This window comes from Brienomyrus brachyistius, unplaced genomic scaffold (genome assembly GCF_023856365.1).
Source record: "Brienomyrus brachyistius isolate T26 unplaced genomic scaffold, BBRACH_0.4 scaffold37, whole genome shotgun sequence".
Lineage (NCBI taxonomy): Eukaryota > Metazoa > Chordata > Actinopteri > Osteoglossiformes > Mormyridae > Brienomyrus > Brienomyrus brachyistius.
In genome coordinates, this window is record NW_026042312.1 from 202,709 (window position 1) to 346,887 (window position 144,179).

General features: G+C 43.2%; 4 protein-coding genes, 2 long non-coding RNA genes and 2 other non-coding genes across 8 annotated transcripts in view; 2 read left to right on the top strand and 6 right to left on the bottom strand.

Moving 5' to 3' along the window:
• The window catches only part of LOC125722255 (stonustoxin subunit beta-like), a gene marked incomplete at its 5' end in the record, with an annotated part of 198,601 nt that extends 185,743 nt beyond the window's left edge, over window positions 1–12,858 (bottom strand). Inside the window, 3 exons of the mRNA XM_048998469.1 lie at window positions 10,342–10,889; window positions 12,522–12,568; window positions 12,686–12,858. Of these exons, the coding sequence (XP_048854426.1) occupies window positions 10,369–10,889; window positions 12,522–12,568; window positions 12,686–12,858 (741 nt within the window). The remainder of the gene's footprint in view (window positions 1–10,341; window positions 10,890–12,521; window positions 12,569–12,685) is intronic.
• A 14-nt stretch (window positions 12,859–12,872) lies between these two features.
• Window positions 12,873–14,983, bottom strand: LOC125722258 (uncharacterized). Its single transcript, XR_007386239.1, has 3 exons — window positions 14,372–14,983; window positions 13,924–13,979; window positions 12,873–13,643 (listed from the first exon to the last, which is right to left on the bottom strand). It is a non-coding gene; the product is annotated as an uncharacterized LOC125722258 (long non-coding RNA).
• A 1,477-nt stretch (window positions 14,984–16,460) lies between these two features.
• Window positions 16,461–17,484, bottom strand: LOC125722260 (uncharacterized). Its single transcript, XR_007386241.1, has 3 exons — window positions 17,072–17,484; window positions 16,824–16,885; window positions 16,461–16,637 (listed from the first exon to the last, which is right to left on the bottom strand). It is a non-coding gene; the product is annotated as an uncharacterized LOC125722260 (long non-coding RNA).
• Window positions 17,485–34,721: 17,237 nt separating this feature from the next.
• LOC125722303 (U2 spliceosomal RNA) lies at window positions 34,722–34,913 on the top strand. Its single transcript, XR_007386278.1, has one exon. It is a non-coding gene; the product is annotated as a U2 spliceosomal RNA (small nuclear RNA).
• A 5,519-nt stretch (window positions 34,914–40,432) lies between these two features.
• On the bottom strand, window positions 40,433–43,201 carry LOC125722247 (izumo sperm-egg fusion protein 1-like). Its single transcript, XM_048998458.1, has 9 exons — window positions 42,994–43,201; window positions 42,724–42,804; window positions 42,245–42,331; window positions 42,126–42,146; window positions 41,830–41,919; window positions 41,571–41,671; window positions 41,183–41,339; window positions 40,930–41,095; window positions 40,433–40,725 (listed from the first exon to the last, which is right to left on the bottom strand). Exons 1-9 carry the CDS (start codon window positions 43,199–43,201, stop codon window positions 40,659–40,661), a joined length of 978 nt encoding a protein of 325 aa, XP_048854415.1. The 3' UTR covers window positions 40,433–40,658.
• A 24,781-nt stretch (window positions 43,202–67,982) lies between these two features.
• Window positions 67,983–88,013, bottom strand: LOC125722272 (uncharacterized). Its single transcript, XM_048998472.1, has 5 exons — window positions 87,949–88,013; window positions 84,792–87,774; window positions 71,197–71,396; window positions 68,737–68,993; window positions 67,983–68,015 (listed from the first exon to the last, which is right to left on the bottom strand). The coding sequence occupies exons 2-5, from the start codon at window positions 87,758–87,760 to the stop codon at window positions 67,983–67,985; spliced, it is 3,459 nt and encodes a 1,152-aa protein (XP_048854429.1). The 5' UTR covers window positions 87,761–87,774; window positions 87,949–88,013.
• trnal-uaa (transfer RNA leucine (anticodon UAA)) lies at window positions 77,924–78,006 on the top strand. The gene has a single exon. It is a non-coding gene; the product is annotated as a tRNA-Leu (tRNA).
• Window positions 88,014–91,777: 3,764 nt separating the features above from the next.
• LOC125722252 (uncharacterized) lies at window positions 91,778–92,736 on the bottom strand. The gene is made up of 2 exons (XM_048998465.1): window positions 92,360–92,736; window positions 91,778–92,258 (listed from the first exon to the last, which is right to left on the bottom strand). Exons 1-2 carry the CDS (start codon window positions 92,690–92,692, stop codon window positions 91,938–91,940), a joined length of 654 nt encoding a protein of 217 aa, XP_048854422.1. The 5' UTR covers window positions 92,693–92,736; the 3' UTR covers window positions 91,778–91,937.
• Window positions 92,737–144,179: the final 51,443 nt, after the last annotated feature.

A 144,179-nucleotide genomic window follows, 5' to 3' on the forward strand; every position in this document is an offset into this window, starting at 1 on the left:
ACCCTTACCCCCCCCCCCCCCACCACCACACTGTAAAAGTTTTCTCCCGAACATGCAATGCAATTCCCGGGGACGCCATTGCCATTTGAATAAAGAGGCAAAAAGCCCATGGTAATACGAAATGCAATTCAGTGATTTGTTATTCTATTTCCATCCATCCATCCATCATCTCCCGCTTAATCCAGAGTCGGGTCGCGGGGGCAGCAGCCTCAGCAGGGAGACCCAGACTTCCCTCTCCCCGGCCACTTCGTCCAGCTCCTCTGGGGGGACCCCGAGGCATTCCCAGGCCAGCCGAGAGACATAGTCTCTCCAGCGTGTCCTGGGTCTTCCCCGGGGCCTCCTCCCAGTGGGACATGCCCGGAATACCTCCCCAGGGAGGCGTCCCGGAGGCATCCTGATCAGATGCCCGAGCCACCTCATCTGGCTCCTCTCGATGCGGAGGAGCAGAGACTCTACTCTGAGTCCCTCCCGAATGACTGAGCTCCTCACCCTATCTCTAAGGGAGAGCCCAGCCACCCTGCGGAGGAAACTCATTTCGGCCGCTTGTACCCGCGATCTCGTTCTTTCGGTCACTACCCAAAGCTCATGACCATAGGTGAGGGTAGGAACGTAGATCGACTGGTAAATCAAGAGCTTCGCCTTTTGGCTCAGCTCTCTCTTCACCATGACAGACCGATGCAGCGCCCGCATGACTGCTGACGCCGCACCGATCCGCCTGTCGATCTCCCGCTCCATCGTTCCCCCACTCGTGAACAAGATCCCGAGATACTTAAACTCCTCCACTTGGGGGAGGACCCCATCCCCAACCCGGAGAGAGCACTCTACCCTTTTCCGGCTGAGAACCATGGTCTCGGATTTGGAGGTGCTGATTCTCATCCCAGCCGCTTCGCACTCGGCTGCGAACTGCTCCAGTGAGAGCTGAAGGTCACGGCTCGATGAGGCCAACAGAACCACATCATCCGCAAAAAGCAGAGACCTAATCCTGAGGTCACCGAACCGGACACCCTCAACGCCCTGGCTGCGCCTAGAAATTCTGTCCATAAAAACTATGAACAGAATCGGTGACAAAGGGCAGCCCTGACGGAGTCCAACCCTCACCGGAAACGAGTCCGACTTATTGCCGCCCATGCGGACCAAACTCTGGCACCGGTCATACAGGGACCGAACCGCCCTTAAAAGGGAGCCCGGTACCCCATACTCCCGGAGCACTCCCCACAGGACCCCACGAGGGACACGGTCGAATGCCTTTTCCAAGTCCACAAAACACATGTAGACTGGTCGGGCAAACTCCCATGAACCCTCCAGAACCCTGCTGAGAGTATAGAGCTGGTCCACTGTTCCACGGCCAGGGCGAAAACCACACTGCTCCTCCTGAATCCGAGGTTCGACAATCCGGCGGACCCTCCTTTCCAGGACCCCCGAATAGACCTTGCCAGGGAGGCTGAGGAGTGTGATCCCCCTGTAGTTGGAGCACACCCTCTGGTCCCCCTTCTTAAAGAGGGGGACCACCACCCCGGTCTGCCAGTCCAGAGGTACTGCCCCCGATGTCCACGCGATGCTGCAGATGCGTGTCAACCAGGACAGCCCCGCAGCATCCAGAGCCTTGAGGAACTCTGGGCGAATCTCGTCCACCCCCGGGGCCCGGCCACCGAGGAGCTTTTTGACCACCTCAGCGACCTCCACCCCCGAGATAGGCGAGTCCACCCCCAAGTCCCCACACTCTGCTTCCATATTGGAAGGCGTGTCGGTGGGATTGAGGAGGTCTTCGAAGTACTCCCTCCACCGACCCAAAACGTCCCGAGCTGAGGTCAGCAGCGCACCATCCCCACCATAAATAGTGTTGATGCTGCACTGCTTTCCCGCCCGGAGCCGCCGGATGGTGGACCAGAATCTCCTCGAAGCCGTCCGGAAGTCGTTCTCCATGGCTTCACCAAACTCCTCCCACACCCGAGTTTTTGCCTCAGCGACCGCCAAAGCCGCATTCCGCTTGGCCTGCCGGTAGCCGTCAGCTGCGTCTGGAGTCTCACAGGCCAGAAAGGCCCGATAAGACTCCTTCTTCAGCTTGACGGCATCCCTTACCACCGGTGTCCACCAGCGGGTTCGGGGATTACCGCCGCGACAGGCACCGACCACCTTGCGGCCGCAGCTCTGGTCAGCCGCCTCCACAATGGAGGCACGGAACATGGCCCATTCGGACTCAATGTCCCCCGCCTCCCCCGGGATATGGGAGAAGTTCTGCTGGAGGTAGGAGTTGAAACTCTCCCTGACAGGGGATTCCGCCAGACGTTCCCAGCAGACCCTCACTATACGCTTGGGCCTGCCAGGCCTGGCCGGCTTCCTCCCCCACCAGCGGAGCCAACCCACCACCAGGTAGTGATCGGTTGACAGCTCCGCCCCTCTCTTCACCCGAGTGTCCAAAACATGCGGCCGCAAGTCCGACGACACGACTACAAAGTCGATCATCGAACTGCGGCCTAGGGTGTCCTGGTGCCAAGTGCACATATGGACACCCTTATGCTTGAACATGGTGTTCATTATGGACAGTCCGTGACGAGCACAGAAGTCCAATAACAAAACACCGTTCGGGTTCAGATCGGGGGGGCCGTTCCTCCCAATCACGCCCCTCCAGGTCTCACTGTCGCTGCCCACGTGAGCATTGAAGTCCCCCAGCAGAACAAGGGAGTCCCCAGGAGGAGCGCTCTCCAACACCCCTTCCAAGGACTCCAAAAAGGGTGGGTATTCCGAACTGCTGTTTGGCGCATAAGCGCAAACAACAGTCAGGACCCGTCCCCCCACCCGAAGGCGGAGGGAGGCTACCCTCTCGTCCACTGCGGTAAACCCCAATGTACAGGCGCCCAGCCTGGGGGCAATAAGTATGCCCACGCCCGCTCGGCGCCTCTCCCCGCGGGCAACTCCAGAGTGGAAAAGGGTCCAACCCCCCTCAAGGAGACTGGTTCCAGAGCCCAAGCCGTGCGTCGAGGTGAGTCCGACTATATCTAGCCGGAACTTCACAACCTCGCGCACCAGCTCAGGCTCTTTCCCCATCAGAGAGGTGACATTCCATGTCCCTAGAGCTAGCTTCTGCAGCCGAGGATCGGACCGCCAAGGTCCCCGCCTTTGGCCGCCGCCCAGATCACTTCGCACCCGACCCCTATGGCCCCTCCCATGGGTGGTGAGCCCATTGGAGGGGGGACCCACGTGCCTTGTTCGGGCTGCGCCCGACCAGGCCCCATGGGTGTAGGCCTGGCCGCCAGGCGCTCGCCATCGAGCCCCACCCCCAGGCCTGGCTCCAGGGGGGGGCCCCGGTGACCCGCGTCCGGGCAAGGGAAACCGTGAATCCAAGATTTTTCTCATCATAAGAGGTTTTTTGAGCCGTACTTCGTCTGGTTCCTCACCCAGGACCTGTTTGCCTTGGGTGACCCTACCAGGGGCATAAAGCCCCAGACAACATAGCTCCTGGGATCATTGTAACACGCAAACCCCTCCACCACGATAAGGTGTCGGCTCCAGGAGGGGTGTTATTCTATTTCTATTTGTTATTCAAAATATTTTTAAATGAATTAAGGATTTCATAAGCACTTTGCACATTGAAATGCCGATTGCAGAATGTATTTTCAAATTACATGCACAGATTAAATATTGAAATGACAAATGCATGCTCTGATTGAATATTGAATTGACAATTGCCAAATGAATTGCCATTTGAATAAAGAGGCAAAAAGCCCATGGCAAAACGAAATGCAATTCAGTGAATTGTCATTCTATTTTTTATTCAAAACATTATGAAATTAATTAAGGATTTCATAAGCACTTTGCACATTGAATTGCCGATTGCAAAACATATTTTCAAATTACATGCACAGATTAAATATTGAAATGACAAATGCATGCTCTGGTTGAATATTGAATTGACAATTGCAAAATGAATTGCCATTTGAATTTTTGTGCTTATAATCTTCCATACTCGCCCGACGGCGATCGTGACATGTATTCTTCCAGTCACAAAAAACCCGCAAAAAACATCTTTACAAGAAAACTGAAAATTATGACATACATTTGTTTGTATCATGTTAAGCATATCAGAGCAGAATTTTTCAGAAAAAGGGCAAGACCAAAATAAACGAACATTAGTTTTGCAGTCACATTCACAGAAATAACAGCTGGTGTCAATCTCTCTGATCCTTTTAGATTGAAAATATTTGGACGGATAAACTTTATGTGTCAATTTAAAGGTGACTTCTTCTACATTATTTGTTAATAAAAACTTAGAAGGTAAAGTCCACACCTTTTTCCAAGGTATATTATCCGCTATGCCATTCCAGTATGAAACAACATATGGAACAAAGGTGTAGTTTTGGGTAAAGAATGTCCTGATTTTTTAATTATTATTTCTTGAAAAGCATGTATAGAAAAACACACCTTACCAACAGCAGATTCAACAGGATCCATAGATGGAACAAAATTCTTCAACAACATAACTACTCCATCAGGGATTATATCAAAAACAATGGCAAACTTTAGCGCTTATTGGGATTTCAAAAACTGACAGAAACTCTGAATAGCTATAAAGCTGCCCAGCTCTGCTAAATAGTTGACTTATTAAAAGTACACAGCAAATGTACCAGTGTTAAATTAACACTGCATGGTGTCTATATGGGTTCACAGCCATATAATATCAAACAGTGTGTCATGAATTTCTGAAGGCATGATATATATGACCATTTGTTGGATACGTCCCTTGTAGTTGCAGTTTGTCAGGACAAAAGACTGTTTGGCTAATATGACATGGTGAACAAGTCCTGTGATTAAAGCATATCTGCTGCTTAAAACATTGTGTTGTATGCTGAATATTTCTTGCTGGTAGAGTACATGTTGAATTACCGTTCCATTAGAATATTCTTGAATAATTAGTGTATGTACTGAATGAAAAATACAGCAAGCTTTAAAAGCAGCTAAAAATGTTATTGCTGGCCAGCTCCCTCCTGGCGTTGCCAGCAGCATTAAGAGCAAATATACACGAACCTGGCTAAAGTGTCTCGGGGATAGTTAGCCGCATCTTAAAAATGTAAGAGCCCCACTGTTCGCAGCGTTACATCAGCTAGCGGCTCGCGCCACACCGCACACTCCCTCGCGCTCAGTGCCATTGACGTGTCCGACATATTACCGCCTCCATTTCCCTTACTAACCGATAGGTGGTAAAGTAAGAAAATGAAACTTCGCTCACTTTTCGCTCAGAAATCTCACTGCAAAGTGGATGACGACTGGTTCTGTTGAATTAGGACTAAGTTTCATTAAGTGTGACACATAGTGCAGCTCAGTTACCGGTGTTAACATGGCGTCCTCAGTAAGCATCTCAAATCAGGCACCCGGATGCTATAAGCATAGGCCTCGGGGGTGACCTTGTAGGAAAGCCAACATTTACTGAAAAGCCATCTTTATTAAAAAATAATTAAGGCTTTATTCTTGAAAGTCTTTAACGTGTTTTAATGCGACTGCTAAATGCAGTTCACTAGCTCCTACTGTTATAAATTAAGTAAGGAATAATTGTCGACGGGCCGTTGAATTATTAAAAAATAATGCACACCCGAGGTGGTGATGCGGCCACGATGCGAAGCGGAGTGGCCGTTACACCTCAGGTGTGCATTATTTTCTAATAATTCAACGGTCCGGAGTCAATTATTCCGCTTATACTACGGTTGCCACACCTCAAGACATCAATCAGATGATATATTTCAAGGGATTCGTCCGGTTTTTCTACTTAAATCGCTATTGTGAGTAGGTTTATTTCTTCCGCATCTCATCCAACGACTCTTTTGCTAGTTCCAAAACGTCATTTTAAAGCTGGCAATGGAGGCTTGAGCCATTGATAGCAGACTAATGCAGTTAATAATGAAGTTATTAGAAAGAGAGAGACAGAGACACAGAGAAAGAGAAACAGAGAGAGAGAGAGAGAGCTTGTATGAATTAGGCTACCTCTGTGTGTCCCTCAACAGTGTTCTGAAGCACCATCTCTAAACTGTAAGTCTGCTTTAAGATGCAGCGCTGTTATTACTTCGCTAGTGAGAAATGTCATGTGTAGCCTTTAAGTTGCTACACTAGGCTAACTGATAAAATCGTCAGGGCAGCGCTGACAACACGTTTTTGTGTGAGTGTGTAACAGTAGTGTGCGTGTGCAAGGACGTGTGATTGCAGTAATGAGACAGAAAAGCTTGTGCATGTATATTTATTCATTTAATTATTTATTTGTTCGTTGCATTTTTCTATTTATTGCAATATTATTACAGTTAACTATGCGAAGTGATATGGAACTGTAATGCGGTCAAGAGAGCTGCCTGGAACTACGTTCGGCGTGCGTTTCCCTGAAAATAATTGCACACCTCAGAACGTTCGTCAGCCAATCAGATTCAAGCATTCAACTGTCCCGTAGTATAAATGCTATTAACCAGGTGCACTCATAGTTCTCTGGACCTGACCCTACACTGGGTACATGCATGGGGACCATTGCTGACATAAGGATCTAATGCCTAGGTGTCGAGTCTCACGGTTAAAACCCCCAGTCCCCATGTGGCTCAGGGTTCATCAGCTGGTAAAAATTGGTAGATTCCATGAGAGGTACCCCTTTAAATACGCTTTATTCCCACCACCTCACAAAATTAGTACATTTTAAAAACACAACCGTGCTGCATACATATAACAAAACATATGTGCAACTTTTATTTTGAATAATAAAACACCCGGTCATGTTACATTTTTAAAAACTCATTTGATAAATGTACACAAATATTTTTGTACCAGCTTGAAAAATACAACAGACATATACATGATACATTTTAAAACACTTGTGCAAATCTGAAAATAAAAAAAACTTCGTTACATTAACAAAATCTCCTTTGATAAAAAGCCTACAAAATTTTTACAACTTTGCTTTTGTAAAATAAAAGCCATGTTCATATTAGATTTCAAAACTAATTCACAGAATGAATGCATAAAACTTTGTACATTTTAAAAATACACTTGGGCTGCAAACACATAACAAAATGTTCTTGTAAAAACGCCTCTGGAAAATATAACACCCAAACATCTTACATCTTAAAACATCTTTACATCTTACTTTGAAAAAACTTTCATGTTACATTTTAAAACATCTGTACATCTTACTTTGAAAAAACTTTTATGTTATGTCTTAAAACATCTGTATATCATTGAAAAACTTTCATGTTACATTTTAAAACATCTGTACATCTTACTTTGAAAAACTTTCATGTTACTTCTTAAAACATTTGTGCGACTAAAAATCTATGGTCAAGTTATATTACCAAAAAAAAAACTCATCTGATAAATTTATACAATTTGTGTAACATGTTTGAAAAATAAACAATGTATAACTATGTTCATGGTAAATTAACAACAACACATTTGATAAATGCATACATTTGGTGTAACATCTGTAAAATGTTACACTACTTGATAATGGTTGTCCGTTCTTCCCCATTGCTAGCATTCCGATCTTTTGCTCACCCCAGACATGGATATTACATTACACGTTTTTTCAACGCTTGCATCTCCTTACGCCCCCGACTATCCTTGAACAGCGAATGGAAGAAATCCCCCTTTTCAAACATCCGCATCCAAATCACAAACGGTATTCTCAGCCCAAAACAATCGCATTTAGGCCGCTGACATATATTCAGCATTCTGTCCCCAAGCTCCCCGGTCGCGTCCCACTTTATAAAGGTCCTCCGATCTTTACCTTTGTCAGGATTTTTAAACTGCATGGCCATATTGTAGATGTTCCCCCGATTGTCATGGTTGGTGGTCACTTTCATCATCGGGACGCTGATAGACTTCAAGTTTTCCCATTCATCTTCAGAGAAACTCAGTAGATGCGGGTCGTCTTTCACGGGGTCTGTGCCGTCTACGGCGATCTGAAACATGTGCAGTTCTTCCTCATCGTAGTCAAAGAGCCAGATCAGTTTATCCCCGTTGGGCATCTCCCAGGTAGCCCTCAGGTATCCCGACGCTCGCATCGTAGGTACCCGTCTACGTACGAATCTTCCTTGGGAGCCCCCGGAGGCCGTACACCATCCTCCTCCTCCTGCATCTTTGACCGTGCCGTAGAATCTTTCATTTCGGGCGTGTCGGACATGTCTGTATCTATATTCTCTGTATTACTTCTTATTGTTAGGCCTACTGCTCGAAGCTTGTTATATTACCCACGGCCCTCTGGGGGGCGGGCGTGGTACTCCCGACATGCATCTTTTGCGTTAGACGAACTTTTTTTTTCTTCTTAGGATTCTTTAATGTCGTGTCAAGTTTTAGGTTACCGGGGATTCCTAATTCTTTTGATCATCACGGTGTTTATTTCGTTTGTAGTTATGCGCAGACACCGACGGTAAGCTCGAACCAGGGATGATCTACGACGGGGCAAAATAACAGGTGCATGGGAAAAACTAAACAGGATATGGGTAAAACAACTGGACCGCCCCAACTTCAAATGGAAAATAACTTGTTATATACTGTAAGACAAAATGTCAGTTTGATGTGTGGCTTTTCTATTCTGTCTCTTAGCCAACAGACAGGTGCACAAACATGGGAGCGCTGCGGTGGTAGGGGTCACACACTACCCCCCACGCTCCCTCTCCCCTCCCCGCCACTTTTCACAGACACACATCCGAACCGCTGCAGGAGGGGCGTTCATTGGAGGATAGCGTCGGACACACCTCCTTTCAATCTATGCTCTCTCACTTTCACAGGGTTTCTTTCATACTCATACAACACTCGCTCCAACACAGAATGTCCGAGTCTTTTGCAGACGCAACCAGCTCACAGAGGACCAGCCTACAGAGGGTCAGCCTACAGAGGGGCAGCCTACAGCGGGGGCACCCTGCAGAGAGTCAGCTTACAGAGGGGCAGCCACAGAGGGTCAGCTCGCAGAGATCCTGCCTCAGAGATCCAGTCTACAGAGGGGGAGCCGCAGAGACCCAACCTACAGAGACCCAGCCACAGAGGACTGTAGTATCCGCAACATTTTCCACGCTCCGGACCGGAATCATTCACCTTCCGACACGGTAGCGCCATCGGGAGCACCAGCAGCAGACGGTCACACTCGATTATTTTGTGCCAGCACCCTCATAACACAGGCTATAGCATTTCAGACACAATCACACTCGTATCCATAAGCACACAATTGAATTAAGTCAAGTTGAATAAATAATAACCAACCATAACTAATTTCATATCCCCAACATCTGGAAAAATTATCAACCATGAACAATATTTGTGACGTCACATGGCCCACACCTGGACCTTGCTTGGGCCCTGCCTGGCCCCGCCCTCTTTTGACCCCAATCCTTTGATCTTCGTGACCTTTGACCCAACCTGTCAATTTGATGTGAGTGGTATCCTTCTACTCTCTCTCACATTGATTAAGTGTCATTGTGTTAGTTATGTTCAGCTGCAGTGAATTTAACTTAATCCAGCAGACTGTGGTTTCATTATGTTACTCAGTTATGCTTTGGGTGACGCTGAAGCAGGACATTAATAGGACAGAACAGAAAGCCTTTATTGTCATTGTACAGGGAGGAAATACAGTAAATGGACATAAATATATAAAATGTACATATACAGGGGAGGGGGAAAGCCCCCCCCCCCAATCAGGATTACATTTAGTTACATTTTAGTCAGAGATAAAAACCATAAAACTATATTTTTCATGTTTATGCAGCTCGTTGAACACAGTCATTTATTTTTGTCAAACATACAGTACTGTGTAAAAGTCTTAGGCAGTCCAAAGAAATGTTTGAAGCTGTTTATCTGGGTAACAAGTGTACTTTGGCTTAGAATAAAAAACACAATTTAACATTAGAATGTGTGCAAATTAAGAGTAACACAATAAAAACTAGTAATAATTTCTTCTGTTTCCTAAAAAGTTACTGATATCTAGTTGGATGGCTAGATGAACACCGCTTCAGTTCCCAAACTTCTCCTCAGGGGGACCTCAGCCGTTCCATGATTTTGTTAAATTTCACCAACAGCTCAATTAAACAATGAAATATATTGGTTTAAAAAGTCAGTGAGAGATTGACTACCTGTATGAGGTGTGTTAGTGGCCAAGTCAAAAAATACATGGCTGCACTGGACGGTCACTGCAAATACTTGGATGATTTTAGCAGAGGTTCTGAAATGGCGAAGCTGACACACTTTGACAGGCATAATATCATAGTTTTACATCAACACGAGGATAATCTAAACATAATTTTCTTTGCCTGCCTAAGACTTTTGTACAGTACTGTACATTTCAGAGTAAAAAGGATTATAAAGGCTAAAAAGCAGAGATTTGACCTTTTTGCCAGGAGAACCAGCAGCACGTCACAGTGACACTGAGGAGTTTCTATAATGAACCCCAAACCCTGGATAGAGGGACTCAGTGAATGAGGAGGTGAATCTGTGCAGGGGGGTCAGTCCATCAGAGGAGACTCTGTAGAAGGACAGAGCACCAGCCCCCCAGTCCAGATACACTCCTACTCTGCGGGAGCCTGAGGGCTTTATGGGTATGAAAGTCTGTTTATTATTGTGCCAGACAGAGTAACTGACAGTATTACACCACAGACCCCATGACTTGTCATTGTATCCAAGCAGACAGTCCCTCCCTCCTTTCCTCCCGATCCCTTTATAAGTCACTCCTATCTGGGCTCCATCTCCATCCCACTCAGCCTCCCAGTAACAGCGGCCAGTCAGACTCTCTCTGCACAGAACTTGGGGGCGGCTGTCAAATCTCTCTGGATGATCAGGATATGGCTGCTCTGCCCCCCATGTCACCTTCCTGTTCCCCCCTGACAGAGACAGGCGTCTGTTTGCTGTGTTGGGGTCCAGCGTCAGCTGGCAGGAGTCTGTAAGCAGGAGGAAGAATTATTAATCCCATCAGGCCGCCTGTACTTTATGTTTCTGTACGATATAAAAACAGCACAGCTTCCCCTAACGAAGCGGGAACTGAAGTTTATGAAACATAAAGTGGGCGCGCGACGGCGGCGGGAAGAGCCACCAAAATGGGGCGCGAGCTAAACTAACAGCTTAATTAATTTAATTAAAAAATGACAAAGCAGCGACATTCATCAGACATTTTCATCACAAGCATATTTACCACAAAACGGCACCAGAGATCAATACTAAAGTCAGTGTCTTTCCTTCAAACCGCTAATTCCGGCGCGTGCGGCTTGAAAATGGCCATCAATAACAGAATATTTAAGTAATATTATTACATGTTTAAAGTGATATTTAATAAACATTTGGACCTGGGTTCTGATATAAACGATGATTCCGGCACAGATCGTGCGCGCATCATAAAAAACAGGAAGGTTCTCATTAATTCAGAAAAATACTGCTTTGAAAAACGGGATTATTATCTGATTAATTCGGAAAAACAGAATTGATTTTTTTCCCAGATGAATGCAATACGCTTCCATAGAGAACCGCTTACCGCGCGCGTGACTGTAGATGCTGCGCCGCTGCCGCGAGGCGTGAGCACCGCATCTCGCTCACGCACGCGGCCGCTCTAATCTGTTAACATGGGCGCCGAAATGAAATTTGATATTTTCCGCCGCACATCCAGTGTGTCCCGGGCGCTAATTTCTTTTAGCACCGTGGATCAGCAGAACTTTTTAATATTCATGAGCAAAGCCCTACACGATTGACTGGCTGATTATTATTTATGAGAGGGACACTACCTGATTGGCCAGTTAACATCGACTTGTGCTGCCTGTTTCTTCTACCTAAAGCAGGGGTGTCCAAATCCAGTCCTGGGGGGCCGGTACCCTGTGTAGCAAAGTTCTTTCCCTTTTCCACCATAAATACTTCAGCTCAAGAGCTGTGTGGTTATTAGCACAAGGAGATGAATCAGGTGTGTTAAATGAGGGGAAACCCAAAAATGTGCAGGACTCTGGCCCTCCAGGACTGGATTTGGGCTCCCCTGGTTTAGGTGATTCAGTGACCAATCAGTAATATTCTCTCATGAATTTTAAGGAATGTTCCAGAACCACCCTGTAAAAATGCAAATTCACATTTTGCACTTGAGGAGAGAGTCCGGTCTCACTGCCTACAGGTGCCTCCTTAGGACAATACTAACGAATCTCACACAGAAAACACATACACTCACGGCCTGCGCAAAAAGAACAAATGCAAAGGATTCTTTTTTTGTGAAATTAAAGATGTATAACTAATTCAGAATATATTTAACCATCCTACACTCCCACACAAACACGAAGATAATACAAGCAGCTATAAAGCATTTGCAAAAAATATTTTTTAAAATGATTAAATGAATTGATAGTATTTTTGGTGATGATTTTGATTTTTTGTTTCTCGTTTGGATGTTTGTCTAAAATGACATGAAACTCACCTAAACACAAACATGGAAATCCATCTACACACAGTGCAAAAAGCCACACTCATCACAACAATTGTGTGAATATAACCATAACATAGTATTCATGGTATTATTAATAAAAACATGCAAACACACTTACATTTCTGTAAGCCTGGTCTGGTCCTGCACTCTCCACCATGATCCACACTATAGGAGAAGCAGAATGACATAGTACTACTGCTGTATACATTTATTAATTGGTGCCTCTTCTTCACATACATGCATAAGTATCTGTAGCGTGTCAGACACACACTCTGTACTCACTGCAGCTTCTCCAGTTTACAGCTGGGATCCTCCAGTACAGCAGAGAGCAGCTTCACTCCTGAGTCTCCTGGGTGATTGTAGCTCAGGTCCAGCTCTCTCAGGTGTGAGGGGTTTGACCTCAGAGCTGAAGCCAGGGAAGAACAGCCTTCTTCTGTGACTCTACAGCCTGACAGTCTGCAGAAAGATGGAAAAAAAATCCACAATAAATAAGATCACCTGACCATTACAAGCATTAATTTTAAGCAAAAGTGACTCCTCTAATAAATATTTCAATAATCACGCAAAATTAACATCTTTTGAACATTTTATAAGAACCTATACTTCTCAGAACCAGATCCAGTTGATATAGAATCATTTAAAAATAATCTAGACTTACCCATATTAACCAATGAAACAGCAGATGCCCTTGATGCCAGAGGTGGAGATTTCAGGTCCAGAGAGTACAAATCCAGACCAAGATTTTGTTTCAACCAACCAGATGAATATAAAGAGTCACAGTCACAGAGACTCAACTGGTTTGTTGAAACAAAATCTTGGTCTGGATTTGTACTCCCTACACCTGAAATCTCCACCTCTGCTTGATGCACCATTAACATCAGAAGAACTCCATAAGTTCCTCAACCAAATGCCTAACAACCAATCACCAGACCGGATGGTTACCCTGCAGAAATCTATACACATTTTTGGGACATATTATCTCCACTCTTCAATAGACTGGTAAGAGAAATTAAACATGCATCACAAATCCCATCAAACATGAGCACAGTGACCATTACAGTGTTATTGAGACCTGATAAAGACCCAACACAACCCTCCAGTTACCGGCCATTACAGTGTTATTGAGACCTGATAAAGACCCAACACAACCCTCCAGTTACCGGCCATTACAGTGTTACTGAAACCTGATAAAGACCCAACACAACCCTCCAGTTACCGGCCATTACAGTGTTATTGAAACCTGATAAAGACCAAACACAACCCTCCAGTTACCGGCCACTACAGTGTTATTGAAACCTGATAAAGGCCAAACACAACCCTCCAGTTACCGGCCATTACACTATTATTGACACCTGATAAAGACCAAACACAACCCTCCAGTTACCGGCCATTACAGTGTTATTGACACCTGATAAAGACCAAACACAACCCTCCAGTTACCGGCCACTACAGTGTTATTGAAACCTGATAAAGACCAAACACAACCCTCCAGTTACCGGCCATTACAGTGTTATTGAGACCTGATAAAGACCAAACACAGCCCTCCAGTTACCGGCCATTACAGTGTTATTGAGACCTGATAATGACCCAACACAACCCTCCAGTTACCGACCATTACAGTGTTATTGAAACCTGATAAAGACCAAACACAACCCTCCAGTTACTGGCCATTACAGTGTTATTGAGACCTGAAAAAGACCAAACACAGCCCTCCAGTTACCGACCATTACAGTGTTATTGAGACCTGATAAAGACCAAACACAGCCCTCCAGTTACCAACCATTACAGTGTTATTGAGACCTGATAATGACCCAACACAACCCTCCAGTTACCGACCATTACAGTGTTATTGAAACCTGATAAAGACCAAACACAACCCTCCAGTTACTGGCCATTACAGTGTTATTGAGACCTGAAAAAGACCAAACACAGCCCTCCAGTTACCGACCATTACAGTGTTATTGAGACCTGATAAAGACCCAACACAACCCTCCAGTTACCCGCCACTCTCACAAATGAATACAGACTTGAAAATCATTACAAAAGCTCTCGCCACTCAGTTACAGACAGACAGTCATTCCTACTATAATCCATCCTGATCAGACAGATTTCATCAAGACAAGACATGCCTCGGACAACATCCATAGATTATTTAATTTAGTCAATACTGCTCAGCATACCCATACTAAAACCACGATTACATCATTAGATGCAGAAACGGCATCTGACAGTCAGTTGGACATTCTTCTTTAATACATTGCATAGATTTGGCTTCGGAGAGTCGTTCACCCACTGGGTTAAAATACTGTACACCTCAGCCAAAGCTACAGTGTCACAGATGGGATCACATCACCTGCATTCACACTCCGACGGGGAAGACGGCCTGCATGCCCACTCTCTCCTTCACTGTTTGCCATCTTCATAGAAACAATTGTGGCAGCAATAAGACAGAACAGTGAAATAAATGGAATTCATACTAATAAGTCAACACAAAATTAATCTCTATGCAGATGATATCTTGTTGTTTTTATGAAACCCTCAATATATGAAATTTTAATTTTATTAATACCTTTTCAAAATATATCAAACTACACAATAAACTGGAAAAAAAACCCATAATATTCTCACTGTGAAGATGCCTGGGATTCACCTGATCAGGATGGTCTATTTTACACTGGAAATATCCGGTACTTGGGTATCTACATCTCCCACAGGCTCTCTGACTTGGTTACCCTCAACTACACCCCCTTACTCAAAACAATAGATGAGTCTCCCACTTCAATCAATAAAAATAAAATTACTCGTCCAGAATAATTTCAGAAAAATTCTTTCAAACTCTTAACTCATTAATGCCACATTTTTGCTGGAAAAACAAAAACACAAAATCAAACATTCCACATTACAGAAAAGTAAATCTCAAGGTGGATTACAAGCTCATTTTTCTTAATTATTACTTAGCAAATCAACTGCAAGACGTAACTAAATGGTCACACTACAGCAGTAACAGCAGCTCATGGTTACAGCAGGAGCAGCTGTACTGTAAAAATCTCAGACATGCAGACAAACAAAATGTCATTAAAGAAACAAAACTGCTTTAACAACACAGTGCTGCCATTTCCACAGCACTGACAGCCCAGTGGAAAGCCATTAAAATCACTAACTGTACTCTCAGACCCTGTAAATACACGCCAATCTGGAATAATCTGGACTTCCTACTTCACAATATCACTATTCACTATCACTCACGGGGACAGAAAGGGATTACACATCTACACCTCCTTCTCAGTAACAGTCATTTCATGACATTCGAAGACTTAATCCATAAATACGAGTTGAGAATATGTAATTTTTCTAATATTTACTAACTGAATCCAGCATCAAAACCTAAATGGACCTCACACATAATACACTGAATCCTCCTCAGATGAGACAACATTCTGCAATTTAAAAATAAAAAGAAACCTCTAGAATATATAATCCTCCATCTGCAACAGACACATTGATATTTGTACCAAAAATTAATTGGAATAAGGACCTTATCTTTTCCCCCAGCTCTGATTTCTGGATGGACGTCTGCAACAACATATTCACAGTGACAAATACTGGCCTTCAGTTCAGTACAAAGTAATTCACATAAAACATGTGACTCAATATAAAAAGTAATCAGTACTGATACCTGCTCACAGTGTACAAGGGGTGTCACAGATAATTATCTGCATGCTCTGTGGGACTGTATACCTGCTCACAGTTTACAATGGGTGTCACAGGTAATTATCTGCAGGCTCTGTTGGCCTGTATACCTGCTCACAGTGTTCAAAGGTTGTCACAGATAATTATCTGCATGCTCTGTGGGACTGTATACCTGCTCACAGTTTACAATGGGTGTCACAGGTAATTATCTGCAGGCTCTGTTGGCCTGTATACCTGCTCACAGTGTTCAAAGGGTGTCACAGATAATTATCTGCATGCTCTGTGGGCCTGTATACCTGCTCACAGTGTACAATGGGTGTCACAGGTAATTATCTGCAGGCTCTGTTGGCCTGTATACCTACTCACAGTGTACAATGGGTGTCACAGATAATTATCTGCATGCTCTGTTGGCCTGTATACCTGCTCACAGTGTTCAAAGGGTGTCACAGATAATTATCTGCAGGCTCTGTTGGCCTGTATACCTGCTCACAGTGTTCAAAGGGTGTCACAGATAATTATCTGCATGCTCTGTGGGCCTGTATACCTGCTCACAGTGTACAATGGGTGTCACAGATAATTATCTGCATGCTATGTGGGCCTGTATACCTACTCACAGTGTACAATGGGTGTCACAGATAATTATCTGCATGCTCTGTTGGCCTGTATACCTGCTCACAGTTTACAATGGGTGTCACAGGTAATTATCTGCAGGCTCTGTTGGCCTGTATACCTGCTCACAGTGTTCAAAGGGTGTCACAGATAATTATCTGCATGCTCTGTGGGCCTGTATACCTGCTCACAGTGTACAATGGGTGTCACAGGTAATTATCTGCAGGCTCTGTTGGCCTGTATACCTACTCACAGTGTACAATGGGTGTCACAGATAATTATCTGCATGCTCTGTTGGCCTGTATACCTGCTCACAGTGTTCAAAGGGTGTCACAGATAATTATCTGCAGGCTCTGTTGGCCTGTATACCTGCTCACAGTGTTCAAAGGGTGTCACAGATAATTATCTGCATGCTCTGTGGGCCTGTATACCTGCTCACAGTGTACAATGGGTGTCACAGGTAATTATCTGCAGGCTCTGTTGGCCTGTATACCTGCTCACAGTGTTCAAAGGGTGTCACAGGTAATTATCTGCAGGCTCTGTTGGCCTGTATACCTGCTCACAGTGTTCAAAGGGTGTCACAGATAATTATCTGCATGCTCTGTGGGCCTGTATACCTGCTCACAGTGTACAATGGGTGTCACAGATAATTATCTGCAGGCTCTGTTGGGCTGTATACCTGCTCACAGTGTACAATGGGTGTCACAGGTAATTATCTGCATGCTCTGTTGGCCTGTATACCTGCTCACAGTGCACCATGGGTGTCACAGGTAATTATCTGCATGCTCTGTGAGCCTGTATACCTGCTCACAGTGCACCATGGGTGTCACAGGTAATTACTGTATGTTCTCTATAGGTGAAAGATCTGGACTGCAGACAGGCCAATTCAGCAGCCGGACTCTTCTCCGATGAAGCCATGTGGTTGTAATATCTGCAGTATGTGGTTTTGCATTGTCCTGCTGAAATACACAAGGCCTTCCCTGAAACAGACGTACTCTGGAGGGGAGCATGTGTTGCTCTAAAACCTTTATATTCCTTTCAGCATTCATAGTTCCTTCCAAAACATGCAAGCTGCCCATACCGTATGCACTTATGCACCCCCATACCATCAGAGATGCTGGCTTCTGCCTGAACGCTGATAACACGCTGGAAGGTCTCCCTCCCCTTTAGCCCGGGGGACACGGCGCCTTTAATTACCAACAAGAATGTCACATTTGGACTCGTCTGACCATAGAACACTTTCCCACTTTGAAACAGTCCATTTCAAATGAGTCTTGGCCCACAGGACACGACGCCGCTTCTGGACCATGTTCAGATATGGCTTCCTTTTTGCATGATAGAGCTTTAGCTGGCATCTGCAGATGGCACGGATTGTGTTTACCGCAGGGGCGTAGATTTAGGGTGGACGGAGGGGATGTGTCCCCACCAATATCCTCCGACCATTGAAATGTCCCCACCAATAATTTAATCCACTTAAAAAAAAAAACAATCGTGCTGTCAACATTAACCTAGACACGCAGAAAGGGATAAATCACGTTCTCTCCTTGAGTCCTCCCGCCCCCAAAACACATGTGAACATTTTGATTGGCTGTGCATTTCCCTGCTATCATGTGAGAGGCTGTGGCTGCGTTCAGATACAAGCAGCGCCAAATGCAGTGGATTTTTTTCCCCGTGCAAGAAGGTGTGTTGGGTGTGGTGACACATGTGAGGATGGCGGCAGCAAAAAAAAAGAAGCTGGACATAAGGAGCTTTTTTTCAAAGAAAAGTGTAAGTCACGTCAAGTTCGCTAGTGAATCCATCAAAGTCCATCAAAGTAACGACAGCAGTTAACGTTAATGCTAGTGGGGGGGTTTTTTACCGCTTTGACGCACATTCATTATAGCAGGGCAGGCTATAGTCTGTGAATACGGACTTAAAACTAACAGCAGATTAAACAGCTAAATGTAAAAGTATAAATATGATCCCTGTCAGTTCTCCTAATCTAATGACGACTATTTGTCAGAAATCAGTCTTGTGAAAGAGATTGATATGCTACATACTAATATTGCCATGGCTAGAATTTTATTGACAGTTCACCAATAGACAATCCACTTCGCACAAATAGTTTTTAAAATGCATTCACTGACTTGGCAAACATTAATGATTTGATTCGAGATTTGCACACTAAGACTCAGAAAAAGTGAAATAAAATGATTGCTGTTTAAATGGCATGTGTTTATCCTGTTTTGTCAGGTGACAGAACCTAAACAACTGTGCTGTGTATCAGACAGTGATGGAGAGAAGGGGTCACAGGTGATGTTGAACGATGACTTGATATTATTATACCTAGTTTTCCTGAGATTTAACATTGTTACCGATAATAGGCTGCGGCATTCTCTGTCAATGCTCATAAGGAATCCCTCAATGTTTTTTTATTAGGGGACAGAAGCAGATCAGCCATGTTGTAGTTCAGGTGAAGAGGCAAGGTCACAGGAGGTGAATCTGAATGTTGATTATATATAACATATACTATGTGTGTGTGTATTATACATGTTGATTATACTAATATTTAACATTATGAGGAGTGATAGGCTGAGGATGTAAGTGATTCATTAGTGTTTTTGGCAAAAGTTTTGAACTGACATGTCTCACTTTTTTGTCACGCTATTTCATCAGGTGGCAATCCTGTCAGGTACTAGTGCAGTCAGAGGGGAAGAGTTAGGGTCAAAGGTCAGGCCTATTAAAGGCATTGTCCAGCCCCCCAAAAAACTTTACTCACTATTTACTCCTTAAGTGGTTCCAAACTTTTATGATTTTCTTTATTTTGTTGAATACAAAATAAGATATTGTGAAAAAAAGCTGAAAACCGTTAAACATTGACTTCCGTAGCAGGAAAAACAAATACTATGTAAATCAATGGTTACAGGTTTTCAGCATTCTTCAAAATATCTTCTTTAGTGTTCATCAGAAGAAAAAAAACTTAAAAAGACTTGTGACAATAACAGGATGAATAAATGATGACAGAATTTTCATTTTTTGCGTGAATTGCCCCTTTAAGCACATAATCATGGTTTTAATGTAGGGATAAAAAGTATGTTATCTAAATAGAATGAGTGGTGTGTTCTCATAAAGTCACATATGTATCATCATAGTCAGTCTTACAGTATGACTAATTGTATAATGTGGTGTATTTCTAAGGAAACTGGTCCACCTGTAGTGAGCAGCAGGGAGAGTAGCAGTGAAAGTGACAACAATGAGGAACAGTGTAGTAGTGGAGATATTCTGCATATTACAAATAAGCCAAACCAGCCTAACGCCAAATCCATCCCTGTTCAAAAATTGTCCAATAGGGTCCTCCATTTTCAGGAAAGGTGGTACAAAGAATATCCATGGCTTCATTATAGCCCCACAGTTAAGGGAATTCTCTGTTTTCACTGTGTGAAAATATATACCATACAGAAAAGTACTATGTCAAAAAAGGCAGACCCTGCATTCTGCTCAAAGGGGTTCACTAACTGGAAAAATGCTCTTGAAAGATTTGAACGCCATCAAAATACTAAATCCCATCATCATGCAGTCACAGTTAGTTGTCAAGAAGCAGTCCCAATAAATACACAACTCTCAACCGCCTGGTCAAAACAACAGGAAAATGCCAGACACTGTTTACAAATTATTGTAGGTGCAGTACAGTATCTTACTAGGCAGGGTTTGGCACTGCGTGGTCATGACAAAGACGATGGTAACCTATTTCAATATTTAAAATATAAAGCCAAGGATGATGCCTGCCTTTCTGACTGGCTATGCCATTGTCATGACTATACCTCTCCACAAGTGCAAAATGAGATTTTGCAGATGTTAGGAAACAGCATTGTCAGAAATATTGCACAGACTATCCAGTCTCTATCTGTCCTGCAGTTCTCAATCATTATAGATGGTACTCAAGATATCGCAGGTGCAGAACAAGAGTCTATATGTTTAAGATATGTGGATGAGGACCTGGTTCCACATGAGGTTTTTATTGGCTTATATGACATCTCAGGAACTACAGGAGTGGAGATTGCCAAGATGGCTGTGGATGTGCTTTTGAGGTTGAATATTCCGATGACATGTTTAAGAGGTCAGACATATGATGGTGCTGCCAACATGTCTGGAGCATATTCAGGTGCTCAGGCAGTACTGAAGAAATATCAGCCATTGGCTGAACTCACTGCCTTAACCTAATCACACAGGCTGCATGCCAAGCTAGTCCTTTAATTCGAGATGCTTGTGGGGCAGGGGGGGGGGGGTGGAGTCATAGGTCCCCACCAATGTCCAGAGCAAATCTACGCCCTTGACAGTTACTCATTTCCCTGTGTCTGCTCTGATCAGTGAGCGCTAGCTCCGGCTGAAAGAAGCAGCATATTCCCGTGACCGCACGGCAGCTGAAATAGATGTGAATGAGCTGCGCATGTGCAAACGGTGTTGCCACGGCCCAATCCGTCCGTGAAATAAGGACTGAAAGCATTCTGTGGCATAAAAATTACATCTATTTTCATTTTACTTGTAAATATAACTGATAATATCACAACACATATGCTGTATTTAACTTACCTACAGTAGTGATTTTGTCCAACGCAGTTATAAATCCGGATTCCGGAATTATTTCATTGCAGAGGATATAGCTGCTGGTTAATAAGTTCCGTTGTGTTGTCTGACAGAAAATATGTAACGTAATTGATAACAGTTTTATATTGGACACGTGAGGAAGGATTAGGGAAAACACGCAGAATGCAAATACGACTTAATTACGTCTTCCTCTTTTCTGGTAAGGTCAAAACAAAGGAGAACACCAAGGGATACAAAACGAGTCGTTTATTAAATAAGGCTGCAGGCTACAGATTTTCCCTCTCACGACAAATACCAAGCCAGCCACGGTTTTCTCACACGGGCTCAAACAAACACACATCACTGCCTGGGATTAACAGGTTAAGTATAATCAGTCCAGCATTTTACACAGCGACCCACGCGGTTTCAATCCAAAACCTTACTCCGTGCACAGCTTTATTCCCCCGTCTATGTCCGAAAGGCCGCCCCCGAAGGACACATTTGCGCTGCAGTTAAAATCCATCGCATCCACACATTCTCACACTCACACTACAGTCAAACATTAGAAAGAGTTATGCTTCCCTGGAAGCAGGACTATCCCGTCCCACCGTACTCCTCCGGGGGATGAAAATGATTATTATTATCTCGGAGAACGCATGTAGCGCTCAGGCAAAATCAGCGGAGGTAAACTTTAAACTCATTTTTAAATGATGCATAAGAGTAATAAAAGGTAAAACTGCAAAGCTAGGTAAGGTTTCTTTCTATGACAGTAAAAATATTTTTCCCAATATCAATGTCAACCGGTTATGCAAAGAAATTGCCGCGGAAACGCAAGCGCCGCCTTGAAAACAGTTGAAAAGTCAAAAAATAACGATAAACGAAGTAAAAAACAAAAACAGCATTTTATTGAATATGTCAATACATATGCGTATATAAGCGTGCTGTCCTAGCGATGTGATTTTCTTATAAATATAGCGATATCATTTTACTGTAATAGAGATTGGGGTATTTATAACACAAAAAAGGCGTTCATGCAAAAGTAGCTGAGGTAAACTTTAAACTGATTTTAAACGAATTCAAAGAAGGATGGATAATTAAACGTGCAAAGCTTGCGAAGTTTTTTTCCTATGACATAGTAACAGAGTAAAAATATTTTAGCGAAATTCTCTATACTAGACCTAATTTTGCCCAATCTCACCGAGTACGGGAAAACATACCCGTTTACGCTCCCTGCGACGAGCCTTCCTCTCTCTCCTGCACACAATATCTCCCCCTTCACTGGTGCAACTTGAGTTTGAGTGCGGGCGCCCCCCGCACCGCTTACTACATAAAATACCTTTTTTTATTACGCCTTGGACGGCTATGGTGATTTATTTATTTTAGCAACGCTTTGACCTTAAGAACGAATAAACTGTAAAATATTAGATAGCTCATAAACCGGGAAATTAATTATACTACTGCAACATAATGTTTAGTAATAACTCATGTATCATTCAACTTTTAAAAAAAAAATATATACACGTGGACTATTGCAACGTTCTAGAACTGTCAATGACGTAAAACGCGATAGAAAATTTGCCTATTTAAACGAAACGCACCTGTGAACTCCTTATTGCGTTCTCTGTCTCTGTGAGCAATGGCATTCTCATCCTTCTTGGCGAGCCTCCTCATCATGATGTCTCTTGTTGACAACAGCTTCTCCGAGGGTGAAGCTTCTTTTCAAAGGTGCACATCCTTCAAGTGGCCCTTCACCCCACTTTGCGACTTGGGCACTGTATGGGGTGTGGTGGTGCCAGTGGGACTGGGCGGGGCAGCCCTGGCCTCCCTCATCCTGGCCCTGGTGCTGCTGTGCCGCTTAATGCGGAACATCGAGGCAAAAAGGCGTAGCGAGGTAACACCGCTGCTGTTGCTGCTAGCCAGCATCATTGGGCTATGCGGCCTCAGCGCGGTGTATCTCACTGAGGAGGGCCAGCATGCCTGCATATATAGATATGCAATCTTGGCTATGTTGTTTGTGCCATGCCTTGCATGCCTGCTGGCCCAGGGCATGCGGCTACACCGGCTGGCACAAACAACATATAGCCGCATCATTGGAGCCATGGTGGGGTTCATTGCCTTGCTGGCCGGGGCACAAGGTATCGCAACAACCCTATGGGTAGTTGCGATCACCATGAATCAGGGCCAGCTAGCCTGCCGGTCCCGGCCACAGGACCTCACCATGGCTCTCATTTATGTGCTGGTCCTCCTCAGTGCGGCGCTCTCTGGGGTGGCATGCGGCTGGTTCCAGAGGCAGCCCTCAAAATGCAGGGTGGCATGGCTGCTTGCCACTTGGGTGGCCTCTGCCCTGCTGTGGGGTGCCAGGCTCTGCTTCCACACACGTGCCAACGCAGCTCTTGGTCTTCCCTCCACTTGGGATGACCTTGAGCATGCGTTGGTGCTGGTGGTGCAGGCCTGGCTCCTCCTACTGCTGCATGCCATCCCAGAGGCCCACACCTGGCTGCGCCTAGCCTCAGAGCCCTGCCCACAGACCCCAGCCAACGTCACCACCACTGGCTCCAGTGAGGAAATCTCCCTGTCCTCCTGGCCATTTGGGCACATGCAGGGCTCCTGGTCCAGTCAGAGCAGTTCAGGTAGAGTACTTTATTTTAACCACTTTGACTTACGATATGCGTGTTGGAGAGAGAGCGTAGCTATGGGTTGATATTTGTGCCACTAGAAACTGAATCTGAATGTAATAGTTGAATTAATTAGTTTGAATTGGAATTTATGAGTTGATTCTGAATTTATTAGTTGAATCTGAATTCAGTTTGCAAATGCTAATAACCGGGAGCATCAGTTGAACTGGCGTTTAATATGGTGATCTGTATAAACAGTGCTCGAAGTGGAGAAGTTAAAGTGTTGCTACTGTATTGACCGTGAGTACTACGGCGGGGGTGCGGTGTGGGTGTTGGGAACAACAGAAGCACCTCAACAACACTGTCGGTACTGCGCGCGGTGCCCCGCCACTCTCGCGTGACGCTTGTCTCTGAGTAGCAGAGTACTGGCAACTTGTGAGAAGTGGTGGTACAGTACGATAAAGATTCAAATATAGCAGTGCCGGTACTGCTTAATTTTTATTACGCATATGATCCTGCATTGTCTCTTGCCATAAATATCCCGCCACACACTTCCACTTCACCCCAACCTGCAGAACTGTCATGAACGTGGAAATGAGTTGCATTGTGAACCTGTGGTCGATCATTTTTCCTCAAGGACCCGGATTGTGCATCTCAATAAGTTGAAATTGACATAAAAAAAATTCAGATTCAGTTTGTAGCGGCACAAGTATCATGATGCCCACACGTAGCCCTCACTGTTTCCTGCCACCCTCCCCTTCAGCCAGGAACACTGACGTTGAACAAGGGCCCAGTATCCCCTTCGGCAGCAACCAGTCCATCACCATCCCGGAGGAGGGAGCAGTGAGTGTAGCTTCTCATTCAGCACCTAACACACACACACACACAGACACTATGGTAGCCCAAACATCCATCCATCCATCCATCCATCCATCCATCCATTTTCTAAACCGCTTATCCTACTGGGTCGCGGGGGGTAGCCCAAACACTGAACTGAAAATATGGGTTTGATCTATTCTACTTTTATCATGGCTACACATCACAACAGACCTGGGCTCCACCCCCATCAGTCCAAATTACATCATGTTGTTAATGGGAGTATATATATGCACAAGTATCCCCTTAACTATCCCAGTCAATAATACTGTCACAACTGATCTGCTAACAGATTTTTACATGATGACTAAACACCTGTCTCGCACCGGCAGGTGACCTCCATCTAAGGAGCACTGTGGAGAGCGCCCAAGCTCCTTTGGAGATGGACAGACGGCAGCAGACCATAAGGAGGACTGGACAGTTGACCCATTACATGATTAACTTCAAGTTGACGTCTGCTGTCTCTCACTCACATATGGCCTCCCCGGTCTACACGCACACATCTATGGAGCACTGTGGAGAGCGCACAAGCTCCTTTGGAGATGGACAGATGACGGCAGACCTTGAGGAGGGCTGGACGGTCATCCCTGTAGAAGACTATCTTCAAGTTGAAGTTAAAGTTTATTGTAAGATTTATTAAAAATACACAATGAGATACTTCTGCTCTTGTTCTTTCCCTACCTTACATACAAGATGTACATAACTATAAATAAATAGAAATAAATGAAATAGACAACCTCTACAATTTTAAAACGTCTCACATTACACAAGCAATGCATCAGTAATTGCAAAAATACGTAGAATAAATACGGTACTGTAGTGACAATAAAACCCATGCAATAAAACATTTCTAAATGTGGTCTCATACAGTGAGCCCTACAATAATTCTGTTCCAGTAATTCTGGCTGCTTTTCACAGTCTTCTGTTGCATCGTGTAGTCTTGTACAGTTAGGCTGCCAAACCGTAGTGTAATACAGCCCGTAAGAATACTTTCTATTGTGCAGTGCAGAAGTTCACAAGGGCTTTGGTGCCCATGCCAAAACTCTTGCGGCGCCTTAGAAAGTACAGTCGCTGCTGAGCTTTCCTAAGAATGCATTTAATATTAAGTGACTGTAAGTGTATCTGCAATGTGAATACAGAGGTATCTAAGATTATCAACAATCTCATGAGATCTCATTGAAGGATATCGGCATATGATTTGCTGTGTTCTTCCTAAAATCAATAATGCTTTGTTTTGTCTTAGTGACATTCAAGGAGAGATAGTTGTCATGGCACCATAGTATGAGATCTTCCACCTCTACTATAGGCCCCTGTATCATATTATATATCAAAATAAAATCTATATTTTAATATAATTTTTTTAAAATATATGGTTTTAATACAATATGTAAAATATATGTGATCAGCTGTGGAACTGGTGTTTTGTTTAACTAAAGGGTGAAGCGAACATTTGAGATAACATTAACATAGAACAGCGGTCTAGGGTTGTGCCAAATTTGCCATTGATGAATTGTGCCTCATGGCATTGAAAAACTGCTGCAGGAATTGGCCACAGCCCGCAGGATGTTTCATTGAATTGTAATGACAGGAGGAAGGATTTAATTGTTCCTGTTCAAAGAAATTCAGTCACATTACACAAGAATGTAATATGATTTAGCAAATCATCCATCCATTTTCCAAACCGCTTATCCAACTGGGTCGCGGGGGGTCCGGAGCCTATCCCGGAAGCAATGGGCACGAGGCAGGGAACAACCCAGGATGGGGGGCCAGCCCATCGCAGGGCACACTCACACACCAGTCACTCATACACGCACACCTACGGGCAATTTAGCAACTCCAATTAGCCTCAGCGTGTTTTTGGACTGTGGCGGGAAACCAGAGTACCCGGAGGAAACCCCACGACGACATGGGAAGAACATGCAAACTCTGCACACATGTAACCCAGGCGGAGACTTGAACCCAGGTCCCAGAGGTGTGAGGCAAAAGTGCTAACCACTGCACCACCATGCCACCCCAGGGTGCACCTTGACTTGAGAAATTACAATGGGAAGCAAATGGTAGAGGAGCTAGACAGTAGTGGTTACATCACCAATGACAAGTCCCCTCCCACCAGGATCAGCAGCGACCATATGCTGAGACACCGGGGCACTAAAGGGCTTTGAGTCCCAGGGAGCAGACATAAATACTCATCTACTGTAAGCTGCTTTGGATCAAAGCATCAAATAAATGTAAAAGCATTAATAGGATATTCCTACAGATCAATTTCTAATAGACATGGCAGTGCCCTAACCTCTCATGTAATAAACCCCTTGGCATCATCTGCTGCCTCATTCAGCCAAACCCAATAGTCCAGAGGATCCTCCTTAGCGTCTGACTTGGTTGAACAAAAATCTGCTGGAGGCATCCCAGAATGCACAGTCAAATAAGAATGCTGCTTCAGGACACTAAGGACTGCATCCACATCTCCAGTAGCAGTGATGGTATCATTACTATGCAGCCATGCTCTGACCACATCTCTGGCACATCCCATCAGTCTGCTTGTGCCTGCAGTAGGGATGGGTGAACCTAAGCATTCAGAGGTTTCCCCAGCAGATAGACTATTTGGCATCTTAGAGAGGACACTGAGGTAGAGATTGGTATACAACTTCACAATATTATTCTTAATCTGCCAAATTTGGATTATCCCCTCTGTCAGAAATCTTGCAGGCAGAGCCCACTTGCAGCAGAGCCGAGAGGTAGGGCTACATGTTAAACTAAGACTAGAGGTATGTATCAGACCAGCTCTCCCTAACCTTCTGCTTGATAATATTCGATCTCTCGAAAATAATATGGATGAACTTGGAACTAGGATTAAGAATTAAGAACTGCTGTGCGCTGATTTTCACTGAAACATAACTGTAGGACAATATTGTAGAATCAGCTGTCCAGCTGCAGTCCATTCATCGTGGGGACTGCACAGTAGTATCTGGCAAACTCAGTAGTGGGGGGAATCTGCATTTACATCAACAACCAGTGGTACTCAGACTGTCACTGTTCAAGTGATGTAAACACTGTTCAAGTGATGTGGAGCACTGAATGCTGAAATGCAGACACTTTTATTGGCCAAGGAAGTTCACCGCTGCTTTCATTCTGCCTGTTTACATTCCTCCACATGCAAACTGCACGGCAGCATTGGACACATTGAATGAGGCTATAAGCGCACAAGAAATCAAACATAATGATAGAGTGTTTACAGTAACTGGTGATTTTAATCATTGTAACTTAGGGACTGTGATACCAGCATACCAACAACACCTTACATTTCCTACATGGGAAAAAAACACACATGTATAGCAATGTGAAGGAGGCGTACAAGGTTGTACCTGGTCTCCACTTTGGACGGTCTCCATTCCTCTACCTAGCATACAGACAGCTCCTCAAACAGGCCCGCACTGTGATGTGATTTTATGTGGCCTACCACTTCATGGCTGAGTTGCTGTTGTTCCCAATTTTTCCACTTTGGTAAAATACCACTAACAGTTGAGTGTGGAATATTTAGTAGCTAGGAAATTTCACAGATGGACTTATTGCACAGGTGGCATCCTATCGCAGTACCACGCTTGAATTCACTGACCTACTGAGAATAACCCATTCTTTCGCAAATGTTTGTAGAAGCAGTCTGCATGTCTAGGTGCATGATTTTATACACCTGTGGATATGGAAGTGATTGGAACACCTGAATTCAATGATTTGGAGGGTTCTCCCAATACTTTGGTAATTGTGTGTGTGTGTGTGTGCAGTGGTTAGCACTGTTGCCTCGCACTTCTATGACCCGGGTTCGAGTCTCTGCCTGGGTCACGTGTATGGAGTTTGCATGTTCTCCCCATGTCGTCGTGGGGTTTCCACTGGGTACTCTGGTATATATATAGTAAAATTGAGTTTTTTACACTTTTGCAGTTTTATTTCATAATTGAACTTTATAAGAAATTAAGTACCATTCAATAATAATGAACACTAAGTAAATATTAATAATTGATGTGTTATTGATCCCTGTGGTTGAATTGCTTTACACCTCCACCACTGTAGGTCAGAGCAAGCTGGTTGTGAAGGGTAGCTAGCTGTTGTAGCAGCCAAAGAACTGGGGCTTAAGGGCCAAGTACTAACAGAACTTAATTTGTTGCAGTTTTGTATGACAAATGGATATGTTTTGTATCCTGTGGAGAAATCATAAATACCCATTTTAGCAGGTGTGGTTTTGCTTTGAACAGGTAACGTTACGTTGAGACCGCCCAGGAACCTGGAACCAGGAACTAGGGGCCTCATTTATTAAGACTGTATGTGAGCAAAATAGCCATGAAACATTTGCACAAACATTTATAGAAAGATTTTCGGATGCATAAATGTAGAATATAAAGAAAAGATACCCTGCAATAGTTTGCACATTTTGAAATGGTGCAGTGCAACTGTAGGAACATTTTGGACAAAACATTAAAGAACAACATGCAGTCTGATAAAAATGAGCATCTTATTCATTTGTTAATACTGCTGCAGCGTTCTCTGCATTCTCACCACTGCTCCACATCATACTTCACTCTGCCACATATCACTTTACTACCCCATGTTGAATGTTGCATTGTATGAGCATCATTTTATCCTGTGGATTATCTTTTAAGTAGTTAAGTTGTGAAACTGTACCATAACCACTGTTGCTCTTATTTTAACTGATGAAAAATATATTAACTTGAAATCTCTCCTATGTCGCATCCTTTCATGATGTGATTATTGCATTCGTGCCGAGCAATGTTATGATATACAATGCAATCCTCACCCCCAGCCAGGGAAAATTCAGTCCCCCCCATCCGACGCCGCAGACTTCATCAAACTGTAGCAGAGCAGGTAATAGTCATTCGTAAATGATTAGATTCATAAACGATTAGCCTTATTTCCTTAGAAACAGATAAGATCTGAACCCAAAACTACCCGGTACCCTCAGCATCTTAATCTTCGACCTGCTCTTCACTCTCTGCCCCTTTTTGAATGATTTGAGGTCAGCACGCCAGGGGGCGTTAGGCAGCCACTTGGGCGTCTTCTCCCAGCCTATACTAACCTCCGTTTTTGTTCTTTGAAACTTTTATTTTTAAACTATGACTGGAAAATAGTAAAATGCTTTTTTCAGCTTTTGCCGTCTGGCCTGGTCATTTAGAAAAGGGCACAACCTTATTAAAAGGCACACTTTATTTTTGTGAAAACAATTTGATGAACACAAAAATATGGACACGATTACAGGGCTGAATTAAAACATGAACAAGAGTGGCTTCTGTACTGGAACTGAGACTAGCGTTGCGGTGGGGTGTGGAACGTGCTGTCCTGCCTTTGAGTTAATGTCCAGCAGCGCTTTGGATTCCTGCAGACACCCAGTCCATAATGAGGAAGCACATACTCATCACCACGAGCAGGAACCCTACAGCTGTGAAACAGGAGTGTTGTACTTCAAGAAAATAGTGTTGATGTTTGAGAATTGGTTCAGAGACTCTTGTTCATAACCCCCCGGACCTCAAATAGTCCATAATTTCTTTTTCTGCAGAGTAGCTCTCCTCACACTCAGGTTCAAAACCAAAAAAGTCCATCCCATCACCAGGTATGGCTGACTTTGTGTGCCCATTGGCAGTTTCTTCTGCTACAGGAGCAACTGTGTCACACTCTGCTATCAGAAGCTCCTTCACTTCCTGTTTCCTACCCTCATCCCTTAACCATCGAAGTTTGAATTTTGGACAACACAGCAGCAAGAAGTGCGCATATGCAAAATGAGTCTGGATAGCCTGAAGAGAACAAAAATGTATTGTAGCTGTATAATTAGACATGTTTCTTTTGTTATTTTACTATTTAGGCTACAGTGCAGGCTATTTACTACAGTCCAATAATCTGCCTTTTATGGGATGAACAATATACAGTATAATAAGCATTGTTGTGATCTACTCAATCTAGTATTTTGATTTTGAATTAGCTTCCATCGTTGCATATTCTCTATCCAGGTAGGCAGCAAATGTTTTTCTGTTTTTCAGGTAGGCAAACGTTGTGTAGAATAGGTAATTTCTCAATTATATGACAAAAGGAAGGAGAATCCACAGTGGAAATAGGTAGCATTCTGTCCACAATATACCCAGCCACAAGTTTGTCTTCTCCACTTATAGTTGGTGTTTGACAGGAGAAATCCAGCCTGCTGCTTGGCAGGAGTGGGACATGTACTGGCATTGGGCTCATCAATCACTTCGCCTGGTATTTTCTCCACTAATTTCACTGCGCAGTGCTGCCCTTTCAGATGTTGAATTTTTTGAGGTTGACAATGATTTCTTACCCCCACATAACGTACAACTTTATAACAAATTTATAGAAGTCGCCAATAAGCTTAGAAGCAGAACGTCCATAGTGGTATTCTCTGAAATACTCCCTGTGCCACGTGCAAGTCAGGCTAAGTTAGCTGAGATAAGGAGATTAAATGCGTGGCTAAAAGGATGATGTAGGAAAGAGGGGTTTAGGTTTATGGGGCATTGGAGGACCTTCTGGAACAGGTGGGACCTGTTCAAGCCGGATGGGTTGCACCTGAACCAGAGGGGAACCAGTGTATTGGGGGGGCGTATGTGTAGAGTAGTTGAGGAATGTTTAAACTAGGGACTAGGGAGGTTAGTTAACTATGTCAGTGGGGGGAAACGGAAAGCCCCAAATAATCATATTGTAAGTGGGCACCGTAATAGGCCTACCCTTTGTTGTCTGTATTTAAACGCCAGAAGTATTAGGAATAAAATTCATGATTTAGAGGCTTTTATCTCATTGGACTCTTATGATATTATAGGAATAACTGAAACGTGGTTGAGTGAAAAGGATGGACAAGAATATAATATGGATGGTTACACGTTGTTCCGTAAGGATCGTATAGGAAAAAAGGGAGGTGGTGTTGCAGTATATGTAAAGGAAAACTTGTAGGCAAGGGAACTTACTGATATAAATAAAACTACGGAAGCAATATGGGTAAAATTAGATGCTAAAAACTCAAATAGCCTAATTGTCAGTGTTTGTTACAGAACACCTAATATAGCTGCTGAGGAAAGCAGATTGTTATACAGTGATATTAGGACTATGAGCAATAAAAATGATGTGGTAGTTATGGGTGATTTTAATCTACCAGGAATGCAGTGGGACATTGTCACTGGCTCTTCAGAAAATGAACTGGAGATGGTGGAATTAGTACAGGATTGTTTTTTTACTCAGTTTGTTAACACCTCTACCAGGGGAGATGCCATTCTTGATCTTGTTCTCTCTAATAACCAGGACAGGATTGGTAAAATAGACGTTTTAGAACCACTTGACAGTAGCGATCATAACATGGTCAAATTTGAGGTTAAGTTTAGTGTTCGAAGAGGTAAGTCCAAATCCATCCATCCATCCATCCATTTTCCAAACCGCTCGTCCTACTGGGTCACGGGGTGTCCGGAGCCTATCCCGGAAGCAATGGGCACGAGGCAGGGAGCAACCCAGGATGGGGGGCCAGCCCATCGCAGGGCACACACAAACACCATTCACTCAAACATGCACTCCTATGGGCAATTTAGCAACTCCAATTAGCCTCAGCATGTTTATGGACTGTGGGGGGAAACCGGAGTACCCGGAGGAAACCCCACGACGACACGGGGAGAACATGCGAACTCCACACACATGTAACCCAGGCGGAGACTTGAACCCGGGTCCCAGAGGTGTGAAGCAACAGTGCTAACCACTGCATCACCATGCCGCCCCAGACTTTAACTTGATTTATTTAAAATATTTCCTAGAATAGGCATATACTTTACTTAAGAAGGGTTTAAATTCAACCCAAAAAAGCGAGTGCAAATCGCTACATCATTTAATTTGAGCAAATTCTACAGTTTATTTATTTGCAGTTTACGTACTGAATTACAGTGCATTGCAGCATTTTATCGGCAAGGTTCTCATAAATATTGCCATATTTTCTACAGTATTGTACTATTTTACTGATAAACAGTGTTACTGTAATAATTTCACTGTTTATTACAGCAGGGGTGCAGATTGGACCCACGACCTCGGAGGTGTGAGGCTACAGTAGGAGCAATGGGCCACTATTGATATGAAATTCACCTGATTCACCTCATGTGTCCGCCTTCCGTTTGCCGCGTGAGCCGCGCCCACCGTCATTAACCAGGTTCCGCTTCACGAGGACGGTGGGGCGCGGCTTCCCCGGCAGGCAGCCTCAAAGGTGCCAGCACCCATCACAATAACCACACAATGAACCCGTGCCCTTAACCCCAGCACAACATAGCACGATACCAGAACAATATAGCGCTAACCCGCTCCCAAACCATAAACTCCCATAATGCTCTGTGCGGCCAGCGTGGAAGCATCCCATGAGGAGGCAGCCCCGCCCCCCACAGTCACTACAATACATTTATATGCAGGACATAATTCATGGACTCAGAGCACGAGCACAAAAATTTATTGGCCATTCTAAGAAAGCTAGATAAATTGCCGTGCATAGGATACAGTGAAATGAGGTTGGTAAGAGCTTTTTTAACGTTAGTACTGCTAAATCTCATTATGGCGGCGCACGTCAGTCAGACATAAACACGCGAGAGTCTGACTGCGGTCAACGACGTTCTGTGGCGCCAGCGGCAGGTGGTTGTCATGGTTACTTTGCCACAAACCGGCCGATAGTGATGGGATTTATGGCTCTTTGAGGGGATCCGGATCTTGGCGATCCGTTCCTTTCAAAGAGCCGTTCAAAAGACATTTTATTTGTCACAGCACTTCCAGTCAGCCAGCTAACTTTGTCATACCAGGAGAGCTGAAAAGACCTGTTATTTTCCCCTATCTTTTGCAGTAAATCAATCTTTGATTGGTTGACCTGCTGTTTAATTCTAAGTTTTTCCTCGTAAGGAATACTTTCAAATGGCTTCGCCAAAATCAGGTCGACAATATTAGCACTGTCTGCCACTGTCCAACCACAGAGGTAAGCTGCTGTCCATCCAAGCACCCTGATCACAGAGGCAAACCACTGTCCGCCCAAACACTCTGATCCCAGATGTAGGCTGCCATCTACACAAACACATTGTTTCCAGAGGTAATCTGCCATTCACCCAACCATGCTGATCCCAGAGGTAAACTACCTTCCATCTAACCATCTTGTTCTCAGGGGTAAGCTGACATCCCCCCAAATGCCCTGATCACAGAAGTAAGCTGCCATCCACCTAAACGGCCTACCCCCAGAGGTAAGCTGACATCCATCCAACTGTCTTGATCCTAGGCTGCCCCAGTACGTCTAGGTGGTGACAATCCATCCTACAGGGTTGACATGATGCACTTTCCTGAAGCACACAAAGGACACCTCGGGTTTTATGTAAGTGTGCTTTGTTTTTCTGTGCTTGTGTTTTATTTGGTTTGGATTTTATTTAATGGCATATACAGATTTTACTGAGCACTGTTTTGGTTGATCACTGTTAGCACATTCATCAGTATTAACATTATTAACATTTTATTTTATCTGTTGTGCTGTTTATTGTGTGATTGACCTATTTTATTCCTATAAGGTTACTGATTTTATGTGTTTTAGGAATGTGTATGACAGTGTTTTAGCCCGACCCTTGTGCAGAGGTCGGAAGTCTGCGGGTGTGTTCCTTTTTGAAGGTCTTAACTTTTTAATAGCATGCATATAAGGTAACATTTTAATTGTTTTATTGGCCATGTAATTAGATTTTAATGGTGTATAATTGTATTTGCTGGTGGAATTGCTCTTTTGCTTGTTTTAAGGATAATAGTTCTGCAGGTAGTTCTATTTGTTAAATGTTATCCTTAAAATTCTTATTGTACTGGGTTGGCATTGATTTGCATGATGTTTCAGCCTTTTAGAATGTGATTATGTGTTAATGTAAGTAGTGCAAGCATAATATTATAAAAAAATCGGCGGGGCGCAGTTTGCGGGTATCGCTTCTCGGCCTTTTGGCTAAGATCAAGTGTAGTGTCTGTTCTTATCAGTTTAATATCTGATACGTCCCCCATGGAGGGGACCACATATTAAACGGATTTTTGGAACAGGGAGCCGAAAGTGGGGCTTGCCCCATCCGCTCCACGCATCGACCCGGTATTGTAGTGTTTCTGGGAACGGTGGTTACACACTTTGTATAACGAAGTTGGGAGCCATGTTGCTATCAATGGCTTCCTGAGTGATTTGGTGCCCCAGCGGAGTGGAGTGAGGCAGGGATGTCCCCTCTCCCCCCTCCTCTACGCGCTCTATATAGAGCCACTGGCGTGCGCCATTCGCACCAACCCCGGGGTCGATGGCCTTCTTATCCCAGGAAGTCGGGGGACAACTGTTAAACTGACCCAGTATGCAGACAACACCACGCTTTTCGTCTGCTCGGATCAGTCTCTCGGTCATGCCTTGAGCCTCGTTCACGCGTTCGGTTGGGCCTCTGGCGCGACGCTCAACCTCAGTAAGTCGGTGGCCAAGTATTTTGGCAGCTGGAAGGCGAGGGAGGACGTCGCAGGTGGTCTCACCCTCTGTGACGGACCTCTCAAAGTTTTGGGGGTCAACTTCCTTTCGGATGGTGCCGCCCAGTTGAACTGGGAGGAGCGGTTGGCGATCGCCAGGCGGAAGATCGGACTGTGGAAGTCCAGGTCCCTGTCCTTCCAAGGTAAGGTTTTAGCCTTAAAAGTGGATATTCTTCCCACCCTGCTCTACCTTGCACATGTGTACTCTTTGCCCCGCTTCATGCGGCGAGGCCTGATGAGGGACGTTTTTAACCTCGTCTGGGGGGGCAGGTATGAGTACGTGCGTAGGGAAGTGATGTATCTCGGAAAGGACAATTGGGGGAGAGACGTTATTGACTTTCCTCTCAAGCTTGTGTGATAGAAAATTCTTGATTATGCTAATCAGTAATCAATAATGGAATATAGATGATTATGCAAATGCATTACCTAATCAGTAATTAACAATTGAGTTTATAATGTGTTGTTGATTTAAACATAGTGGTTGAAACAATGTAATTTACTTGTAATTAATTGAATGTATCAAACAATAATGCAAATCTGCCCAAGTAAGAGATTTCTATTTTCTATAGAGGAACTAACATGTCTGCCATGTATTGCTTCTTCAGCAAGAGGCCCAGGTCAAAGCAAAGGCACAACCTGAGAAGTAAGCTGTTGCAGAAGGTATTATAAAATGAATGCATGGTATTGGATAATATAAAATGTAGAAAAAGAGAATAACGAGTCCCAGAATAATATAGCAAAAGGAAAAGTCCCAAATAGATAGACTTGTTCTAAGCTGATAGGTGGACCTTGAAAAAGTAGAAGAAACTGGCATCTCCAGATGGCCAAACTTTCCTTGAACTGCCTGGACCTTGAAAGGCAGAAGTAACTGGAACGTCCAGATATCCGACTCGTCCAGATATCCGACTTTGTCAGGTGACTGTCGCATTTTAGGCCATAAAAGATGTATGCATTTGTTGCTCAGAGAGCAGAACTTGTAGTGTTAGTTAGGAATAAATGCATGTCTTTTATACAACTTCTGCCTCCATTCATTGAATGCTCACAATAGTCCTGCCTATGTGCGATCTGGCTACTAAGCTCTGAAACCTCAAATTCGCCTGAAATGTCACGAGACTCTCTCTCCACGACCATGAGGGGAGCTTCGCTACCGATTGTTTACATTACCTGGTGATGCAGCTCTCTGGACGAGCCTTCTAACCCAGATTACTAAGCGATACTGGTTATTAGTAAATCCCATTTAAGTCGCACACTAACAGACTCACGGGGACTCACGGGGATTTTGAGTGTGGAGGAGCCGACCATTCGGCATAACAATTGGTTAATAATCAGCATTGAATAATAATTAAAGTTAATTAATTTCAAAACATATTGGTGGAGATATTAAAATTTACCTGAGCTAATAATTCCTACACGTTTCAGAACAATTTTACCCAGAGCAGCTATGGTCACCATGTATCATTAGTGTCAGTAACCCAGTAACTCTACCTTATCAATTACACAGCTGTGTCAATGACGCTTTTTAAGACTTATGTTTGATTAGAAGTGTAGTCCACCAATCAGAGATATACATGCATGCACCAATCAGAAAGCTGCACTTCTGCTTGCCTTCAGTTACACATACATCACATATGCAATCTAACAAACCATTGCCACTTTTATACATTAAACACAAGGGTTTATCCTTCTTCACTCTGATGTACTCTCAGCCACAAAGCACGAGGCGGAGGGCTCTGCATCTATATCAATTCGGACTGGTGTGTGAACGCTGCGCTGATCTCGAACCACTGTTCACCGCTGCTGGAGTTTATGACAGTCAGATGCAGACCTTTTTATTTACCGAGGGAACAGTCCCGACGGACTGTTTATCATCGCTGGGGACTTCAATCATGCAAATCTCAAGACAGTTCTCCCCAAATTCTAGCAGCATGTGGACTTTCCGACGAGGGGGGTGAACACGCTGGACTGTGCTTATACAAATATGCCTGGCGTGTTCCGCGCTGAGCCCCGCCCCCACCTCGGATTCTCTGATCACGTGTCAATCATGCTCATCCCAGCCTACAGACCTCTCATCAGACGCGTCAAACCCGTCCAGAAGCAGACAAAGATCTGGCCCCCAGGAGCCATCTCTGCTCTTCAGGACTGTTTTGAGCGCACTGACTGGGACATGTTCAGGGAGGCTGCAACCTCCAGTGACTCTACCAACTTGGAGGAGTACACAACATCGGACACTGGCTACATCAGTAAGTGCATCGATGATGTCACCATCTCCAAGAACATCACCACACGCTCCAACCGGAAGCCCTGGATGACTACGGAGGTGCGCACGCTGCTGAGAACCCGTGACACTGCCTTCAAATCAGGTGACCAGGCTGCCCTGAGAACAGCGAGGGCCAACCTGTCCAGGGCCATCAGAGCGGTGAAGCGTGCCCACGCCCAGACACTACACAGCCACTTCAAAGACACTGGGGATGTTCGGTGCATGTGGCAGGGCATCCAGGCCATCACCAGCTACAGGGCATCTCCACCTGCCTGTGACGGTGAGGCCTCCCTTCCAGACGTGCTGAATAACTTCTACACACGGTTTGAAGCCCAAAACATCATGGCAGTGAGGAAGTCCATCCCACCTCCCAACGACCAGGTGCTCTGTCTGACCGTGGCTGATGTGAGGAAACCTCTGCTTAGAGTCAACCCGCGGAAAGCCGCTGGACCAGACAACATCCCTGGTTCTGTGCTCAGAGGATGTGCAGAACAGCTGACTGATGTTCTCACAAACATCTTCAAATCTCCCTGAGCACCACAGTCATCCCAACATGTTTCAAAACCGCCACCATCATCCCCGGGCCAAAGAAGTCTTCAGTGTCCTGCCTCAATGACTGTCGTCCCGTTGCAGTCACGCCCATCATCATGAAGTGCTTCGAGAGGCTCGTCATGAGGCACATCAAGTCCCTACCGCCACCCTCACTAGACCCCATACAGTTTGCATACCGTCCCAACCGCTCTACGGACGACGCCATCACCACCACCCTTCATCTGGCCCTCACATATCTGGATAAAAAGGACACTTATGTGAGAATGCTGTTCATAGACTTCAGTTCAGCATTCAACACCATCGTTCCTCAGCATCTGATCGGGAAGCTGAGACTGCTGGACTTAAACACCTCTCTCTGTAACTGGGTCCTGGACTTCCTGACTGGGAGACCTCAGTCAGTCAGGATCGGGAGCAACATCTCCAGCACCATCACGCTGAACACGGGAGCCCCCCAGGGCTGTGTGCTCAGCCCTCTACTTTTCACGCTGCTGACCCATGACTGTGCAGCAATGCACAGCTTAAACCACATAATAAAGTTCGTCGATGATACAACTGTGGTGGGTCTGACAGCAGGAAAGATGAGGAAGCCTACAGAGAGGAGGTGCGACGGCTGACGGACTGGTGCAGAGCCAACAATCTTTCCCTGAATGTGGACAAAACGAAGGAGGTGGTTTTCAACTTCATGAGGGCACAGAGAGATCATTCCCCGTTGAGCATCGGCGGCTCCTCAGTGGAGATCATCCAGAGCACCAAGTTCCTTGGTGTCCACATCACGGAGAACCTCACGTGGACCCTCAACATCAGCTCCATTGCCAAGAAGGCCCAGCAACGTCTCTACTTCCTGCGGAGACTGAGAAGAGCGCACCTTCCACCCCCAGTCCCCAGCACGTTTTATAGAGGGACCATAGAGAGCATTCTCTGTGGCTGCATCACAGCCTAGTACGGGAATTGCAGCGTCTTGGGGTCTCTCTCCCCTCTATTATGGACATCTACACCACACGCAGCATCCGCTAAGCCACCAGCATTGTGGATGACCCCACACACCCCTCACACACACTCTTCTCCCTCCTCCCGTCTGGCAAAAGGTTCCGTAGCATACGGGCCTCCACTGGCAGAACGGGGAACAGCTTCTTCCCTCAGGCCATCAGACTCCTGAACACAATCCCCCCCCCCCCACACACACACATACACATCTGTACATCTGTATATAATATTTATAGTTATTATTGCCTTACTCTTTATTTATTCCTTACTCTTCTATACCACGGCATTTTTGCACAGCATTTTTGCACATACACACGTGGACAAAATTGTTGGTACCCTTCAGTCAATGAAAGAAAAACTCACATTGGTCACAGAAATAACTTTAATCTGACAAAAGTAATAATAAATAAAAATTCTATGAAATTTAACTAATAAAAGTCAGACATTGATTTTCAACCATGCTTCAACAGAATTAATTTAAAAAAAAACTCATGAAACAGGCCTGTAAAGGAGAGTCCCGGAGCAATCCGAACAACATAAACGTCATGACTACAATATACTGAAATAAGGTCTTTAATAAAATGGAGTCAGATATGTGAGTAAAAGAATACTTTATATATTAAAAAAGGTAAGTAATTCCCAGGAGCGCTCGGAAGGACCAACACGCATTCATAGCCTTCGGCTGCGCCATTGGACCAGTGGGCGGCTCCCTACATAGAAAACAACAGAGGATGGATATACATTCAAGTCGGTGTGGTTGTCCTTTGTGGATTCCAGTTTAAACAATTTCCAGTCATCAAAACACCCCTGTAGTCTGGTCATGGCTCCTTAGGGCCAGACTCTGATGGTTTGTACAGTGGGCTTTGTTCTGGCAGTGAGGGGTTTGTATGCAGGGGTCAGGGACAAAGAGGTGTGACTTTTGCCAGACTGACTGGTGTGGGGGGAGGGGGGCGCTTTGTAAGCGTTTGCTATGTTGCACATGATCCAACGTATTATTTCCAAACTGGCAGAATTTGGGTAGCACAGTTTTGAAATTGGTGGGGGGGGGGGGGGGGGCTACTAAGCCCTGCCCAAAGTACCAGTTAACCTTTTTTCAGGTGTCCTAATACTTTTGGCAATTTAGTGAGATAAGATAAGATACGAAGATAAGATGAGATGAATGATTTATTGTCATTGTAAGTACAATGGGATTTAGTTTGGAACACACCAGCAGATGCACAGTATTTAAAAAGATTTGAGGTATAAATAGAATGGGAGAGAATGTACAGACACTATGCATATACAACATATATATATATATATATATATATATTATATATATATATATATATATATATACATATACATATACAGGAAGTGGAGTCTCTTAAGTCCTTTTTTGGCAATGGCTGAAGTGTTTGTGGTCCATGACAGATCACAGCTGATCTGAACCCCCAGGAATCGAAAGCACTGAACCACCTCCACCTTTTCACCACCGATGCTGATGGGGTGGTGGCCTCCGTGCTTCTATATCCTAAAGTCCAGGATAATTTCTTTCATCTTTTTTGAGTTCAGGGCAAGGCTGTTGTCTCTGCTCTCAGTCTGGCAGCCTCCCCTCCTCCGCCATCACAGTTTCATCCAGCTGCCCTCGTCTCAGCGCTAAGCTAAAAACACGTTTCCATTTCAGTTTCATTTATTATTTTTATCCAAACCAGCTAGCATAATTTACTAGGTCACACAATTTACCGTGATTTCGGCTTGCCCAAATATTTCTACTCAAGATTAATTAGATTATGTCATTCTTTACTTACTGGGCATGTATCAGTCTCGTGTTTCCCCATGAGTACCTCGCCCAATAAATTACTCACCCAAAAGCTACTGCGAGGCCACAGCAGCCAGCCAGACCCAAGACAATCACTGCACCCACAAATGCAGCAAGCAATTCTTTGGGAGGCTCATCGGGGAGGCTGCCGCTGTCATGAGGAGGAATCGTGGGAGGCGTGTGCGCAGGTGTGGTGGGGGTTGAAGGTTTGACTGAGAAGAAACAGAGGGGATACTATTGTTGTTATTGTTAAAAATGGGCCAAATGCAGTTTCAATATAAACTGGATGGAACCCTCACCAGTCAGTTGGTATTTCAAGCTGGTCAAAACCTTGTTGTTGCTGTCCAGTAAATGGCACTGGTACAATCCTTTGTCATGTAAGTTTATGTGTTTCAGCACCACACTTGATGAAGCGCTGGCTGTAAACACGATAAATGTGGCGGCAGGATTTGAGTACTGAGAGACATAAAACAATAAATAAGAAAAACAGTAGTAAACCTCCACAGCCTGATGTGCCCATACATTTCAGTAATACTGCTTTGCTAAAATGTTTATATTCAACCTATGTATCTGCACCTTATGTTTCTATTGTCAGCCAACTTGTTCTTAAGTTCTATTTCACACAGATACACACACACACATGGACGATATAAGAAACAGACCGTGTTCCTTTATTGTGAGTCTCACCCGAGAGAACTGGTACAACTTGTCTCCCTCCACCAAGTTGTGCCAGGGCAAAGAGCAGTCCAATACTGCAGAGCTTCCCTCCTCTGCTTCCAGGTGACGCTCTGACCAAGGCAGAGAAAGAAAAATTAATACTACCCTGCTGGTGACGTACGGTAACAAACAAAAAAGAGGAGCAGAGCAGAAAGGAAGACATACTGTGTATTTGTGTATACAGATATGGACTGACATATAGATGGATGGATGAACAAGTATAACTCACTGCCACAGGTATCCCGGCCGAGTGGAGAGAGGCAGGTGCGTATCTGAGAGGCACAGGTCTCACAGTTTATGACTCTCTGATTTAGCAACCCTGCATGGTGGGGGTGGGAGAGAAACACAGGGAAGAAAACATCCAGACTTTTACAAAACAGGCATAAAAAATGACAGCTTTGAATACCTATGGAGCTCTGCTCTTATTGAAGCAAGATTCACAAGTAGTCTGTCACGTGTATAGGGAAAACAAACAGCATAACGCCTTTGCTGAATGAACAAGATAATAAAAAGAGCCTCACTTACCGCAACTGTTTGGGCAAAGACCTGCAAGAAAACCAACAGGAAGTAATGCATATGTCATTTCCTACTGACACTAACAGACTGCAAACTATTATTTATAACATGAGAGCAAAAGTGTGTACCTGTATGGACAAAGGTTTCCAGATGTTCTTGTAGAATTCTATTCCCTTTGTCTAGCATGTCACTGATGACATTCCTTCCTTCTTGTTCTGGGCAGAGAAACAAACACTCATTGACTCCGTTTCTTAAGATCAAATGTCAAGACTCAAATATTCTTTATTGTTAGCATGTCCATGTACAAGTACACAGTGCACTGACATCTGGTATCCCTTGGGCCCCCTATGGTGCTACACATAAATACAAACACAATAAATGCATGCATGACATCAACAACACAATACAATATAAATAGTGGATAAAACTGTTCGATTTTGTGCATGTGTGCAGTGTGGTGCAAGTGTGCAGTGTAGTGCATATATTTGCTTCGCTGACACAAATTCCCACACATGCGCATGTGTCTGAAGAAGCTCCAGAGACACATCACACATGTGGACCGGGGTGCAGTAAGGGCATAAATAACTCCACTAGTGAGCTGTCTTACCAACATGGAGAGAAACGTCACGCAGAAGCATGGAAATCTCTGCCCGATACTCCTCACTCGCTTTCGACAGTGTGGTGGCATCTTGGACAAATGTAACAGGTCAGACACCAAGTTATTGTACCACCAGTGCAAAACCAAGTCCAGATATTAGTCATTTACATTTTACAGATGATGAAAAAATATATTGTTTAGTTATTTAACTATGAAATTATTATGATGCTTTATCATTGTTGCTTGTCGAGAAAACAGCACACACACACAAACACCTACCTATTACTCCATAGGAGTATCTGCTGGTCTTTGCAAATAAGTAATTTACGTAGCGCATAATTTCATCAGTATCCACTGATGCATTGGAGAATGCTTTTAAAACGTTATTGTTTAATTCTTGCACCAGCGGATCACACTGCAGGCAGGTGTGGGCAAAGGGAAGGCAGCAATGCAAAAGGCAGAGCCAGACGAGTACAGTTGGAGCCATTACAACAAAGATCAGCAACCAACAGCGATAATGCCAGAACTCTGCATGCGTCTTAGAATTTATATAACGCTACTGACTACGTCACTGTACACTTTTTGTCGTAGGCATCTCCATGGAAACCGAACTCAGGGAGACAGATTGACGTGCGGGAGTTCTAGAATTTCTAGGCGCTTTGTTTACATTTCTGAACATCCGATGTTTCCGAGAAAGATAATGAAATTTCAGAAAGTCGGTGAAAATAATATATGTGATTAAAACGATTATTAAATAAGCTTCTAGTTTTGTCGGATGAGATTAATTCTTTGTCGCTGGTGGTACATTTCGACGAATTTTTATGTTTTACATACAAGAAATTAGTATGTTGCTAACGTTTTGCTAAAGGAAGTGAAGAATAAAACCTCGATTCACCCATTTCCTAACATTATTCCCAGTGGCTGCATGTCTAGCAGTCGCTTAGCTGAGGAAAGTTTTTGCCAGACTTCGTTATCCTGAATGAGGCTTCCTTGAAGAACAACTTTAGCCACAACTCTCTGTGTGAAATCAGTTTTGGGTTGGATATTCCACGGATATTCAGATCCACACTCTCCAGATTTAGCGGCGGTGATTCACTCACGCTAGCCGGCATAAGGCGGTCGAAAGACTGCCAAATCAATTCCACAGCCCCAGAGACGCTCGCACGCCGCTGATTTAGGGACCGTCAACGAATTACTGTCAGAATAATAAAATACTGATTGCTTGCAATGACGGAAAAGGAAAACATGAGTAAATAGATTTCTTTCAATAGGTTATGGGAGCTTATGACCCCCAAATGGGTGCAAATTAAGGCGGTTGACTGGAATTATTTGGAAGTATATTTCAGTGTTTGTGTGCCAGTACAGTTACGTGGGTGGTTGTTCTTAAATTTTAAATTTTTATTTGTTTCTCGGTCTGCGTGAGTACTTGTCTGTCCTTGTTAATTAGCGCGAGTATTATCGATAGGTACCGGTGTCGCGCGAGCTGCGTTTCTGTCCGCGTACCTTCGCTACAAACACCCGCGGGGTAATATTATCTAACATCGGTAACATTAACTCGGAAAGGACAGGTGCTCCAGAGTTTTGCTCAGTCGCCAGTAGGGGCCGGGAGGACATTTTCCACTTTTTTCCTGCTCCGGCAGTAGCCTGCTTTGAGAGGGTTTTTTTGTGGTTTTTCGGCCTCCCTAGAGCAACTTCGCTTTATTTTAGTTAAACGTGGTTCAGCAGGATGCCAGTCTCAGGTAGGTAATTGTTAATTTGGTTATTTTAAATATTTAATCTCTAAGGATAACTCTGACCCTATCGGATAGTTTAAAAAGTTACATTTTAACGCAAGTCTTTATTTAGTGTTTTATTGTACTTCGCATTTTATTATATTAACTATACGTTGATTAAATCAAGTTAAACAAAGTTAAATACGCTATATAAATATACTGGGCTGGGAGTAAAGGACTGGGTCATAGTGAGCTAGTTAATTATGGATAGCAGAAGGTTATATGAGGATATCAGAATTATGAGTAAAAAAATGATGTGGTTATGGGTGATTTTAATTTACCTGGGATACAGTGTAAATGAACTTCAGATGGTGGAATTAGTACGGGATTGTTTTTTTTTTTTAAACTCAGTTTGTTAATACCCCTACGAGGGGAGAAGCTCTTCTTGATCTTCTTTTCTCAAATAATCAGGATAGGATTTTAGAACCATTAGATAGTGATCATAGCATGGTTAAATTCGAGGTTAGTTTTAGTGTCTGAAGAGCAAAGTCCAAAACAAAAGTGTACAATGTTATGATGGTTAACTTTAATGGTATGAGACTGAAACTATAAACTATAAACTGGATGGAGTTAAATAGCAAAACGGTTGAAGAGGCATGAGAATTTTTAAAAGCACATTGTTGCAAGTGCAAGAGCACTTCATACATGTTTACAGCAAAACTAAATCTAGGAAACTATAACCGAGGTGGTTTACTATGGAAATTAAGAATAAAGTCAGGACGAAAAGGGCTCTCTTCCACAAATGGAAATTAACTAATGATTTCAAAACTAAGCAGGAGTGTCTAAGTCTACAGGCTGTTAAAGAACATTAGACTCTCTAAGATGAATTTAGAAAGAAAAATTGCATTGGAGGCTAAGGATGACAATAAAACAACGTTAATTAGCAAAACAATTGAAGAGGTTGATAGAGTTGTCACAGACAAATGCTGTATCACATGCTCAGTCGACATGGACTGTGTGCTCTCTACATATTTTTGGCACAAACAGAAAACTCATATGCAAATCGACGCATTTTTGGCACAAGTGGAACCTCATCATGTTAAAGACGGTAAACACTGATCAGGAAATTTACAATGTCAGAATAAACTGCATTTTTAAAAGTAACTAATGTGCCATAAAAATTAAGGAAATTCATCGAATCAGAATAAAGAATCTGTGGTTTTCAATGATGGTTATGCGTTCTGACAAGGAAATGTTGAAAACCTCTATTTTTGAACCGTAATAAAACATTTTGAATAGACATTACATGGTATCAAAACAAAATCCGCGGGGTTCTTAACGGTGGTAGCAATCTGGTAAGGAAAGGTATCAGAAGAACACATATCTATAGCATTTAACAGAGCTTGCTCCCCATTGTTCCAGTAGTTATTTAAAATTGTCGTCATATTTACAAACTATGAAACGTGAAATATACGTGCGGGAGAAATTGCGCGAGTTGAAACGTGATGTGGAAGGGTCAGATTACGAGGGGGCCATAGATGACGCATATAATGAATTCTGTATTTTGCACGCATACAAACCACCTCAGGCTGCTGTGTAAACGCTGAATGTGATCAAAATGTTTCTGACAATTTTTGCATGCATTCTAAATAAAATGAGTTGATTTAAAAAACACTGTGTCATTATTGCTAGAGGTCCACGATAGATGACAAGCACTTGAAGTGTGTCTATTATACACCATCAAACCCTGGGTCTTTTGGAGGCCCCGACAGATTATACAGATCTCTGATAGATGATGAAGAAGGTGTGTGTAATATAAATAAGAAACAAGTTGCTACATGGCTATCTGGTGAAGATGCATACACATTACATAAACCGATCAGGTTTAACTTTAAAAGGAATCTTTAAAAGGAGTCTTTGTGACTAATATCGATTCTCAATGGCAAGCTGACTTGGGGGACATGTCGGCTTACGCGGAACAGAATGACGATTTTAAATACATGTTAACGTGTATAGACATTCTATCAAAATACGCATGGGTACAATGTCTTAAAAGCAAGACTCCCGTTCACATGAGTTAGTTTTAATATAAAACATGATCGTTTCACTGGGCAGATGAAGTTGTCTTGTCGTCGAGTCATTGGATACTCTGCCCACTTCATATTGACGTGGCCCACCCGCTCCACCTCGGTCCCTGGAACTGCGGCATAGCTGAGGTTCATCGACAGCGTCAGCCACGTCCACCAATGGGGCCATCGCGTCACCCTGCATACATAAAAGAGAATCTCACATACATGTTAGTTTTCCCATAAATAGCACTTATTGGCTGGGACGTGGCACCACCCTTCGGCACCTGACTCCATGACAGCCACTATGTTGTTTTGTCCCATAGCTCTGACTTCTGCAGTTTTCCATGGGCAGTTCTGTTGTTAAACCCACATACCTGTGTTTTCACGCTCTTTACTTATTTCCAGAACCATCACTACTGCTTATAACTCAGCCCATTGGCTACTTTTGCCATCTCCTGTCATTTCCAACATCTGCTGCGTATATGGGTTATATGCCGCAGCTTTCCACGTTCACTTACCACCAACATACTTTGCTGCCCCATCCGTAAACCACGCACGCTGTTTCTGTTCCTCACTCCCCACAATATAGAGGACTCCTCCAACACCATCAATATCACAATCTCTTTGCCTTTCCCTAGAACATCCTTCACTTGCTCATAGCCCTGTGAGCTACATACCATTTCCATTTTAAAATACATGCTTCTTATGTTCCACCAATCCGGTGCTGCTTTAATCTCACTGCCTTGTTTGCAAGAGGTATGGGGAAAGGTTGCATCTTCACCTCCCCCACCAATACCGGTCGCGCTGTCACTCACTATTAGCATCATTTATTACTCTCCTACAGTAATTAAGGTTAGGATATGTATTTTTTTTATTCCAATCCATTCTTCTTTTGCAGTAGTGGTCGTTTGCAGCATTTAAAAAAAAAACCTTTATCAAATTTGATGGTCTTGTTAAAGACTTTTCCAAAGTGTTTTGCTTTTCTTACACAAATGTTGGAATTAAATTGTTAAAATGTACAAAACAGTCATGTCATGTTTTTTGACAAGGACACAGAGAAACTCTTAGGATTTAATAAAGAAATTTGTAGACTTGCACAGAGATGGTAAAATGATGACTGATGACGGAGACGAAGACAACAAACGAAAAGGACAGGGAGGAACAGGGGTTTAAATGCAAAAAGGAGACAGTCAGATAGAACTCGGGACAACTGGAGACATTTAAGGGTGCGGGGACTGAAAGAGGCAGGGAAAAAGTCTCATTGTGACGAGTAAAGTGTATCTTGCCTTGCCTTGTCTGGGTGCTCAGCACCCCCAAAGCTCTGAACCTAGAATCGCCCCTGCTGTGAGCGTTTAATCTGAAAGCCCGAGTCTCGCGCCACATGCGACAGAGTTGGCAACCTGCTTACGGCCGAATCGAACCCACGACCGGTCAGTCGGAGCTGAACGCGGCCGAAAGTCGCCGAGGAGCTGCATAGGATCGCATTGTCTGTTATGGTACGAATGGGCGTCCATGACAAAAGCTTGAATACTTTTGAATCACATGTACTTACCTTATCAAACATCTTTCGCGACTGGTCGTATTTTGAACTCTCAACATTAAAAAAAATGGAAAACAACTAAATTAAAGTAGTTAAGATTAAAATTGAAATTAAAATCAAAGTGAAAATAACATATAAGGAAGCGGGATCTTTTTCACAAAAAAATGAGGCACTAAAGAAGAACATCGGCGAGAGGGTGGACATGGTGAAGATCATTAAGAAGGATGACACGGACGAGCCCGGATCGACATGGAGGGTGTCTTGCATACCGAAGGTAAAGCACTGGCTTAAGAGACCTTATTAGAGCACTTTCATTAGAGCATAAAATGTCTTAAATCAATCATCTTTCCTTGTTTTAACAACCGGCTGTCCCAGACTGGAACCGAAGAAAATCACCGTGGCCAGAGGAGTCGTCCATGGAGCGCGAGGGACAGGCCACCCCCCCTGGAGGAAGCAGGAATGACGAGGAAGAAGCCCCAGCTAAAGTTCCTCCATCGGACAGACAGCAACGGCTCCTGCGCCCTGCGAGCAGAGAGAGGCCAGGGGCAGCGTCAGGATTCTGCGGAACAGCAACTCATGCAGTGGATTCACGGACTTATGGGTTATGGCCGGGGACGGAGGGATATTAGAGATACGGTTTAAGTGTTAATGTAGATATAAAATAGAATAAGTTAAGTTAACATATGAGGAGGCGGCATGGTGGTGCAGTGGTTAGCACTGTTGCCTCACACCTCTGGGACCGGGGTTCGAGTCTCCACCTGGGTCACATGTGTACGGAGTTTGCATGTTCTCCCCATGTCGTCGTGGGGTTTCCTCCGGGTGCTCCGGTTTCCCCCCACAGTCCAAAAACATGCTGAGGCTAATTGGACTTGCTAAATTGCCCGTAGGAATGCATGTGAGAGTGAATGGTGTGTGAGTGTGCCCTGTGATCGGCTGGCCCCCCATCCTGGGTTGTTCCCTGCCTCGTGCCCATTGCTTCCAGGATAGGCTCCGGACCCCCCACGACCCAGTAGTAGGATAAGCGGTTTTGAAAATGGATGGATAGATTATTTAAGACTGTTTTATGTTCTTAAGCACTTAAAATATCCTTTTATCACCACTTAATTTTAATTGTGTGCTCAAATGTTTATGTAAAAATAAAGCATAATAAATCACAAACCAGTATGACAAACGTATTGTTTTATTATCATGCATGAATGAATTACAATGAGAAAAGCTTCCTTCCTTTTACCGGCCGCTTGCCCCCTTGGGCTTGGAAAGCCTTCGCTGGGCTATAAGCTCCGTCTTCATAGCCTCTTCCTCCTTTACGTTTGTTGCTTCCTTCTTCCACTGCTTTTCCCTCCTCATCTGTCTTCTCTCCTCTCTCTCTCTTTTCCTCTCCCTTCTTCTTTCCTATTTCCTCTTCTGCTCTTTGCTCCTGCTGCTTACTTGACCTATCTATGTATTTTTTCCTCCATTTCACTCTTTCTCCTGCCAGTTTTAATCCCACAGGTCCTTTTGAAATACAGTGTATATTATTAATAATCATGATGCTCTCATACAACAGGCATTGTGGACAGGTTAATGTGTCCTGCAGTAATTTAACATGTTTGGCTTTTAAACAGCACAGACTTTACTTCCCCTTCTCTGGTAATTATGAATCTGCGAATCTGTATATGAAGCTGAAGAATCAACACAAAATATTTGCAATTGTCACTAATGAACCCAGAAACAAATTCCCCCTTAACACCGTATATTTTACACTGGTATATTTGTGACTCCATTCTGAGAGCACAGTGATACCCACAAGCATCACAAACCAGCCAATCACAGGTTGGAGAATTTAGCCAACTGGTCCTGTGTGTATATTAAATGTTTAATGTACATGACAATAAAACATCATGCTTTTTAAAGCCATTTAAGGCCTTGTTTGTTAATTAAACCATTTTTAATGCTATGCAAGACCAAATTGGTTCAATTACTTCTAATCCTTATGTATTAGAATGAATTCACGGACGATTACGTCGACCACGTGGTATGGAATTAATCCTTTTATGGTAATATTCGTAATAGTGGATTGATTCTGATCGGGTGGGCACTAATCGTCCTGAATTCAGATTATTCGTCCATGATTCACCCCAAGTTAACTGCACGAACATGTTGTCCTTTACCGATTTCCCGTAAACCCTGTCCTGCCATAAATAATTTGGGCTCATAAAAGAAGCCAAGATGTTTATCTTGGTTTCCGGGAGACAGGAGGGGGTCGGTATACAACACCTTAAATTGCCTTTAGGGGGGACAGGAAGGCGTTGCGCAAAGACACCTGGCGCCAGGACGCCTATTGTATTATGTTATCGCAAGCAGCATCACTCGGACAAAAGGGGGAATTGGATAACACCTTGCCCTGCCCACACGCAGCACCCAGTTTAGTATAAAGGATGGGGAAAACTCAGTACTGACCGGAGCTCAGCCATGGGACAGAGCACGCATTGCCCGGCATTTCTCGGAACTCACGTGTTGGTCTCCTGCCAGGACTGAAAAGGGCTCCCCAGTCCGTGTGTGAAGGTGGGTGATGAGGACACGTCCGAGTGTAAATAGTTTAGCAGCTGCTTTTGCGTTCGATTGATTTTATATATATATATATATATATATATATATATATATATATATATATATATATATATATATATATATTCGTATGATTCATGCTATTCCATATCTGTTGTGGTACAATGTTATTTGCATTGTTTCAATTGATATATTGATATTGATTTTAATGCGAGGTTATCTTGTATTATTTGTATTAAAGTGTTTTTTTGAGTGAACCTAAGCGTGCCTGTTTGTTCCTTCGAGAGCCCTATATCCCTCTCTCATGCATTTTAAGACATTTTGACGTAGTCGGCAGGATCTGAGAGGAAAAAGATATAGGACTAAGGAACAAACATGTTTAGGAGAAAGATAGCAGAGCCCGAGCCTGAAGTCCTCCCTGAGTGGGATGAGACGCAGTTTGCCGCGTTAGCTCAGGAGATCAGGAAAGGTAGAGGGCCTATTGATTCCTGGACTGCAGCGTTGAGAAAAGCCAAGCCTGAGCAGGTATTGTCATGCCTCAGAAAGGTTCCGGTTGTAAAGGATCCCGTGTGTGCTCTACAGAGACGCCTATGGATCGTGTTGGCTGCATACAGAATGAAGTATGAGCGCGCAGACCAAGCGGAAAGGGAGAAAGAGGGACAAATGAGAGAGTTAGCGGAGATATTAGGTCGGATGACCCTGGCACAGGGTCAGGTGGATATTCTACATCAACGCCTGCAACAAGTAACGGGGGTTGCAGAGCGAGCGGCGATGCATGTAGCAAAAGCCAATGCTAGGAAAAAACGGACACCGTGCCGCGGAAAATCAGAGCGTTTGTAGCTACTGCTAATGCTGCTAATGCTGCTTTTTTTGGGAAAAAGATCCCCCTTCCTTATATGTTATTTTCACTTTGATTTTAATTTCAATTTTAATCTTAACTACTTTAATTTATTTGTTTTCCATTTTTTAAATGTTAAGAGAGTTCAAAATACGACCAGTCGCGAAAGATTTTTGATAAGGTAAGTACATGTGATTCAAAAGTATTCAAGCTGTTGTCACAGATGCACATTCGTACCATAACAGACGATGCGATCCTATGCAGCTCCTCGGCGACTTTCGGCCGCGTTCGGCTCCGACTGACCGGTCGTGGGTTCGATTCGGCCGTAAGCAGGTTGCCAACTCTGTCGCATGTGTCGCGAGACTCGGGCTTTCAGATTAAACGCTCACAGCAGGGGCGATTCTAGGTTCAGAGCTTTGGGGGTGCTGAGCACCCAGAGAGCTGCCCAGCAAGGCAAGATACACTTTAATAGTCACAATGAGACTTTTTCCCTGCCTCTTTCAGTCCCCGCATCCTTAAATGTCTCCAGTTGTCCCGAGTTCTATCTGACTGTCTCCTTTTTGCATTTAAACCCCTGTTCCTCCCTGTGCTTTTCGTCTGTTGTCTTCGTCTCCGTCATCAGTCATCATTTTACCATCTCTGTGCAAGTCTGCAAATTTCTTTATAAAATCCTAAGAGTTTCTATGTGCCTGGGTCCAACAATTCCAACATTTGTGTAAGAAAAGCAAAACACTTTTTGGAAAAGTCTTTAACAAGACCATCAAATTTGAGTTTTAAGATTAAATTAAGGTTAAGTTTTTTTTTTTAAATGCTGCAAAAGACCACAACTGCAAAAGAAGAATGGATTGGAATAAAAAAATACATATCCTAACCTTAATTACTGGAGGAGAGTAATGAATGATGCTAATAGTGAGTAAAAAGTAAACAGAGTGCATTTTTTGGACAGGGATTCACTCTTAATGTGTATGTATAATATAATACAGAAACATAAAAAATACCCTCAAAAAATAGAACAGTGTGAAATACACAAATGTACAAAATATTAATTAAAAAAATTATAAAGATGGAGGCAACTTTGCCTATGGTACAATGTATGCAATGTATGAAAAGATCTTTACTGCAGATACTACTATGACTCTGCAGATTTGTTTTTTTATTTTAACCTATGTCGCCTCACCTTGTGGCTGGCAAATCTGTCTGTCACTTTTTGGTGGTCAACTCTCTCAAGCATCTCTTTCTCAACTGACATCACAGCCAGGTGCTGGAGTCTGCTTCGACCCATGGTCCTTCTCAGCCAGGTATGGAGCCGACGCAAGACACTGAAAGATCTCTCACAGCTACAGCTGCTAACTGGGATTTTTAGGGCAACCTGAAAATGAAACTCAGCCACACGTTCTTCTGTTCATGGCCTGTATGTAATTTGGAAACAAGGTTGCAGATATTCCATCATAGTGGTATTTGTGTTAGTGTTATGCGTGTGACTCTTCAGTTATACACATTTAAAAAGAAAGAAAAAAAAATCAAAAACAAAGAGGATGTAATATTCGTGCAGAATATATTGCATGATTTGTTAGACACGGGATTATTTAAATGATGTGTACGTGTTTAATAGAAGCTTTATGTTGATTGGTTAATGCACACGTGATCTGTTTTTGCATACTCGCTGAGAGTCAGTTGGAGTAGTTCTACCTGCCTGTGCGGAGTGCAAGATAAACTCCGTGTCATTTAATAAAGATTGCGCACAGCTATCCTGCCGTAATTCTTTATAAACAACAAGACAAAACACCTCGAAAGCTAGTTTTACAGGCAACTGCGAAAATGAAAGGACTTCAAAGCATTTTATATAGTCGCACAGGTAATGATAACCACACAACTGTTCATGAATATTTGATATCGCAGCAATTCTCATTTCGGTGTTACCGTACAGTTGTTGACTTAAAATGCTATGCTATAGCCTAATATAAACATAAAACAATTACATCGCTTAAAAGTAAAACTACAGTCAAATAGATTCTTCTATTTTGTATCTGATCTTTTAAAATAAACTGATTTGCGTGAATTATAACAGGGCTACGGGGTAATGGATGTAATTGCAACGTCTGCTTTCCTACTTTACAATGAAAAATTGCTAGAAAGAGCATTATATATTATATTATTATAAATTAAATGTATAATATTTAATATATTATTATTATATTAAATATTAATTGATACTTTATTGATCCCCTGTAGGGAAATTATCTTTACGCCTCCCTCAACTTGCTCTTTGTGTAATAAGTTGACCGTGAAGGGCTGCCATCCGTAGCACTGCCCTCATTATTATATTATTGAAAGAGTTAATATATTATTCTGTTTCATCATGACCTCTAAATGATATTCCTTGCTTCCCCAAAAAGCAGGTCACTGCCACAATACGTTCTAGGTACTCCCTTCTTTCACTTACTTCTGCGGCACTTGCTGCCTCTATCTGTTCCACAATATTGCCTTGTGACAGACTTGCTTTGTAGCTGTTCCAACAAACTACAATGTCCTTGTGTGACCGAGTGGATTCATGTTTTTGAAACTTGCTCAGTGCCTTTTGCCAATTACTGACTCCATCGTTCACTAATGTGTCATACCTAAGACTTTTGTCAAAGACTCGACAAGCGTAGCAGAAAGCAGCATTTTTTTTGGATAAAGAATATTCTAACCATTTAAAGCTTTTGAACCAGTTTTCTTGGAAGGATCTTTTTTGTGTGCCAAACTGAGTGAGAGGGTACTGGGACAGTTTTAACTGTTTAGGACCAGTAGTCTTATCCCCCAAATCAAGAGCCATATCTTGAACATCTTTGGATTGCTGACTGGAACTCTGCCCTGTCTGTCTCTCCTCATCTCTTTCACTGGTTGGTTCTTTCTGCCTCTCCTCATCTTGTTCCCTGGTCTGCTTTCTCAGAGTCTCTCCCTGTTCTTCGCCTCCTTGTGTAATGAGATTAACCAAACAGTAAATCATATCGATAAATAGGAAAATGTAATGAAGGTGTCCTGTTTACATTTCAGAATGAAGTCTAATGATATAAGATCATGATTCTCAAACTGTGGTACCTGGTACGTGAGCTCCCCATTGTGGTACTTGGAGGAAATTTATAAGCATTTTTTGAAAATAAAAATACTTCAAACATGTACAATTCAATCAAAAAAAGTACAAAACTTTGAATTAAAATATCTAAAGTATACTAAATTCATATTTCAAATATACTAAGCATTGTCTTCCCTTTTCTTCTTGTTTCAATGTCAGCCTGCTAAATTTTCACGTTCTTAGGATGCTCATTCTGACTTAATGCACTTACTTTTTTAGCGTAACTTTTCATTTTAGGAACAGATTGGAATTTTGTCTTGTAAGATTTATTAGTTTCATGCTTTCATAGTGGTACTTGGGAGAGCTTAACAATTTCTCAATGAAATTTGTTGCAAATATTATGTACAAACTGTGACAGAGACTTGAATGCATTTATGCATGGGCTAAAATCGCCCCTGCCAACATTGTCGTGGTTTTTTCTTTCTCCTTCCCCGCCAAATCAGAAGTCAGAGGTCCGCTTGTGAAGTATCCAGAATTCAGTCTTTATTGCAACAATGAAGTTACAACCAAGGCTGGACAGGTAACGTGTGTCCAGTACTGTTTTACACCAATTTTTATATAAGTTCTTATCATTTAACAATATCTCGTCACTTAAGCATCATCATTCCTTCAGCCATTCACAATAATTGTTTTTTCCCTTAATCCACACCCCTAGGTGATAAGTTTGTCAGTCATTTCTTTTACCGTTTGGTCCCTCGGCTGAACATAATGGTGGCGTGAGCAGCTCCACTTGGTTTTTTAAAAATGCTCAGCCGTGAACTTCTGGTGAACTCAGGCGAATCCCTTCCTTCAGTAGTAAACCTTGGCAGTTTCAGCCTGCTACACATTGTCTAACTAGAAGGTTCATAATATATTTGTCCTTTAACATAGTGATAAAATATACGCTAATAAAAGTGAATATTCATAGATTCAGGACTAACATAAAGTAACATAAACAGAATCTCAGACTAACAAAAGGTACAAATACATACTCAGTTGATTACATTGTGTTGATTACATTATAATGTTTATATTGTAATGATTACATCATGGATATTTGACATACTTTTTAATAATATCATAATACTTGTATTCTACGTTATATAGTGCTAAATAATATTCCATAAGAGCAGCTTCACTCCTGAGTGTCCTGGGTGATTGTAGCTCAGATCCAGCTCTCTCAGGTGTGAGAGGTTTGACCTCAGAGCTGAAGCCAGGGAAGAACAGCCTTCTTCTGTGACTCTACAGCCTGTCAGCCTGCAGAGAGATGGACAAAAACACTGATAAATATGATCACATTACCAATACAAGTATTACTTTTAAGTAAATGTAACTACTTTCCTATTGGCAATGTGTTTCCTTTCAGTAAATACAGTTTACTGTGTGGAAGGAATACTCAGTAATACTGGCCTCAGTATCCCCTGTTTACAGTGTGGAATAAGCAGTAATACTGACCTCAGTTTCTCCAGTTTACAGTGTGAAATACTCAGTAATACTGGCCTCAGTATCCCCTGTTTACAGTGTGGAATAAGCAGTAATACTGACCTCAGTTTCTCCAGTTTACAGTGTGGAATACCCAGTCCAGCAGAGAGCAGCTTCACTCCTGAATCCTGTAGGTCATTGTCACTCAGGTCCAGCTCTCTCATATGTGAGGGGTTTGATCTGAGAGCTGAAGCCAGCGCCTCACAGCATTCCTCTGTGAGTTCACACCGGTTCACCAATAGGAAAATGAAAGACTTTTAAGATTCAAGATTCTTTGTCACATGCATAGTTATACAGGTACAACATGCAGTGAAATGTATCCTGAACCGTTCTTTTGACTGTGCAACATTGGAATAATTTAATAATTAAATTTTAAAACCACTTTTTGCATTGGTGCACTGTATATTACATCACAGTGAGCTGTTACATTCATCACAGAAGAGATTCTTTTAAACAATGAATTTGTTGTACAGCTTTTAAGAAGCACATTAATACTCACCTCAGTTTTGACTGGAACATTGTATTTTGTTAAACTCAACATATTTAAATTTAAAATTGCAACACAACCATCACTTTTCTTTGTCTATTAGCTGCTAACCAACACAGTGCTAACCATGATAGTTTGGTGTAAGATTAGCGGGTAACGCTTGAGGGAGGTTATCCATGACAGTATGGTATTAGATCAGTGGGTAATGCTTGAGTGAAGTTATCCATGTCAGTACGGTATTGGATCAGTGGGTAACGCCCGAGTGAGGTTCTCTATGACAGTGTGGTGTAAGATCAGTGGGTAATGCTTGAGTGAGGTTATCCATGACAGTATGGTATTAGATCAGTGGGTAATGCTTGAGTGAAGTTATCCATGACAGTATGGTATTAGATCAGTGGGTAATGCTTGAGTGAGGTTATCCATTACAGCATGGTATTAGATCAGTGGGTAACTCTTGAGGGAGGTCAGCCAGGACAGTATGTTGGTAGATCGGGGGTGACGTTTGGGCCCTTCCATTTATTGACACTATTGTGCTGGAAGGGGTCGTGTCCCTCTGTGAGGTTAGCAGCTATGTTGTCGGGGGAGCTGCCCCTCTTTGGTTCTCCCAAGGTAAATTGTTCCTGGGTGAGCGGCCAGACAAAGTGTGAGTCACTAACACTAAGGATCACGTGACCCTGCCCACATTGGGGAGACCGGAACCCTTCCCTGGGGCAGGTGAGCGCCTAATTTACATGGGCCCCCCCTCCTGTGTATCCACCATCTGCAGGGCGAGCCGTGGGGGTTGGGTGCATGTGGATCAGGTGGCAGTGTATGCAGGGACCTAGGCGGACCGATCATCGGCTACCAGTTCTGGTTCTAGGAACATGGAACGTAACCTCTCTGGTGGGAAAGGAACCTGAGCTGGTTGGGGAGGTAGAGAGATACCGACTAAATATATGCACATGTTGGGCTTGAGAGGGACTGGACTCCCATCTATTCCACTCTTGACTTGCCCCTGGTGAGAGGCGCTGGGCAGGTGTGGGTCTACTTATGTGCTGATTTCACACGGCCGCCATTTTGAATGGAAAGCGAGGCAGAGGAGGGAGTCACCCCAAGTGGAAGCCTGGAAGTACAGTCACAAAACAACGGCTTGGACCGTAAACTTTGAGCTGGTGCCACATTTTACCATAAACGATGCTGAAAAATGGGCTGAGGAGGGATGTTGAATATCAAGAGCAGTTCTGTTAAAAGGATACAGCGACTGAATAGAGGGGAACATTACTGATATTAAAGGTAAGTTAACGATTAGTCATTAGTCATTCATGCTGGAAACAATATTTTGACATTTGCAGATTAGCTAGTACATTCGTACTAAAAATCTTCAGCCCCACTGTGAGGAATTATAGCAGGAGGCAGCTTGGTTATATGAAACATCCTCACTACTGTAAATCCATGATTCTGCAAAAGTGTGTTTTCTAACTTTGAACTGAGCTTCTAAGTGTCCCCGTTACAAGGAAATCAAGGGAAAGATAAATCTTAATCACATTCACGTCTTTGATAAGATGTACATCCTGATTCACAACAATATGCCACAGTAGCATCGACGAATTTTGTGGAATTAATCCCACCTCAGCCTCGTTTTCATTTTGAAAATGGTGACCTCTGCGAAATAAGCTAATAGCCCCCCCAATTCAGTGCCAGAACGTTGGAGTTCACCCCAGTGAGTGAGAGGGTTACCTCCCTTCCACTTCGAGTTGGCGGAGGGGGTCTGACTGTTTATGCGTATGCACCGAACACCAGCTCAGAGTACCTGGCCTGCTTCGAGACCTGGGAGGGGGAGCTGGGAGGTGCCCCCCGTGGGGACTGCATTGTCCTGCTGGGAGACATTAACGCTGATGTGCGTAGCGACAGTGAAACCTGGAAGGGTGTGATTGGGAGGAACGGCCTGGCCGATCTGAATCCCTGTGCTGCCCACACTGTGTCCATAACGAACAGCATGGTGGAACATAAGTGCTCCTGTGACCGGAGCACCCTGGGCCGCAGGTCAATGACCGATGGCCATCTGATGGGACTGGCAATTTGTCACTTTTAATATCTGTCCTTATATGTTTCATGTTCTTTTCATTAAATTTTTTATTTTTATATGTATTCCTACGATTTTACTTTGTGCATTAAGCATTTTATTTCTTATCATCTTTTCTGGAAAGCACTTTGAATGACCTTCTTGTATGAAGATGTGCTATACAAATAAACTTGACTGAAACCGACATAAAATATTCATTCTCTACTCGCTTCAGCTTCTCCAGTTTACAGCTGGGATCCTCCGGTACAGCAGAGAGCAGCTTCGCTCCTGAGTCTCCTGGGTGATTGTAACTCAGATCCAGCTTTCTGAGGTTTGACTTCAGAGCTGAAGTCAGGGAAGAACAGCCTCTCTGTGACTCTACAGCCTGACAGTCTATAGAAAGGAAACCACAAAATTTCAGACAAAATACAGGCAGCAGCGACCTGTCAAATCACCAGTGCTGACGTTGCCAGTGACTGGCCTGGACCCACCAGAGCAAACAGCCCTTCAGCACCCCCCCCCCCCCCCCCCCACCCTTCCCCCATCCCAGGTCTCCCTGTTGCTGATAAAAAGCTGCCATTCGGGGGTAATATTCTGCACTTGGGTTTGCCTGAGTGCCTCTGTTCCTGCAGCTGCCACACACTGTTCACTGAAGCTCACCTTTTAGCGTCACTGACTGTAATAACAGACATAAATGATCAGCTTCTAAATTAGACCATCCAGTGAGAGCGACCCACTGCATCAAACAACTGGACTCTCTCATCCCCAGTCCTGCCAGAAGAAGAGCACTGAGGACAGAGAGGATGAGTCCCTGGACTGACATCAAGATCAAATGGTGTGACGTCATAGAAACCGCAAGATGCCCACGGTCGAGCACAGAACCAACCGTGAGGAAGTGAGGAATGCCAACAGGAGGCGGTTGGTATTAGATCAGTGGGTAATGCTGGTAGAGTAACCAGTGCTCCCCCCCACTCCTTATTTTCTACATCCTCCTTTGAATTTTTGCTTGCTGTCGTGTCACAGAGACACAGAGTTTGGCCAAAACACAATGATGCCCTTTTTTGGGCAATGTAACAATGCTGCTGATATAAGACCCATACAGAGTATCAGACATTTACATTACATTTACATTTACAGGATTTGGCAGACGCCCTTAGCCAGAGCGACTTACATAAGTGCTGTACATAAGTTTCTCTATCAGAGAAAAATCAGAGTTGTGGATATAACGGGAAACTCAAGAGAGCCATGATATTATGTTCTTTACAAGTGTATGTAAACTTTTGACCACAACTGTATGAGTGTCCCAGTTTACCTCTGTCCCACTTAACATTCACCCAGCTCAAAAGGTCTCTCAGTACATTCCATACCTGTTGGCAATATGAATTCAATGAATGATTTCACTCATCAAATTCGCCTTGTACTGCAAAGGCAGAACTGCAATCAACTGCATTCCCTGGCACAACAACAACCCTGTGTATCAATCGACGCGTCTGGAAGGCTAAGAGCTGCCAGCCATCGCTGTGACCGGGTCCCTCTTCCTCCGACTGTACATTAAGCCGGTCAGTCCCCACAAGCTGTTGTGAGGAATTGTCTCTATGAAAAATGAGCCTTTTCTTTCCCGAGTGCTTGCAGCTCCCTCTGTGTTGTCCTGTGTATGTGACGCAGCTCCTGACCCCCTGCCCAGTAAGCATGATCCCCAATCCCCATTTATCCCCAGTTATCACTTTGTGAGGCTGGAGAAGTCCTGCCATTTCCTGCAGACTTCAATCCCAGATCACTGCTGGCCACAGTGGCCTTTCATCCCGGCAGTGATTCCCCCCATTGTTTCCCCACCTCCTCCATTAGTTGTATCGCCACCTTGCAGAGCTGATGTTTCCTCTTTCTCTGGCTGCTGTCCATGGTTTCTTTGTACAAAGAGCCCCATCACGTTTTCAGCCTATTGGTATATTTGCAACTGATAATTTAATTTGTTATCCCGTCTGTGCGTTTTCACAAGTTTAGATTTGCATGATATGTTATATTGTTCATGTTTACATGCATCATGTGGCAATGATTTGACTCGCATTTTGCTCTTTACATACTTGGAATCGATTTTCCTCTTATTGACAGTTTGTGCTTTTCTCACGTGGAGGCTGGGAAGAGCCAACAAAGTGCTACTTAAAGTTTGTCTGTTAATTCTGGAATAATGAAGGCTTTTGGGAAACGCACATAGACCACACTCATTCTTTACTTACATTGTTCATTATTTTATTCATTATTCACTACGTAAGACTGATCGCCTTAGGGAAAGCCCTCCCTGACTAGTAACTCTGAAAGGAGGAGATGTGAACATCCTCAGCAACTACTGCAGGCCTGTCCGGCTTTATCCATCCATCCATTTCCCAAACCGCCTTTCCTATTGGGTCGCGGGGGGTCCGGAGCCTATCCCGGAAGCAATGGGCACGAAGCTGGGAACAACCCAGGATGGGGGGCCAGCGCATCACAGGGCACACTCACACAAACCCCACGATGACATGGGGAGAACATGCAAACTCCACACACATATGACCCAGGCGGAGATTCGAACCCGGGTCCCAGAGGTGTGAGGCAACAGTGCTAACCACTGCACCACCATGCCGAAATGTCAAAAGTCTGACCCCCCCAAAACATCTGGTGTTAGTTTATTGTATAAATCATTACATGCAAAATGGTCGTCATAATCGCTCAAGCATGTTCTCTATACATCTGTATAACTGCGTGTGTGTATATATACAGTACTGTGCAAAAGTCTTAGGCAGTCCAAAGAAATGTTTGAAGCTGTTTATCTGGGTAGCAAGTGTATTTTGGCTTAGAACAAAAAACACAATTTAACATTAGAACGTCTGCAAATTAAGAGTAACACAATAAAAAACTAGTAATAATTTCTTCTGTTTTCTAAAAAGTTACTGATATCTAGTTGGATGGCTAGATAAACATTGCCTCAGTTCCCAAACTTCTCCCCAGGGGCACCTCAGATGATTTTGTTAAATTTTACCAACAGCTCAATTAAATAATTAAATGTATTGGCTTAAAATGTCAGTGACAGATTGACTAGCTGTATGAGGTCTGCTAGTGGTCAAGTCAAAAAATACATGGCTGCAAATACTAGGATGATTTTAGCAGAGGTTCTGAAATGGCGAAGCTGACACACTTTGACAGGCATCATATCATAGTTTTACACCAACAGGAGGATAATCTAAACATCATTTTCTTTACCTGCCTAAGACATTTGCACAGTACTGTATATATATATTTAGGTCCTCAATCATGGCCTTACAATGACTGAGGCTGGTCGGCCGAATGATGGGAGAACAACCATGTCCTCAACCATTCAAACATTTCATAGAGCCAGCAGGTATGTAATCCAACAATGTGCCCTGTACTGTAATATTGTCCTCTTACTGCAGTGCTTCATATTACAGTATCCATTTGCATTTTATATTACACAGTGAGTAATAATGAACAGTGAGTGGGGGGGGGAGAGGACATGCCCTACATACACACCTTTCCCACTGAGTACACCCACATAGAATTAGCACTTGTTCCCCAAATTCCTGTGAAAATGTTACTGCGATTGAGCATGTACATGAGCGATTGACTACACACCAATACAATCCAAATCCAAAACACACATGGTAAATGTGCTTTTCTACTTTTATGAGAACTGAAAGCGCTTTACAATTCATGCCTCACATTCACCCATCCACATACCGGTGGGGGAGGCTGCCATGCAAGGCGCCAACCTGCACGCCGGGAGCAATTTGGGGTTCAGCATCTTGCTGAAGGACACTTTTGATGAGGTCAGGAGAAACCAGGGCTCGAACCTGGAACTCTCTAGTTGCTAAACGATAGCACTACCTCCTGCGCCACCATCATCTCCAAATGTAAGGAGAAGGAGGTTCCTCGGAGCTCCGAGATGTGTTTGGCTGTAATGAATCTGGAATATAGCTAAATGACATAGTTTTTGATAACACCAGCATTTATTTTTTAAGCAAAAATGGCAAGCAGATCAGAACTGGCCGGATTTGATGTTGCAGCTTTTATTGAAATACAAAACAAAATTGAAAAGTGCTGAAGTTTGAATGACTTCAAACTTTGATTTATTTCAGTTATTTTATATTGGGCTCAAGGATTGGTTTCATCATACAAATACAGCACAGATAATGTTTACTTGAAATTACTGAAAAGTAAGTGATACCAGAATCAGGGGGTCAATAAGCTTTTAAGTAATAATGTGGATTGTGCTTGGGGTAGAAGCTGCACGTTGTGTTGAAGAAAAGTATAGATTTTCAAAATATGCAAATTAATTCTAATAATATTAATGACATTCATGTTTAGATGACATTAATTACATAACTAATAATACATTGAGAATCAATGTTTTGTTATTGTATAGATGGAAAGATATGAAAGTGATGTGGAAAATCTGGAACACTGAAACACATTGGGATGGGTGGTGCTAATAATGGTACTGCAGCCAGCCAGTAGGGGGCGCTTGACATGTTTCATTTTCACCTTTTAGAGACATTATGGTCTCCATGTTTTTTGCAGTCAGTGCTTTGATCACAGATTTGAAAGCAGTATGCATAATGCATCAGGACTCACACTGAAATTCCCTATATGTGGATATATTATGCAACATGGTTCTGTAGGAATGTTGGTACCTTGGAAACACACATATACAAATATACCTTATATGTGAGTTTGGATATGGGTGTGGCTGCAACTGGAGAGGCTTGTAGTACATATTCTGCAAAGTCTTCATAATGGTTATTCCAAATATTATGTACAAACCATGACAGAGGCTTGATTGCATACATGGGTTTTGTTGGGAAAATATCAGTTCATGAAATACATTATTGAGGAAACTCTAGTTGCTTTTACTTCTATTTAATACTTTTAGGCACACACACATCACAAGGAAAATAAACTATTATTTATAATAAATAGCACGCAATGATTAAATATAAAAGACTATAGCATAGAAAAATAAAATGATACTATCGGACAAAATGGCCATGGAAATGTAACAGAGAGCGGTGAGCTGGAAACCAGAGTCTTGACCCTGAGGAGTTAAATAAAATATTCAATTTCTCTGTTGTGTCACTGTCGTGGTTTTTTCTCCTTCCCCGCCAAATCAGAGGTCAGAGAGCCGCTTGTGCAGTATCCAGAATTCAGTCTTTATTGCAACAATGGAGTTACAACCAAGGCTGGACACGTAAAGTGTGTCCAGTACTGTTTTACACCAATTTTTATATAAGTTCTTATCATTTAACAATATCTTGTCACTTAAGCATCATGATTCCTTCAGCCATTCACAATAATTGTTTTTTCCCTTAATCCACACCCCTAGGTGACAAGTTTGTCCATCATTTCTTTTACCGTTTGGTCTCTCGGCTGAACATAACGGTGGCGCGAGCAGCTCCACTTGGTTTTTTAAAAATGCTCAGCCGTGAACTTCTGGTGAACTCAGGCGAATCCCTTCCTTCAGTAGTAAACCTAGGCAGTTTCAGCCTTTTACACATTGTCTAACTAAAAGGTTGATAATATATTTGTCCTTTAGCATTGTGATAAAATATACGTTAATAAAAGTGAATATTCATAGATTCAGGACTAACATAAAGTAGCTAACAGAATCTCAGACTAACAAAAGGTGCAAATACATACTCAGTTGGTTACATTGTGTTGATTACATTATAATGTTTACATTGTAATGATTACATCATGGATATTTGGCATACTTTTTAATAATATTATAATACTTATATTCTACGCTATATAGTGCTAAATATTCTTCCATATATTTCCCCCCTTTGGGACTCCAAGGAGTCCCACACACAATCCTGTCCATCCAGCCTAGGAGGGAGGGCAAAAACCCTATGACCCAGGGAAATTCCACTCCCAGCCCGCCACAGGCGCGGCCCCCCTTCGGGGTCCATGGCAGGCATGACTCACAAACTACTAACACGGAGAATCAACCAACAGCAGCACAGGGGGTACATCAGGAAAGGGAGGGGAGCATCGCCATACAATGACCTCCCCTGGATATATTGCATATATAGCAGGACTACAAAGCCTATTACAAACAATACAAAAACAGATATATCTAATACAAGGATAAGTAAAAGGTTAACTAATAATATTGCAGACTATTATAACAGACAGTCTGTCCTAATCAGAAAAATCCCAGATGTCGTGGGAGGCAGGCATGCTGCAGGTCTCCCGCCCGGAGTATTCACACACGGAACAGCTGAACTTCAGCTATGGGCAGGACTGCATCCAAGGTGTCTATGTCGGCATCCGTTTCCGTGTTGGTCCAGGAGGATGCCGCTCCAAACGGTCCTCCCACCACTCTAGACATTGCAGCTATAGTTGCCTGCCGGGACAGTGCTCTCCCCACTAGGGAGCGAACAAGAGGAAGTACACAACACAAGATTAGTAGCAGAGCAAACTTTCTCATAGCCTCAGGAAAGGAACCATCCGGGGCTGTATTATTAGGAATAAACGTACTGCACTGATCCCCGAACAGCACACACACTCCCCCTTTTTCTGCCAGGAGCCAATCCAGGGCCACCCTGTTCTGCCAGGCTATCAGACTGGTGGCCTGAAGCTGCTCCCCCAGAGATGCGAGTGCCTCTTGAGTATAGTTCGTGTCACCTCTGCTGATTATAGTACAAATAATTTATCCATTCCACATTTTTGTTAAGAGTAGGTCAAATAAATATTGATTCGAAACCAGCAGCTATCTCACTTCTCGCCTTATATTTCTCTGGAATGCTCCTCGGCTGGCCAATCACATCTATATATATATATATATTGGGATCCTTCTCATAATTTGCAACAGATCTGCGGGTCCTAGACGGTCGTCTTCTAGAATATATATCCACCTGGCTGGCTAACATTACCCTAGCGCAGAGGCCTCCCCAATTATAGGGAAGAGTAGGCCTCAATCCGCCCTCCTTACCACACAGACACCACACATCTGCCAGGGGCACACTCTGGTTTTCTAGCGCATCCAGCGGACATGTGATAGTTCTCCGTTCTGTGATCGGGGACCTTTCACATCCCAAACAGTTCCACAGGTTCCCCAGAAGATGCCTACCTCCTCTGGCCCATCATTTGTAAAACAGTTATAAATAGGTCCCTTGAAAAAACTCTTCACCAAAATATCTTGCTGTCCCCCTTCCCAGGGCTTAAACTGCCCACAATGCTTTTCCACCCTGTAAGCATATTTAGAATTTCCCTGATATATCAGACACTGATAGGGGCAGCATGGTATGCGCTCTGACTGGTTAGACATGGGTCTGCAGTCTTTCTCAGGAGCCTGACACAGACTCTTCCAGAATCTCATAATCCTCTCCATTTCCCATTCTTCACACCGTTTATTAGTGTATGGGAACGGAACTACCCTAACTGAAGGGTCAAGACCTGCACACAACACACAACCCTCCTGCCCTAATGAAGCGGCGGTTTATTTAGCCCATTTATACCACCAATTTCCAAGCGTACGTTTTGCTAACCCATCCAGGTCTACTTCATCCTGGGTATATTCTACAATTTGCTCACTCTCCTCACTCCCATATCTCCTCCTTATTTCTCTCTGCTTTCGCTCATTGTTATCTGAGAGGTTATTCAACATTAAAGGACCACGCTGAGTCAGTGAAGTCAATTGTCCTGAACTCTCCTGACCTGTGGTCCTGCTGTGCCCCCAAACCTGAAGGGCCTGATATATCATTCTCATCACTAACATTGTCTCTGTCAGCCCTACCAGAACCCACAGCTTCATGTCCTGTCTGGGGTGGCTGGCCTGCTTGCGACGCTTCCTCTTGACCCTCAGTCTGTTCTGAACCTGAAACTGGCTCCACCCCAAGCTGTGGAGCTCCTCTGGAAGCTACATCAGGGCCATCTGAGTCAAGGGCAGCTGCATCCTCTGTGTCGGTTTCAGTGACTATCTGCCTTTCGTGCAGTACTCTAGTGCAGTGGTTCAAATGGTACCACGTATTATTCCCTTCTACCTGTACTGCTGTTGCTGTGGCTCGTGTCACCTTGAAGGGACCCTCTCGTCGGGGCTCGTGCCACTTTCGCCGGAACACTCACAGGTAGACTTTATCTCCTGGAAAGATGACTGGCTCCTCCCGGTCTGTGTCTTCTTTCTGTGCTTTCTCCTTTTCCTGTTTGGAAATAACTTTGTGTATTTTGGTTAACGTCCTCATTTACAACTTTAATTCATCCCCCAGCTGATCTAGGCTGGGTCCCTTATACGCCCCCTCCAAGTCGATCCAGGCATTGGTCTCCCTGTCAGCATTTCATGCGGAGACAAATGCGTCACCCTGTGCATTTCCATTCGATACGCCATCAAGGCTGTTGGCAGTGCATCCACCCAGTTCATGTTCGTGGTGGCGCAAATCTTATTCAGCTTCTGCTTAAGTGTGCCATTCACTCTCTCCACCATGCCCTGCGACTGAGGGTGATACACACATCCCAACCTTTGTTTTATTCTCAGCTGTTGAAGCACTAACTTAGTAACTTTCCCCACAAAGGCAGCTCCATTATCAGAGCTTATTTCAGTTGGTATCCCAAACCTCGGAATCACCTCTCTGATTAGGAATTTCACTGTCATCGCTCCCATGTCCTTGGACGGTATTGCCTCCACCCATCTGCTGAACCTGTCCACAATCACAAGCATATATTGCTTTCCATATGCTGTTTTTCCCATGTCCACATAGTCCATCACTAGGTGTCTGAACGGTTCCTCAGGCACTGGAATGTGCCCTACTGGGGCTATGATTGCTTTGTGTACATTGTTCTTAATGCACACCTCACATTCCGACAACCTTGCATCCACCATTGCTTGCATCTGTGGTGCCCAGAAACCTTGTCGTGTCATTTTCCGTAACACCTCCCCCCTTGCACAATGGTCAAGACCATGCGCATCCGTTATCAAAATGTTCACCAGAGACAGAGGTGCGGCCAAAAGTCCCTCATGGTTGCGATACAGACCATTAGCATCCTTAGAGGCCCCCCTTTTTAGCCACACTGAGGCCTCATAGGGGCTCGCACGCTCCTGCAGGGCCACCAGATCAGAAACAGTAAGGTCCGGCTCTACAGTCACCATAGGCAAAAGATGAGCAGTCCTGACCTGCGCAGCCGCCCTGGCTGCCGCATCAGCGGCCGCATTGCCTCGAATAACAAAATCACGACCTTTGCGGTGGGCTTGACACTTATAATAGCCAAATGCTTAGGATGCATCATTGCATGTAGCAACTCCAAAATCTGATTATAATGCTGAATGGGGGAGCCGTCACTTTTGCGAAATCCCCTTTGCTTCCAGACTGCTCCAAACAGATGGCATCCATCGTGTGCGTATGCAGAGTCTGTGTAGATTGTAACCGTCTTATGTTGTCCTCGCCGGCACGCTGCAGTCAAAGCCTTTAGCTCCGCTAATTGAGCGGAACACGGTTGTGCCGCTGGCTCTGAAACGAGAGTGTGAAAATCATCACCCTGTGCCTGAACTACAGCAAACCCAGCCTTTAAGGCATCCCCATCTCTCCAACATGAGCCATCCACAAACAACACCATCTCGCTATTTTCAATGGGAGAACTCTCCAAGTCTGCTCTCAGTTTAGTGTAAACCAAAGACTCTGCCACACACTCATGTGGCTGCCCCTCATCCTCCAGGGGAATGCTGTCTGCAGGGTTTACTGTAGTGCAGTGCTTTATTGTCACATCCGGGTAAGAGAGAAATGCAAAGTACGCTGACTGCCTCGCTGGGGTCAAAACAAATTTGCCTTTGTCAATAAGGTCCACCACCTTATGTGAAGTATAAATTGTCACTGGATAACCCATTGTGATGGCAGTGGCCTTTTCATAGCCTAAATAGGCAGCCACCACTCCCTGGAAACAGGGTGGGTATCCCTGAGCCACATTGTCCAGCTTCATGCTATAGTATGCCAATGGCTGCTTTCGTCTGCCAGGACACAAGTCCCGAGTGAGCAGGGCTGTCCCAAAGCCGTCCTTCCTGTTCCCGACATACAGATAAAACGGCTTGGTGTAATCTGGGAGGCCCAGAGCAGGTGCATTCTGTAGCTCCTGCTTGATAGTTTCAAATGCTACTGAGGCCTCATTTGTCCAAATTAAGGAGGCCTTCAAATTAGTGTGGCCCTCCTCCTTTATCAGTGCCCGCAACGGTGCCACCTTCACAGCGTAGTCCTCAATCCAGTCCATGCTGAATCCTGTCATCCCTAAAAAAGTCAGCATCTGTGACACAGTCATGGGTTTCGGAGCCTTAGTGATCCCCTTTAGCTGTTCTGCTGCTATAGCTTTCCTCCCATGGCTGATCTCACGGCCCAAGTACGTAACCTGCACTTGGCAGTACTGCAGCTTGGCCTTGGACACCTTATGACCCCCTTTCGCCAAGACCTTCAGCAACTGCACTGAGTCCTGGTGGCAGTCTGCCAGCGTTTCAGCACACAACAATAGATCATCCACATACTGTATTACTGTACTGTACTGTACTCATTTTCTGCACGCAATCATGTACCAGCCTCCACTTTTCACCTCCTGCCTTTGGCACAGGCAAGAGGGGGGTGTTGCAGCAGCTAATGGTAGGCACCAACACCCCTGCATCCAGTAATCCCTCTATCGTTTCCCTTATACCTTCCTCGGCCTCAGGTTTCAAGGGGTACTGGTTTTTCCAGGGTGGTGTGCACCCTGGTTTAAGATAAATTTCCACTGGGCTAGCTGAATTTACTAGGCCTACATCTGTATCGTGAGCAGTCCACACCTCCTCAGGCACTTCTCTTTCCATTTCCTGCCAACATTCCTCTGTACTTTCTTTTGCATCACACTGTACTCCTATCATGCTCCACAGCCACGGATCTCTGTTGTCTAACTTCAAATCACCTACAACCTTTGCACTCCACTGAATCCTTAACATCTTCTCTCCTGCCGCTGCCTGCACGCCTTCACGCACCGTCGGTACCCAAACCACCTGCTTTGCTCGCTGCATCATTTCTCCCAGATCCAGCATGGACTGATTAAAAGCCACCGCTATGTGGGGCTCCGTGTCTGGTATGTTGTACCATTCTCCCACTATTCCCGTCTTCCGTATCGGAATGGCTACTCCCTCAGGGCCTAATATTGTCCCGTCTGTTATCATGCACATCCTTTCTTTCTCCCGGCCAGGCAGAGACTCTATGAGCTGATCCCACTCACCCTTTATTTCAGGATCACTGAATTTTCCCCATCGCAACAAACAAATATGTTTGTCCTGTGTCCAATTTAACCTATTGCTATATTGTTCCTGTATAAATGGACCCCACTGTTCTAAAATTTCCCAAATTTTTCCAGTAACATCTTCAATCCCATATGAACTATACTGCCCTTTATGGAACAACAAATTTTGTCGCATGAGGCTGTACTGTCCACTGAGCACCTCTACACCCCCCTCTGTACATTTTATGTCTATCTGCAGCTGACACAAAGCATCTCTGCCTAACAAATTCACTGGGGTGTGCTCTGATATTAGTATGGGCATATTTACATTTTTGTCCCCTATCTTAATCTCCACTGGAGCAGATTTTGGAATATGCTGCACTTGTCCCGAGAATCCTATGGTCCTGACCTTCTCAGCGGACCGGGGGATATGACTGGCATCTTTTAGTCCTACACAAGTGTAGGTGGCTCCAGTGTCTATCATCATTGGAATTACTTGCCATTTATTTGAACCTGCAGCATCGGCTCAGCCTCAGACCCCTTACTCAACATTGGCATCTGAGATCCCCCTTTAGGATTCTCTGGGCACCCCTAGAATAAACGTCTCTGGGCCCACGGATTGATCGGACCCCGTGGTCTGTTATTCTGCAATTGCGGATTTCCACCCCTGCCTCTATTTGGACCTACAGAGCCTCCTGGGTTAACCGGGCCCATAGGGCGTCTCGGGCTCACCCCCTGAAAGGGTGGATTTGAGCAGACTCTAGAGGTGTGTCCGGGCTGGTTACAGTTCCAGCACACCAGCTGAAGTGGCCTGTTCCCCAGTCTTCCCATAGACTGGGATTGTCTAATTTGTTGGGAAATCAGTTGCTCTCTAGTCACCCTCCCCCCCCCCCCACCTATCATATCTATTCTCTCTATTCCAATCAGGGGCCGAAGACCAGTTAGTGTTCTGAGGGGCCCCAGCGACAGGAGACTGTCGGCTGTCCACAGGCTGCCCCCGGGGGCTGGGGTCCGGAGAGACCACTGGTGCCTGGACTTTTTTCTTTTTAGCGGTCAGCTCCTCCAGCTGCATCTGATTCAGTTTCTTTGTCAGCTCCCTCTCACGCTCTTTAGCAGAGTCCTCCTCCTCTCTGTACAAGTCAATAGCGTGAATCCGCTGCTCACGGTACTGCTCCTCAGGCATAGTAATAAGTCCCACAACTTGCCTTAGCCTGCTTTTCACTGGCTTAGGGAGCGCGTCCTGCAGTGCCCTCCGGTACAGACCTCTGAATGCCGGATTCTGCAGGTCCTGCTCTGTCTCAGTGCGCCACCGTTTTTCTTGAGCTTGCAGATAGGCAGCTGGGCTCTCCCCCTCCTTTATGGGCTCCACCTTCATTTCAACCACACTCAGCCGTGGAGGAAACATTAATCGCAGCTGGTGCCAGAGGTTAGCACGGTAACCGTCAAAGGGACATGCATCATTCACAGGAGTCCCTGTCGCCGCTGCCAGGCCACTGCTTCGCAGCAGTCTCTCCATTGCGTCCACCCCCAAAGCTCGAGCCATAACCACCTTTATGTCCCCTATCGCCAGGAGCCGACCCATAGTTTCCTCCTCTAATGCTTTTATCCACTTTCCGGCCCCTTCTGCCAGAACTGGGAGTCTGAGAAGCAGGCCCTCCAGATCCTGTCCTGCCCACGGCACATACTGTGTCTGTGCTCCTTTCACCATCAACGGAAGCATCGGAGTGTACCTGGCGGGGGGCCTTACAGCCCTCCTGCTTCTCACTACTCTATCCTCTACTCCTTCCTCACTTTCTGTTTCTGTCTCCTTCTCCTGAAACTGACTCCATCCTTTAGATGGAGGGTTAGGGGTGTCCAGCAGGTGCATCAGCCCTTCTGCATCACTACCACTACTTACTCCGTACCCCACCTTTTTAGCACTTCCCTTTTTCTCAGATCCACATAGCTGACCTTCTGTTATTAGCTCACTCCCTCGCAGTCCTTCCTCCACAGCCTGCCGCAGCAATGCACTCACTTCCCTGTATCCATCTAGACAACTTGCCGTTCCTTTCTGCTCCCTGCCTGCTTCATCCTTCTGTGTCACCTCACCTTTGAATTCTACCTTCCCCTCTATTACTGGAAACTGACCCTTGTATGAAGGAGGTGGGGCTTCCACTAACGGGTACTGACTTTGATAAGATGGTGGCCATATTTCTTCCTGCCTCATCTCTTCTTTCTCACTTAATGCCTTTCTCATTGCTTTCTGGTCCCTTCTCCAGGTCTCTCCCTTTACTTTAAACAACCTCAGAACTTCCAGTTCCTTACGCCTTTTCTTTTTACGCCTTTCTGTGTTCTTATTAGCCTTATGATACTTTATCAGAGTCTCCATCTCCCCACACACTGCTACACCCCATGTGCCCCCTTTAGGCCACTTAGTTACCAGGGCCTTTGTTCTATTCTCCCACTTTTTAGACATCTTTTCTATCTTTCTTTTAAGCAGGGGGTGCTCCCTCCCCAGCTGCTGTACTGGTGTGTCTGCTGCCTTTACTGGGCCCTTCATTTTACTGTTTTCCTCCACTCTACTGTCACTTGGGCTGTTTTCCTGTCTGGTATAAAAATTAGCAAATTTCCTCACAGCCAACCCGTGTTCTATTGTTTTCCTTTCTTTTCCTTAATAAGAATTTTCTCCCTGACTGAACCTACTTCACCTTAAAGTGTCACTGCCTCTAAATTATTTTCTACTTACTCCTAACGTTGCACCCAATTATCTACGGGCACATATACCAAAGCTTCCCTTGTGCTAGATCCTCAAAAACTTCCCTTCTCTCTTTTTTATCAGCCTGATTTTACGTTTGTCTGTCCACCGTGCACACGAGCCTCCTCACACTTTCTCTGTTAAACTCCCTAATTCCATGGAAAGTCACGAAACCTCTTGTCTATGACCTGTTGTTCTCTCACAAAGATATGCTTTAATAACCTTCATCTCTAAACTTAGTCTCTATAGTCCATAGAATCTTCTAATCACATTTTATTCAAAAACTTTATTTTGAGATTTGTCAAAATTCTAAACTCACCTACCTGCACTTTCACTACTATAATTGATTTTCTATAGAAATGCACAAATGCTCTATCCAGTCCCCCTGCTAGATTGATCCCTTTTTAATTTTAGTTTCCTAAGCGGTTTTACCTCTGGGGTGCTTATTTCTGCTTCATACACCTTATCACTCAACTTATCCATCAAAAATATATGTGCTTTTTCTCTGATTCAACCCAAAAATGCATATATGATCATTTTTTCCACTTCTGCATAACAAAACCAGTCTGATCCAGTAGACCTTTAAAATCCCCACAACTTCTAATACTTAGGCTCTCTCTGGCCTTATTACTTTACCAATATTTTATTTGCAACACAACATAACCTTTGCTTAAAACAATTCCTTAACAACTTAGCAATATCTTTGCATCACGACATAACAGCACTTTTCCCCCACAACTTGAAACACACGGGCCCCTCCGTTAGGGAAACCCAACCTTTACTTTATCAGAACAGGGAGACCCCCCCCTCTTAGGGCGATGTCTCTGACTCACACTAATTAAAGAACCTGCAGCACAAACACTGGCCCTCTCTCAGGGCAGTACCTTTACATCACTTATTAAACCTTCAAGGCCTCTACGCCTCGCAACAGTATATCAAGCCCTCAGGGTCAACTTTCCCCTTCCGCGGCGCTTATCTCTGAGGGAACATCCACACGTGACCCTTCCTTTAGGGATTTCTCTCACATCACACACACACTGGGCCCACTGGACACTGCACAAACAGCTCTCTTACCTTTAGTTCTTTTAATCGCCGAGTGCCTTTACCGGGAGGCCCTGCCTGGCGGCGTATGTCCCCGAGACACCCCTGTCTCCATTTCCTTATTCTATTTCCCTATTCTATTAAACAATAATAAAGACCTTTCCTTACCTATGTTTAGGGCGCGCCGCTTAAATGCAGACGGGTGTCTCCCGGTTCTCCGCCAGGTGGTCGCCTCCCCAGGTCTCTTCTCCGATCCTGTTCATGACGGCAATTTATGTCGTGGTTTTTTCTCCTTCCCCGCCAAATCAGAAGTCAGAGGTCCGCTTGTGCAGTATCCAGATTCAGTCTTTATTGCAACAAAGAAGGTACAACCAAGGCTGGACACGTAAAAGTGTGTCCAGTACTGTTTTACACCAATTTTTATATAAGTTCTTATCATTTAACAATATCTCGTCACTTAAGCATCATCATTCCTTCAGCCATTTACAATCATTGTTTTTTCCCTTAATCCACACCCCTAGGTGATAAGTTTGTCCATCATTTCTTTTACCGTTTGGTCTCTCGGCTGAACATAATGGTGGCATGAGCAGCTCCGCTTGGTTTTTTAAAAATGCTCAGCCGTGAACTTCTGGTGAACTCAGGCGAATCCCTTCCTTCAGTAGTAAACCTAGGCAGTTTCAGCCTTTTACACATTGTCTAACTAAAAGGTTGATAATATATTTATCCTTTAACATTGTGATAAAATATACGTTAATAAAAGTGAATATTCATAGATTCAGGACTAACATAAAGTAGCTAACAGAATCTCAGACTAACAAAAGGTGCAAATACATACTCAGTTGATTACATTGTGTTAATTACATTATAATGTTTATATTGTAATGATTACATCATGGATATTTGACATACTTTTTAATAATATCATAATACTTGTATTCTATGTTATATAGGGCTAAATAATATTCCATACACCCTGACATGTTGCTTGTTTATGCCTAATTATCGCTCCAAGATGGTGGCGCTGCTGACACGTTGTGGAAAAGCGAGGTGAGGCATCTAGGCTTTCAAATTCATGAGCACCACGATGTACTTCGTTTAAATGGGAGGTTCACAAAAGACTATTAAAAGATATTTTAGAGGGGCCTTAATGCTAGAGAGAGAGATGCAATACCGCTTTTGTCAAAATGACAGGTCGGGTCAAAGGTCACGTTCAAAAGTTCAGTGGGCGGAGCTTATGTTGTGGTGGGTTGAGCTTGGTTGTGTAACTGACGCAATAGCATGTGGATTTAATTATTTATTTAAATATTTTTTTTTGTCTTCTTCCCCGGGGGTTGGTTGTGTAACTGATGCAATGGTATTTGGATTTAATTATTTATTTATTATTTTAAATGATTGTGGCTTAGGGGGCATGGGTTGGTTGTGTTAGTGATGCAATGGTATTTGGATTTAATTATTTATTATTTTAAATGCTTATTTTAAATGTTTATTATTTTAAAATGATATTGAGGAGAGTGCTTATGAGTGTGTATTATTTTAAAAATGATATTGATGAGCGTGTGTTATTTGAATAAGTTATTATTATTATTATTTTGTGGGGCGCGGGCGGGAGTGAGCGGGGCTGGGTTACCTGATGGAGCGCGAGCGTACGGTGTGCGGTAGCGTGGTAAGGTCCCCGGGCTTCGGAGAATCAGCAAAGGACTTATTCACAGACTGGTGCGGTAGCGCGGAAAGGTCCGCACGGCTTTGGATAATCCTCGGAGAGAGCGATGCGGGAGAGCTGAGAGGCGTGCTGCTGCGCGAGTCTGAGAGAAACTGTGAGAGACTGTGGGATAAAATGGTAAAGTTGGAGCAAAGAATGAGAGGAGGAGGTGCAGGGTCTATCGTCCAATAAAAACGCTCGGCGCTAGTTTTGACCGTGTGTTTTTTCCTCACGCAAGCGTTTGTATCACATCGGCGTATGGCGCCAATTTGTAAAGGTCATAAGTCGAGACATACATCGAGTCTGTCAATTTGTCCGCCAGTAAATTCTGCAGGGCCGTGCCACCTGGCCATCGAGGCGCCCCCCCTACCCGGCCACGCGGGCCATACATCGAGTCTGACACTTTGCCCTCCAGTAAATTCTGTTTAAAGTTTTGTTTTCACATACGTCCCAAATTACAGATAATTTTCTTACACAGGCACGAGTAGCATCATCAAGGCCGTACCACCTGGTCATACATCAAGTCTGACAATTTGCCCGCCAGTAAATTCTGTTTATAGTTTTGTTTGTCATACATGACCGTGCAGATATGGGGTGACAGAGACAATTAAATTGTATTACGTCGAGCGGGGGGGCCTTTTCCTCCTCCTAGAGGCATCATCTTCATCCGTACCACGCCCCCACGAGCAGGCCGTGTAGAATATAGGGAGCTTCGCGCTGCAGGGCCAACTCTATCTTTTCAAAAAATACAGACATGTCTGGGACTTCCGAAATGAAAGATTCAACCTCACCTTCTAAGACTCAACAGGAGCAGGAGGCCATTATGCAGCCTCCGGGGGCTCCCAGGAAGATTCATACGGCACGTAGACGGGTACCTATGATGCGACCGTCGGAAGACCCGAGGGCTATCTGGGAGCTGCCCAACGGGAATAAACTGGTCTGCCTCTTTGACAACGTTGCGGAGGAACTGCGCGTCTTTCAGGTCACCGGAGACGGCCCAGACCCCCCGAAAGACGACCCGTATCTGGTGACTTTTTCCGAAACGGAATGGGGAAACTTGAAGACTGTCGTTACCCCGATGATGGAGGAGAGCACCGACCTTGAGGTCGAGACTGGAAGAATGGAGATGCACTATAGAGATGCTCGTAAACAGCGTACCACCATTATGAAGTGGGACGCGACCGGGGAGCTGGACAAGAGAATGGTGAATATATGGCAGTGGCCTAAATGCGACTGTTTTGGCCTGAGAATACCGTTTGTGATTTGGATGCAGATGATTCAAGAAAAGTCTGGTTACTACCAAGCGATGTTTAAGGAGAGTCGGGGGCGTAAGCAGATGCAAGAGATGACAAAACCTACGCCGTAAGGACCCCCCTCACCCCCTCACCCGCCGTCGCTATATAAAGTGGACTCTGTTACAACCCCTTTTCACAAACATCATGGCAGCAGCAGCAGCAGCAGCAGCAAATTATAGCGACGGTGAAAGCGCGGACAATGAGGCTCCAGCAGCAACCCTGACCTCTGATCCCGGGGAGCTCCTTCCAACCCCCCCATCATCACCGGCCTCTGATCCTGGAGAGGACCCTCCGACGCCTGAGATCTGCACGCTTCTCTCCAGACCGGCTCTCTGCCATGGGATGCTGGCTTGTATTAAGGCTATGATAGTGGGCCTTTTAACCTCAGTCATCAGGAAGCATCAGCAGAAAAACTGCTTCGGCTGCGAGGTGGATCACCCCAGTCAAAGACAACACCCTTGTCTGTTTCCTCCAGGCAGAAATTACTTTTACATACACTTTGACTCTGTGTTGCGTGACCTCTGGACCGATCGGCTGACACCCGCCTTGACCCACGTTCTATCGACCCTGGGCATCCGAGCGGCCGCCGGCAGGTTGGAGGGGGCAGTGGAAGCTATCCTGTACGATCTGCGTGAGGCCCGCAACGGCATGGTGGAAATCACTCGACTGGAACAAGATCTGTTTGAACAGAACCCAGCGTTTAAGCAGATCCTGGAAGAAGAATTTCTGACTCGTTGGGAGGCCCGAGACTAAAACAAAAAGCATCTTGTGATGGGGAACGGTATCAGCAGACCCTTACGGCGGTTTATGTTAAATGTTTTTTTAGAAAAAGTTAGTCCACTATTGTTGCGTGCTATTGATAAAAGCGATTGTCGGGATGATTATGCTTGTTGCTGCTTTCATAGAGTGTTATTTGAGATTTCTCAAGTCGGAGAAAATTATCAGCGGGGGATGGATTTACTTACTCAACTGATGTCAGAGGGAGAAAGACATTCCCCCGAAAGTCTCATACGCGCTTGTCTATCTTGTATTCCTGACAATGAATTTGACTGTAATCACATTTTTGTATTTTACGCTTTAATAGTAGATGTAGTCACCTCTAAATTTCATGATAAGCAGCCTATCGATGTTAATCAGATGCTTTCTACTCTACATACATGTATCGTTGAAAAAGCCACTATATCCACTTTACTGCATGTGACATCGCTAATCTACCTCAACAACTGTCACGGCTGTAACTAAATGTATACCTGCATTTTGAAAATGTAACCTTCACAAATTGTATACCAGCTTTTTTAAAATATATATATATATCTTTCACTAATTGCAAAAATAAAAAAAAATTAAAACTTGAATACCGTTGTAATAGTCTTTGTAAAATAACGGGTAAAAATGCTGAGCAGGGTGGCCGAGTGGTTAAGGCGTTGGACTTAAGATCCAATGGACGTATGTCCGCGTGGGTTCGATCCCCACCCCAGCTAAACTCTTTTGTAAAATAATAATAATTAAAAAACAAACTACACAATATGGGTTAAATGTAGAAAAAACACACAAAATTTCACTGATGTTCACTCAGTCTCTTAACAACCCCCATCCACAGTCAGCTATAAAACGCCGCACCCCGCTCTCCCCCCACTCAGTGTGTGAAAAGCATGTCTGTTGCCAAGACTACAGCTCGCGTCTTGAGCAGTTCGTACTATGACCCCAGCCAACCGGGGTCATACGGAGGTGTCTCCAGACTGCAGAGAGCCGTGCAGCAAGATACGGGGAAAAAAGTGGCTGGTGATGACATCAGAGACTGGCTGTCTATGCAAGACAGTTATACTTTACATAAACCGGTTAAAAAGAATTTCCCCAGGAACAGAGTGTTTGTTCCGAGAGCCATGTATCAGTGGCAGGCCGATTTATGCGACATGCAAGGGCTGGCCACGTACAACGACGGGTTAAAATACCTCCTTACGGTGATTGATGTTTTTTCTAAAAAAGCCTATGCTCGCGCGTTAAGAAACAAGACTGGGGCGGCTGTAACCCAGGCCTTTGATTCTATTTTAACCGAGGGGGGCGTCCCCCTCAAGCTACAGACGGATGCCGGTAAGGAGTTTTTAAATGGGACTTTTCAGAAACTTTTAAAAACTCATAAAATCACCCATTTCACTACGGCTAGTGAACTTAAAGCTTCCATCGTAGAGAGATTTAATCGAACGTTAAAAGAGAGGATGTACAGGTACTTTACGGCTAAAAACATCCGGCGATATGTGGACGTGTTGGACGATCTAATAAAGGGGTACAACCAGTCATTTCACAGCGCTATTAAAATGAAACCTGCCGAGGTCAGCCCCGATAATGCTCATCTAGTATTTGATAATCTATACGGTCCCCTGAAGAAAAAAAGCACACGGCCACGTTTTAAGTTTAACATAGGGGACACTGTGAGAGTCTCCAAGCACAGTCAGATATTTGACAAAAAGTACGAGCAGACATTTACGGACGAGTACTTTGTCATATGCGAACGTGTACCCAGATCCCCACCGGTGTATAAATTGAGGGATGTGAGCGGTGAAATACTCGAGGGAACATTCTATGAAGCGGAGCTGCAGAAAGTCAAAATATCTCCGAGACGCGCGTTCAAGGTCGAGAAGGTTATAGGCTCAAAGACCGACAGAAAGGGGAAAAAGTGGATTTTAGTACATTGGCAGGGTTGGCCCTCGAGGTTCGATTCGTGGATACCGCGGTCGGACTTGATACAGGTTTAATTTTTTAAAAAAGAGAAAAAAAAGAAAAAAAAAAGAAAATGGACGCCCGCCCCTCTTTTTACCTCACGCTACCGTCAAACTCTTGTCTCTCCATCTTCCCCGATAACCAGAGTTCGGATTACACCGTGATGCTCTCGCGACCTATAGAGCTACGGGGGCCTTACGAAGTAGCTCTGGCTGAAATCATGTATTGTTACACGTGGCGAAATGTTACACACCCGGAAAATACTTTTCAATTGCGGGATACGGAGGCGGAGGCAAAGAGAGAGGCCGATCCTTTAGTGGACCTACCTTACCTTTTTCCTCGGAAAATTAAAGTGGGCTATTATGAATCTCTGAAACAGATTGTGACAGAAATCAACGCTACGTTAAAAAAATTAGGTACCGAAGTTTCCTTCTCATACAGCGAGATTACACGAAGGGTTAATATGACGGGAAACCATAAATACAAGATCCAATTTAAACCTACTCTGGCCTACATGCTGGGCTTTGAGCCGGGTCAGTGGTATAACCTAGGAGGAGGTAGCGGGTCGACCTCACCCTACCCGGGCGACATTCACGCGGGATTCTACAATATGTACGTCTACTGTAACATCGTGGAACCGCAGCACGTGGGGGAATTTGTAGTCCCGCTCCTCAGAACCGTTAAAATAGACGGTGCGTTCGGCGACGTAGTCACTTTGCCGTTCCACAAGCTGCAGTACGTACCGGTGAACAAGCAGAGCCTACAGAATTTGCATATCGAGATAAAGAACGATCAGAATACTCTGATTAATTTCTCCTACGGAAAAACGATCGTCAAACTGCACTTTCGGCCCGTTTAAAAAACAAAACAAGAGAAAGCGCAGGTGTTGGGGGGGGAGCATGGCGTACTACAATCCTCAGAGATTTATTTCGTATCACACCAGTCAGGCGGGACATGGGCTCCCCGGTTTTGCGGGGAGCCCCGTGATGTACGGGCGTGGGTTGGGGTCCATGCTCAGTAGGGCTTTTAGATTCGTTTTACCCTTTCTTAAGCGTAGGGTCGATATAGCGAAACCTCATTTGAAATCGGCGGTCAAAGGAATAGGATCGGATCTAGTCAGCTCTGTAGTCAGCGGCCGTTTTACAAACACAGGTGACCCCAAGCAGGAAGGGTCGGGTCTGCTGTTCCTCTCTCGGAGGGGGAGTAGAAAGAGAGCCCAAGCACCTCTAGCCCTGCTGCAAGGTCATAAAAAAAAAAAGAAAAAAAAATCTGGCAGAGGCGTCAGGATTCCCAAGTCTCCATCCGCCAAGAGAAACAGGAAACCCCCCGGGGACATATTTTAAGAGAGAGAAAACGCAGCGTAAACAAGAATGGCTCTAGCTCACCGGCTCTCGGCTGAATGTACCAAATCTGAATTGGACCTGTTTGCGGCCCCTATGACGCAATTATCCATAGATCAGACCAATTATGTAGAAATCAACCCATTAAATTCCATTACCGATCAGGATGTTTTGGATTTCCTAATACCGGGGTCGGGCAATTTCTATGTGGACCTCAACTCTACACTGCTATATCTAAGGCTCAAGATCGTTAGGGCCGATGGAGCCCCCCTGGTTGACGCCGACCCCTGCGGTATTATACAGTACCCGCTAAACGGCATATTCTCCCAGCTGGATGTGAGTCTGAACGACGTCCTGATCAGTTCTTCGTCGGCCACGCACCCCTATAGGTCAGTCATAGAGACCCTGCTCAATTTTTCTACGGATACGCTAGAGAGTCAGTTTTCGGCAGGGCTCTGGTACAAAGACGTCGGGGGCGACTTGGATAGCGTGGACGTCTCAGCGCAGGGCCCCAACGTGGGGTTACAGAAGCAAGCCGCCTTCTGTAGAAACTCTCAGGAGTTTTCTCTGATGGGTCCTATACACGCCGATATTTTTTTCAGCGAACGAATGCTGTTAAACAACGTGGATATACGCTTAAAGTTTGTAAAGGCTAAAAGCGACTTTAGTCTCATGTGTAGAAATGACAGCGATTACGAGCTGAAAATACTAAGGGCCAGCCTGTTTGTGAAAAAAGTGGAGGTCTCCCCGGCGGTGTCACTGGGTCACTCGGCCGCTCTCATGAAAGCAAACGCCCTGTACCCTATAAGCAGGGTAGTCGTTAAAAATTATATGCTGCCCGCACAATCGCGGGTTTGCCCGCAGGACAACCTCTTCCTGGGCAACTTACCGCGCTACATCGTTTTGGGGATCGTGGACCACGCCGCGTTCGTGGGCACGCGAAACAGAAACCCGTTCAGGTTTCAGCATTGTGACCTGGAATTTCTGAGCCTCTCAGTCAACGGGCGACACATACCCAGCAAACCGTTCCAGCCCGATTTTAGAGCGAGGCAGTCGGTCAGAGAGTTTTACAACCTTTTCCTGGCTACAAACAGGCATTTAAAGGATTCGCCCTTATGCATCAACCGCGAGGATTTTGAAAACGGATACTCGCTATTTGCTCTCAATCTCTCCCGAGACGACGAGCTGGACGGCGGTGCCCTGTCACCCGCCATCAGCGGCACGTGCCGTCTGGATTTAAGGTTCAGAGCCCCACTACCTCGAACCATGAGTCTCATCGTCTACGCCTGCTTCGACAGCGTGATTGAAATAAACGCCAAGAGACAGGTTTTGGTGGACTTTTAATCATCATCATCATGAACACTCACCAGCTGGAATGCGTTTTACGGCCCCTGCTGGGGGATGCTTTTGGAGGCGTGTGGCCTAGCGATTTATTACCCACCCGCATAGAGACCAGGCCCGCTTTTCTGGTCGCAAACACGCATGACCAGAATAGAGAGGGTGAACACTGGATCGGGATAATTTTGGAGCCCCAAGAGGGTAAAGCCTCCTTCTTTGATTCTTACGGTTATCCCCCCGATTCCCCTTACTACCCAAAGAGTTTTATGAGCTTCTTGGGGAGGCACGCTACCGAAATAAGGTATAATACGCGTCAAGTTCAACATGACTTTTCTTCCACGTGCGGGGCCCACGTCGCCTTTTTCCTCTACCGGCGCTTCAAGGGACTTTCATTTCAAGAGACTATGATGTTGTACTCTGACGACTTGAGGAAAAACGACGCTCTAGTATCCGAGTTTATCAAGAAATATCACAAGTGTATTAGCCGTGTTAATGCCGATAAACTTTCAAAGCCGCAAAATGTATGTTCGTTAAAACTATTTAAAGATTGTTATGCTTGTTAGATTCATGTTGGGGAAAAAATAAAAACGTGACACCCTTTATTCAATAAATTTTACATTTTATTAACCGACGCGTTACAGGCGTTTTAATTCTTTTTCACACACGTATATAAAACACTTAATCGTTGTAATCTATCCACGGAGCATAAGGAGTACCCTTTAAAGGCCATAAACGATATTCTGGGGAGGAATCGCGCGGTGTGTGAGGGGTTCCCTCAAGCGGTGGTGGTGAGTCGTCAACAATACGTTTTCTACGTCTCCCGAGGTTCTGTTTCACAGGAGGGGAGGAGGGAGGCGGGGGATCCCTTCCGCCGTAATCTTTAAGATGACTTAGGGCTTTCCTGGCTTGGATGTTACCCACGCTCGTGAGGGGGATGTTTAATTCTGATATCACGTTTAAAAAGGGTTCCCAGCCTTTAGGATATCCGCCGGCGTGGGATTTAGGCTGCGATAAAGTTTTCATCAAATCTAAAATATGGGAACCTTTAATGGGTCTATCTCTGATGATGAGTTCACCCGACTGGGTCCAACGTACCGCCCCGTCGGAATCGAGCAGTTTATGCAAGATGTACCCCACGTTCTTTCTAGCCCTAGGCGCCACTTGCTGGATAACTTCCTGTACAGATTTGTCCCCAGTCGCGCCGCCGCCGTCAGGCTGTCTCCCCTCCTCCTCCTCGCCCGTTTTTTCTTTCCGCTCTGTAAGGACAATTTCTCGCCCCTGATTTTCCTCTTTTCGGGCTAGATTCAGATACCTCTGTAGCAATTGGTTGTATCTCTTCACTTTTTCATCCAGATGCATAGCCGGCTGATTTATTAAACCCTGCATCTGGTGTTCGAGTTCACCCAGGGCCGATTCCCCGATGGTATGCGGGGTCGCCCTCTGGGTCAGCGTACGCAGTTGCTGGGGGCTGAGCATAAACATTTTCTTGACTTGGCTCATGGTGCTGGAAAGGCTAGTTAGCCGTCTTACCGGCAAACAGGCTTGTAACGAATGGCAGAGCCACTGATAAGAGCGGTAATAAGAATCCTCCTTTTTGAAGAATTGCCACGCGTTTCCTAGCGACGCTGTTTTTCTTACATGCGAAAAGTTTAATCAATCTTTTCTGTTTCTTGAGTTTGGTAAATTGAGCTACGGTTAAAGGTATGCGACCTCTTATGAGATTGAGACAGATTTCGGAGAGAGCCAAAATTATGTCGTTAGATGGGTCAGCCGTGAGAATCTTTTTACGTTTCACCCCCCTCGTCCTCTGTAAAACTTTAAGGGTCGGCGGGTGTTTCCTGAGATGTTCGGACATAGCTTAGTAGTGATAAATCATTTTAAAACAAATGAACATCTTTGATTTTTAGAAAAAACTTTAAAAGCCCTTTTGCGATGCTGCTAGTTTTACATTTCAGTAACCAAAAGGCAGAGTTTCCCCGCTAGCCAGCAATCTGCGTTTGTCGTAGACGACCCTGACCTTTTTATCTAGAGGCCTATTAAACAGGCGAAAGCTTTTCATGTCGCGTTCGATTTTGTTGTACTGCGTCATTATAGCGGGGTTATTCCTACAACCTCCGATGTAGTTTTCAATCAATCCGATCATACTGTCAAAGTTTACCTTTTGACAGGTTTCGTAATTTAGAGTTATACCCTTACATTTCATTTGTGTTTTCCCGTTGTTGAGTCGGTAACAGTAACTTTTTGGTCCCAGCGCACCCCACGAAGCAATGTATTCGTCGGGGGCTAATTCGGACGTCAGCTCGCCCAGGTAATTGCCTAAGGTCGGGTCATATTCACCAGGCCTGCTTATGTACACGATGCTGTCGGTGTCGTGATACAGCACCCTCCGCCCCAATCTTTCCAGTTCTTTGTAAAGCGTCAACCGACCCCACGCGGTAGTTTGACACGCTATGAATATGTTAGTCTTTCCCGGCGGCACTTTGTAGGAAGACTTGAAACGCCAGCGGATGAGGGCGACCTCGTCGTTGACAAACGCGAAGCTGGAAATCTCGTACAGGTCCGAGCAGAAAAAATTAAAAAATTCCCCCGGGTCAGACACTATACATGTCTGGAGCATGTTGCTCCTCTGCGCCAGTTTACCCCACAGAGAGTTAAGCAGAAGTTTGGACACTTGCCGCTTCCCTTCATTAGACACTATCTGATCGGGCTCCAATTCGATCCCCTCACGCTCGAGATAGTTTTTTATGTACTCCCTGCGACCCACGTCATCGGTCGCGTCGTCGGGGTAGCCCGAAGCCTGCTGCTTCACTTTGAGAAAGGTTTTAATGTAATCTCTAAACAGGTCGCCGCTGGTCTGGGGAAAATGCCACACTTCGTAAATTTTAACGAGCGAGTACCCCCTGTCTAAAGCCAGATTGAGCTCCGCAGATACCCACACGCCTGTCAATGCCCGCTCTGCGTCGGAATGCCCGCACGCCCCCTCCTGTCTGTTCTCGATCGCGCACGTCCTGCACAGTGTAAACACCAGTTTCCCATTTGGCAGTCTGCTGGGTAGGACGGGGAAAAACAGCTCGCGCGGGGTGTTGACCGTGGCTTTGATCAGGCCAAAGTATTCATTCAGAGGCTTAAAATTCGAATGAATGATTTCCGGGTGCCCCACGGGGAATTCACATTTAGCCAGAGTGTACGGGTACAGCGACGTGAAATCCACGTAGCGGACGCGCTCTTGCCCCGTGACGTCGTAACGCAGGCGAATGGCCGACGTCCGACCCCCAAACAGCGCTTCTCGCGGCCTTAGGGGCTCAGGGGGCTCAAAGTCTGACAGGAAACGCTGTACCTGTGGGTCGTGAGTTTTAGCGTGAGCCCATTCGTGTTCCCAGATGGATTCCACGTTCATATTAAACTCTTGGCGCAACGACTCGAGTTTTTCCCTTGTTTTAACGTACAGGGCACCGAAGCTCTCGCGGGTCAGGGGGCAGATATCGTGTTCGTTGTTGCAGGTAGGACAGCCGTGAAACTGACAGCCTAGAAACTCGAAAGCCCATTTCTCCCCCTCAATCTCGGCGTATCCGTCTAAGTGAAAGCGCCCCACACTCACTTCACCCCCGCGCAGCGCGTGTCGAATTTCGATGCCGCGCGCGCGCCCGATGAATTCCAGCCACTGGATGGACACGCTCGAATAACTTTTGTATTGCCTCCTGTAATCCCATACATCCGGGATCGCGATCGTATCTCTGGGCAGGAAATTTGTCCTGTAAACTAGCAACGCGGCCGAAGCGATGGTGGCCGCGGAGAAGGGATCGCAACCCGTGAGCGTTTTAAACTCCCGCAGGAAGCGCAAGCAGCCCTCTCTCAGAATCTCCACATCGTTCTTACAGTAAGCGATCATCTCTTTGTGAAAATTAAAGGTCTGGTGCTTTACAGCGTCGTACCATTGATAAAACTTGTCGCGTTCTTTGGTGGACATTTGATCGGGCCCAAATTGATCGGGAGGGGGGTAGGGTCCCACGTAACTAAAGTTTTCCACGTCTGTGAAATGATGCGGAAAATAGCCTTTTCGCATCTGAGTCGAGCATCCCATCGCATCGGGGATTTTTCTCAACGGCATGCTTAGAAAGGAGTGACTGTCGATGTACCTCTGCTCAAACAGGCTGTCCAGGATGAGAATGATTTTATTCCCCTGCGATACCACACGCGGTTCCACGCCTTCCTTCACCATCGCGTTCAGTATGATGTAATTATCGAATGCCTTACCGTAGTGACTAATGAAACAGACGCCTCTATAACAGGGCGCCCTGAAATGTCTGAGAAACTGTAGCGCGCAGTTGGGCCCCTCGGCGGTCATTGTCTCGTTCTGATCGGAGATGGCGCAGACGTACACCGGGATATGGGTACCTGACCTCTGAGATGTTTCAAAGTCAAAAAACACATATTCGGTGGCCTTTTTACGCCCCTCACCCCTTTCGGCCCGTTCCCCTATGTTAGGCTTCTCGGGTGGATTTAGATAGCAGAGATGTGGGGTGGATATGTCTGACACGGCCGTGTGGAGTTTAGCGTCGCAGATATTAAATTTTTCCGCTTTACACGAGTGCGGTTTTGGGTTCTCGGGAGTGAGGTAGTATCTGAGCCCGCAGGCTTTGCATTTTCTGAACTTGTCACAGGGGGTAGCGAGCTCCCCCCTAACTGGGCAGACCCTAGGCGTACGGTGGCGCTCAAAGCAGGTGTCATTTAAACATCTGAAATTACAACGCTCACATAGTATCGCCGGTGTGCTTTCACCTTCTCTGCAATTAGTCTGACAGACGCTACAAAATTTTTCGCATTGATGAGAGTGAGGCGAATCGTACCCTTTGAAACAGCTCGGGCAAACGTACCCCACGCCTAAGAAGCCCTTTACGCTTTTAATGCCGTAAAAATGCTGATTGTGTAAAAAGAAATACACCGCCCGTCTACCGTCGCTAGGTGTGGGTGTCTGGTAAATTTGGAGATTGTTTGAATAAGGTTGTTGATAATACACCACTGCTTTGCAATCAATGATTTTCTCGAAATTGATAATGTCATTCAAAGCGACTGCGTGATCGGGGGTGAATCCCGCTTTCTCCTGTAACTCCAGGCCGAGCTTTTCAGCCTCGGCAACAGTAAAGTTTTCGTCCAGCAGGTGCGCCAAGTTTATGGCGAAACACGCGTTGGTGTTGTTATTAATGATAAACATGTGTCTGGCTTTTTTAGAAATTATTTCTGAAGCTAACATGGTCTGTAGTTTACGTTTGTTCGCACCGCCGCGTGGGATATTTATTACGTCTACGATTACTTCTAGGTTGGAATCGTTTAAAATCTCTTGATTAGACTGTACCAGGCGATCCAGCAGCTGCTGCAAGTCTGTCAGCTCCCCCACCCCATACCGTACAATTTGCGACAGCTCGTCGTTTAAAAAGTCAGCGCGCAGGGTGACCTGTATATAGGCTCCCCATACGGCGTAAGGAATCGCCTCATTCACAATATTTTGAAACCCCTCGATTACATTTTCATAGTACTCGCGGAAATTGCCTTCGTTTCTAGGTCGCGGGATATTTAGAATCCGCCTAATCTGTACGTTATTGAATCTGCGGCGATGAAGGACCCCGTCAGGCTGGGGATCCACGTCACCGACGGCACCGCCACCTTCCTGTTGAACATTTTCAAATTGTCCCAGCCCAAATTCATTTTCAATCTCCTCAGCATCGAGAAGAAATTCCACGTCTGACAAGGCCTCCCACAATTCAGAATCCGCGGGGGACCATGCGACCTCGTCGGTGGGGGGTAGCCCCGCTTCTGCTTCAGAACCCCTTTCATTTAACATGCTTGTTAATGTCTCTAAGGATGGGAGAAAACAGGGGTCCTGGGCCAGTGTTTCAGCAGACGCCGCTGGTGGCGAGTCGTGTTGAGCAGAGTAATCCGCATCATTTTCATTATTAGCATTGTTGATAATGGCTATTTCATTTAATAAGGCTTCGGGTATAGCCGCTGGGGGTGTTGCTCCGTCCATACCTGTTGATTCTCTCGCAGATTTTCTCTTGACCGGTCGGCGCAGTCTCTCTCTCTCTCTCTCTCTCTCGTACATAGAAAAAAAAAAAAAAAGAGAATACCTATTATTAGAATGTTATTTTTTAATTAAATAGCATTTTTATAACAGGAATAAAAGAAATAATATACTTACCAGGTAAGGTCTCGATGAAACTTGTGGTTCTTTGGCTGGTACAAACTTTGGTAAGGCGTTGTGCCTCTAGGAGGAGGAAAAGGCCCCCCGCTCGACGTAATACAATTTAATTGTCTCTGTCGCCCCATATCTGCACGGTCATGTATGACAAACAAAACTATAAACAGAATTTACTGGCGGCCAAATTGTCAGACTTGATGTATGACCAGGTGGTACGGCCTTGATGATGCTACTCGTGCCTGTGTAAGAAAATTATCTGTAATTTGGGACGTATGTGAAAACAAAACTTTAAACAGAATTTACTGGAGGACAAAGTGTCAGACTCGATGTATGGCCCGCGTGGCCGGGTAGGGGGGGCGCCTCGATGGCCAGGTGGCACGGCCCTGCAGAATTTACTGGCGGACAAATTGACAGACTCGATGTATGTCTCGACTTATGACCTTTACAAATTGCCGCCATACGCCGATGTGATACAAACGCTTGCGTGAGGAAAAAACACACGGTCAAAACTAGCGCCGAGCGTTTTTATTGGACGATAGACCCTGCACCTCCTCCTCTCATTCTTTGCTCCAACTTTACCATTTTATCCCACAGTCTCTCACAGTTTCTCTCAGACTCGCGCAGCAGCACGCCTCTCAGCTCTCCCGCATCGCTCTCTCCGAGGATTATCCAAAGCCGTGCGGACCTTTCCGCGCTACCGCACCAGTATGTGAATAAGTCCTTTGCTGATTCTCCGAAGCCCGGGGACCTTACCACGCTACCGCACACCATACGCTCGCGCTCCATCAGGTAACCCAGCCCCGCTCACTCCCGCCCGCGCCCCACAAAATAATAATAATAATAACTTATTCAAATAACACACGCTCATAAGCACTCTCATCAATATCATTTTTAAAATAATACACACTCATAAGCACTCTCCTCAATATCATTTTAAAATAATAAACATTTAAAATAAGCATTTAAAATAATAAATAATTAAATCCAAATACCATTGCATCAGTTACACAACCAACCCCCGGGGAAGAAGAAAAAAAAATATTTAAATAAATAATTAAATCCACATGCTATTGCGTCAGTTACACAACCAAGCTCAACCCACCACAACATAAGCTCCGCCCACTGAACTTTTGAACGTGACCTTTGACCCGACCTGTCAAGGACCCCCCTCACCCCCTCACCCGCCGTCGCTATATAAAGTGGACTCTGTTACAACCCCTTTTCACAAACATCATGGCAGCAGCAGCAGCAGCAAATTATAGCGACGGTGAAAGCGGGGACAATGAGGCTCCAGCAGCAACCCTGACCTCTGATCCCGGGGAGCTCCTTCCAACCCCTCCATCATCACCGGCCTCTGATCCTGGAGAGGACCCTCCGACGCCTGAGATCTGCAGGCTTCTCTCCAGACCGGCTCTCTGCCGTGGGATGCTGGCTTGTATTAAGGCTATGATAGTGGGCCTTTTAACCTCAGTCATCAGGAAGCATCAGCAGAAAAACTGCTTCGGCTGCGAGGTGGATCATCCCAGTCAAAGACAACACCCTTGTCTGTTTCCTCCAGGCAGAAATTACTTTTACATACACTTTGACTCTGTGTTGCGTGACCTCTGGACCGATCGGCTGACACCCGCCTTGACCCACGTTCTATCGACGCTGGGCATCCGAGCGGCCGCCTGCAGGTTGGAGGGGGCAGTGGAAGCTATCCTGTACGATCTGCGTGAGGCCCGCAACGGCATGGTGGAAATCAGTCGACTGGAAGAAGATCTGTTTGAACAGAACCCAGCGTTTAAGCAGATCCTGGAAGAAGAATTTCTAACTCGTTGGGAGGCCCAAAGCCGTGCGGACCTTTCCGCGCTACCGCACCAGTATGTGAATAAGTCCTTTGCTGATTCTCCGAAGCCCGGGGACCTTACCACGCTACCGCACACCGTACGCTCGCGCTCCATCAGGTAACCCAGCCCCGCTCACTCCCGCCCGCGCCCCACAAAATAATAATAATAACTTATTCAAATAACACACGCTCATAAGCACTCTCATCAATATCATTTTTAAAATAATACACACTCATAAGCACTCTCCTCAATATCATTTTAAAATAATAAACATTTAAAATAAGCATTTACAATAATAAATAATTAAATCCAAATACCATTGCATCACTAACACAACCAACCCATGCCCCCTAAGCCACAATCATTTAAAATAATAAATAAATAATTAAATCCAAATACCATTGCATCAGTTACACAACCAACCCCCGGGGAAGAAGAAAAAAAAAAATATTTAAATAAATAATTAAATCCACATGCTATTGCGTCAGTTACACAACCAAGCTCAACCCACCACAACATAAGCTCCGCCCACTGAACTTTTGAACGTGACCTTTGACCCGACCTGTCATTTTGACAAAAGCGGTATTGCATCTCTCTCTTAGGAAAGAAGAAGGGAGAGGAAAAGAGAGAGTGAGGAGAGAAGACAGATGAGGAGGGAAAAGCAGTGGAAGAAGGAAGCAACAAACATAAACTTATAGCCCAGCGAAGGTTTTCCAAGCCCAAGGGGGCAAGCGGCCGGTAAAAGGAAGGAAGCAACAAATGTAAAGGAGGAAGAGGCTATGAAGACGGAGCTTATAGCCCAGCGAAGGCTTTCCAAGCCCAAGGGGACAAGCGGCCGGTAAAAGGAAGGAAGCTTTTCTCATTGTAATTCATTCATGCATGATAATAAAACAATACGTTTGTCATACTGGTTTGTGATTTATTATGCTTTATTTTTACATAAACATTTGAGCACACAATTAAAATTAAGTGGTGATATAAGGATATTTTAAGTGCTTAAGAACTTAAAACAGTCTTAAATAATCACTTAATTAATAAAAATTAATAGGTGAAATAAAGAATTTTAATGGTTTGTGGACCCCTATAATAATATTAAACTCCCTTTATTAGAATTGAGGACAGATGTAAGTAATTTTAAGTAGTAATGGAACCTTGCAATACTCTTAAACTGCCCCTTAATTAATCAGAATTAAAGGGCAATGTTATGTAATTACAGACCTTGAAACAATCTTAAATTGTCCCTTAATTTATAAAAAAGGGGTGAAATAAGGATTTTTTGAGAGTAAATTTAAGAGGCAAATTTGAAAAAGTAAGGAGGAAATTCAGTAGTTTTACCCCTTAATTGGCCTTAATCATTGCACCTTTTCCCTTAATTTCACATACAGCAATAATTAAGGACAAAATTAACGTAATTTTAATTTAAAAAATTAAGGGGTTTGATTTCGTAGTGTAAGTACGTGTAAGTACGTAGTGTAAGATATAGTAAAACACTTAGCATTACGTTAAATGACCACTTTACCTGCTACTTACCAGTTTTGTCACTTACCGTTTTTCAGAAACACACCGGAGTTAAACTTACGCCGCGTTATTTACCGGCACTTCTAACACCATTTGCGGCCACTAACTCATAGGTGGCAGTAACACTGAAATGACTCTTTCTGCGTCAAAATAAGGTAATACTGTGATTTTGATACTTTATCATTTCCTTTAACTTAACCGTATCTTTTCCTCCGTCTCTGCTTATTGATATTTAAGAGAGTATCAGATATAAATTAACGATGCAAAATTATCAAACCACAGACACGACACTGAAGAGATGACAAAGACACAGTTTGAAAAGTAAGTATATGTTTTATTGTAAAGCTCTTATCTTATTTTAACTTAGCCTATCATATGATATTTTAACTTATTGTCTATCTTATTGTATTTTAACTTATCATATGTTAACTTAGCCTATCTCATCCTATCCTATCTGACATCTATAATAATACTTAAACAGTATCTCTATTATCCTTCCTACCCCGGCCATAACCCACAAGTCCGTCAGGAACAATGTCTCTGTCCTTCCTCCGTCCCTGGCCATAACCCATAAGTCCATGTATTCTTGTCTGGAGTTGCTGCTCCACCGATGGCTGACGCTGCCCCTGGCCTCTCTCTGCTCGCAGGGCGCAGGAGCCGTTGCTGTCTGTCCGATGGAGGAACTTCAGCTGGGGCCTCTTCCTGGTCGCTCCTGCTTCCTCCAGGGGGGCTGGCCTGTCCCTCGCGCTCCATGGACGACTCCTCTGGCCACGGAAACTTTCTTCGGTTCCAGTCTGGGACAGCCGGTTGTTAAAACAAGGAAAGATGATTGATATAACACATTTTAAGCTCGAATTAAAGTGTTCTAATAAGGTCTCTTAAGCCAGTGCTTTACCTTCGGTATGTAAGACACCCTCCATGTCGATCCGGGCTTGTCCGTGTCATCCTTCTTAATGATCTTCACCATGTCCACCCTCTCGCCGATGTTCTTCTCCAGTGCCTCATTTTTTGGGGAAAAAGTTCCCCCTTCCTTAGGTGTTATTTTAACTTTGATTTTAATTTTAATTTTAATCTTAACAACTTTAATTTCTTGCTTGTCCATTTTTTTAAATGCTGTGAGTTTTCCAAATGCAAACTGTCTCTCAGATGATCGTAAGAAGTTTGAGAAGATAAGTACATGTGATTCAAAAGTAACCAAGCTGTTGTCACGGACGCCTATTCGTACCATAACAGACGATGCGATCCTCTGCAGCTCGTCGGTGACTTTCGGCCGCGTTCGGCTCCGACTGACCGGTCGTAGGTCCGATTCGGCTGTAAGCAGGTTGCCAACTCTGACGCATCTGGCGCGAGACTCGGGCTTTCAGACTCAAACGCACACAGCAATAAATCTTATGGAGAATCTCTATTAATCCATTTAAAACCTAAAACTGGCTACATCAAAAGTGTTTGGGCAGTTTGCAAATCCTGAAGACTATTTACAAGGTAATAAAACCGTTTTATAAATGTGAATACGTGTGTAGACTTGTCTTGAATTGCACGGTAATTTCTTGTCATAGCGTGAATGCACATAAAATAAATACACATTTGCGCTGCTACAACAAGGAATTGCCACGCGTGTACGGGGAATGCGTACTTGCGTACCATGCAGTTATGTGATCCTGATCATATGTATAGTATATTGTACAATAAATGCTATAACATTTAAGTCGTATTGTTAGGTCTTTTTTAATCATAAATTTCTTAGTTCATTCCTGCCGACAGTTGGGGCAGAGACTGTCATATGCTCTGGGTCATACTCACAGCCAAACGCGGCGCAACAGTGAAAGATTTACAAATGTGACAAAAGGTCTTCTGTGTGTCAATTAATTCCTACATAGAGCTTTTATCCCGTTTACATGAAAAGCTGTAGTTATGTTGCCCCTGACAATTCCAAATTTCTATTTGCAGCAAACTGACAAACCGAATAAGCCCAGGACACTGGAAAATACTTGAAAAACATGGTAAAGTGGATTTCAGCATTTTCTATCGTTACATTTGTATTAGAATTGTAACAAATGTCTTCGTTAATACTATATTGTATTTCGCAGGATGTTCCTCATCAGATTGGTTCTGTGGACTGTGGTGTGTTCATGTTGATTGTTGTCACGTCACGAATCGGGGAAACAAAGGATTTATTGGGGAAACCAGCTAGGAACACGGGACAATAGAAGTAGCGACTTAAATAACATGATTGGGGAAACATATTTTGAAGCGGAGTTAAATACATAGGACTAATGAAAACAACTGGAAACAGCGAATGACATCGGGGTTCCACACGAGGTTAACGAGGGGGCGTGGCACACGGGAGGAGCGGACAAGCGGCGCATGACAATTGTAAGACAGACCACCTTGAATTGTTGGACTTGTAATACAGAGAATGTATTGAAGTTTTCCCCCCTCCCCTCCCTTTTATCAGTATGCACTCTGCATGGCCTTGGTGTGTCTTGAGTATTACAAAATGCACCATGAACTGTCTATATTATATGTCTGTATTATATTTTTATTTATGTCATAATATGTGAATTTGATCTGTTGTTTTTCAGTGAGTTGGAGGGATTTGACAAAAACATCCTTTTAGAAATGTGTGAGGAAGTAAGTTCTTTTCTTTTTGACAAGTAGTGTATCTGTCAGGTTTGCGATGCAACAGAGAAATTAAATATTTTATTTCACTCCTCAGGGTCAAGACTCTGGTCTCCAGCTCACCGCTCTCTGTTATATTTCCATAGCCATGTTGTCCGATAGTAACATTGAATTTTTCTATGCTATAGTTTTTTATGTTTAATCATTGCATGCTATATAAATTATTATAAATAATAGTTTATTTTCTTTGTGACGTGTCTGTGCTTAATAGTATTAAATAAGAGTTAAAACAACGGCAGTTTCCTCAGTATTGTATTTCATGAACTGATACTTCCCCAACAAAACCCATGTTTGCGTTCAAGCCTCTGTCATGGTTTGTGCATAATATTTGCAACAACCATTATGAAATTTTTGCAGAATATGTACTACAAGCCTCTCCAGTTGCAGCCACACCCATATCCAAATTCACATATAAGGTATATTTGTATATTTGTGTTTCCAAGGTACCAACATTCCTACAGAACCATGTTACATAATATATCCAAATATAGGGAATTTCAGTGTGAGCCCTGATGCATTATGCATACTGCTTTCAAATCTGTGATCAAAGCACTGACTGCAAAAAACATGGAGACCATAACGTCTCTAAAAGGTGAAAACTCTACATGTCAAGCGCCCCCTACTGGCTAGCTGCAGTACCAATATTAGCACCACGCATTCCCATGTGTTTCAGTGGTAAGAGGCGATTTTCCACATCACTTTCATGTCTTTCCAACCACATAATGACAAACCATTTCTTCTCAATGTATTATTAGTTATGTAATTAATGTAATCTAAAAATGAACGTCACTAATACTTTTATTACAATTAATTTGCATATTTTGAAAATCTATACTTTTCTTCAAGACAATAGTGCAGCTTCTATCCCAAGCACAATCCACATTATTACTTAAAAGCTTATTGACCCCCTGATTCTGGTATCAGTTACTTTTCAGTATTTTCAAGTAAACATTATCTGTGCTGTATTTGTATGATGAAACCAATCCTTGAGTCCAATATAAAATAACTGAAATAAACACACAGTGATTCAAACTTCTGCATTTTTTTATTTTGTTTTGTCTTTCAATAAAAGCTGAAAAGGCTAAAAAGTAAATGCTGGTGTTATCAAAAACTATGTCATATAACTATATTCCAGATTTATTACAGCCAAACACATCTCGGAGCTCCGAGGAACCTCCTTCTCCTTACATTTGGGGAAGATGGTGGCGCAGGAGGTAGTGCTATCGTTTAGCAACCAGAGAGTTGCAGGTTCGAGCCCTGGTTTCTCGTGACCCCATCAAAGTGTCCTTGAGCAAGACACTGAACCCTAAATTGCTCCCGGCATGCAGGTTGGCGCCTTGCATGGCAGCCTCCGCCCCCGGTGTGTGGATGGGTGAATGTGAGGCATGAATTGTAAAGTGCTTTCAGTTCTCATAAAAGTAGAAAAGCACATTTACCATGTGTGTTTTGGATTTGGATTGTATTGGTGTGTAGTTAATCGCTCATGTACATGCTCAATCGCAGTAACATTTTCACAGGAATTTGGGAGGTTGAAGTGCTAATTCCATGGGGGTGTATTCAGTGGGAAAGGTGTGTATGTAGGGCATGTCCCCCCCCCCCCCCCCCTTCGTGGTATTAGATATTCTGTTCCCCCCCCCCGTGTGTTAAGTACTGGGTTTGCTCTTGCGTGTTTAATAAAAGATTGTACTACACTGCTTGTCCTGGCATATTGCCTGTGGTTTGAGGGGAGGTTAATCTGTGTGTGTGACCGTGAGTGACGCGACATGTGTGCTACAGTATACATCCAGTATGTAACTGTATAAAGTAAAACTCACTGTGTAATATAAAATGTAAATGGATACTGTAATATGAAGCATTGCAGTAAGAGGACAATATTACAGTACAGGGCACATTGTTGGATTACATACCTGTTGGCTCTATGAAATGTTTGAATGGTTGAGGACAGGGTTGTTCTCCCATCATTCGGCCAACCAGCCTCAGCCATTGTAAGGCCATGATTGAGGACCTAAATATATATATATACAGTACTGTGCAAAAGTCTTAGGCAGGCAAAGAAGGCAGGCACCTCATACAGCTAGTCAGTCTCTCACTGACTTTTTAAACCAATATATTTAATTATTTAATTGAGCTGTTGGTGAAATTTAACAAAATCGTGGAATGGCTGAGGTGCCCCTGAGGAGAAGTTTGGGAACTGAAGTTGTGTTCATCTAGCCATCCAACTAGATATCAGTAACTTTTTAGAAAACAGAAGAAATTATTACTAGTTTTTATTGTGTTACTCTTAATTTGCACACATTCTAATGTTAAATTGTATTTTTTTGTTCTAAGCCAAAGTACACTTGCTACCCAGATAAACAGCTTTAAACATTTCCTTGGACTGCCTAAGACTTTTGCACAGTACTGTACTGTATATGGTAATGCTAAATTGATAACTCCTATCAGTGTTGTGTTTATGGGAAATATGCAAAATTTGCTGATGCAGTCTTCTCAGTTGCCCCTTTATCCGCCTTACTTACTGTTGCTATGCCTGCTATGTGATCACTCTGCGTGCCTTAATTATATTATGGGGTTTTATTATTAATTTATTCATAATCATTGTTATTTTTTTCAACCTCTGTGTGGCCATAATATTTTGGGTTTTATAGTTACAGTCATGTGGATTAATCTATTTTCTCTGTGTTTTACCATGAAGAACAAGGTGTGACAGGGGATGATTTTGTGGACATTGGGGAGCAAGATGTTTACCTTTTGTTCCCCAAAAACTTCAGACTGGGGAAATCCCTAATTTCCATTTTAAAACTAAAGGCAAGTACACTGTCTGTTTGTTAGCAAGCTCTGTGTTTTTTGTGGTTTCACAGACATACTGCTGTCAAGTCATGCTTACTGAATATATCATATTTAGTTTCATGATCTTTCCCTCAATCAGTCTGGAGTGGAAGCAGAAGACTTCCTAAAAAATAAGCAGGGAAATCAGCGGCAACACCTGAACAAAAGAGATTCAGTGTAAGTATCACACAGTCCTGGAAATAGAAACTAAAGTGGACAGAGCTGTTAGAACACAGACAGTGCAGGTGGAAGTAGAATCAGCAGAATAAGTGGTTATGACATCAGAAATACTGCTACCATTCATTCTGCTCATTCTATGTCCACCTGCACTCCTCTCTATTCTAACGTTTTTGGTGCAAAACTGATATCTTTCTTTTCTCTACACGTCTCCACCAGGCTGCTGTAAGATCATCCCTGGGTGCATCAAAAATGTGGACCACTGCCTGCAAGGGAGCGGAAATTGACTGGAACCCTGTCATAAGCAAAAGCTGTATATTTCTAATCAAATAGTTTAATTTTTCTATTTTACCTTTTTACCACATAAAGAACAATTAGGGCTTAAAATTTCAATTCACAAGGTAAAACACCAAATAAAGTGTTTTAACAGAATATTTCATGTAATTTCAAGGTCACAGCAGAGTTGCCCTGCAGCCTCGTCGGCAAAGAGCAGGAAATTCTGAAAAAAGCCTTAAAAATGCTCCGAAACAGGAGGGAGGACCTCCGAAGGTCAGGAAAGGTAATACATACTGTACATAGGGAACCTGCAAGAAAGTTAAAATTATTCAAGGGCCTTGCAATCAAATTAAATCATGAATGTAATGTCCGGAATACAGACCTAGTCAGCCAAGGCTGAATAATGTTCCTGTTCTTGTTCTGCTTCACTTTCCTGGCTTCTCATGTCGTGGCAAAACTTAATTTCTACTGATTCCATTGTCTAGAAGAGAGAAGGACTTCAGCTTCACTCCAACGGTATGTAGCTTTTTCTGTATTTATACCTTATCATTGTGTAATATATATAGTAATACGTTTCATAATTTAGCTTCTAAAATATTGTGCAATCACCAGCCCAATTGATATTTTTGCCATCTTAATCCTCCCAGGATCAGTACAGTATATGTGCAAACATATTTTATGTCTTTACAGACATGTAAGACTGCTGAAAAAAGGTTGGAGAACAGTGGCCCTTGGAGGTAAAATGTGTTTTTACATTTTCCCAGTGCTGCTGCATGATTCACTGTACTGCAGTGTCAGGTTTCCCATTGCTCAGCACACATAATTTGGCTAAAGAACTTGATGATGTTACGATTATCAGTGTGTTGGCCAGTGAAACTGACAATGTGCTGAATTTTGGGAAATTTTGAAATGTATTATAAACACAGTATATTAATCTGCACAATGTAGCAAAACAGTCTGAAACGTAACTGAGATACAGAGGTTATACACTGATCAGCCATAACATGTGAAGCGAATAACATTGATTATTTGGTTACAGTGGCATCTGGCTGTGGGGGGGTTATATTAGGCAGCAGGTGGATGCTTTGTCCTTGAAGCTGATGTGTTGGAAGCAGAAACAATGTGCAAGTGTAAGGATGGGAGTGACTTTGATATGGGCCATTTGGTGATGGCTAGAGAGCTGGATCATAACCCCCAGCTCTTGTGAGATGGTCCTGCAGTGGTCAGCAGGTTCATGGTGGGGCCCAGGCTCACCTTTGCCGCCAAAATAGCCATGACTCATCAGGGCGTGGATTCCTCTAGACCTCTGAAGGTTTGCTGTACTATCTGCCATGTAATGAGCCTCCGTCACCCGTTCACATATTTCCCTACAGTTTTGGAGATGCTGTGACCGAATCATCAAGCCATCACAACTTGGCCCTTGTCACTCAAATCTTTAGGCTTGTCCACTTTTCTGCATCCCAGTATATCCTACACATTGTTTATTTGCTGCCTAATAGGTCCCACCTACTAGCAGGTGCCACTATTACCAGGTAATCAATATTATTCACCTGTTAGTGGGCGCAGTGTTTGACAAATACAGTTTAAAATATCAGTCATTTAACCTAACTCTGAAATATTAAATGTGGACTGGAAATAATGGAAGCTATTGCTTGTGTGGAGTGAACTGAACTTAATTTTGAACAATGTTTCAAATTGCTACATACCTGAAATGTTTGTGGTTTCTTGTAGAAAGAACAGAAGCACTTGAGGTTTGCCTCCAGGACATCACACCTCCTATTAAGCACCGTTACAAAGTAATTTCCTTGAAATATCATCAAAATATTTTTTTTCTGGACAGCTCTAAGACTGGGTTTCCGTGGGACATTATTAGGATTAGAAGTAATTAAACCAATTTGGTCTTACATAGCATTAAAAATGGTTTAATTGACAAACAACGCCTTAAATGGCTTTAAAAAGCATGACGTTTTATTGTCATGTACATTAAACATTTAATATACACACAGGACCAGTTGGCTAAATTCTCCAACCTGTGATTGGCTGGTTTGTGATGCTTGTGGATATCACTGTGCTCTCAGAATGGAGCAGTGTTGTGCAAGTTCACACTTTTCATGATCTAGTTCAAAGTTCAGTTCATACATGCTCAAAGTGAACTGTTCACATTCATAGCTCACAATTTAAATTTTTGAACTAGTTCAAAGTTCAGTTCATTTTATTTTTAGGTGCAATATATAGTCTAAATCAAAATTTATTTTGTTTTAACATACATCTATAACCTACCTACATTCTTGCATATATGGACATGTATAGACAAAGGACACAAAATATGATTCTTATTTATGGTTTATTTAGCTCTTGCCCCAATACTAGACAAGGGAAGGAAAAGAAAAGTACTGTAAACACATATCGGCATCATATCCATCTCAAATGAAAACTAGACAGAACAGAATATTTATTATTCAGCAAAATATCTCTTTAGTTTTATTAAAAAAAAAAAAAAAAAACTCTCACGCTTCTTGAAGGTGTGTGGCACCATCTCACTGAACTATTAAAAATAAAAACTTTCACATACAGAAGCCATTGTTGTAGTAAGTAATGAACACTCCACAGACCATGCCTACGGCTTCAGTCCAAACTGTTTTTTGTTCACGTTTAACAGCAGTTGCTTTTCAAAGTTGGCATCTCCCAATCGGTTTCTCCTGGGCCTAAATATCTGGCCACCAGTATTGAAGAGTCTCTCCACTGGAGCACTTGATGGGATTGCTGTGTTATATTTGATGAAGAGCTTCTTCAGTTTGGGCAGCACCATGTATTCAGTAAACTCGTCAGTGGTTGGGGCGTCCAGATAGATGTCCACCTCAGACTTATTGACAGCTGATGGGCTTTGCTTGAACTTAAAAAAGGATGAAGCACTCTTTTTCCCCTCAAGGTCATCAGGGGGTTAAAATAAAGGTTTGGATGAGGGGGCGGCATGCCGTCAGACCTGGTGTAGCTGTAGGCTTTGAACTCTCATCCAACAGACCATCCAAATAATTTTTCAATTGCACAATGGTAGGAGCCAGGTAGCCGAGGAATGTGTTTTTTTCCCCCTGAAGGATGTTCAGAGCACATGCCAAGGGACCCATCACACTCACAAACTTGTTGATGAAGTCTATTTCCTCTGGAGTGAATCGACGAAGCCCAAACTCGTCACAGATGGTGTGCAGAAGGAGTCTGTCATACTCAGGAGTGGCATCCAATGGCACTGTTAGATTGCTGGTCTGGGGAGTCAAGGTGGCTATGTGAGCCAGGCGCTGCATTGAGAGGAACATAGAATTCCAACGTGTGTCTTTCGGAGTGACAAAGCCAATCTTTAGCTTTTACTCAACAAAATCTGAGGCTTTCGCACTCCTTTTCACCCTATTCCACAGAGCAGATGCCTTGGAAAATACAGGCCTCGCTAATTTGTTGTACAGCCTATCCGTTACATTCTTTGCATCTGTGGCAACAAGATTTAAAGTATGGGCCATGCACCTTCTATGAGGTGGGAGGCAAGGATCCTCTAACTCTGACAGAGGTGCAGGCTCAAGACCATCGTCCTCATCATCGGAGCTCTCAGCAGTAGATCCTGTGTCACTGCCTTCAGTCACCTCATCAGCTGCTCTAATAACAACACTGTCTCCAAAACAGCTGAATGCTTTGACGAAATTGGAAGCATTGTCAGTCACTGTGCACACAATTTTGTTTTGAATTTTAAATTCCTTGTACACATCTGTCAGCACTTTAGCCAGGACATCATATGTGTGTGACCCTCTGACACGACGACATGCAAGGGCTGCTGATCTCCTGAGTGACACATCATTTTTATCAAGCCAATGAATTGTGATGCCCATGAATCCTTTGTTGACAGCTGACCAGCAGTCAGCTGTTGTGCATACAAAGTCAAGCTCAGCAAGTTCAGCTTTTAAATTACTGATAACCTCAATGAATTCCTTATTCAGTAGTCCCTGCACCTGTCTTCTTGAGGGCACATGTCTGCCTGGTTGCAAACCAGTTACTAGTTTTATGAAGGAGGGTTTTTCAACCTTACTCAGTGGCTGTAGTAACAATGTAGTCTATTATTAATCTGTCTACCTGTTGCTGGGAGATTATACCCCTGAAGGCAGCAGGCAGTGTGACTTGAGTCGTTTGGGGACTTTGGCTGGGGGTTTTGCCCTTCCCTCTATGACCTTGAAGGGCTTGCATATATGCTTTCACGCTGGACGAATGCTTCAACTCAACATGTCTTTTCAAATTGGAAAATGAGGTCATTGATGTTCTAACTTGTTTTTTCAGCGCAGGTGGACAAAGCTTGCACAGAAAGGTTAGGTTTTTACCGTCAGAGTCTCTGTGAGACAGTGTGTAAAATGCCCGTAAATTGTCAAAGTTACAGCCAGCATCATCCGTGTTTTCTGTGCCAGCTCCACTGGTGGTTGAGCTTTCCTCCTCTGCGCTTGCCATGGTTACTGCTGCAGCAGTTTGCTTCGCGCTCATGCGTTGCCAAGGCTGTGCCCTTTGAGAAGTGTGTGTGTGCATTATGGAAAACGTAGTGTGAAGCTAAAGACATTAGATTCGACTGTCCTTGGCTTTACACTACATTACCCAAGATGCACTGCACACAAGAGCTGAGCGAGAGTCAGCCTGAGCATTTTATTTTTCGAGCAGAGGAGCCCTTCGCTAGTGCTTGAGTGACAACGCAACATGCTGTTTAAATGTGTGAGCTGACCTTGTCACTCGACTCATCAGGTGAAAATAAATCCCGATGTTTAATTGCATTCTAACAGTGAACGACGTCTACGCCGTTCATCACACATAAAATTCACGTTCAAGTTCTTGATTTACTAATAAGTTGCGTTCAGTTCAAAGTTCACTGAAATATGAACGTGTTCAATGAACGCGTTCTTTTGAACTCGTTCATGCACAACACTGGCTGGTTGTCACTTGATACCTTTTCAGAACCTGCCTGTGTTTCCACCAGTTTAGAAAATGAACATAGGTGACAGTGAGAGTAAAGGTTCAAAAATAATTGTCACGTTCAAAGCCGGACGGAACGGTGAACGGGCAGGAAGCAGGCGGAAGTCGGGGTAAACCAGGGATTTAATAAATAAACAGGGAGCAGGAGACATGAAACGCCAACTAACATCAATGACAGACAAAGGACTCAGGTAAGACACGGACTGAAATACACAGGACTGATTGAAAATAATCGGACACAGCTGGGTACAATCGGGAAAGAACACGTGGGTAATCAGGGGGCGTGGCACACACGAGGAGCGGACGGGCCGGGCATCACACATATGTATTCCGTTTTGTTGGATTTATTCTTTTCTGTTCCAGAATAAGTTTTATAAGCTGCCAACTGTCCTTTTAACAGTCGCACTATTAAAGATGCCAATAACTGAACTTTGCAATCTGCCTCATGATCTCTTCGCCACTCAAGTGCCATAATATTTTATTTATCAGACCTGTGGCATGGTTTTCATTTACAATGCAAAGTTACTCCGATAATAAGCTGGCTAGTTGTTTTACTGCTGGCACCGGAAATATTAGACAAAACTATATTGGTGATTGACTGAATTATCCAGGTATGCGGATGGTTTGGACACGATGGCCCCTCCCACTTGCACTGATGTTATGAGAACTATTTTTTTTTTGTGGTGGCTTATAGCCTTGTGCCTTTGACCGAATCACAGCCATGATATATCAAAGTATCTTCTCATATGTCATTGCTTAATTATACTGCACTCATAAACCATTCTAAACACAGCTATAAATATTTATAAAAAAGCATAACACATTATATCCACAATTATAATGCTTTATGAATGCTTTATGACACACTCAACTATAAGGCACTATAGATACCTTCATAATGCAATACAAAGCATCCTTAATGCTTATACCGATCATTATAATGCATTATGAAGGTATTTATAGTGCACTAAAGATGAGAGCTTCATATGTCATTCATTATGCATAATAAGCATGCCTATAATGTGTTATGCCTTTTGATAAATATTTAAAGCCATGATTATAATGCATACTCCGGTTTCCCCCCACAGTCCAAAAACATGCTGAGGCTAATTGGAGTTTCTAGATTGCCCATAGGTGTGCATGTGTGAGTGAATGGTGTGTGAGTGTGCCCTGCGATGGGCTGGCCCCCCATCCTGGGTTGTTCCCTGCCTCGTGCCCATTGATTCCGGGATAGGCTCCGGACCCCCCGCGACCCAATAGGATAAGCGGTTTGGAAAATGGATGGATGGATGGATTATAATGCATAACAATGGATTATTATTTGTTGTGATTTTTTTTTAAATTACTAACAACATGGCCTTAAGTGTTCCAGAGATTTTATAGTGTTACGTAATCTGAGCAAATGGAAGCATGTAGATGTTGAACAAAGAGGCTCAGTGAGGATTATAATTCTAATTGATGATCAGTGTTGACACACCACAGCACACAGTGTACAACACCGAAATGTGTCCTCCGCATTTAACCCATATGTGACATCGTGACATAGCAAGGGGCAGCTAATTCAGTGCCCAGAGAGCAGTGCTTTGCTTAGGGTCCCTCAGCGGTGCCTTGCTGGTCGGGGATTCAAGCCAACGATCTCTCAATTACTAGTGCGCATCCCTAACCATTAAGCCACCACTGCCCACTGCCAATAACGGACCCTTGAGGAACTCCACATGTAATTTCTGTTCATTCAGATTCATAATTACCCTTCTGACAGAAAGTAGTGCCTGACTTGTAAAAATAATTCAAACCCATTAAATAAGGCGGCTGCTCCACCTCCTTCCCTAAGTGCTCTAGTCTCACTGATAAAGGGCAGGTAGGAGTAGCTGGTTTGATCAGGGCTGCTGCATAGTTTTCATTTGACCCCATTTCAGTTTAAAGCGTAAAAATCAAGGTTTATCTTGATATTAAAATCAGTCATTAATAAAGATTTTCCAACCAAAGGCTTGATATTCAGTAAAGATCAGTTTAATGTATAAAACACATTGTCTGACCCAGTGTGTAGGTGACACACAACTGGAGTCAGATGAGAGAGAGAGTAGCTGTGGGCTTTGATGCACTTTGTTCCCCCTGAAGTCCTTCCTTCACGTTTGCTCTTTTTGTGCATTCGCTGACTGTACTTTTTTCAGATTCTTTAATATTGTCCTAAGACGGCACCTGCAGTCTTACCCAAACTGGCTGTGACACTGAACATCTCCTAAGTCTGTGCTTTAGGGCCATGACTTCACACGACACGACTACACTTGCGTGCGTAGTTTACATCTATCTGGAGGATTGAAGGTCATGTCCACCGGGGGGCAGTGCGAGAAAACCATCTTGGTTGGTTCCTTCGTTTCCAGTCTCACTTGTTAGTATGAGGTTCTGGCATTAAATGTTGTACAAGGACGAAGGAGTCAAGACGGCACTCTGAAGAACACACTTTGATTAGAGCTGCAAGCCAACTTGTTTTGTTTACCGTGTACTGTGAACTATATGCAGATTTACTACTGTCTGGATTTATCATCCAGTGACGGCAATAACTATACATAGTCATGATGACAGGCTCTGAAAAAAGAAAAAATGATGGAAGAGATTAAACAAGAGATTTTCCAACCAAATGTGTTGGACCTTTCAAATCAGTCACAAACTGATTTTTGGCTTATTTCTAATGAATTAGGAAATATTTAAACAAACATTATAGCTTCACCATTTTCTGACCACTGAGCCATTGACATCCATATATCCATATTGTCATCGTCTATCTATCTATCCATCCATTTTCCAAACCACTTGGGTCGCGGGGGGTCCGGAGCCAATCCCGGAAGCAATGGGCACGAGGCAGGGAACAACCCAGGACGGGGGGCCAGCCCATCGCAGGGCACACTCACACACCAGTCACTCACAAATGCACACCTATGGGCAATTTAGCAACTCTAATTAGCCTCAGCGTGTCTTTGGACTGTGGGGGCAAACCGGAGTACCCGGAGGAAACCCCACGACGACATGGGGAGAACATGCAATCTTTGTCATCGTCTACTGGATATAAAATATCTTCAAACTGGATATTAAACAGTTCAATCTTGAGAAATAAAGTAGCTATTTTAAATATAGAATAATTAACTGACTTACACTGGAACAGACCCAATACAGAAAAAAGTATTGCAATAATAACATCATGTAGCAAAATTTGTCAGAAGGTTTAGTAGTGACTTGGCTCGAATCGGAAGAGATGAAGAAAAGAAAATTATAAATGAGATTTACTGCTTTAACCTGCAAACCAGTCAACCGTCTTACTGATACAGAAAAAATTGTAGGAGGTGCCTTACAGAATAAATTGTATGATTATATATAAACATAAGGCAGAAGGAGCCTTTGTTAGATTGTGGCAAAAATGGCTTGAACAAGGTGAGCAGAACTCAGCCTATTTCTTTAGGCTGGAAAGTCAGCAAGTCAGGAACAACTGCATTATGCGGGCGAGGATTTATGGAAATGCTGCAGATGACATCAAGAAAATAGCCAAATTCTGCACTGAGTTCTTTAATAATTTGTATGTCAGGAGTCTTGATCCAAAATTTTTGATTTCTTCTCAAACATCACGGGAATAACTGATGTGGATCGTGAACTTTGTGACGTCCCAGTTGGTTTAACTGAGATGTGTGCAGCAATAAATTGCTTAAAAAATAATAAATCGCTGGGAACAGACAGTCTAATCCAGAGTCTTTTTTCATCATTGCTGGAGATTTCAATCAGGCAAATCTGAAGCCAGTTTTCCCCAAATTCTTCCAATATATGAACATCCCAGCTAGAGGGAGAATCTGTCTGGACAATGTTTACACAAACGTTTGTGAGGCCTACAACATACTTGCCTGAGTGCTGAGAGAATGCACTGACCACATGGCTGGTGTCCTCACAGAATGCACCTCTTTAAGCCAGTGGTCTGTCCCAGCATGCTTCAAATTAACCGCCATCATCCCAGTGCTGTAGAAGCCATCAGTGACAGGCCTGAATGACTACTGCCCAGTAGCACTCATGTCAATCATCATGAAGTGCTTGGAAAGGCTGGTCATGGCAGTAATACATAAAGACTAATCTTCCCACCTCTCTAGACCCTCTCTGATCTGCATACCGGTCCAACAGGTCTACTGAGGACACCATAGCCTCTGCCCGTCACCTTTCCCTGACACATCTGGGTAAGAGAGTCACAGATGTCAGGATGTTATTCATAGACTTCAGCTCTACCTTCAACATGTCCCTCAAAAACTGAGGGGGTTAAGCTTGAACACCACTCTCTGCAGCTGGATCTTGGATTTCCTGACAGAGACGCCCCAGTCAGTATGTATGGGCTGCAACACGTCCAACACCATCATCATCAAGTTTGTGGATGATACAACTGTGGTGGGACTGATAAACAGAGAAGATAAATCAGCATACAGAGAAGAGGTGGAAAGTCTGTCCACAAGGTGCAGAGACTACAATCTATCTGTCAACGCTGACAAGGCAAAAGAGATGATTGTGGACTTCAGAAGGACACGTCCTGCCCACACCCCACTCAGCATCAACGGTACTGCTGTGGAGATTGTAAGGAGAACCAAGTTCCTCGGTGTGGACATAACTGAGGAATTTACATGGACAAATAACACCAGCTCCTTATTCAAGAAAGCCCAGCAAAGACTAAACTTCCTGAGGTGGCTGAAATAAGCAAACCTTCCCCTCCCATCCTCACCATGTTCTATAGAGGCACCATCGGCAGTGTTCTGACTAACTGCATCACCATCTGGTATGGCAGCTGCAACAAATCTGACCTCAAATTCCTGCAGAGAGCAGTGAAAACAGCAGAGAACATTATGGGATGCCTCTCCCTTCCCTACAAGCCGCTTTTTGCAAACGCAGTGTCCGCAAGGCCTGCAGCATTGTGCAGGACCCATCACATCCCTCACATGGTCATTCCACACTCCAGCCACCTGAGAGAAGATACTGCAGCATCAGAGCCGGGTCTGCCAGGCTGCGTGGCAGTTTTTACCCCCAGGCTGTCAGGCTCCTCAACACCATGCTGCCTCCCAGGATCCCTCACTCTGCCTCCTCACTGCCTCAACCCCCCCGTAACCCACAACTAAAGGCCGCAGACTGACCCTTAAGCACTGCACTGCACTTAACACTTTGTCACTCTGACATGGGGGCAATAATAAGAATCCCCATTATTCTCTGTCTGCCCCATTATTCTGCTTCTATTCCTATTTTCAGCTGTTAGAAATGTTAGACGTGTTACTGCTGTTACTACTATTATCATACACTGTTTACACTGTGAACTCAGGCTGTTACAGCGTACATGATGGTGAATTCAGGTCTAACTGACTGCAGAAATACATCATATATTTAATATAGTTCTAACAATATTGCACATTGTCCAGTATTGCACATTACTGTATATTGCATAATCTACTCCTCTTCCTCAGTTGCACTGTCCTGTAAGTCCTTTGCACATTGTCTTGTCTTGTTCTCTATATTGGACTAAGTTTATGCTTACACTGTGGGCCCTGAGCTTCGCCATTTCATCTCTCTCTATACTTATATATGGTGCAGATGACAATAAAGTTCAATTTGGCTTTGATCTTGGGGGTTTGTTCACGGTGCAGCAATTTGGAAAAAGAGGGAACTGAGCTGGAAGGTGAAGCTTTTAATTTACCAGTTGATCTACGTTCCTACCCTCATTTATGGTTATGAGCTCTGGGTGATGACCGAATAAATGAGATTGTGAATACTGTATAAGCAGCAGAAATGAGTTTCCTCAGCAGGGTGTCTGGGCTCAGCCTTAGAGAGGGTGAGGAGCTCAGACATCCGGGCTCAAAGTAGAGTCGCTGCTTCTCCGCATTGAAAGGAGTCAGTTGATGGTTCTAGGATACCTCTTGGACGGCGCCCTGGGGAGGTGTTTCAAGGCATGTCCAACCAGGAGGAGGCCTGGGGGCAGACCCAGAGATTATATATTATATATAACCTGAGAGATTATATATAATATATACTACATTATATACCAGCCTAGATGCATCTACGTTGAGAGCGTCGCATTGGCGCGCTGCTGGAGAGAGGTGTGTGTCCAAAGTGGATTAAAAGACGTTCATATTGTGACCTAAAGACAAACTCACTTTTAGTGGTAATCTTTGTTGTGTAATTTTATGGTTAATATGTTTGATGAATGCTGTTTGTAATTTTATTTACCTGTAATTAAGCCTATTAGTTTAACACCCGCGTCATTTTGGCGCGTCTTCCCGCCGGCGTCGCGCGGGCGACCAACATTTCCTGAGGTATTTCACATATTTGACTTTTTATATTTTATGTATCGTACAGAATAATAGAGCGCAGGCTAAAGTGCAGTTCGGCCCCAGCGAGTCTCTCAGCGCGGCGTGTCTCACAGCGCAGGGGGCAGCCGGAGCGCCGCAGACTCGGGCGGCTACATGAGTATATTGGGAATAAAATGTGTGTATTGGAGCGAGTTCTGTGTGAGTGAGTGTGTGAGGTGTGACAGTGATAATGATGGAGATGCTGGGCTTCGTCATGGGATCAATCGCTCTTCCTCCTGCCTACAGACTCCTGCCAGCTGACGCTGGACCCCAACACTGCAAAGAGAGAAGTGTCTCTGTCAGGGGGGGACAGGAAGGTGACAGGGGGGGCAGAGCAGCCATATCCTGATCATCCAGAGAGATTTGACAGCTGGAGCCAAGTTCTGTGCAGAGAGAGTCTGACTGGTCGCTGTTACTGGGAGGCTGAGTGGGATGGAGCCTGGATAGGAGTGACTTATAAAGGGATCAGGAGGAAAGGAGGGAGTGACTGTGTGTTTGGATACAATGACAAGTCATGGAGTCTGTGCTGTAATACTGACAGTTACTCTGTCCGGCGCAATAATAAACAGACTCTCATACCCATAAAGCCCTCAGGCTCCCACAGAGTAGGAGTGTATCTGGACTGGGGGGCTGGTGCTCTGTCCTTCTACAGAGTCTCCTCTGATGGACTGACCCCCCTGCACAGATTCACCTCCTCATTCACTGAGTCCCTCTATCCAGGGTTTGGGGTTTATCCAAACCCCCCCGTGTCGCTGTGCATGCTGGGATAGCTCACTGTGTGCTGGAGGAATCATTTTTACCGTATCAGAGTCTCACATGTCGCTGCTTCTCCACGGCAAAAAGGTAAAATCTCTGCTTTATAACCAGTATAACCCTTTTTACTCTGTCTGAAGTGTGACGTATGTTAATAATTGGGTTCTGTAAGCTGAACAAACATGTAGAATGACTGTTTTTCTCTGACTTATGTTCTATGTTGGCTGTTAATGCACCAAAACTGCCTAAACAAATTCATAGTACATGCAGTTGTACCAATGGAGTGAATTCTGATTCTGAAAAAAATAAAATGTAATGAAATCTAAGCCTGATGAGTGGGGGGAGCTTTTCCCCTCCCCTCTATATGTATATTTTATATTTCGGTCTATATATTGTATTTGCTACCTGTACACTGACAATAAAGGCTTCCTATTCTATCCCATTAATGTCCCGGTTCCGCGCTGCCCAGAACGTAACTGAGTAACAGACTTAATCCGCGCTCTCTGCTCACTGAGCGCAGCAGCCTGATATCGCAGCGGCGACGCTTTGGCCAGCAGGGGGCGGCAGACGGCAGACAGTTTATTAACTCAAAACCTACAGCGGTCCTGAGGTAACTTAGTAAAGATAATGATATAATCAAATTAATCATATATTAACTAAGTAAACATGAATAACATAAAATCTTAATAAGTCACGTTAGTACAACAACAACAGAAAGGCACCTGATCAATGAAGTAGTGTAGGTGATTACCAATTACCAGAAAAAAAACACATAAATCCTGTTTCATTAGGAATCCTGAGATATATACAGTACTGTGCAAAAGTCTTAGGGAGTCATAGGAAATGTTTAAAGCTATTTATCTGGGTAGTAAATTTATATTTTCTCAGTATTAAAAACAAATTTTAATATTAGAACATGTGCAAATTATGAGTAAAACAAAAAAAACTAAAAGGAATTTCTTATGTTCTCCAAAAAGTTACTGATATCTTGTTGGATGGCTAGATGAACACCAATATGGTTCCTAAACCTCTCCTCAGGTTCACCTCGGCCATTTCATGTATTTGTTAAATTTCACCACCAGCTCAATTAATTCATGAAACTAGTTTTGAAAAGTCACTGAGGTATTGATTAGCTACACACGTGGACAAAATTGTTGGTACCCTTCAGTCAATGAAAGAAAAACTCACAATGGTCACAGAAATAACTTTAATCTGACAAAAGTAATAATAAATAAAAATTCTATGAAATTTAACTAATAAAAGTCAGACATTGATTTTTAACCATGCTTCAACAGAATTAATAAAAAAAAAAAAACTCATGAGTGTTGCTTGTTGCCCCTCGTTAGTCTTTGCATTTAAGTATCTATTTGTCTCGGCCATTGATGTTAGACCTTCCTGCTGCCTGTGACCTTCCCGGTTGCCAGTCCTCCCATTTGTGATCCCTCACGATCCTCTTTGTTTCCAGTCTCAGCCCATCTAGTTCAGCAAACCCCCTTTTTGTTTTGCTACCAAGGATACAGAGATGAGAGTCTTTTACCAAGCTTACAGTGTCCAGAGTGGATGAGCATGACCACAGTGAGAAGAGGATCTGATGGATGGAGGACCTAAGTACCATAATCTTAGTAACGCATGAGCAGAATTGGACCATAAGAGGAACTGGCCGGCTCCATCTCACACATGGTACGTGGGTGTAAAAGTTACTCAAAACCATATGGCTGAAATCCTCCACATGTGCATTTTGAATGTATTGGGCATGTTGTCCTGTTTTAACCATGAGAATCCAGTGAGGGGCGGCTCAGTGGGTAACAGGGCTGCCTTGCAGCTGCAGTGTCGAATGTTTCCATCCTTCTCCTATGCTGTCTGTGTGGCGTTTGTTTGCTCTCTTTATCCCACATGGGTTTCTTCCTGCAGCGACTCTCACAGGCATCTGTAAATTGTCCGGACTCCATAACTGTGAGTGTGCCTTGTGATTAAATGGCATTGTATCCATGGTGGACCCCAGCTTTTTGCCCTGCGTTTCCTGTAATTGGCTCTGGGATACCCTTGTGATAAGTGTTTGGAAGATGGATGCGTCTAATCTTAGTACTTACGTGATCTATCCCGTCTCCTCCCAATTGAGCTAGCAGAGGTCACTAATGGCCCTCCGTAACTCTCCTAACCCTCCCCAGCTGTATCCCATCGTTGACGTTCTCCACCCTGGTCTGTTATCCTCCTACACCTCTCTCCCGTCTCTGATTACTGTGTATAAATGTTCCTGCTCTCATGGTTCCTCAGCTCCGTCATCATTCTTCCAAGTGTTGTTTGCTGTATTCCCTTAATAAAGCCTGTGTCTTTCCCAGAGCTACTGCATCTGAGTCGTCCTTAACCCAGATTATATTACTCATCACATAGAATATCCATTTACATTTAACCCCATGGACACTAAGCTTTTCTCCCAGGGGTCTAAGGTAAGTGAGACCAATTGGACCAATTCGTCCAGATAAATACATTTGTAAAAGAAGTAGTGAATACGTTTCCAATCAATTCCTATTACACATTGACGTTATAATCAGAAGCCACATTATGAAATGGAATATATCCAAACAGCATTTTAATCTGACCAGTAGGGCATGCTGTTGTACCACTTGTAGAAACACTTTTGCATTTACCAGACTTGTTTATCCAAAGTGACTTACAGCAGTGGGAAGGGTTATGTTTTATGCATATTCTTGGGGGATTTGAACCCATGACCAATGCATCATAAATGCAACACTCTACTTGTTCAGCTAGAGAATCTCTATGAAAAAAGTCCTAATGACTTGAAGTAATCAGCTCCTAATGCCAGGTAGCTGAAAACACAATGAGGTTCTTCCTCAATGTGATGCTGCCCAACCCAGCAGATGGGAATCTGATGAATCAGACACGCTTGCCAGTGTCCAGTTTAACCTTTTGGGTCCGTGGACTCGACGGCCAATCAGAGATGGCAGACAGCTGTCCACATGGCCCCGATTGAGCGGTACGTTTGCGTAACCTGCTGGCTGTAAAAGGAGACCATGTGTTTGAATGCTGCATCGCAGGCCTGACACATGAGAAAGACCAGATGCCAGCCACCTCAGACATGTGGATTTTATCTGTGTTCCACAGGCACTTTCATATAAGTGATTTACAGGAACAGCCAGTCTAGTGCAGGGCAGCGCAAACACCCTCATGCATATACTGGTTTTAGCACAGCTTCATTGTAAAGCATATCAGATGGCCTCAGAATCCTGCTCCCTGCTTAATACAAGGTGAATAGGAAGTAGGAACTGGGGGACTAAGGAGTAGTGGACTATGGGATTAGGGGCCACAGGACTAGGAGACTATGGGACTAAGGGAATAGGGGACTAGGGGAAAAGGGGCTACAGTGTTAGGGACCATGGGACTAAGAAACAAGGAGACTAGGGACTTGTGGATCATGGAAGTGGGGCAAAGGGGAATTGGGCACTATGGACTATGAGACTAAGGTATAGAGGCACCACAAAATTTGAGCACTTAAGACTAGAGGACTGTGGGACTGCAATGCAGCATCTCCGGAAACCTGTTTACTCCTGCTGGGCAGCTTTCATGTGGCACCCCCTGCTGGACAGTGGAGACACTACAGAGGCTGTGTATTGTGTTCAGTCACCTTTTACTGTAAATCACACATGGGTTCACGCTCATTTGTGTCTGCTCTGAATCCCCATGCGCCGAGGTGAAAACTCCATCCACTTTAGGTAATTCAGGGGCCTCTTGCCAAGTTATGTGAGCTTCGTGTCTGATTCTTTGGGCTTCCGTACTGGAAGCAGTCCAGGGTAATTCTGGGAAAGTGTGGAGCTTAGACAAACCAAACTACAGCGTAACATGCAGCCAAGGGGGATTTTAAGATTTTGGTATATTGTGTGGGCATCTTTCTGTTCTTGATATTGATTGATGTATGTAATTATGTAGTATTTTTAATATACGGATAGCGCACTATTGTATACAAAGCGACAAGCCAAGCTTGCAGTTTTGCAGTGTTCATGTGCTGCCACCTTCTGGGAAAACGAAGAACGGATTTTCAGATTAAGATCTAAAAAACTACACATTTACATTTTAGCCCATGTTACACTGGGCTTTTCTCCCAGTGCAGTAAGGTCAGAGAGACCTACCAGAGAGAAATCTACCATAGTTACTGTTGTATATACATTTATACTGACTTACATTTTACTTATTTATCAGAAGCTTTTATCAAAACGACATACAAATGAGGAAGCAGATTGACACTGTACGGTGCTGGGCGTCGCCCCGGTATGCAAAGTGCTTGGAAAGATTAAAAGCGACAAAACATTGTATAAAAGATCGAGTCCAAGTGCAACAATTATTAAAAATAATACTTAAGAATATCAGTAACAGAGCTCAGCACCAGCATGTATGGGCCCTCAGGACCTGTGATGATGAACACAAAAACACCAACGCAAATCCCCAAACTGCACAATATTGTGTTTTGAGTGAAACCTCAATGAGTCTTTAGGTCCATGATACTATAATAATTTCGAGGAACTTTATCGCTGCATGCAATTCCCAAAGCGCACCACTAGATGGCGGCTTCCTACCGTGAGCTGAAACAGCCGCCGTAGGGGCGATACGCGGCAAGTTTCCCCAGCCGCCAACCGGCGTGCACCGGGGCTGCGTCTGGGTCAGGCTTTTGCCTGCTGCTTTCCTCCAGCTTATTTTCTTGTGTAACTTGGTGCTGGGCTCCTCGCCATATAAACAAACTCAGCCTAGCAAACATTAAGAAATCTGGATGCTATGAAAGGATCGTCTACCATACTCCCATATTCCACTCTGCTTTCATCCAATTGTCTTTGGTTTGTGCTGCTGGGAACCATTATCGCTGTCCTTTTATTTTGCTGCAAACGTAATCGTATGATCACATTATATCGCGACGTCCCTTGTCCCCACCCACGTTTTGTTGAAACTGCATGAAGGTCAGACCCACTTTTGTACCGTTTGAAACACATGTTGATCATTTTTTCTCCTGCAAAAAAGAGCATTTACTTTTATTTTGGAGATATTTTTTTGCAAAGCGACTTACAATTGAGAAAGCGGCGAGTTGAGCAGCAAACTTAGGGCGGTGTGACTAAGCAGGTTTGGACCCATGAAGCTCAAATTCCACAGTCAAACAATTTAAAATTGTTTCTTTGAGAAGGCAGACGCAGGCAGTCACCGGTGCGTTTGGGGTTAAGGGCCTTAGTCACAGGAGCATAGTGATATAAGCCACTGAGCCAAACGCCAACCCACAGCACTGACCTCTGGCAGAATTCACCTTTACAAGCATGTTTGGCAAATGCCACTAAGTACAAAACTGATGCACTTTTACATAAATAATTGTACTTATCATCAGGGTTCAAGTGTCAGAAGTGCTTCTGCTACTCTTTAGTAAGGTTGCAAATTCCATCTGTCCATCCATCCATCTTCTGTAGCCAGGTATACACAGACGCACACACACAGAGGCGCACACATGCACGCTAATGCGCACACACACACAGACGCACATGCGCACACAAACACGCACGCACACGCGCACACACACAGAGGTTTGTAATTATATCTTTGTGGGGACTCTCCATTTGTTTCTATGGTGAAAACTCTAATCCCAACAATGACAGTCTACCCAGCCCCAACCTTAACCATAAGTAAGCAAACAAAATACAAGATTTTAGGTATTTCCAGTTTTGTGATTCTATTCACAGATTTTTTTATGAAATTGAGGTTATGTTTGTGGGGTGTGGGGAGTGAAAAATATCCTTACATGGCAAAAGGTTTTTATCTCATCGTGGGGGACATTTGGTTCCCACAATGTAATACACTGTGTTCACAATTATTAGGCGAGTTGTGTTTTTGGGATTAATTTTAATAATAAACAAATATAGTGTCATCAGTCAGTCCAAAATGTTAATGAACCTGAAGCCTGAATGTTATGCAAGGGAAATAATAATAATAATCGACACTTTTATTGTCCCTGTACGGAAATTGTCTTTACGCCTCCCACAACTTGCTCTTTTTTTTCCATAGAGGAAGTTGTCTGCGAAGGGCTGCCACCCGTAGCGGCGCCCAGGGAGCTTGGGGTTAAGGGCCTTGCTCAAGGACCCACAGGCTGAGGCTGGGTTTGAACCTGCGACCTTCTGATTACAAGCACACAGGCTTAGCCCACAGAGCCACACGCTGCTCCCGATGTTCCCAGAAATGTGAGTGTGAACATTATCAGGGGAATACATGTCTGTGCAGAATTATTACACAACTATTAGTGTGCAGAATTATTACACAACTATTAGTGTGCAGAATTATTACACAACTATTAGTGTGCACAATTATTACACAACTATTAGTGTGCACAATTATTATGCAACTAAATGGAACACCTACATTTTCCCATCTCCCTTGTTCATTATCATCTTTCAAAGTGCGATTAATAAACAAACATCACATAATTTCCAAATAAACAATTCTGACATGAAATATCAATTAGTGAGCAATATAGCCACCTCCTTACGGACGCAGCAGGAAGTGTGAGTGTCCTGCAGGCTGGAGAGAGAGCTTCTGATGACGCGCTCAGCGGTCCGGACCCTTCAGAAGACTGTGCAGACCGCTGAGTGCATCATCGGCAGCTCCCTCCCCAGCCTGCAGGACACTTACACTTCCCGCTGCATCCGTAAGGCCACCAGCATTGTGATTGACCGGTACCATCCAACCCACGAACTGTCTACTACCCCTCTTCCACCCGGAAGAAGATTCTGCAGCATCAGGAGCAGGTCTGCACGACTGTGCAATAGCTTCTTCCCCCAAGCAGTCCGGCTGCTGAACAGCAATAAGTCCTCCATTCATGGAATCTGGTATTTTCTTGTTCTGTTGACGATTAACTTTTTGTGCAGCAGCAACCACAGCCTCCCAGACACTGTTCAGAGAGCTGTACTGCTTTCCTTCACTGTAAATCTCCCATATAAGCAGGGCCCACAAGTTCTCAATAGGGATTATGTCAGGTGATTATGTCATTATTCTGTCATCCTTAAGGCCTTTACTGGCTAGCCATGCAGTGGAGTACTTCAATGCATGCGATGGAGCATTGTCCTGCATAAAAATCATGGTCCTCCTGAAAGATGCTGACTTTATCCTGTACCGCTGCTTGAAGAAAGTGTCTTCTAAAAACTGACAGTAGGTTTGGGAGTTGAATTTGAATCCATCTTGGCATTTTCTGGGAAAGTAGAGTGTACCCTTGGGGAGGTGGGCTCCGGCTGGGCTTAAGATTTCATTAATGAGACTCACATGGTCAGAAGGTTTGAGGTAAACGAGTCTCACTGGCTGTTTCTGAAGGTGGGACCCTCCCCCAATAAAAATCTCACGTCTTCAAATTAAAATAATAATTGTAACTCTCCACTACGATTATTCATGTTACAAGGTCCAACTGACAGCACTACTTTGAGGAGAGTTCTTCATCTTCTACCTGTGTGTTGGTAGAATAGTGATTCAGAACATGGGCTTGTGATCTGAAGCAGGCGGGTGTTCGCCGTTGTACCTTTGAGGGAGGTTCCTCACTAAATTAGCCTAGTTGTGGGCATCTCCATCACTGCAGTTTGCGAGGGCTTGGTAACCTAGCCACTTGCAGTTGTTCCCGTTTTAAGGTTCCCTTTTAATACCGCTTGTAATCAGTCAGTGGATGGCGATTTGGTGGAGTGTCCCGGACCGGCGTGAGCCAGGCAGCCGGCGGGATACTGAGCCACTACAATTGCTGCTGTTTTCTGCTTTTGTTTTGTTTATTTTGTTTTCGGGTTTCCTGTTTAATTAGTATTAAGTATTTATGTGTTTTGTTTAGTTTGTTGTACGTAAACCGTGGGGCGCCGTTGGGGAGGCTTGGTGTTGGGTGGTGAGGATCTGGTTTGGGGGGGGGGTAGGTCGTGGCGATATAGCGCTGTGTGGTCGCTCTGCCTTCTTAGCCCACCCCCCTGGTGTGTGTATCTACGCCATGTGATGTGCTGACCCCGTGGAGTACCTTCTGACAGTGTCCCCCCCCCACCCCAAGGTAATAGCTGCCGGGTTTGGGTTTCTTTGTGTGATTGGAGTGTTATTCTAACATGATCTGATTTGTACCATTTGTGGGTAATTTTTAAAGTAATTGCTTTGCTGTTTGGTTTTTCCTTTGGAGTGTTAACTGAACGCAGAATAATAAAGGCAGTGTTCATGGTCTTCACGTCCCCCAGGCGGTGATTATGAATTTGTGTGCTTTTATATCGGAGTGGGCGTAGTCGGCAGGATTTCACCAGTACATGGTGCAGATGTGACTCCGTGATCGCTCCCTGAGGAGGTTAGGTGAGATTTTTTTTTGGTTTTTTATTTTTTGGTGTTTAATTTGTCATAGTGGAAAGGCAAAGCAAAACAGCAGCATTAGTTTCCCAGGAGCCGCTACTATCTTGAGTAAATTTAGTTTGCCGGGCTTCGTTTGTGCCGTCTAGTTTTATTGTCCTATTGTCATTATGGACGACGAAGTGCAGCAGCTCAGGAATTTGTTGGGGCAGCTCCAGCCTGATAATGATCGTTTGCACCAGGAACGAGCAGAAGTTCCAGGTCCCTCTACTGCCACCCAATCCTCCCCCGCACCTCCACCTGTTTCGGTCGAGCCTCGTGTCTATACTGAACGTTTTACTTTTATTTCTAGAGACCGGAAGTGTCCAATGTTTGGGGGCAGGTCTGGTGTGAGCTTTGAGGAGTGGGAGGAAGAGGTGCGAGTTTGTATGCGGGCCCGGCTTCTGTCGTCTGCTGATCAAGCATTTTTTCTTTTTGACCATTTAGAAGCGGAAGCTAAGGAGGAGATTAAATATGGCCCTGCTGTTGAACGGGGTGACCCAAAAAGGAGATACTGGCACATGGAGAGTCACGTCTCCGGTTACAGGGTGGTCCCACACGCAACTACAACCGGATCTTATATACGCACGCTGGCCACAACAATTAATCTATCAATTCAACAAAATCACGATACCTGAAAAGATCGCACATGGAACTCATGTTTTTTTTCATTGGTACATGTCAGGGTCTTATGTTCACCAGAAATGGTTGTCATTTCAACAAGACATGTATCAGGATGCACCAAGAGAGCTACAGAAAGTCAGTGATACCAGAGGGGCATGCAGGTACTATGCATGTAAAAATCTGATGGACAGACTGCCAGCTGTATTGCGTGTACTACATGAGATAGATGGAGAGAGCAGTGCGGAGAGATCAGTGGATGCACGGGGCCTGCTTTCACAAGTAGACCTTACCTTTATTGGAATTCTAGCAGTTCTTAGGAAGATTCTTGGGGAAGCCAAATATCTGTCAGACATGCTTCAAGCACCTTCCCTTGATCTAGCTAGAGCTGTGGACCTAATCCAGGCCCTACAGGACACTTTATGGGAGTACAGGGGTGAATCATGTTTTGATCAACCGTGACAAGATACTGTGTACAGCAAAAATGTATAATGTTGTAGTTGAGGCTGTTTTTTTTGTGATTATAATTTTATTGTCATTCCGTCAATTTATCAGAAGGCACATACAGGACAGAGATACCACAAGAATAAATGACAAAAAAGCAGCAAGAGAAAGGAGAAAAAAGAAAAGAAAAAAAGAAAAGGAAACACAGAACAACTTTTCACACTTGACATGTTGGCAGCAAACTCATATAAATTAGACTCATATAAACTTCAAAGAAGCTCTTTAAGAGCAGCAGCCATATTCCTCCAGGTATTTACAGTGATTGCTTTGCCTTGTTAATCTTTGCAGTGGTATACTCTAAATAGACAATGTAATGGAATGAGACAATCCAGAATTGCTTCAGGTTTGTATCAAGGTGTATCCATCGCTGTAGTGTGGTTTTCTTAGCAGCTGTAAAGCCTGCCTTTAACAGTTTTTTATCACGTAATGAGAACTGGTACATCAAGTCATCGTTAAGCAATAGTAAGCAAGGCTCCATGTCAAAGTATAGTCCAGTAAGATCACATTACACACGAGTGACAAGCTTCCATAAATGTTGGGTCACTGGACAGTCCCAGAACATGTAGAAACGTACCGGTAGTGTCAGTGTTGCAAATGCTGCAGTATGGATGGGGAGCAGGTTTGATGAGATACCGTTTGTAGGGTTACAATAGAAACGATGGATAGTTTTAAAGTGAATACGTACATAACTAAGGTTTTTGGAAGTAAGGCAAAGATTCGACTGCACTGTTTCCCAAACCGGGTGGAATCCTAACCTAGAAAGTTCTAAATCCCATTTTGGCAGAATCTTCAAAGGCTTATGAACGTTAAGGAGTAAATTGTTGTAAATGATTGTGACTGTGCCTTTAGATGCCTCGACAGGATCGATCCAGCTAAACACTGGGTGATCATCTAAGACAGAATTCCATGGCACAGCATAGGTCTTCATTGTGGATCGTAGCCTGAGGTCGAAGAAAAATGAGAAGCCAGGCAGACTGTATTCTTTTTGAATGTCCTGGAATGTGCGCACAACATTCGCATCAAACGTATTATAAAATGTGAAAACCCCCTTGGATGACCAGGGGGGACAAACAAAAGCTTTATAGTCTGACAGAAAGTGGAAATTGTTCCATAAAGGAGATTGTTGACCTATTACTTTTTCGGCGTTGTACCATGCAGCTAAGGTGGATGAAAAGATACAACCAAGTTTGTGTCGTGATTTACGAAGACCTACCCCTGGGAAAGGTAAGTCCTGGAGTCCGTGGGGATGCACTATAGTCGATTCAATACCTCTCCACGACACTACACGGCCTGCGTCTGTCCAAGTGCGCATAGCCCTAATTTGAAATGCCCAATGCTAGAGCTTAAAATCAGGGAGGGCGAGGCCACCGTCTGATTTGGTGCGCTGTAAAACTGAGAAGCGTTTCCTGGGTTGTCTGCCGTTCCAAATTAATTTGGATACAATGAAATTCAAATCTTCAAAATAATTTGGAGGTGGTACACATGGAATCATAAAAGACCAAAAGATAAGTGAGTAAAATATTCATTTTGATTGAACGGCATCTTCAGCTAGAGAAAGACGTGGAGACAAAAGGCTGGAGGAGATAAAGACAGCGCAGAAAGAAGATGACGTATGCAGACAAGTGACAAACCACTGTTTCACAGAATGGCCAGAGAGATGTAAGTTAGATCCAGACATTAAACCATACTGGCAGCGCAGAATGGATTTTCACCTTGTTCACGACCTTCTCATGAAGGGAGAAGGACTTGTGATACCTCCCCCCTTGAGAGCGGATGTTCTTCAGCGTCTGCATGAAGGCTATCAGGGAATTACAAAATGCCGAGCCAGAGCTACACTGTCAGTATGGTGGCCCGGTATCACAGCACAGATTAGCCAGATGGTGGACAGCTGGGTCCTAAATGGCCAGATCTGCAAGTTTTTCGCAAGCAGGATGAGGAGAGAAGGCATCAGCAGGCAAAACACTACAACCGCAGACTCCGCTCCAGACCTCTCGCAGAACTGACATCTGGTCAGACAGTTTGGATTAGCACAGAAGGGACTGCTGGGAGTCGTCAGACCTGCAGATACTCCTAGACCATATGTTGTAGAGACTGTAAAGTTCATCTTTGGCCTACAGGGACTGTTACTAGGTCAAGTTGACTGGAAAACCACCTGACAGAATGGACTTGTGAACAAAGAGGGAAGTTCAGTAGAAGAGAGAGAGAAAGAGAGAAGGAGGTTGTTGATAGCAGTAATAGAAATTAATGTCAAAAGGTACACAGCACATTTGACTTAAGCTAAAAGAAGGAGGTGTAATAATAGGACTACTGTTCCCTTAATGCTCTATTCCCCACATTGCTTTTGTGCCTTGTATGCAGTATTCCGTTGTTGTATTAAACACGATCTAACCATATACTGACAGTCCCATCTGCTCATTATACAGTTTAGTCAGGGTGATGGACTAAATCCCAGCAACTGAGGGGACAGTTAAGTTACTTTGGTTAGTCTTTATTTATTTATTATTTTTTTATTTTGGGTTATTTCTGTATGTTTTTCCCTTTTTTAAAATTTTCTTTAATTACATTTGGTTGTTTGGAGCCTATTGACACTTGGTAGAGGGATTTAATGGACAATAAAGAATGTGCATCCTATCCTATCCTGTAAGGCCTTCAAGTTTGTCTGGTGGCCCACAGGCCAGCAAGTAAAGGCAGTTTAAAGTTTATAAAAGTTTAGATGAATGCAAGTATTTTCTGGCTGATCCTGTACACGGGACTGATTGCTTCCTAATCGTATAGTTTTTATTGTTTATCGTTTTATATGTTTTATCCTGATTAATTTGCAAGGTATAATGACAGACAGACAATATGTAAAAGAATTGTATGTAAATCAATTTTGAAATTAGCCTAGGGCTGGGCAATATTGTACAATAGTAAAGTTTTTTTTCATATGAAATGATATTAATAATTATTACGATATAATTTAATTCCATATTTTTACTTAAAATTCACATAATTGCGTTTAAAAAGGCAACGTGAAAATTGAGAAACGTGGAAATTGAATTGACTGCAAACTGAAATCTAAATTTAATAAATCATATATATGATATTTGAAAATAGCCTTTGTAGAATTCTATGTGAAGACCCTCTGGGCCAGGCGCCCTGCCGCTCTGCATTGTTTTCTTTGCATGTACAACTTTGTACTCCATAATTTTTATATTTTATCACGAAGCCTGAAGAGCAATATGAACTGTATCATGCTTTAAGTAAATTGTCTCATCCTTTATTAGATTTAAACACAGACACAATCCACAGCAAACTGCACTTACAGCCTTCATCCTGCTCTTCAGTCTCTGAGGTGCTGCATCTAAATGGGGACTCGTCAAAAAGCCAAGTGGAGCTGTCATGAATGAAGGCCTTGTTCAAGCTTCCCCTGCCTGACAGCAGGTTAGTCTCTCATTTGACTAAAGTATATTTAACTTCTACAGAACTTTGTAGGCTCATCTAGGATGGAGAATTTCTGCTGCTGAGCGCGTTAGAAAAGATTCTCAGAGGGAGATACTGTCATGCCCTGCTCGTCGGCTCCTCGTGTGTGCCACGCCCCCGGATTACCCACGTGTTCTTTCCCGATTGTACCCAGCTGTGTCTGATTATTTTCAATCAGTCCTGTGTATTTCAGTCCGTGTCTTACCTGAGTCCTTCGTCCGTCATTGATGTCTGTTGCCGTCCTGTGTTCCCTGCCCCTGATTTCCTGAAAATAAACCCCGTTCGTCCCGAATCCGGCCTGCCTGCTTCCTGATTCCCCGCTTGCCCTCACGATCGCCGCTCTGCCCGCGATCTCCCGTGACTGATACGAGTCCTAGGTGCCTGCTGGGTACATATTCAAGACAGAGTTAGGACCGACGCCAATAATTCTGCACCAGATTAGAGGAAAAAATTGTATCTTACTGAAAATTTCATTCATAGAATTTTACCTTAGACTTGGTCAGCAGCCATGTGGATAAATTTCAGAACTACAGACGGTCTGTGGGTTGGGGGTGACAGGCAGGTTGGCAGGTGGGGGCACGCGGAATGCTCCTGGGGGTGTGGTGGGTGTGCTTATATGATTTACAGGAGCCGAGGCTAACAAAGGCACTAAACTGCTCAAACAGCCTCCTGTACGAAGTTTTACATGAAAAGAGGCCATGGGCTTGTTGGCGCTATGTTTCTCAGCAGACTGATTAATACAGCCAACTGGACCATCTACCTCTTCAAAAACATCCATGCAGAGTTTCCTGTCTGTTTCTGACAGCTTTCACTGTTATTCTTTTGCTCCAGTCCTTTGCACTTTTCCAGGTTTTAGTACCTTGACCTTTGCAATCTGGAGGATTGCTACCCTCCAACTAGCTGTTTTGGGTCAAAATGGCCCCATCTGTGTTAATTTGCATCATTAATTACAACATAAATTGATACATTCCAGATGAATTTTTAAGGTAATTTCAACAAAAGCCTGTAATATCATTTTCGACCACCATGTGACACCACAAGCCATTGGAAAACCACTAAGATGTCAATATGAGATTTGGCAGAACTGAAAATATGATGTTAAATATATCACAGTGCAATAGTTTTAAAAATAAATCACTGACTTTGCACGACTATTTTATGTGTTTTGTCAAATAAAAAACCTGAAGTATTTGAACTTGAACTGATACTGAGCAAAATATTACCTCTTACTTACATGAAGGTTCGCATTATCTATGATGTAGAATAAAAGACACAAGTAAACAATCCATTTCTTTGTTTTAACAATACAAATGTTAAAGTAAGAAAACAAGATGATACAACAATTCAAATTACATATTAGAACAGCAAAATCAGATTGTAATCTGGTAAAACTGCAAAATACAAACATCAGTAAATCAAACAATAATCAAATAACACAAAAATCCAACTATGAATGAACACTGAACAATAACCAATCAAAAACATTGCAAATGCTCTGCACTAGTGTTGTACATGTACATGTGTGTGGTTTGCTGACATAACATATACAAGTAGCACAAAGCCTGGTCGTCTCGCAGACCTTTGTACAGTAATGGCATCTCAGCCTTTTCTCAGGTCGGGGCTTTTGTTCCGGAGCCTGTGCAGCCAAGCTGCCACCAGGACTGGAGGGCTCTGTACCAGGGACCTTGGGAGGCAGCAAGATAAGAGATGAGCTAACGAAAAACATCTGGTGATCCTGTGCAGGGACGTCACTCGCAGAAAATGGATGCTGATTTGTAAGTGGGGGCTTTTCTCCTCTGTATGCGGGGAACCCCTGTTCAAACAAGAGCAATTAACAGGAAACGTCTTCTAACTTAAGGGGTGAACTGCTTCATCTGAGAAAACTAGACTTAGGAAACAGGGAGCATCAGCGACACATCAATAGAGCAGCAAATGTTCCACTGAGGATTAATATATACAGCAGTAAACTGACTGACATCTCATACAGCCATATTGTATCAAATACACAGATACTGAGGATACAACATGAAACGGTCTGGGGGAGGGGAAACATTTCCGCATGTAGGGGGTTGGAGGCATTTAATTATTTACAGAAAATTCCACAGAGCCAATGTAGGAACCTGAGGCCAGTTTAACACAGGTCACTGTCCGTGGTGCTGAAACCTCTGCTTGATGGGCTGGTGCTGAACGAATAGGACGACTGACCAAAGTATCTCACTGTCTGATTCCACTGACTGACACCTTCTCAAGTCAGAGCGGCTGTGTGAGAGAGACCCAATACGGGTTTAACTCTTGTTTCACTGACCTCTTCACGATACTCATATATATAGAATCTTACATGTATGTTTGCAATGTAGGTGTAGTAACAGCATTAGAATCGGTGCTTATGAAAAAGGGCAAATAGGCCTAATCTTTGAAATTTCCATAAGAGATACTGACTTTTATTCTCTGGAATGATTGTTATCTTCTGTCAAATTAAGATGAAGGGCATTAAGACAGGACAGCTGTCCAACTTATCTCAGTATGTGTTTCCACTGACTGACACCTTCACATGTAATGTGACTGTTAACAATGAGGAAAATTTTACAAGTTACTACAGGAAGCAATATTTACATGCCTGTAGCTTTCATTTCTCACCACAGAAAACCCAAAAAAAAAGAAATAAGAAATACATTCATGTTATATCCAATATATCACTTCCTCATTTAAAATCATAAAACATATCTGACTGTTAATCTCTATGTTTTAATAATTTCAATAGCATTGCGTGATTTGCTTATTTTTTTTCAAAAGCCACTGTGGAAGCGAAATTTAAAGAAGTTTGGTCCCCTTATAACAGCATTGGGTAAGAGAGCCGAGGGCTGCTGGGATTGTTCTCAATGTCTTGTTGGTGCCGTGTGGGTTGTGCTGCACAAACAGCTTCAAGTTATGAGATAACATGAGCAGATGCCATTACGTCATTAGTGCTGCACAAGATATTGTCATGACCTGGCTCAAGGCCATAAGAAAAAGTGGACCAGTGTTAAATCACTGTGCCCTCAGACCTCTTCAGATTGCAAGCCCATTTAAATGGCACAGAGGTACACAATGGGTGGCCTGTATCTGCTTCACTTAATGTGCACCAAAGACCTCATATGAGGACAAGAGCCACCCCAGATTTACCCACCATCATGAGAAAGACTAAGATCAACATGGATCAAATGGCCTATTTGGGTGTACAACCACCCCCAGAACACTCTGACTGGCTTTGGGTTTTTGAGACAATATGAAAAGGGCAGGTGCCCTTTTGCGTGGAATTTTTCCTTCTTGCTCTTTTTGTTTTCTTCAAGTGCCAACAAGAGAAATTAATGACAATGCCAAAGCATCTGTAATTGCAACAATTTTCTAGGAGAAGGGGTGTGTTTTTGACACAAGTGCAGGGGTGCCAATATTTTTGGCCTTGACTGTAATAGTTATTTGTGATTTGTAATAATTATTTAATTTTATCGATCCATCTACTTACCTACACTAAAAAATGTACTGTTGGATGTAATTAATTTTAAGACTAGTAGTTACATGAAATTACTTTCTAAGAGCATTTTATTTTGTAATTCAAATTTTTCTTATTTTTCAAACCAAAAAGTTACAGCACTTCAGCCATTCACATTTATAAAACAATATGACCAATCACTAGTTCAACCTCCCAGCCATTTATCCTTCAAAAACATGGCCCTAGAAACGTTCCCACATTTTCATCATATCTTGTTTCCCATTTAGTCTGTCCAACATTTTTTCATATGAAGCTGCCTTAATCATCTCATCAGTCCATTCCTATATATTGCGGATTATTGAGGATTTCAAATGCCTTAATATTACCCTCATGGCAGTTATGAGTCCCACCATCACAGCCTTAAACTGTTTATTATTCACCTTTGGCAATTCCACTCTATCTCCTAGCAGACAGAGTCGGGTTTGTGGGGTAAAGTAAAGCCTAGCCATTTGTCCAGGAGACCAAGAACTCTACCCCAAAATGGATATACCTGAGAGCACTGCCACAGCATGTGTAAATAAGCCCCCACCTGCCTTATAAAATTCCAACACTGATCAGTATTAATTAGTCCAGTTCTATTTAGTCTAACTAGTGTCCAGTATTATCTGTGTATAATTTTATACTGAATAAATGTACCTTTTACTTCCCTATAATATTTCCCCACTCTAGAAAGTATTCTTGACCATTCATCTTCTTGCCATTGTTTCCATACTTTTTCCTATTTGTATTTCAGGATTGTGCCAAATTGAGGAATATGGCTGCATGTCATGTGATACTTTAAGCTTCTTATGTATTTTGATCCATATATTCCTCAAAAAAGATATTATCGGGTTTGTGTTTCTTATATTGTCCCCCCATTGTGACAGAATGTGCAGAGGTTGAAATAGTGAAGCCAAATTGCTCTCGATAGCTATCCAGTCCACATCAGAATTCACATTCTTCCAGTGATAGTAGAGTTTGGCTATTTCAAATGACATGCTATATAATCTAACATCTGGCAATCCTAGACCTCCCTTGTCTCTGGGCGAAGTAATTTTAATCCTATAGGTTTTTTCTTTCCCTACAAAAATCTTTTACTATACTCTCGTACTGTTCAAATATCCTTTCCGGAATATTAAATGGAAGCATCATAGAGAGATAATTAACTTGAGGCACCACAACCATTTTAGTAACATTAACTTTCCCCCCATGAGGATAATTTCAATGCTTTCCATTTGTCCATATTAGGTTTAATTTTGTTCGAGGGTTCAAAATTCTGAATTATTATTTTGTCAATATATAAACAGATTTAAATTTCATGTTTATAGTTCAATTTTATGTTATATAAACAAAATCATTTTAATACAGTGCATTTTTTTATTAATTCAACAGCACCCATGTTCAATCCACTTAAGTTTGGAAGGTGTATTGGAAGGTAACGCAGATATTTCTTAAGTGGGCATCCAGAGATATCGTCCCCCCTCCAAGCACCCCTTTTCTCCACTAGTTCTGTATGGAGCTCGACAGGAGGAATGGAGAGGTAGAGAAAGGGGTTAGTCTCACACATAATGTAATACAAAATAAAGAGTAAATACAAGTGCCATGAAGCAGAATTGAGCTCCAGCAGGCCTCGACTTACAGTAAAGGAATTGTAAGGCAGACATGCTAACAAAACAGCTTTACATTCCCAATTCCAAACCATTAATGGGCAACCTTAGAGTGACAACGGCTAAAAAAAACCTTAGCTATAAGCAGGAATGAAACATTGTGAAAAGCCAAGACTCCACATGAACATGTTCTCCCCTTGCAGAGTCAGATCACGCATTTGAAGTGTCCCCAAGTGTTTGTGTGTTTTAGGTTCCTGTTAGTGAGGGGTCCTTTGCCGTTCTGTCTGACATCCAACAGAAAGTCCACTGTGTCTCTGCAACTTAAGCTGAGTCAGTGTAAGTGTGTGGCTCAGTAGCTCAAGTATTTGGGCTTGTAATCCAAAGTTTGCTGGTTTAAATCCAGCTTCAGATGGATAACTGTATGTTTATGGGCCATTGAGTTATGAAAAATAATCATTGTAGTGAATCACTATATTCTCAAATTACTTCTTGTACTTTTATGAACAACACCGTTTATTAAACAAACAAATCTGCATTGGCAGAATGAAGAATTAAAAATGAAAATAAACTATCATTTAAGAAACTGTGGAAAACTGAATTTACAATATTTGTAAATTGAAGGAAGAGTCCATTAACGTAACGGAAAATGTGCTGGTAATTTTCTGCCAGTACATTTTCCTTTTTTTGGTGGATTTTTTTTTACAGTGTATGACACGCTTGAATTCACTGAGCTCAAGTGTATGTGAAAATTAATATATTTACATCTAGTATGTTTCATGGCTTCACTGTATTTCCCACTGCAATGATCAGTTTCATCTAACTGGTGATGTTAAAGGCAGAGCTGAAATTTAGTTTAGTCATGACCTCAAAATTTAATTGAGTAGGTATTCTGTACAACCAGACGGAACTGCTGGTTGGGCTGGTCATCACCTGCATTTTCTAAGTGAGGTCTAAATGTAAAGTTTCAAATTGCACAATATATATTAATCTGTTTTTAATGTTTTTACAAAATATTTTTTATGTGTTTGCATCTTATATTTTGTATAATGGGCTTGTACATTTGATTCTTCCTTGATTTCGGTGTAATGAAGTGTAACTAGTGAAAAAGAGAGAAGCTTTTGGGAAGCATTATTGAACTTATTGTCCAGAGTCACTTGGGTGACAATTAAGGTCAATATAAATCACCTATTACCCACTGTAATCCTTTGTATTCCCCCCGCACACTCTGTTAACAAAATAAGAGGGTTGAAGTCAAATCAGGTTAAAAAGGTAAATTTGATCCTCCGCCTATCGCGGAAGATGCGTTCCAGACCCATCAGCGATAGGTGAAAATCCACGATACAGAAAGACCATATACATTTTTTTTTAGGTTTAAGCCTTAACATACCCCTCCCACATGCTTTAAACACATGTAAACTCATTAAAACAACACATATATCTGTATGTCGGGCTAAGGATATGAGTGACATAATAATAATAATAAAAATAAATAATAATATGTAATATATATATATATATATATATATATATATATACACACACACAACTTTCTCTCTATATATGTAATGGAATATATAAAAATAAAAACATATATGGCTCTTACACATTCTTTTCATCCTTCTTCATGTAGCGTACTGTTGATTCATTCAAGCCATAATGGCGAATGCCGCATAACGCTTTCCTTCCCGAAGCACATCCAGAAGTTTTACCTTCTCCTGAATGGTCAAAGTCTTCCATCGTAGGGCTTAGAACAAAACGAAAACAATTGGACCACAAACAATGTACGGGATACGCAGAGAATTGTGAGGCGTCGGAGGAAAATCCGCGATATAGTGGGGGAATCGCTGTAATGTGAAATCTGCCAATCCTGGTTTTCAGCACCATGGACAGAAACCTGTCATTTATAGGGACCTATCATGCCCATTTTCACTGTTCATAAATGGATTTTTATCTTCTGCTAGAATAGATTCACCCTTTTAATAGGTGATATCCTAGAATCCAATATATTATTGCAGGGCTATTTTCATTTGATGTTAACTAAATGTGATATATTTATTTTTACTTTTGATATCTCATCCTTTTCCCCTTATCTGATAAAAGCCGCTGTCCGCTGAGACAAGCTGGTGTGTTTTTACTGCTCACTGAAAAGTGGGTGGTGCGGACATTGTGTATTACATCACACTATGAGACAGTCACTGATTGGTGGGCTCTGAGGGGGCAGTGTGACCTGAAAATCATCCATCAATCAACCCAGGATGGGGGGCCAGCCCATCGCAGAGCACACTCACACACCATTCACTCACACATGCTCTCCTACGGGCAATTTAGCAAGTCCAATTAGCCTCAGCATGTCTTTGGAATGTGGGGGCAAACCGAAGTACCCAGAGGAAACCCCACGACGACATGGGGAGAACATGCAAACTCCGCACACATGTGACCCATACGGAGACTCGAACCTGGAACCTTTATAAAAGATTTTCAAAAGGTTGAAATCTTTATAAAATTTTCATATTTATTAAATCAAAACATTGGGCAGTATACATGCTATAGCTACTTATTAATGAATAAGCAATATAATAAGATTCAATTTTGCTTTCACTACTTAAAGCGCCAGAACAACGCATTTGAAAAAAATCAACAGCTATATCTCTTACCAGAAATCAGGAACAGGTTAAGAAAATCCACAGACTTCGTCGCGAGCAGTTTAATATACGAACTATTTCCTTCTACCCAACTCCACACACCAATAATATCACTGCGCAGCAGATATCGCCAGGGAGCTCGCGCTTGTGTCTAATGCGCAGTGATACGAGTAGTGTACTTCGATAGAAGCCCGACATTTCTACGGCTGATATTTCCAAACCTGAACAACTCCCAGCAGAACTTTGATGAATAGATAGCATTAAGTCCCCTCTAAAATATCTTTTTATATCCCCCCCCCAAATTTATGTAGTACTGCTCATAGTATTCTCAACAAAAACTAATCATGCTAGTATCCCGTCAGTGTCACAGGCTAGTAAACATGTTATGTATCTTATTTGACCGTACCGCAAATTTTTTTACCTGCGAAATGTGGTTCCCTGTTTTCTAGTTTTAACATTCCTCATGTTGTTGCAGTTTCGAAAATAGTCGGTTCACTAAGTCATATCTATGAATCCTCTATTTCACAATTACCGCGCCAACATCGCGTATCGGCATACAGGGTTTCAAATCTATGGCGGTGCTGCCTACGCTACTACCAGTCACATGACACAGGAGCTACCATAAACCCGCCAATCGGGAGCCGGCTAGATCAACCACGCCCACCCGTCACATAGAGAAGAGTGAGGCGAAAGAAGCGAATCAGTTTAAAAATGTCACCATCAACGCAGTGTTCAGTAGTCTGAAGATATTTTACTTTAAGCAAGGCACAAAATAAAGTTGTAGTATTTGTAATAAAATTTGAAGATTAGCCATCCCCAAGAAGCTGACAGGAAAGCCAGGTACAGGTTTAGTCCTCCTTAATCAGCTTGTCGGTTACTAAATGTCGGCAAATAAGCTTGCCTTTTTCTGTGATTTTTTTTTTCAGTTAAATTGACACTTAACGAAGTAATCTGAGACCTGAGATATAACATTGGCAACGATGGTCATTTTTACAATCATAGATTTTAACATTGAGGACGTGTGTCTCATGTCATTTTCACATAGAGGGAGTTTAATTGTTTTTATCTGTGTCTGTGTGTCAACATATGTCTATTTAGTTATGTCACTGAAATGTATGATTAGTATTGACATTTCCGTAGACTACTATGTTGTAATATAACTGCATGGTCCTCTGGGAGTTGGGCAATAGAACGGAATTGTAAAGTATCAATAAGAAACACTATTAATGAAGTAGCCTCCCTAACCTTTTACTTTGTATGAAGTGTGCATACAAAACACAAATAATGCAGTTGTACTGTTATGTATATAATTTAAAAGGTATACTTGCCAGCAAAAGATTGAGTTAATAAAATTAAATGAAAAGTATTAAGACCCCTTGTCATTCATAGTATTATATACTTCTAAATTTTACAAAGTCTTTTTTTCTCTCATATATTTAAGTTTTTGAAATTGATAATCTGGAAAACTGCTGCCTGGGATCCGCTATCCATTCTTGACTCTTGGAATAGGAATTGAAGTCGAATCAAACAGCCTTACAGCACCCTCTTGTGACATACAGTAATATGGAAAACAGAACAATTACTAACTGAACGCAACATCCCCCCTTTACTTATGTATTCTTCTTCCTGCAGCAACACTGTATTCTATAAAAGACACGCCTTACCTGTAACATTTCTTCCTTTAAGGTCACTACACCCCAGACAAAAAAATAATGTAAGTTCAACAAAAAACATTGTGCTTGTGCCTTCCTATAACTGCACAACCATTTCACTATGAACTGCCTGTTTTGCTTCCAACAGAAATCAATTACAATTAGTAATGTTTTAAAACATTTGTACATCTTACTTTGAAAAACTTTCATGTTACGTCTTAAAACATTTGTGTAACTAAAAAACTATGGTCAAGTTATATTGCCAAAAAAACCTCATCTGATAAATTTGTACAATTTGTGCAACATGTTTGAAAAATAAACAATGTACAACTATATTCAAGTTAGATTAACAACAACACATTTGATAAATGCATACATTTTGAACAACACCTGTAAATGTTACATCTTTCAAAAAACTTTCATGTAACATTTTAAAACATCTGTACATCTTTGAAAAACTTTCATGTTACATTTTAAAACATTTGTACATCTTACTTTGAAAAACTTTCATGTTATATTTTAAAACATCTGTACATCTTACTTTGAAAAACTTTCATGTTACGTCTTAAAACATTTGTGTAACTAAAAAATTAGGGTCAAGTTATATTACCAAAAAAACTTCATCTGATAAATTTATATAATTTGTGCAACATGTTTGAAAAATAAACAATGTACAACTATGTTCAAGTTAGATTAAGAACAACACATTTGATAAATGCATACATTTGGTATAACATCTGTAAAATGTTACACTACTTGATAATGGTTGTCCGTTCTTCCCCATTGCTAGCATTCCGATCTTTTGCTCACCCCACACATGGATATTACATTACAAGTTTTTTCAACGCTTGCATCTCCTTACGCCCCCGACTATCCTTGAACAGCGTGTGGAAGAAATCCCCCTTTTCTTCAAACATCCGCATCCAAGTCACGAACGGTATTCTCAGCCCAAAACAGTCGCATTTAGGCCGCTGACATATATTCAGCATTCTGTCCCCCAGCTCCCCGGTCGCGTCCCACTTTATAAAGGTCCTCCGATCTTTACCTTCGTCAGGATTTTTAAACTGCATGGCCATATTGTAGATGTTCCCCCGATTGTCATGGTTGGTGGTCACTTTCATCATCGGGACGCTGATAGACTTCAAGTTTTCCCATTCATCTTCAGAGAAACTCAGTAGATGCGGGTCGTCTTTCACGGGGTCTGTGCCGTCTACGGCGATCTGAAACATGTGCAGTTCCTCCTCATCGTAGTCAAAGAGCCAGATCAGTTGGGCATCTCGCAGGTACAGATGTAGCCGCTTGAATTTTCCCCTCCCAGCCGGCTGCCTGCCGGTTGCCTGCCAAAAGCCAGCCAAAGGGACTGACCCCCCTCCTTCTGGGGGTGAGCCTAAATTATCGTCTAAACTCGCCCATCTATTCACTTGCACTTGTTACCATGAGATAGCGCTTTCTTTACAAAAACACATTTTAGTTGTGGTCACAAGTTTACATACAACAGGTATCAACCAGAATCTTTTGGTAGCCATTAGCAAGCCTCTGGCATAATTCTGGCTGAATATTTGACCACTCTTCTTTGCAGAATTTCTAGTTCATTTAAACTAGTTGGGTTCCAGGCACAGACCTGGCTTTTCAGCATAACCCACAACTGTTTTGAAGCTTGGCATCCTGATCAGGAGTGACAATTTATATAAGAACATAAGAAATGTATAAACGAGAGGAGACCATTCAGCCCATCAAGCTCATTTGAGGAGAACTGTAATAGCTCAGCAACTAATAGCTAACTATTTTGTTGTTCTAATATTCATTTATTGTATTGTATTATTCCTGTAATATAATGTGATTGCACATTTTATACTTCAACGTTTAATCTGTTGCATGTTATAAACTGTGAAAAGGCTGGTATTGTGTGTTTTCTTACAGTTTTTTTTCAATTGCTAAGACAGTGCCATAGATTCTACTCTGTCTCTTCACATACATGATCCATCATTGGCATTGCTCTGGAGAAATATCTTGGCATACAGCATTCATTGTTTGATCTTGTGTGAATTTACATAATTTGTTTATTTTATGTGTTTTTTACAATCTATTTTAGAAAGGGTCTTGATAGTAATTTAGTAAAATGATATATTTCAGTTTTGACTGTTTTACTGGCAGTTTTAGGGTCAGTATGTACTTATGTGCAAAATGGCCTCTGATAATTGAATTGATTAATTAATTGAAGAATAAATTTTGAAGAATTTAGTTATTGATTGCATTTTGTATGACAGCAAAGCAAAATGCTTAACAGTTTAGCTCACATGAGCTAATGTTGTGGTGAAGAGTTTTGAGAAAGCAACTTCAGTATTGCAGTATCTGTCTTAGCAATTGAAAAAAACTGTAAAATTCACACTGCCTTTCCAAACTGATTGGTGTGAGGAGCAGTGACAGACATTCCAGACTGATGGGCCATTGACAGTATGCAAAGGTCTGGTGACTCCAAAGTCACTTCAAAGTTGTAACACTTTAGTAATCAAACCTCACACAATTCTTTGAATGTCTCATTCACCTTTGTGTAGCCAGTCCCTATGTCTATAAGCTTCAGAGCTCAAACGTCTTGGCTAGAAATGTTTATAATGTGATGTTTTACAATTTGTCAGCACCACTGAAAATAGGTTTCGAAAAGTGTATGTTTAAAGTTGATTTTAACAAAAAAATAGAATAATCACATTCAAAATGATCTCAGATTATTGATGCTGTGTTTGTGCTGAATAAAAGCCTTTGTAGCACTTTGAGATAAATATTGTTTAGATAAGTGAAATATTTTACAGTTTTTCTGAATTGCTGAAATATTAGAAATCATTTTCGGAACAAAACTGCATGCCAATTGCCAAAAGCCATTTATTGAAACAATCACTTTGGCAAAACTTTAAACCATGCTCACCTAATTAGACACAATTTGCAGATCTCAGTCACCCTTTTTGCAAAACTTGAAACACATTCTCATTCATCAAAACACATTTTGAGCTATGGTGAACTTTGATGAAAAATAGAAAACACAGGCCGTAGAAGAGAGAGGAGTAATACCGCTTCCATCAAATTGACAGGTCGGGTCAAAAGGTCACTTGTGGGCAGGGCTTGTGTAGGCGGGGCTTGGTTGTGGTGGTACGATGTAACGTCACGGGAGTTGGATTTATTTATTTATTTATTTATTTATTTATTATTTTAAAATTATTATTTATTATTATTATTAATTATTTATTTATTTTAAATTATTATTTAATTATTATTTTATTTTTTAATTATATTGAGGAGAGTGCTATATTGAGGAGAGTGCTTATGAGTGTGTGTGTTATTTTAATAAGTTATTATTTTGTCGGGCACCGCCAGGGCTGAGCGGGGGTGGGTTACCTGATGGAGCGTGAGCGTACGCTATGTCTGGTGTTGCGGAACTGTGGTAAGGTCCTGGGCATTGGAGAATCACCAAAGGACTTAGAACTCTGTGTCTGGTGCGGTACTGCGGTAAGGTCCCCACGACGCTCACTCCCACATGGAACTCCAGCACGTGCTACAGTTCAGTCAAATCCTCCCCTTTAAAACTCATATTTTAGCTGATTGATAGCAACATCCAGCATTCTACTTGCAACACTGCCTCTTGCTTGATATGTTCAGTGTTAATTACAGACACGCGTTCATCACGTTATTGTGATGCAGCTGAGTGTCGTGCGCAAAATTTTTCTTATTGTGCATCCCCAGTTTTAGATTTTAAACATATTACTCGTGTGTTTTGGCAGGTATCAAACCAAAAGAAGAGGGCAACAGCTTTGCAAGGCCTACCGTGGTACATGAAGGAAAATCCATCTGCATTCATGAAGATGTGTGAGGTAAGAAGTGTGATGTCACCCAAAAAGCTAATTCACATGGAGGAGGGATACACTTACGCATTATTTGGCAAAACTTTCCTAAAGAATAAGTACTTGTGTATTGTTTCCTAAAGCCCACGGATCCTGAGGAGGATGTCATCAGGGGAATGCTGATTGGAATACTCTTAGTTGCTGAGAATGTGAAGGAGCCCCTTCCAGCTTCCTACAATGATATTGCCATTGTGGTTGAAGAAATGATTGTCATTCTCCACTTGCGAGATGTACCCAGTGCTTTTGTCAATCTGATGGGACTGCTGTACATTCTGAACATTGACTATCCAAAAGACTTGGATACTTGGTACACTTTTGAGGTAATTCAACGACTGTTCATGGAAGTAGGGCTGGACGTATGCACTGCCAGAGTCCACTCTCTGAAGAATAAATTGTTCATTTAATTAGACAATGCAAGCATCTTCATAGGCTATGTTTTAATTTTCAGTGTCTTGATGTTCTTGCTGATCTTTGAAGCAAATGTGTCTTTATATTTACTTATACACTTTATGTATTTCAGCCCTATTCCCGTGAACAGAGGCATTTTTGTAATATTTAAAGTATCTCTTTAATGTATCAGCAAGACACTAATATTATTTTTATTATTTGGCAGCTGCACACTTGACATTTGATATTTTTGTTGTGGATGCTCTGTTCAGAGGAAATGTGTCTCTGAGACACTATTTTATTTTGTTTTAAAGGAGCCTGTTTTAAAGGAGAGTTTATATTTGAGCAGTACCTGTACTTTTGATGTTATGATAGTTGACCATATGTCTTAGTTGACATTTGTCTTCAGTTAAGAATTAATATTCCAGATTGAAATATGTCTTGGGCTATTTTCTGTGCTAATTTTTGTTGGACTACTTCTCTTGTAGATTAGTAGTAGCTTTGTAGGTCTTATTTGCATATCTTGGTAGGTTTTGGAATGCTTTATCAACCTCTGTAAACTTAACCAAACTAAATTTGAAGAAGTTGAAAAAAATAAGTTTATGTTGAACAAGCTTAATTCACATTTGTAAAAACAACTTCATGAAAGTAGTTCACCCAGCATTGGTTTGTTGTTTTAGCTAAACTTTTTTAATCCAAATTATTTGACACAAAATTTTCAGTCAACATGCTTCATGTTGTATCAACTAATTTATTTAATTGTAGTTAATTTATCACTTTACATAGATATAACTTTGTCAAAGCAACAAGATGACTTCACAGCAGTCAAGTTGAGTCAATGAATAATTTTTTACAGTGCTGTATAGAAATAGAAACTCTCAACCATCAGTCAGCTCAAAGACATGCATGACCTACTGTTGAGACAAAACAGAGCTGCCCAAGAAACATTTATAGCCAATTGCCCAGTTATTTGAGTTCTTAAAAGAAATACAAACTCACATAGTTAAAAAAACTGTTTTAAAAAAGTAGCATCTTTGCCCCATATAGCATAAAATTCACATCTTTTATAACAGTCCTGCAAGAAAGGTGTCTAATACCCAGCTTCTCTGTATGCACCATACTTACTGATCAGCAAACTTCTTGTATGCGTTTCTTTAAAGCACTTCTTCCCATTAACTCCTTTCCAGTTTATTTTTTTGGCTACTGCATCTGAGAAAAGCCTTGAAAGTATGTTCCATGTGACTCGTTTAGCATTTTGTCCTCCTGTAGCACCCAGAGCAGAAATCTGAAAAGACAAAAATATTTCATATAAAAAGGCAAAGATAAGTATACATACTGACTGTGAAAAACAACTGTAGGAGATCCTGATCGTACATCACATCATGTCATACAAACAATTCAGGGTTTATCTGAACATTAAACCTAATTTATTATTCGGTTTTGCTGTTTTCATTAACTATGTTAAAGTTAATCAATGAAAGACTCAATTTTCAGAGATCTGATACAATAAGCAGTATATTGGCCCAGCAATGATAGTTTTATTTAAAATTAAAACGTAAAAAGTTACAATACCATGTTTTGCTTAGCCTGCGAGTTCCTTGAATCTTTAAGCCACTCCTCCAACTCCTCAACTTCAGACATGGTGGCCAGTGGCAAACTGATATTGGGAGGCATTTCAGCCACAGCAGTGTGTCGCCATACATGCAGCAGGATTATTAACGGTAGCAGCAAGCTGCATCTGCTGTTCCTTCATATGTTCCAACAGTGTTAGGATGTGCAATTGAGCGGCTACAAAGACTTGGGAAAGTATTTAATTAAAATAGTTGATTTACATATTTTTTATAATGTGGTCACAAGGACAATGTTATCTACCAAGTTCTCAATATTTATTATTTTAAACATCGTTTAGTCACAGACTCAGTTTTCAAATGAAAAGAATTTTACCAGAGCAAGGAATAGGTCCAGTGCCTGTCCTCCCTAGTCTAAACCGGGGCTTAAATGAATGGTCTTGATGTTCTTCTGAAAGAGGTGTAGCAGAGACCTGGCTCATAGAGCTTGAGGGCATGTGAGAGATGGGGGTGGTAGCTGCATGCACTGGAGCTGGAGAAAGGAAAGCAGAATGCATGTAAGTGATCGCTTTTATGAGCAGTGCCTTATAAAGTAATCATAAAAGTATAGTACCTGTGTAACAGCCGTGTTCAGAATGTCTAATGGAGAAGTGGTGAAGAGGACTGGAAGGCATGCCAAGTGTCGTAAAGGGGGCAGGTGGTGCAGCTGGGAAAAATGACAATGACTATTTTTACGTGAATATTATAAATAAACACAGCTATTCATATATAAAATAATTCACTATCATAGCAGTAAATTAAGTTTCAATGACTCATTGATATTAGCATAACCGGTGCTTACAGAATAATTCAATGAAAACAGAGGAACATACTGGTAAAACGGATATTCAGTATGCCTCAGGTTTAGCAGAGGTCCAGCAGAGGTCTGGCAAGCTGAATCAGAGGGTATGTCAGGAGTTGTCTGAGTCTGTATCACCAAAAACGTGCCTAACAAACAAAACAAATCAAAATCAAGCAGTTAATTTTTTGGCATGAATAAAAACAGTCAAAACCGACAGAGACTCCTTGTATCAGACTGTGTTCAGTTTGTTTAAACTACATCAATAAACTACATTAAAATGAGTAAGAATTGCTTAAATTCAACCAGGCACTAAATATTCAGTCTACTCTCTAGATCTTATCAATGAATCCCTGTGTCATTTGAAGTTGTGCAGAAGTAATAACCACACTACAAACTACCTTTTACTTATTTGATAATTAGGGAAAATTACCGTAGCAGCACAACATATCAGTTTTGCAACACCTAGTATGTGCTCTCTGGTTAAATATATCTGCCTAAATGTTCTTATATTTTCAAATGTTGCCTGTGTCTCACACATCAAACCTCGGCTTCATGTTTCTTTTCCTAATCACTTCTTCCTCCTCGTCTGTTTGTAACTCAGACGTGTTACAGATCAGTGAGGCCCTCAGTTTCTCTCTTGCCTTTCGATAATCACCTGATCAGAATTCACAAAATGCCAATAAATGCAAACTCACACATAAGAAATGCTTAAATGTATCACTTTACACAAAATACACGAGCGGTTCCATTTTGTGGCCTGATCTGACCCTTTAAGTAATGCTGTTTTCATGCATGTGAACTCCAACAGGAAGGCTACAACCTCACCTGCTGTTGTGTCTTACAAAGCACATTATTTACACACTGAGCTCTAGTTGAACTATTATTCCCTATTGGTCACTATACTAGCTAAGTAGTTTATTAAGCAGAGTACATTTTTAAGATTCCATTTAAGCAATAATTTACACTGCTGTCCTTTTCTCTTCTTTGAAAAGAAACTAATGCCAAGTTTATAGCAAAAACAACAGTATAAGTGTTCCAACTCAACCAAATGCAGACTTAAATTTATGTAAATTAAGGGATATAGGGAACATAGTAACAGACATTTGTATAAACCAAGTAAGCAAATCTTGCTAAAGCAAATTGATAATTAGAATTTTAATTGTGCTCATAATGGAGTCCGTATATTTCAGAACACAGTTGGGTTGAATTTTGTCTCTACAAGAGATCCTTACCAGCTCTTGAGAGGACCCGAACATCATACTGTTTCCAGCCTGTTCTTGGTTCCTCACGCTTTTGTACAGCTCTCTTTATGCGTTCATCATTACTATAATTTGGCCACCAAGTGACACCATCCTCAAACCATGACTCGGCTATAATATTAACAGTCTTGGTTTCCAGAAATTCAACATCCAAAAACATGTGAAAAAGAAATTGTTATACATTTAAATACACAATCCATGAAATATTACTACCCCTTTTGACACTTTTGAATCTATGCTCAAACCTTTTTGACCAAACCTCAACATTTCCCTTCAATAGTCATTTCATGTCTTTACATTCTGTGATGAATTCTATTACAAGCAGAGTCTGCCTTTTGTTGCAAAACATTCAAAATGCACACGTACAAGAAACTGTACAGTGTAATCCAGTGTTACGGTTCATAATTTAATCTTATGGTTAGAAATCTGTTTATCACTTGCTGTCTTTCAGTCACAACAGGGTTAAGGTACAGTAAAAGCAATGGAGAATGGGCTAACAAACAGCACCAGCTTACTCCCATATCAAGACCTCCTCCTGTACTAAAGATATGGTTTATTAATGAATGTATGAAGTGCAATTAATAATATTGATTTTACCAAGCCCCCGTGTGACATTACCCAGCCCCCGTGTGATATTACCCAGCCCCCGTGTGACATTACCCAGCCCCCGTGTGACATTACCCAGCCCCCGTGTGATATTACCCAGCCCCCGTTTGATATTACCCAGCCCCCGTGTGATATTACCCAGCCCCCGTGTGATATTACCCAGCCCCCGTGTGACATTACCCAGCCCCCGTGTGATATTACCCAGCCCCCGTGTGACATTACCCAGCCCCCGTGTGATATTACCCAGCCCCCGTGTGACATTACCCAGCCCCCGTGTGACATTACCCAGCCCCCGTGTGATATTACCCAGCCCCCGTGTGATATTACCCAGCCCCCGTGTGATATTACCCAGCCCCCGTGTGATATTACCCAGCCCCCGTGTGACATTACCCAGCCCCCGTGTGATATTACCCAGCCCCCGTTTGATATTACCCAGCCCCTGTGTGATATTACCCAGCCCCCGTGTGATATTACCCAGTCCCCGTGTGATATTACCCAGCCCCCGTGTGATATTACCCAGCCCCTGTGTGACATTACCCAGCCCCCGTGTGATATTACCCAGCCCCCGTGTGACATTACCCAGCCCCCGTGTGATATTACCCAGCCCCCGTGTGATATTACCCAGCCCCCGTGTGACATTACCCAGCCCCCGTGTGACATTACCCAGCCCCCGTGTGACATTACCCAGCCCCCGTGTGATATTACCCAGCCCCCGTGTGATATTACCCAGCCCCCGGTGTGATATTACCCAGCCCCCGTGTGATATTACCCAGCCCCCGTGTGACATTACCCAGCCCCCGTGTGATATTACCCAGCCCCCGTGTGATATTACCCAGCCCCTGTGTGACATTACCCAGCCCCCGTGTGATATTACCCAGCCCCCGTGTGATATTACCCAGCCCCTGTGTGACATTACCCAGCCCCCGTGTGACATTACCCAGCCCCCGTGTGACATTACCCAGCCCCCGTGTGATATTACCCAGCCCCCGTGTGACATTACCCAGCCCCCGTGTGATATTACCCAGCCCCCGTGTGATATTACCCAGCCCCCGTGTGACATTACCCAGCCCCCGTGTGATATTACCCAGCCCCCGTGTGATATTACCCAGCCCCCGTGTGACATTACCCAGCCCCTGTGTGATATTACCCAGCCCCCGTGTGATATTACCCAGCCCCCATGTGATATTACCCAGCCCCCGTGTGATATTACCCAGCCCCCGTGTGATATTACCCAGCCCCATAATGTTTCAACATGATCAACAAGATTTACCAACTTATTAATTGAAAATGTCTCAAATGGGCTGCAGCAGCTAGTTTTGGCACCACTTTTATTATTATTCACTGGGTAAACTCACATCATCAAAATGCACATGTATCCAGAAACTTTTGTGGAATAAAACAGTTAATCTTCAGTTCTTCAAAAAGTTAAGTCAGTCATCAGTCAACATAAATTTTGTCGCCCACTACTCTGCTCCCAAACATAAACTTTCTACAACTCCACCTATAACCTGGACCTAAAAGGTCTGAGTACTCTCAATAATACTGATCTTTTTAACCTCAGACAACCTTCTTATAATTTGTGCAAGGGGAAATTCTGGCTTTCGTACAAACCTCTTCAGTTTACGGAGATAATTTTCATATGGAAAAGCTGAGACAGAGTCCAAACAGCCATGCAGTTGGGCATCTGCAGATAGGTGGACCAATGCATGGATGTTATACACTAAGGCATCCTTGCCATAAAGTTCCCCAAAATGACTTACAAATGTTGTAAGTAATGTGTTTGCATAGTTACAGTAGAATGAGCACAGCTGAGGACTGACAAGGATGCAAATACCTGTATAAAATAACATGAAATTGTTATATAAATTACTATCTAAATGTGGTGCCAGAGCAATAGAGCCAGTATACAACAGAAACTGCCTTAGTTCAGTTGCTTTCCAACGGTCTCTCTCTCTTAGAGACCTTGGCTTCCTTGCAAACTCCACTGGTATATATGTACGCATCTGAATCAGACTTTGAGAAGTTCTATCAACGACATTTGAGGATAAGCGAAATTTCAAAGGCCCCCTCAGCCAAACATTTAACAATCTACATGTGACACCTAAACATGCAAGGTGCATGTAATCTAGAGGGAATCTAGTTACCATACCAACATCTAGACCAGAAAATCCATGTGGTCCATTGTGGTGATGGTCCTCGTCAACTCTGTCTGAAAATGATGAATCATTGCGCAATACAAAACTATTTATGGGGTTTGTCATTCTGTTGTTAACGTAAACACCTGGCTGGCAACACTTGTCACATCCATGATATGCATTGTGAGCCTTTGTGTTTTTTACAAATGCCCTAGCAGGGGTATCACATACAACCGAAGCCAGTTCAATGAAGACCTTTTTCCCTCTAAAATTAAATCCTTCCTGCAGCTGCTTTAGCTCATGGGTAAAATCACTTAAAAATTCATCCGGGGCATTTGGTTTGTTTGTACCACAAAAAAGGCCAATAACAATGGGTTCCTTCACCGGGACACTTAACAAAAGTCCTAAAATGGGCCATAACTGTATATTTGTGCTCTTGAACAATGGCAAGCCATCAATATTTATCTGTAATCTAAAAGTAAAGCCATCTGCAACATGCTTAATTAGCTGGGTTAGTGTGTCATGCAGTGCTGTCAAGATACCTCTATAATGATACAAACCACCACATTGTTGTTGGATTTTATAGTCAGTGTCTGTTTGAAGGATGGTTCGAGCATCCTTGGGCAGTTCTGGGTGGTACACTCTCAACAAACTAAGGAGGGCTGTGAGTGCCTCTAAAGAAACTCCAAACTGTACAGACCAATTGGCTAAGCTTGCAACAAGGCTGACTGGCTTGTCAACAAACTGAGACTCTGACTCAGAATCAGACTCTGAAGCATCTAGTCTCTCTGCCTCTCCTCCAGTATCATCTGTGCAAAGTGCATCTAAATGGTCATCTATCGGAGAGAGACTTGAGTCACTGCAGCTATCAGTGTCATTGGTGGTGAACTGAGAGTCAACTCTGTCAGCTGTTGTTTGCTCTGATTCTATCAGACAGTCTTCTGCAATGTCATGCAGTCGTTTTTCTAAAGAAATGCGAGCCCTCTGCCTGACTCCAGAGCTTGTTAATGGAGGTTCCCATTGTCTCTAAAAAGATTTAAGAAGAACAGCTTTACAGTGCATATGTAGGAATATGTTGCCACTAGCCAGTATAATTTAGCTGCATGTGCCTTTAAAGTGTGTGTGTGTGTGTGTGTGATATGTATATATCTCAATGACTGAAGTCATTTTTACTCTGTAAAAAACTTTGTTAATTTCACATTCAACTAAATGAGCAAAGAGATATGAAGAATAGAAAGCATGAAATACACAACTATGGTACAGTTACAGAAAAAACATGAATGGCTTTTTCACTCAGAACTGAGATCACAATTCTCTCACGATTCTGCCTCGAAACGCTAATTTATAATGTTCAGTATAAATACAGCGTTCAATACACTACATTTGGCCGTGTATGATTTCTGAAGGTGTATGTGAGTGGAGCATCGGTCTGATTCACAGGTGAATCTAGCCAATAATACTCAAAACAAAAACCAAATGATTTTTACTGGCTGTTGTAAGGACATAAAACTTATAGGTCCTGCAGGCCCCAACTCTGATCAGCCTGCATCAGTCTATTTCAGAGCTCCGCTGGCCCAGGCAAGACTGGACTCTACTCATCA

Coding starts and splice junctions, on each gene's coding strand:
- LOC125722252 (XM_048998465.1), bottom strand. CDS start 92,692: ATGGTACGAATAGGCGTCCGTGACAACAGCTTGGTTACTTTTGAATCA. Junction 92,259..92,359: donor GGGTGTCTTACATACCGAAG/GTAAAGCACTGG, acceptor CGGCTGTCCCAG/ACTGGAACCGAAGAAAGTTT.
- LOC125722272 (XM_048998472.1), bottom strand. CDS start 87,760: ATGTTAAATGAAAGGGGTTCTGAAGCAGAAGCGGGGCTACCCCCCACC. Junction 71,397..84,791: donor CTCGTTAAAATTTACGAAGT/GTGGCATTTTCC, acceptor CCTGCTTCTCAG/ACTCCCAGTTCTGGCAGAAG. Junction 68,994..71,196: donor TGATGCATGTCCCTTTGACG/GTTACCGTGCTA, acceptor AAACGCTGGCAG/ACTGCCACCAGGACTCAGTG.
- LOC125722247 (XM_048998458.1), bottom strand. CDS start 43,201: ATGGCTCCAACTGTACTCGTCTGGCTCTGCCTTTTGCATTGCTGCCTT. Junction 42,147..42,244: donor GGAAACCTTTGTCCATACAG/GTACACACTTTT, acceptor GTTTTCTTGCAG/GTCTTTGCCCAAACAGTTGC. Junction 40,726..40,929: donor GGCCTCGCAGTAGCTTTTGG/GTGAGTAATTTA, acceptor ACGTGTTTTTAG/CTTAGCGCTGAGACGAGGGC.